Consider the following 144,179-nt stretch of genomic DNA (forward strand, 5'->3'; position numbering starts at 1 on the left):
TACTTACAGAAAAAATGTGTTGAGAAATGAATGAACATGAAATCCGCTGCATTGTAAAATTGTTCCCACACAATAGTGCCTTAAATATTTGAGGTTGTTAATGTTTCGACGATGTTTATGGACTGTAGCACTTGAATTCTTATCTGGTGATTGAGAATTAGGGGTAATACGCTTGTGTTTTGGTGTGGTATGCTTTTTTTTTCTCGAAGAGTAGATGCTTTCTTATTTGGAGGATATAGCATGTTTGCTGTGGCTACGTCCGCTGTTCTGGTTTTAGATTGGAACCTCTCCCTCCCTCCCCTCCCCTCCCCTCTGTCTCCCTCCGCTACCCTCCTCCTTACCCCCACCCGCCCTCCCCCACAACCAAAAACAAACACAAATAGGTAAAGTAATGACTGAAACCTTGATCACTAGTTTCTACTCGAAGATAAACTCAGAACGAGCAGTAAACTATACTGTCCAATTGATCTGCAATCCAACTTGTTTTTTAACTGAGGACGTTTATTGCTGTTTTATCGGATGTAATGAAATGATTAGAAAACACAATATGTGATGGGCATGGCTTCGATTAGAAAATAAGAAAATTGATACTCAACGACTCATGGATAGTTTCACCTTCGCTTGAGCAAACCGTTCAGTATTTGATATACGTAGTGATATAATACTTAGTACTGAGACTTGACAACGGTGCAGGTTCTTGTATGCAATTTTATCATTTATGCATGTGACAACAAATTACCCTTTTTACTTTATATCCTTTTGTTTTTAGCTTCGTGCCTGTGTGTGCGAACGCGCCAGCGTGCGTGCGCGTGTGTGTGTGTGTGTGTCGACTGCTTATTTTACACATTCCGTTGGGGGGTGGGTGGGGGGGGGGGAGAGGGGGAATCACACGCTTATGTGCATTTTTCTAGTATGTGTTAGAATCTGATTTTTTTTTCAGATGAAGTTGCTTTTCTGCAACACCAAAGACTTTTGTCATCCGTTTCCTAAGCAAAAGGAGGGAGGGAGGGTTAAGCTACTCTGCATAGACCTCAAAAAGTGTGGCCCCAACTATCAATAACGTGGAGGGGAGGGGGGGGGGGGGGAAATAAAAATTCAAAGATTTTTTTTTAAAAAAAAAACTTAACACACACACAAAAAAAATGGTTGAGGCACTAATGTTTTAGCTCTTGGGTGAGTAATAAATTGTATCATTTATCTTGAATGTATCATAGATGAGAGCTGCTATATAATGATTGCCACTTCAAATAGCTGTGAAATAAGTGATTATTATTATTATTATTATTATTATTAATGACTGTTCTTACTTAGCCTTCTCATTTCTGTACGTCTGATTACATTAAAATAGAAGTGGGTTTGGATTAATTTTGGCTTTAATGTTTGGAGTGTCTGTAACTACTGTATTGTAAATGATGAAATGTTAGTCATGTTTGTGTTTTTTCTTTGGGGGTGTGTGTGCGTGTGTGTGTGCGTGCGTGTGCGTGTTTTTGCATCAGTATTTTAACCTTAAGTAAACCTTGAGCTCATCACTGCATATAAATGGATGTATCAATGTAACTTAATTTTTATGTTTCTCATATTGGCATTGTGTAGATGATTTGAGATGCTGTAGCTTGCAGAATCGACTTAACTTTTACGCTTATAACGGTGGTGCAAATAAGAGGGTCATAAGACATTTGCACTTGTGTCGTAGGGTCATACTGCAAAGCATCAAAGCACCCGCACAAGTGCACACACTCGCGGACTCTCACACACACACAACGTTCACGCACTCAAACACACCCACACGCGCACACACTCACGCACTCACACACACACACACACACACACACTCACGCACTCACACACTCACGTACTCACACATACACTCACACATGAAAAGGATCCGTTTCATTTTTTTTAACATTCACACGTATTTTCCGGGCATCTTGAAACCTATGAATAAAAAAGATTTTGCTGAACGCCCCTTGAAAACACACAGCACCAGTTCGAACTGTCCATAAGCTAAATTTCAGATCGTGCTCCTTTTCCCAGGAAAGAGCGAGCGGGTGTTGTATTTTAACAAATCTTTGATCACAACCTCGGGTGGATCAATGCGTTCGAAAATAATAATAAAACCAAGGCTTGTTTTTAAACGATAGATCGGTTGTACAGTTAATCACATTTGTAACTACAGTATCTCAAGAAATGTGGTGCTTTTCCAGCATAGATCTGTTTTTATCAACCAACAAAGATCTATTTTATCAACCATATATGTTTGTATAAAAACAACTCTAACTATCGAGTACTTATTATGCCTGAAATGTAATATTTGCTCTTCAGCCTCGGCCCCTGCAGGGCAAGAAATAATCAGCTGACTTGTACCGGTTATTGCTTTATATTTCCCCGTTTTATTCACTCTCACTTGGCCTTTTGCTTTTAATCTCTTTTTAGCAGTTTATGAAATAAAACACTGTGAGACGCGGGAAATCGATAGATTATGAAAGCGCCTGCCTGGCGAGTTTGGGTTTTTTTTTAGAAAAAAAAGATTTGGGAGTTTCTTTTACGTACCAATCGGTTTTTAATCAATTTTTTTCTCTCTCTGCATTCTTGTGGCACGTTTACCAGTTTCATTCAGGGTCATCAGAGTGCAGATTATCTACTGTTTTTATTTCATCCCTCCCCTCATCGCCATCCTCCCCTCCCTCTCCCTCTCCTCGGTATGTCTTAACGGCTATTTTTTTTTTGGTCTGGATTGGTTTGAACTGATTATTTCTGCAATTCCTGCTAAAAGTTTGCCTCGCTGCTATCAGTGAAAGTTAAATCACACTGCAAGTTATGGAAATCTATTTGTTTAGATGACACACACAGAAAAAAAAGTAGACTTGATTAATAAGTTGGAACTGTTACTGTTAACATTTGTAGATTTTTTTTGTGGCTTTTTTGGCTTTTGATTTGATGCTACTCTAGTTTACCATTGTAGCAATTGCACTGTGCAATACTTACAACACGAGGACTGGGAAAATTTTTTTATGGATGTATTGTTCTCCTCCAGTTTGCGATAGTATTTCTCTCTGGTTCTCAGTGATTTAAATGTGACCAAAGCCTTCTGTACTTTGTCACAAAAAGCGGGTTTTCCAGGTGACTATTTTGGTGAGTGTCAAAAATAAGAGTTTATGGTGTATTATTGTCGAGATTCACTTTGAATTAAAATATATATTGCTGCAGCAATCGAGTGGTGCTGATTTATTTTCAGGATGACCTTTGGTAGAGCTGACATCCTGAAGGACAGTTATCGTGGCTCGTCTCGTGGATGAGTTTGGAGATTTTAGCTTTATGGGGGGTGGGGGGTGGGATTTCAAACCGGTCCTCGTCAGACTCCACCGGCTCCCAATTACCGAATAAATTGATTTCAAGGTCCTGTCGATCGTTTTAAAATCCCTTCATGCCCCGGCACCTCCGTCCCTACCTCTCCGACCTGCTTACCCCCCCACACTCCCCACCCGCTGCCTCCTGTTTGTCCCTCGTACCCTCCGCTGCACCATCAGTGACCGTGCCTTCAGCCGCTACCCCCCGAAACTCTGGAACACTCCCTTGATCCCTCCGCCTGGCCCCCTCCCTCCCCACTTTCAAATCCCGCCTGAAGACCTTCCTTGATCGTACTTACATCAAAATTACATTTGTAAAGCGGCTTTCACGTGAGGACGTCCCAATAATAACAATGAATTGGTCACTTCAATCCGCGGCTGTGTGTGGGGACGCTGCTGTGCAATTGGCTGCCGCGTTTCACCCACAAAATACAGTCAATTCACTTTACAGTATATTCTGTGAAGCGCTTTGAGACGTCTCGACGATGTGATGAGGAGTTGTATCAAATGCAATTTGAGACGTCTCAAAGCGCTTCACAGAATATACTGTAAAGTGAATTGACTGTGTATTTTGTGGGCGAAACGCGGCAGCCAATTGCGCACAGCAGCGTCCCCGCACACAGCCGCGGATTGAGTGACCAATTATTATTTTTTAAAATGTATTTACTGGTTTGAAGGCGGTCGGTGGATTTTGGAAAAGTGGTCCGCCAATCGACTGACGAATGGGTTCCGACTGACTGCGCGTCAAACAGAGCCGTGCGGAGTGGAGTAAGGAAACTTGCCCAAGGTTTCGCCCCACCCCGGGAACCAAACACGGGCCCTCTCGCTTTGCGCGGCGAGTGCTCTAACCACTGAGCTACAGGACTCCAATCACAACCTCAATTAATTCAAAGGCAATTTTAATTTCAATTGTCTTTGAATTAACTGAGGAGGTGGTTGTTGTGTGTGTGTGTGTGTGTGTGCGCGCGTTGTGCGTAAAAGCAACAATGACTTTTGTTCTGGGGAAAAAAATATAAAAATGCTAAATAAATATAAATATATATATATATATATCCAGGCAGAGCCATTGGGATCCTTTATTGGGTGCAGTTCAGAGGGGGGACTGGGGAGGGAATGCCTGTGGAGCAGTTGCAGACTGTCCAGGAGAGGTCGTGTGATGGAAACCGTTTGGTTCCTCTGTGGTTTAGTATCTGAAAATCAGTGGTTTTCTCTCCTCCCAAAGAAAGTGACGTCTATCGCTGCAATAACAGCAACAGAGACACACACACACCCCCTACACACACCCCTACACACACACACACCCTACACACACACACACCCCCTACACACACACCCCCTACACACAGCCCCCTCTACACACACCCCCACCCACACACACACCCCCACCCACACACACACACCCTACACACACACCCCACACACACACCCCTACACACCCCCTACACACACACACACCCTACACACACACACACCCCCCTACACACACACCCCCTACACACACACACACCCTACACACACACCCCCTACACACAGCCCCCTCTACACACACACCCCCTACACACACACACACACCCCTACACACACACACACACCCCCTACACACAGCCCCCTCTACACACACACCCCCTACACACACACACCCTACACACACACCCTACACACAGCCCCCTCTACACACACCCCCACCCACACACACACCCCCACCACACACACACACCCTACACACACACCCTACACACACACCCGACACCCACACACACCCCCTACACACCCCCTACACACACACACACCCTACACACACACACACCCCCTACACACACACCCCCTACACACACACACACCCTACACACACACCCCCACCCACACACACACCCCCACCCACACACACACACCCTACACACACACCCTACACACACACCCCACCCACACACACCCCCTACACACCCCCTACACACACACACCCTACACACACACACACCCCCCTACACACACACCCCTACACACACACACACCCTACACACACACCCCCACCCACACACACCCCCGCCACACACACACACCCTACACACACACCCTACACACACACCCCCACCCACACACACCCCCTACACACCCCCCTACACACACACACACCCTACACACACACACACCCCCTACACACAGCCCCTACACACACACACCCTACACACACCCCCCCCACCCACACCCCATACACAACCCCCACCTACACACACCTCCACCTACACCCACACACACCCCCCACCCCCCCCTACACCCCCACCCCCACACACACCCCACCCCCCCCTACACCCCCACCCCCACACACACCCCCACCCCCCCTACACCCCCACCCCACACACACCCCCACCCCCCCCCTACACCCCACCCCCACACACACCCCCACCCCCCCCTACACCCCACCCCCACACACAGCCCCACAGCCGCACCTTATCACAGTGACGGTAACCTGAGGAGGAACAGAAGCAGAACGCGGACACGAGAGAGAAGTGCTCTTATTTTGGTGAACGAATGAATGACTATGAATGGGGACGGATGAGCTGCGAACCCCCGCGGTGACCCCTCCCCCCTCTCCATCTCCCCCCCATCCTCTGCTCCCTCTCCCCCCCTCTCTCTGCTCCCCCCCCTCTCCCCCCCCTCTCTCCCCCCCCCCCCTCACCCCCCCTCTCCCCCCCCCCCCTCACCCCCCCCTCCCCCCCCCGGCATTCCCGCACTGACTGACTGACTGAGTGCAGGAGATGATGAGGAGGAGAGGACCAGAGTCGGATCGCACTGTAACTCCCCATCGCCATCACCGCCATCACCGCGAGTGATGGACCCGGAGCTCCGGACACAAGGCGGTGTGAGGCTGTGACCGGCAATACCCCCAACACCCCACACCCCCCCCCCCCACACACACCCTCCACAACCCCCCCCCCACACCCCTCCACAACCCCCCCACAACCCCCCCACACCCCCCCCTCCATAACCCCCCCTCCACAACCCCCCGGCAATACCCCCCAACCCCCCCCACACCCCCCCCGGCAATACCCCCAACACCCACACCCCCCCCCCACACCCCTCCACAACCCCCCCCCACCCCCACACCCCCACAACCCCCCACCACAACCCCCCCCCGGCAACCCCCCAACCCCCCTCCATAACCCCCCCCCCCACACCCCCCCCGGCAATACCCCCCCAACCCCCCACAACCCCCCACACCCCCCCTCCATAACCCCCCCCCCCCCACAACCCCCCCCCGGCAATACCCCCAACACCCCCCACACCCCCCCCCCACACCCCTCACAACCCCCACCCCCCCCCACACCCCCCCTCCATAATCCCCCCCCACAAACCCCCCCACAACCCCCCCCCCGGCAATACCCCCCACACCCCAACCCCCCAACCCCCCCCCACACCCCCCCTCCACAACCCCCCCCACACCCCCCCTCCACAACCCCCCCCACAACCCCCCCCCACAACCCCCCCCCCGGCAATACCCCCACACCCCTCCACAACCCCCCCCTCCAACCCCCCACACCCCCCCCTCCAACCCCCCACAACCCCCCCTCACAACCCCCCCCCACACCCCCCCCTCCATAACCCCCCCCACAACCCCCCCGGCAATACCCCCCACACCCCCCCCCCACAACCCCCCCCCCCCGGCAATACCCCCCCCGATGGCTGTGGAAGGCACCGACACCCCCACACCGGCAGTTCTGCTCCCGGTCTCCCGTTGGCACTGAGGCGATGGGCGGAGGCGGAGGAGGAGAGGAGCGGCTGCAACGTCGGACTCGGATCCCAGTGCCTCTCCCCCCGACACAGCCCCACTCGCGTGTTAGCCCCGCGATGGTCATTCGCTATCTGCTCCGCACCGGAGTCTGTCTGCTCCTGTTACAGACTGTGTCTGCAACACACGGTAAGGCCACGTCAGTCACAGCCCAGACAGCACAGCCCAGACAGCACAGACCAGACCAGACAGCACAGCACAGACAGCACAGACAGCACAGCACAGCCCAGACAGCACAGACCAGACCAGACAGCACAGCACAGACAGCACAGCCCAGACAGCACAGCACAGCACAGCACAGACAGCACAGACCAGACAGCACAGCACAGACAGCACAGACAGCACAGACAGCACAGCACAGACAGCACAGCACAGACAGCACAGCACAGACAGACCAGCCCAGACAGCACAGCACAGACAGCACAGACCAGACCAGACAGCACAGACAGCACAGACAGCACAGACAGCACAGCACAGACAGCACAGCACAGACAGCACAGCACAGACAGACCAGCCCAGACAGCACAGCACAGCACAGACAGCACAGACCAGACAGCACAGACCAGACAGCACAGCACAGACAGACCAGCCCAGACAGCACAGCACAGACAGCACAGACCAGACCAGACAGCACAGACAGCACAGCACAGCCCAGACAGCACAGCACAGACAGACCAGCCCAGACAGCACAGCACAGCACAGACAGCACAGACCAGACAGCACAGACCAGACAGCACAGCACAGACAGACCAGCCCAGACAGCACAGCACAGACCAGACCAGACAGCACAGACAGCCCAGACAGCACAGACCAGACAGCACAGCACAGACAGGACAGCACAGCACAGACAGCACAGCACAGCACAGACAGCACAGCACAGCACAGACAGCACAGACCAGACAGCACAGCACAGACAGGACAGCACAGCACAGACAGCACAGCACAGCACAGACAGCACAGCACAGACAGCACAGACCAGACAGCACAGCACAGACAGCACAGACCAGACAGCACAGCACAGACAGCACAGACCAGACAGCACAGCACAGACCAGACAGCACAGCACAGACAGCACAGACCAGACAGCACAGCACAGACAGCACAGCACAGCACAGACCAGACAGCACAGGCAGCACAGACCAGACAGCACAGACCAGACAGCACAGCACAGCACAGACAGCACAGACCAGCACAGCCCAGACAGCACAGCACAGACCAGACAGCACAGCCCAGACAGCACAGCACAGACAGCACAGACAGCACAGCACAGACAGCACAGCACAGACAGGACAGCACAGCCCAGACAGCACAGCACAGCCCAGACAGCACAGCACCGACACTGCCCCCAGTGAGAGAGAGTGAGAGCACTGACCAGGAGCAATATTTTATGTATATGTATGTGTGTATATGGGTGTATATGTATGTGTGTGTATGGGTGTATATGTGTATGGGTGTATATGTATGTGTGTATCTGGGTGTGTATGGGTGTGTATATGGGTGTGTATGGGTGTGTATATGTATGTGTGTGTATGGGAGTGTGTATGGGTGTGTATATGGGTGTGTAGGTGTGTATATGGGTGTGTATATGGGTGTGTATATGGTGTGTGTATGGGTGTGTATATGGGTGTGTATATGGGTGTGTATATGGGTGTGTGTATGGGTGTGTATATGGGTGTGTGGGTGTGTATATGGGTGTGTAGGTGTGTATATGTATGTGTGTATATGGGTGTATATGTATGGGTGTGTGTATGGGTGTGTGTATGGGTGTGTAGGTGTGTATATGGGTGTGTAGGTGTGTATATGGGTGTGTGTATGGGTGTGTAGGTGTGTATATGGGTGTGTAGGTGTGTATATGGGTGTGTGTATGGGTGTGTAGGTGTGTATATGGGTGTGTCCGTGTGTATATGGGTGTGTATATGGGTGTGTCGGTGTGTATATGGGTGTGTATATGGGTGTGTAGGTGTGTATATGGGTGTGTATATGGGTGTGTATATGTATGTGTGTATATGGGTGTATATGTATGGGTGTGTAGGTGTGTATATGGGTGTGTATATGGGTGTGTAGGTGTGTATATGGGTGTGTATATGGGTGTGTAGGTGTGTATATGGGTGTATATGGGTGTGTATATGTATGTGTGTATATGGGTGTATATGTATGGGTGTGTAGGTGTGTATATGGGTGTGTATGTGTGTATATGGGTGTATATGTATGGGTGTGTAGGTGTGTATATGGGTGTGTATATGGGTGTGTAGGTGTGTATACGGGTGTGTATATGGGTGTGTAGGTGTGTATATGGGTGTGTAGGTGTGTATATGGGTGTGTATATGGGTGTGTAGGTGTGTATATGGGTGTGTATATGGTTGTGTAGGTGTGTATATGGGTGTGTATATGGATGTGTATATGGGTGTGTAGGTGTGTATATGGGTGTGTATATGGGTGTGTAGGTGTGTATATGGGTGTATATGGGTGTGTATATGTATGTTTGTATATGGGTGTATATGTATGGGTGTGTAGGTGTGTATATGGGTGTGTATATGGGTGTGTAGGTGTGTATATGGGTGTGTATATGGGTGTGTAGGTGTGTATATGGGTGTGTATATGGGTGTATAGGTGTGTATATGGGTGTGTATATGGGTGTGTAGGTGTGTATATGGGTGTGTATATGGGTGTGTATATGGGTGTGTAGGTGTGTATATGGGTGTGTATATGGGTGTGTATATGGGTGTATAGGTGTGTATATGGGTGTATATGTATGGGTGTGTAGGTGTGTATATGGGTGTGTATATGGGTGTGTATATGGGTGTGTATATGGGTGTGTAGGTGTGTGTATGGGTGTGTATATGGGTGTGTAGGTGTGTATATGGGTGTGTATATGGGTGTGTATATGGGTGTGTAGGTGTGTATATGGGTGTGTATATGGGTGTGTATATGGGTGTGTAGGTGTGTATATGGGTGTGTATATGGGTGTGTATATGGGTGTGTAGGTGTGTATATGGGTGTGTATATGGGTGTGTATATGGGTGGTAGGTGTGTATATGGGTGTGTATATGTGTGTAGGTGTGTGTATGGGTGTGTATATGGGTGTGTAGGTGTGTATATGGGTGTGTAGGTGTGTGTATGGGTGTGTATATGGGTGTGTAGGTGTGTATATGGGTGTGTAGGTGTGTATATGGGTGTGTATATGGGTGTGTAGGTGTGTATATGGGTGTGTAGGTGTGTGTATGGGTGTGTATATGGGTGTGTAGGTGTGTATATGGGTGTGTAGGTGTGTGTATGGGTGTGTATATGGGTGTGTAGGTGTGTATATGGGTGTGTGTATATCGGTGCCTACAGTGAACACTGAAAAGGGAAGGGAAAACCAAGAGGAATACAGTGTTGATTCTCACAGTGACGACAGGTGTTACATCGCGTGGTGTGAAATTAACACTAAGATTGTTTCACTCCCTCTCTCCTTCAACCCCTAATCCAGAGGGTGAACTGAAATCTGTCAAACACAGGGAGAGTGTGATGTCAGATTTCACCTCTTTGTTTTGATCTATATATATATATATACATATGTGTGTGTGTGTCTGTGCTCTACAAATCTACACTGGATGGTAAGGCTCCCTGGAAGGTGTTTAACTGTTTCCATTCCCTTTTTTTGAGTTGATTTGATTACCAGGTGTGGGGCTGTGAGCTGCTGAGGGAGGGAGGGAGGGAGGGAGGGAGGAAGCTGGTTGTGAATTAAGATTTAGCAGCTGATGAGCAGAGAGAACACGGAACATTAATACAGCACAAACCATACCATCGCCCAACTGACCACCACTTGGGCTTCACTGAAAGCCTCATAATAATCCTAATGCATTTGGTACAGCGCCTGATCAGGTCTTCGAGACGTCTCAAAGCGCTTTGCAGGTTACACTGTAAAATGAATTGACTGTGTGTTGTGGGTGAAACGGGACCAAAAATGGAACTGTTCCCCACCCCCCACTCTCCTCTTAAACCTGTCCTGGTATCTGTCACCCATACTGGGATTAACTGGAATGAATATACACAGACTATCACTGAGAGCATCACTATTGGGGGCAGGTCACGGCTGATTTGCTGCGCTATTTTACCCGCTATCTATCGCCTTGGAATGTAGCCAATGTGTGTGTGTGTGCGCGTGTGCATTTTCTCTCTCTCTCTAATTGCTCCCTGTCACCATCAATTCAATATTAATGGAGACAATCTTTCGCACGTCTTGGTCTCGGCTCAAACCACCTTTGTTCTCTCATTAAAGGGATGCGGAAGTAAATCGAGGGAGACAAGGGGAGGGGGTGGGTGGGTTGCGGGTCACAATTAAAGGAACAAATGTGATTTGACTAAAAATTTGTAAGAAAAACTATATGTTTGGCTTTTATATATATATATCTACACACACGTACGACTGTGGAATACTGCTGTATGCTGTTGGCTGCCGCGTTTCACCCACCAAATGTACAGTCAATTCACTTTACAGTGTAATCTGTAAATTGCTTTGTGACGTCTCGAAGAATTGATGAGGCGCTGTGTCAAATGCAAGGATTATTATTATTATTTTCAAATCTTATCCAATGACCTTTTTTTGACCAGAAATGTTCCGCGTGTAAGAGGTTGTCGATTACGGCTGAAAGATGAAGGTCAATATTGTGCAGCACAAATCATCAATATAACGCATTGAAAACAAATTGCGTGTATGATACAGTTAGAAAACGTAACTCGTGCCATTGTACAATAAATATTTCTATTCTGTCCGGAGGCAGTGATGTTCTGGAGTCCTGTAGCTCAGTGGTTAGAGCATTTGCCTGGCAAGCGAGTGGACTTGGCTTTGATTCCTGGGCAGGGCGTAACATTGGGCAAGTTTCCTTACTCCACACACACACACACAAGCGTGCGACTCTGTTTACCAGCAATAAATAGGAACCCGGTTGTTAGTCGATTGCCAGATCGCTTTTCCGAGGGTAATAATCTCTTCCAAAAAAAATCAGAGCACTTAACCATCTAATTAAGGATGAATTACTTTTCCTTATCTGGTGAGCCATGAAAACAAGTGATTCGGCAGCTCCTGAGGGTTAACAGTGTTTATCTCTCGGTTGCGGATCCTTTACTGGTTCCTCGTCGAACTCCACTGTAATGTTTTCCCCCCCATCCCACTTTCTCTTCAACCGTGCCTTCAGCTCCCCTCTCGACTCTCTACTCCCTCCTCGCTCCCTCCCTTCCCTTCCCTCCCCCTGACCATTTCCCCTCTGCTCGGCTCCCGACCCAACTGTCCAGCGCCTCGGGACGTCCTCCCGACGTGAATGGTGCTCTATAAATACAATCTTGTTGTTGTTGTAATGTACCCTTCACCACCGAGCGGAGATACGGACAAGCTAATTGCTCAGTGACCGTGTACAGTGCTATTAGACTGATTTGGCACAATAAAACAGGAACCATTCTTGTTGTATTTTACGTAGGATGAACTTTTACTATTATAAATTGCTCATTGGCTCCATGGCTGATTGTGGGAACGTTGCTGTGGGCAAACTGACTGCCCACAAAATGCATAGTTACTACACTTTCCAGTAAAACTGGTGAAGCACTAGGAGATGTCCTAGCCCCGTGAGAGGCGCTGTATCAAATGCTAGGATTGCTACGGAAATAAATGTTCACATAACATTCGCATTTTGGTTCTCTCTCCCGTTCAGACCAAGAGGCTTTAATGGGAGGAGACGATAAACCTGAGACACGTGACTCAGGGGTGTGAGAACAGACACCAGAATGTATTTCCGCAGCCAGAGAGCCAACAATTGGTACAGATTTCCAGTTGGCTGCTTTTATCCAATAACCATAATTGTGGCCAACAGCTTTTTTTTCCCCCCCTTCAAACCAATCTGTTGACCTCAGTTATCCGACTGCAGGGTTGTGTTGCTTTTATTTTGAACGATTTGCGAGGGACATTGGAAAGCAGAGGAATGAAAGTAAAAGTTATTGGAGTCGCTCCTTTTGTTTTGTTTGTGTTCTGTTTGAACGTGCTGCCAATTCTCTTTCTGAGGTGCCTTTCCTTTCTGTTGAGGCAGAGGTGCGGGTGTGTGTGCACGTGGGGTGATCCTTCCGGCTGCTTGACACCCGTGTGATTTCTTGTGGTTAGTTATTTGGAGACTGGTTTCCACAACAAAATAATGATTGCAGCAAACAACCTGGAGAAATCGGAGGTACTGTAATTGGTGATCATAGTTATGCCATGAGAGATTGTTTTGCGCCCGGTTGGGTGTCAGACGGCTTCGGATACCTCTACAAACCCAGAGTCACTCTAAGCAAACAAGTGTAGCTGATGTGTTTACAAGCTTGGACTCAAACCCTGCCTGAAACTGACTCGGTTGCTGTTGCATGCCACGTGCATAAAAAGTTATTCATGACACATAGCAAACAACGAGGTTAAGACGAACCCAGATTTATTTTTTCCATTGATGCCATTCCGCCTGATGTATCCACAAGAATAGCAACCTTCCTGTACAGACTTTTGCTGTCCTGTAGCTCAGTGATTAGAGCACTCGCCTGGTAAACGAGAGGTCCTGGGATCGATTCCCGGGCAGGGCGAAACATTGGGCAAGTTTCCTTACTCCATGCACAAGCCTCTGTTTGCCGTGCAGGAAGTAGTTAGTCAGTTTTGTTGTGGATTCCGATTCCCAAGTGTTGTGGTATCGCTAGTTCCTTTGAGATCAGAGATCTGTAAGTGCTTCAACGAACAAACGTGTGAGAGCTGGAAATCAGAATCCGAATTACCCCCCAGGAACTCCTAGCGGATCAGGTAGCATTTGAAAGAGAGAAAGATAAGTTAATATTTCATCTGAAATCAATCAAGTTGACTCCAACCCTACATTGACATGTTCTTGTGTGACTTGTGCTCCTTGTTAGTCCTGTATCTATGGCGCTACAGGTTCCAAAGGAGGCACCGTGCAAAGTTTAACTGTCCAAATATTTGAGAGAAGTGGTCAGGCTTTGCTGAGTGTGATATACAGGTTCCCTGATTAGTGGGTAATTGAGAGATTTAAATGGGGGTGGGGGAGGAGAGGGAAAATATTCCAACAGTCCATTTGATCTCGTCTTTCCAGAATCCCGACCCTATCATCATCCTATTGCAGCATCAAACTGGTTCTTTACCCTGGTCTCTCTATAAACCTTCCCGAAAACACCTTGACTCTGTTTAAAGAAATACGAGCTAGTTACTGCCCTAAATAGCCCTTCTGAACCTTGGACTTATTTCTTCTTGGTTCTGCGTCTGAAATTATTGTTCAGGGTTTACTCAAACTGTCGGGTTAAGTATCTTGGATCCATCTATAAGGTCTGCTGTGAGAAATCTTCTCAGAGCTGACAAACCCTGGCCTGTGAAGTGTAGCTCACTGTTGAACCTTCTGATAATCATGGATAATAAGCCTCATTGCTCTCCTCCTGAGGCTTGATTACTCTGCTGGAGGGCATTGTATGTGTTGTGCCTTTGTTATCCTTGGATTTGCAGTTGATGTCCCCACTTTATTTGGCAACTCGCACAAAGTAGAGTCGTACGGTTGCACAAAGTTGTTTCTTTTTTTTACCCGGAGATTTCTTGGATCGTCTCTTCACCGCTCTGTTCACTAAGCCTCGCGACACGGATGCTTTGCTGATGGTGAGAGACTTTGACAAGTTTTGGGCATTGATCTGTGTTCTGAATTGAGACATCGGCTTCTCTGGTGCAAGGAATAAATAGCAAAAGGTCATTTTCCATCACCCATTTTACGCTTGAACTGGATTTTCAGGTTACTTACTTACATAAAAAAAATAAAAATTCTTGCATTTGATATTGTGTCTTTCACGACCCAAAGCACTTCATAGGATGCAATGTAAAGTGGAGTGACTGTGTTTTATGGTTACAGCAATATCTCACAAACAGTCATGAAGTGAATGACTGATTTTGACTGATTTTATTTGAGGTACTGTTGACCAGGACAGTGGGAGAAACTCTTCTCTTTTTGAATAGTGCAGTGGGATCTTTAACATCCATCTTAACAAGCAAATGGGACCTCGATTTAACGTATCATTTGTGCACTCAATGTATTAAGTTCTTATTTTCCATTTTTACTTGTGAGGTCGTCATTATTATTTTTATTACTGTATTTTCATTGCATTTTTTGTGACTGTGATTCTATTTGGATCAAACCAGATGTGTGCGTCCTCTCCTGCTGCTGGACATAACTCTGCCAACAATAAACATGGATCTTCTTGTATCCGTAGCTGGTATTTATCCTTGTTTCAACAGTGAAACAAAGCGGAGGCTGGAATCTCTCTCTTATTCCTGTGACAGTGACAAATGGTGCTTGGCCCTGCTCGGAAAAGTGGGTCAGTTGGCACTGCAGAGAATGATTAAAACTAACATAAAATACTGGGGCGTTGTAAGCCTGTAGGAATGAAATACAGAACTTCATTGGAAGGAAAGCAATCTGCTGAATCATAAACTATTGCGAAAATTATGAAGCTTTCAAACGTCAGGTTGGGCAAAAAAATAGACTTGTGTTTCTCTTTGTTCTGTTTAAAATCCGTCCTATTCTAACAGAAGAGATTTATGATTTACTGCAAACAGCACTTGATTGATTTTGTGGCAAACGCCTGAGAGGAGAGTTGATGGAATGTTGGAGGTTCCTGAAGACCTTCCTCTCATGCCCCCCTCTCCCCTCCCTCTCCGTTCACCTTGGCTGCAAACTCCCCCACTGTTAAGTAATGTGTAATAATCCTTGCATTTGATGCAGCGCCTTATCGCGTCTTCGAGACGTCTCAAAGCTCTTCACAGGATACACTGTAAAGTGAATCGACTGTGTGGTTGTGGGTGAAATGTGGCAGCCAATTCCGCACAGCAGCGTCCCCACAAATAGCTGTGGGTTGTATGACCAAATGATTATTATTTATTTGAGAGATGCTTCCCCGTGTGAGGGGGTGGGGCGCACGTATATAATAGCAAATTACTAGTGCTGATTAACTAGGGGTACACAGGGGGAGGGGGAAATTGGGCTTCTGTAATCTGATGTCTGGTGATTGCTTTTACAAAAAAGTTGAACTAACTGTGGAACTAAGTTTCGTAGAAGTAGTCAAAATGATTTCCAAGAAATCTGGATTTGTCTTTCTTTTATTGAAATAGCCCGGGGCGGAGGAGAAATATTAAATGTGTATATTCCTATTGTTAAACATGAATAACTTTAAAGAGCAAAGTTAGTCAACTGAAATTATAGCATGGAATTAAAGGTTAGAAGTTGTTTTGCCATTTGGATCTTGATGCAGTTTGTAGCTGTGTGTATTGTGCCTCGTAATTCCTGGTGAAAGGTGTTTGCTCCGGTTATTTCTATTGCTGTTTTGTGAAATAATTGAAACCGGCTGATTATATTTATGATAATAATCCTTGCATTTGATACAGCGCCTTATCGCTTCTTTGAGACATCTAAAAGCTCTTCACAGAATAGACTGTAAAGTATAGTGACTGTATTTTGTGGGCGAAACGCGGCAGCCAATTGCGCACAGCAGCGTCCCACACACAGTCATGAATTGAGTGACCAAATTACTGTTATTGTTTATTACCTTTGGTCTGTTAGGAAGACGTTGCTGGGTGTAAATGGGAGGAGAGAGGGAGAAGGCTACTTGCTGCAGACCAGTGGTGGAGAGTGAGTGTGTGATACAGTGTGTGATTCAGTGTCGGGGTTGTGTTGGTTTGGATACAGACTGGCAGAGTTGTCGGGAAGAGTAATGTGTTATCTCTATATTTCAATAGAACGACGTGAGGCTAGAAAACGACACCGATTTCCATTCTGCGCTGCTACTTCCTCACTTTGCAGTCGATGAAGATCATTGACTATGGTCTATGGGAGAGAGCGGGGGGAGTGGGGTTGATTTGGAAGCTCTTTCCAAAGAGCTGGCACAGACACGGTGGGCTGAATGGTCTCCTTCTGTGCTCTATAATTCTATCCTTCTATGATTGACTTTGACCGAAGATCAATGCCATACAAATGCAAGTTGTTCTAGTTTGATTTACCATTCCGCCCACAAAAGCTTCCTTTCACCAACCGATCGGCTGAAATGAAACCACCTTGATCTGACTATCGCACACCATGTGTTTGTGCACTGGGGGAAAGGCAGGTGCCTTATATTATGTAATTAATGAGAAATAAAGTTAATTATGTAATTAAAGGCCCTTGGAATCCCCTATGTAGACGTGGTTTACATATCGCCCAAGATATGTAGCGTTTCAAAACGCACATTAATGGTCCCAGGCGGGATATTTGCAGATCTTTAATTGATGCAAAATTCACTCCAACTGCAGCTTCAGCTGATAAATTGAAGAGTAAATATAGATTTTATTGCAACAGTTAAGAAAGAAGAAAAAAAACAACTTGGTAGCAAATAATCCAGTTTAATAAGATTGAACAATGCTGGCCCATCGGCCCTGTGCAATCTGCAGAGTAAGTATAAACCTCAGGCAAGTCTGTTATTGTTTTCTTTATGATAATCTTTGCATTTCATACAGTGGCTGCCTTTCACTTCACTGGATATAGTATAAAGTGTAGGGAGTATGTATTTTGTGGGCAGACATAACAACAACAAATGGCATTTACCCATTTCACGTCAGGAGGATGTCCCGAAACACTGGAGAGTTAGGGATTTGGACCCGAGCTGGGGGTTGGGATCCGGAGGGGTGGAGGGCAGGGAGGGTTGGGGTAAGTGGGTAAACTGAAGGAATGGTCAAAGGAGCAGCCAATTTGCCACACAATGCCAGGAAGTAAATGATCAATTTTACGGGGAGGGAGAGGATGGTCAGCCAGGATACCTGGGAAAACTCCCTTCTTTTTCAAATAATTCCATGGGATCTTTGATCTCCTCCAGAATGGGTAGAAGGGGCTTAAAGTTAACGTCCCATCGAACGACTGTGCCTACAGAAATGCAGCCCCCCCACCCCCACCCGCCCAGCACGATGGCGCTTGGTAGCACTTTGCAATTTTACCTTTGTTTCTCATCCCTGGTATCACCCAGGTGTCCGGCACTGTTTTGCACTTGGTTGAGGGAGTAATCTGCTGTTTCAATCAAACAGTGTTGCCCTACATGTCGCTGTGAGCTGTCTGTTTGCATCATCTCAAAATGGCGACTGAGAGAAATGAGCGAGAGGTCTCGGAGATTTCTCCAGGAGACGTCTGCTGGATTACCGTTCTCCCACAGTGTCTTAGGTGAATGTTTCAAGTCGAGCAAGTGGAATTTGACACTCCTGCAGTTTTGAATTGGCTCCAACTTCTGTGTTGACCGGAGGAATATTTCGGGAGTGCCCACTGTCACAACTTTGACTGGTAAACATGGACTGGCATTTTTATCATGTCATCAATGTCTCCGAATGCGCTGGAGAGTTTACTGTAAAATGCAGTGACTGTGTATTTGTAGGTGAACACAGCAACAATAACTTATATTTATATAGCGCCCTTCATGCAGGGCAGCGTCTCGGAGAGATTAACAGTGGTGGAAAAAGCCCCTGAATGGGGTGGGAGGGAGGATGCAATCGTAAGCACAGTCGAAGAGGAAGGTCTTCAGTCATGATCCAAAATAGGGGAAGAATGGGGCAAGTACTTTAAAGTACAGCAGCTAATTTGCGCACAGCGATGTCCCACAATCAGACATAAAATGAATAACCAAGAATATTTGGGGGATTGTTGGCCAGGACACCAGGAGAAACTCCCATTTCTTTTTGAGTTGGACTCTTTAGTGTTCATCTGAACAGTCTTATGTTTGCTGTCTCCTCCAAAGGACAGCTCCTCCAACATTACAGTGCTCTCCATCACTGCACTGGGACGTCAGCCTGGACTGTGAGCTCCAAACACCTTGCTTGGGCTTGAACCCACAACTCCTGACTCAAAGACGAGAGTGCTAGCAATAGAGCCAGGCTGCCACCTCTCTCTTGTGTTTCTCTGACACGAGTAGTAATGAAACACCTTTGAAAAATCCATATCCTGGTCTTTGCTGAGTTTGCAGAACGTCTGGTCGTGAGGAACAATGAAGTTCTCTGAGTCAGGGAGAATTTCTGCATCAGCGGATCGTACAGTCTGCAGATAATTAGAACGAATCTATTGTGGATATAGATGATGATGATGGACACTGAGTTTAAATAAATGGGATTGCTTGTTTGGTTGGTTCAGGATTTGAAGTCTGGGGGGAATGGTATAAATGAGATAATTGTGGAGTCCTGTAGCTCAGTGGTTAGAGCACTCGCTTTGCAAGCGAGAGACCTGAGTTCAATTCCAGGCAGAGGGCGAAACCTTGGGCAAGTTTCCTTACTCCACACAGAGCCTAATAATAATCCCTCCAAAAAACAAAAAACAATAATAAATTGGTCATTTTCAATCTACGACTGTTTGTGGGACATTGCTGTGCGCAATTGGCTGCCGCGTTCGCCCACAAATATACAGTCAATTCACTTTACAGTGTGTTCTGTGAAGCGCTTTGGGACGTCCTCCCGACGTGAAAAGCGCAATATCAAATGCAAGGATTATTATTATTATTAATTGAGGTTCTTTTCAAACCAATTCCAATAGGGTTGTCATTTTTTTTGTAAATCGATTGTGTTCAGTGCTACTTCTCTGTCAAAGTGACCAAATTGATGGTGGAAACACAGGCTACGTTGACAGCTCCGACTTCTTGAAACTAAAATATTGGGATTGTACCTTTTCATCTTGTTATGTGATCAGTGGTGTTTCCTGCCAGCCTTTTGGAGCTGAAAGTGTATATCGCACTGTCCTCTGCTGCCTTATTGTTTCCTGCTTTATCATCTGTTGCTCTACATCCATCACCAATCTCCTTTAGATGTATTTTGGGAGTTCTTCTGAATTCTGGAATGTGGGAAGAACTGCTTTTGAGTATCAGTCCCAAGGGCACTTCCTCCGTGATATCAAAGCCCAAGGGATGCCTATTGTGATAAGTGAGTTTACTTTAAGAAGCATTTTTTGTTGATGGGAGCTGGGGGGAGGAGAAACCAATTGCGTCACAGATATTCTGCTCCCCCGGGAATCCTATTCTGTACTCATGTCCAATGTGAAACGATCGCTGTAAGTTTATTGAATAAATATCCTGCAGTTGACTTGAGGACATTTTACATTTCCTTTTTGTATTCAAAAAAAGTGGCGAGAAATACACCAAAACATTTTACCAGAGCGTCCAACTCAACCAAAAGAATCTCTCCTTTATGTCGTCCTTTATGAAAACCACTTTGTCCCTTTTGTTCAGATGTCCTTTGTGTCTGAAAATCCGAATCTCTTTGTCGCATTACCCATGTTCCATCTGGAGCTAATGTGTTCAATATCAATGGTGATGTGCTGGAGGTTGAAACTCAATTATTATTATAATAATAGTAATCGCTGCTTTTGATGTAACATGTCTTTTTACTTCAGGAGGACATCTCAAAGCGCTTCAGGGGTTTTACTGTAAACTGTAGTGAATGTTGTTCTGTAGGCGTGTGGATAAAATTGCCTTTGTACAGGTGGGAATAGTGTGGCAATAAAACAAACTATTCATGTGTTGCGGAGACGAGCTGCGGGAATGCTGGGATAAGGAGAAAATGGGATACTCGGCTGCGATTAAACCCAGATATCTAAACCTGGCAGAAGCTATAATTAGATTTACTGCCAAAAGCTTAAAACTGTTCCATATGGCGGCAGCTTTCTTGTCTTTATCCGGAATGAATGTAAAATTCTCGCAGATCATTTGACAAAGGCTGGAATTTCCTATTGCTCTTTTTTCTGTGTTTTAGATTAAAAAGTGGCCATAGTTCATGCAGGAGAAATACCAGCTGGCTCTGCATTTACTCTCTCTATTTGCACTTTAAGGCACCCAGAGTTTGACAAGTTGGCAAATTCAGTCGTCGTAGCTTTAATAGTTATGTTCGACACAGAGCCTTTCATGTCGGGAGGACGTCTAAGCGCTTCACAGGGTATACTCAAAAGTGAAATGACTGTATTTTTGTAGATGAACGTGGCAGCCAATTTGCACACGGCAACATCCCACAAGTAGCCGTGAAGTGAATGACTAATTTTATCGTTGGGGCTCGTCAGTCAGAGTACCAGGAGAAACTTCTGTCTCTTCTTGAGTAGTGCCGTTGGACTGTTAAACATTCATTTGTGAAGATGGACTTGGATCTCAGTGTAATGTCTCATCCAAAGCCAGATCAAACTGTTCAGTGGAATTTACTGATAATAAAGGAATCCTTCAGGCATGGGGGAAAAATATATGAAGCTTGTACAAAGCCTTTCAGGAACTAAATTGCAAACTCTGAATAATGTCTTTGAGAAAATGGGCTGATGTTTTTGCAGAGTGTGATGCGTATGTTTGTGCAATCAATTACAAGTTATCTTTATAGTCTTTGCATTGGCACAACTGCTACAGCATAAAAATCATTGATGGAGATCAATAAATGGCTGTGCATGTGCTGAGCATTTCAAAGACCCCCCAATAGGAGAAACAACAACGGGTGAAGCCTCTGTGGAGAAACTGGCTGATAGACAATTAAACAGTGGATGCACTTCAATTAACAGCTGATTGATTTTAATGACAAATGCTGTTGATTACAGTGGCCAATTTTGTTTCAATGCAGTTTGTAATGAAATTGCACCTTTTGTTCAATTGAGTTTCCATCTTCATTTCAACTGTGTGAGAAAACTGACTTCGGTCCTGTCATTTCTCTTTAAGGTAACGAGAGCAGAAAGGACAGAGAGGAGTTGAGGAAAATATAAGTTAAAAATGATAAGCTGCGTGTTTTTCGGGCGGGTTATATTCCAGCAATCGCCCCCAATGCATGCTGCGGAGTCCCCATTGCCTTGGCTTTCACCAATCCCCAACTCTCTCTTAGGGAGTGAGATAAGATAATGAGTGAGAATCCCATTGCAGATGTAGGGTAAGTTCTGTGTGTAGGCGCCTACGTATGTGGGAAGTCTCAGTCAGTCTTAAAACACAGGTCAGACAACTGGCTGATCAATGACAAATGAAGAGCCCAAACTCAGTGCCTGCACTTGTCCACCTGACCCACTTAGTGTTGGGGACAGAGTCTGATCTGACTCCTGTGTTTTGGGGGTTGTTTTTTTTTGCCCCCAAACAACTTTCACTGAGTAAAGTCTCAAGGTGCCTGCTTTTAGCAAATGTTAATTAACAGCATTGAAAGATTTTTTTTAAAACAACCTCTCAATAATGCTCCAAGTTATTCAGTGTTGTCTGATTTGCACTTCTGTAAATGTAGGTGTCCTTTGGTGTAAACATGAATTAGAAATGAACTTCATGAATAATGACTGGGGCCTGCCACTGTGCTGACGTTTTGTCCTCCTGATACGTTTGTCAATGTCACAGATTCAAAGCTGAATTATATTTTGGGTGGGTTGGTGCTTTTTTGTATCAAACCTGTCAAGTTGCGTCGTGTTATTTTGGTCATTTGCTGTGTGCAATTGGCTGCCGCGTTTTTCCCACAAAATACACAGTCGATTCAGTTTACAGTGTATTTTGTGAAGCACTTTGAGACTTCTCGAAGATGTGATAAGGCGCTATATCAACTGCAAGGATGATTATTATTATCTGGGAACCCTGGTGCTACCACTGTAATATTTGTTTTTTGGTCGTCGATGAAATTTCCTTTGCGGAGAAGGAGCCTTGTCATTGACCTCTCATTGAACTAAGATTGAGGGTCTTAACGTTTTTGAAGAAGCTGCCGAAGCTGAGAAGAAGCTAAAACGAGTGAACACCTTTTGAAGAGCATCTTGGTGGAGAGGTTTATATTTTGCGGGAGACTTGCATTCTAAGACTGAACTGTCTGGGGGGTTTCAGAAGACAATGCAGAAGCCTTGAAATTAGGGAGACAAATGGGAAAGTCAAATGGTGGAAACTTGACTCCCAGCTTGGCACCCGATTTGTTTTGTTGAGAACTGTCACCTGGGAAAAGGAGCACAGGCGCAATTACCAAGAAAGTGAGGAGTTCAGCATTATGTGGCGTACCCTTGTCCTTGACTGATGTTTGGGTCTGAAACTTGTAGGTTCAGTCCTTTGTCACCGACCGGACGGACAATGTGCTGCTGAGCTGACAGCAGGTTTTCTGCGTCGTTCCTATCGCTTCAACTTGTCCCACTATCGGTGGCGAAATCAGTCTGGAATAATGCACGGTGCAGAACAGTAAACTCGAGCTGCGTGTTCAGCCTTGAGAGCTGCTTCATTCAATGGGTGGGTGGAAAGACTGTTCGTAAAGAGAAGGGAGTTTCTCCCAATGTCCTGCGTGACATTTCCCCCGACCCAATTAAAATTGATTGTTTGCTTCAAGGCTCTATGAGGAAGTGATGATTAATTGCTATTATGACATTTGAGGATAGCGTTTTCTGGCGTTTGTTTGCAAAACAGACTGATAATTGAATAAATTTTATCTTCCGACTGGAATTGCTTGTGCCTCAACCCTTCCACATTTGGCTAAGCAAAATACTGTTCTATCGCACCTGTCTGTGTCGTTTCTAACAAGTTACAACATTTCCTCAAGCTCTGCTGCCCCGTATTGAAAGCAATACAGAGCGGTTATGTTCAGTCCAGCGGATAAACACGCTTAGTTTGTTAAATACAATATCAGCGCAATCCCATCATCACTTCTCCAATCGCTTGACAACTGATGACACCCGGGAGCATCCGCCTGTTAGGCTCTGCCTCCAGCACAATGACGTCAGCTTTGTCTGTGGGTTAAACGTCTGGTCCTGGGGTTTTGCCTCTTTGTTGAACTCTTACCGTTCTGGCTTCGCTATATACCCCGGCAGCAAGCGGAAACACACATTCTCATCTGCTCCTCCTTGCTTAATAATAATAACAATAATAATAATAATGCTTGCATTTGATGCAGCGCCTTATCAGGTCTTCGAGACGTTCCAATGGGATCTTCAACGTCCACAAGGCAGCTCAGCCGAAGGGCTGGAGTGTGAGCCTGATGTGGTGCTTGAGACACTCTGAGACGCCACCCTGTGTGGAGCGCGCTGTATAAGTGCAAGTTGTGGTTGTTGTTTGAATCCACAAACCCTGAATCTAAGGCAAGAGTGCTGCCAACTGAGCCTGGCAGACACCTTAACCCTCTCGTCTCATTTCCCCTTTGAGTCCTATGCATTCTATGGGAAGTTGCTGCGTTTTATATTCCACGAGAACTAAGCATAATGGATCTGTCATGTTTTCAGCTCATTACATCGATCCGGTCTAATTCTGACTGCCCAGTCTAAGTCAACAGCGACTTAACACATCAGTACAATAATCGCTGTGACAGACGTTTTCAGAGTTAAAGGCCACACTGGTCTCATTGTCTCTTGGATTTTGTTAACTGAGATGGTGAGGCTGAAGTCATTACTGACTCACTCCCATTTCTGAAGAGTTTTCTTATCCAGTGTGGTGCTGCTTTAAGGTGTATTGTATTAACGCATTAGTCATCGATTGCTCTGATGCTGCTATTTGGGGAAGAACATCATGGGCTGGGAATGTGGGCCTGCTTTGTGCTCATTCAACTTTAGCCACTGAGAAAACAAACTTTTATTACTTTTTGCTGTTGTCCAATGATGCGCAGATTGACCTTAACCCATGTAATCGCTCTGTGCAAGTGAGCTTTTGAGTCCACATTAGCAGTGACACTTTAACACCTTAAATAATGACCCTGGGCACTGTATATAATGCCTGTAACAGCAATGTCTCAAAGTGCTTTACAGATAATGCAAAATACGTAGTAAATCCTGTGAGACGTTTTGGATGATGTGATCAAGTTCTCTATCACATGCAAGTACGGTATTATTATGACAATGATTTGGAAAGAGGAAAAGAAAAAATTGCTGTGCGAAAATTAGATGCCTCGTTTCACACACAAAATATCGTCATTACACTTTACAGTATATCCTGTGAAGCACTTTCAGATTTCTCGAAGATGTGATGAGGCGCTGTATCAAATGCAAGGATTATTATTTATTAAAACAGGGAAATTTCCTATTTCACAATGCACAATGCCTAGGTCACACAAACCCTCTGAGTTTTCAAAGCGGGGCTGAAATAACAAACTTGGCAGCTTGTTTCATTCAGGGTGTAGGGCAATCAGTGTTCTGCCTGGCGATGCTCTGAATAAATAGCATTAGCTCCGTTTTCCACAGACTGTCACAGAGTTTGAGAACATTGCACTTCAGTGCACTGCGATTGAAATCATCACAGTGAAAGAAATATCGCAATCAGATATTCTTTAAGGTTGTGGTAATCTGCTTCCCGGATTGCCTCCCTCTGTGTTGCTTATAACTGTGGCAAAATACCAAATCTAACAAAGCATCCCTAGCTCTTTTTCCACCTCGATCACTGAGTTTGAATTGTAATACTGGATGTACAGTTTATTGATCTTTAAAGAGTCTGTCTCTGTCTCTCTCTCTCTCATACACACACAAATATATATATATTTGATGTTGCGCCTTATGTTGAACATCAGCCTGGCTCAGTTAGTAGTAATCTCACTTCTGAGTCAGAAGGTTGTGGGTCAAGCCCCATGTTGGGACTTTGAACTCATAAAGCTGACACCAGTGATATGGCGGGAAGGTGCTTCATTGATGGAGATGTGTCCTTCAGGTGAATTGTTAGACCAAGGTCATGTCTGCCTGTTTCGGTGGAAGATTCCATGGCACTACTCGAAAAGAGAAGGGAGCTCCTCCCGGTGTCCTACCCAACAATTCCTCTCCCCCCACCCCAGGGTTCAGCATCTCAGAGCGCTTACAATAAACAGACAACCCTTCACAGTATTACCTGAGCAATGCGTTGAGATGCCCTGAAAGGCACCATATCAAATCCAAATATTATTATTAATAATTGTAGAGCTGGGATACCATGCGTGAAGGTTTCTTTAGACCAGAGCCGATGTTCATTATATATAGCTATGTTTTCCATTACTGCTAGACACGGAACAGAAAGTAGTTCTGTGGTGATGATGGTGCGCAAGACAAGGATAGGATTTGAGGTGCAGATCAGCCATGATCTTACCGAATAGAGGAACAGTCTCGAGGCACTGAATGGCCACCTCCTGTTTCTGTGGTGGTGATGGTGGGCGGGCGGTGGGGGGGGATGTGGGGGGGGGGAGAGAGAAGGCCTCCCAACCAATGATGAAAAGGAGCTCCGAATGCAAATTGTAATAGATCTTTCAAAATCATAAAGTATTGAGAGTCAGACGTGTCCAATCTTTGTGTGAGGAAGGACCTCAACCGTCCCAGGAAAATGACATGCAAGGAAAGATTGCGCCATTGACAGTGAACAGAAGGAAGTGCCAGAGTTTCCAATTTAAATTCCTGGCCCATAGCGTGCATATTTCAGCAGAGCCTCGAGAGGGTTCTGGCTGTTCTGTGTTTGATTTTTGACATTAAGTAAAGACCAGTGTTTTGTGCAAGACATTTATAAGGTGGGATGGGGGAGAATACAGTAATCTTAGTCCAGATATAGCTCGAAAATGTGCAAATCAGTGAGTATCACAGGCTATAGGCTATATTACCTTGTATTGTTTACCTGAATGGAGAATAAACATCTCAAAACGCTTCACAGCATCTTTACTGTAAAGCACAGTGACTGTGTGAGTAGGCGAACGCAGCAGCCAATTTGCACATAGCAACTCCCTCCAGTCAAACAAACCCGCTGATGCTTTGCCTTATGTAACGCAGCAGAGGATCTCAGAATGCAGCTAATTTCAGAATAAAATTAATATAATAACAATAATCCTTGCATTTGATACAACGCCTTATCGCGTCTTCCAGACGTCTCCAAGTGCTCCACCAAATATACGGTAAAGTGAAATGACTGTATATTTTGTGGGCGAAACGCGGCAGCCAATTCCGCACAGCAGCGTCCACACAAACAGTCGTGGATTCAGTGACCAACTTATTATCAGTATTTTTTTATTAACCAGTGGCCTGGTTATGAGTTAAAACTTCAGCAGTACTGTGCTGCTCTCGGGAAACCGGGAAGCAGCCACATAAGGTAATCTCTTTGTTTTTATAGGCTTTTACTCTCTTGATCTGATGAATTGTGACTAAAGGCTCGCGGCTTCTGTTTTCCCAAGCTGCCTTTAGAATTAAATCATCCAGTTATCCACCTCCATTTCTCTGCTACTTCGGTACAGTTCATTTGTCAGGGGAGGGCAAGGGGAAACCAAGGAGTGAGGGAAGAATGTACACCAACTGTCTCTTGTAAAGTCTACTTCATTCATCTTGCATCCACAAAACTTCCTTCTAAAGTTTAGCGATTGTGTTTTTGAGGGTGAACACGGCAACCAATTTGCACAAGCCACGTCCCACAAGCAGCCATGAAGTCAACAACCATTTTTTTCCTGCGGGAACTACCTTAGAACTACCTTAGAACTACCTTACTCCCTTCTCTTTTCCTTTAGTGCCGTGGATACGGTAAAGTGAATTGTCTGTATATTTTGGAGGCGAAACACACGAGACAATTGCACACAGCAGTGTCCCATAAATAATAATTTGAGTGACCAATTTTTTTTGGAACAGATTATTACCCCCAGAAAAGCTATCCGTCAATTGACTAACAACCGGGTTCCCACTTACTGCCAGGTGAACCGAGGCATGTGGAGTAATGAAACCACCTTCTAACGTATAATGATTTTCAGAGCAGTGGAGGGATGTGTTACTATGTTCTGCATCTATCTGTACTATATCTGACCTTCAGTGCTTAATGCTGACAATAGGGTCAGCATTTAATTCCTCAGTCCTTATCCTTTGCTTCGATCAGCACAAAATTCACAAACAATGCTTTTTCTCATGGTCGAAAGATCATCGTCCTGAATCTACACCTTGCACATTAGCATCTTTTTTTACCCCAATATCGAATTACGTTCTGTAATGAGAAGTGTGCATTGCATCTGTAATGAGAAGTGTGCTGATCTGCAGTCCGTGACATTGCCCGAACAATGCCCAGCAAATCTGGGGAAACCAGATAAATTTCAGCATTAAATCGATCAGCTATTCAGAGCTTAAGATCGTTGAGAATTGAGAGACTGAGACTGGTTCCTTGATGAAATTTTAAATGGTCGCTGTTAGTAGGTTAAGATCAGACTTAAATAAATAAACAAATAAATAAATAACCCTTGCCTTTGATATAGCACCTTATAATGTTATCAAGATATCTCCCAGCACTTCACAGTATATAGTGTAAAATAGTGTGACTGTGTGTGAAGTGATTGACCAATTTTATTTGGGGGATTGATGGCCAGGACACAGGGTCATGAGATCTTTAACATCCACTTTAATCGACAGGGCAGACGGGACCTTGGTTTTACGTCTCATCTGAAGAATGGCACCTGTTGCCAATGTGGTGCACCCCTAGAACTGCATTGGACTGTCAGCATGGACTATATGGGTTCCAAGTCCCCCACATGGATCTTGAACCCACATGGACCTTCTGACTGAGAAGTGAGAGTGCTACCAACTGAGCCAGTTTCAAATGAGATTGATCTGTAACGCAACAGGAGGAGATTATTCCCTGAACTGAGTAGTTCTGATAACTCAACGGATGCATGAATTTACAAAGGCATTCTTCACCAGGGAGTCAATTAATGTTTTATCTGATAAAATATTAAGTGAGATGTTAAATACGTTACGAAAAGCAGGAATGTTTGGAAACATGAGGTAGCTTAGAGCATTTGCCTCACAAGCGAGAAGACCCGGGTTCGATTCCCGGGCAGGGCGAAACGTTAGGCAAGTTTCCTTACTCCACATGCCTCCGTTTACCAACAGTCAGTAGGAACCCGGTTGTTAGTCGATTGGTGGTTCACTTTTCTGGGGGTAATAATCCCTTCAAAATAATAATAATATTTGGTCACTCATTCCACGACTCTTTGTGTGACGCTGCTGTGCACAATTGGCTGCCGCATTTCACCCACAAAATACACAGTCAATTCACTTTACATTATATTCTCTGAAGCGCTTTGAGACGTCTCAAAGAAGTGTTAAGGCCCGGTATCATAACGCAAGGATTATTACATGCAGAAACTCATTTTGGTTGAAGTATTGGCATCCTGATTTTTGAGGAATCAAATCGTACATTGCCTTTGATGAATGTGACACACGATTTAAAGTTTCACATCAAATCGGTTGTAAAGTGTCTCTGGAGCCCATATCAGTTTTGATCCGAAGCTCATCTTTGTGTGTTTAGCAGGAGGTCAAATAAAGCAATTTCCATCTTAAGAGATTGCTTAAAGTGCCTTGTTTCAGCCTTTGATTTTCATTGAAATACCACTCAATAATAAATGAGATTTGAATTAATTTTGGATTTTGTTACAAATCTGTATCTAGTTAAATGCTTTGAGACGCTCTACGTGAGTGGTGCTGTGTAAATGCAGGTTGTTGTTGCGTTTTGTGTTTGTTGTCGCCCAGTAAATATAGCAAATATAATAATTATTATGTATTAATATAATATTAATAACAACAATACTAAATAATTATAATAATTATAGTAATTACTGTTAATTATTGTGTGTTTTCGTCAGTCAGGTTTTATATAATCTAATACCAGTTTATTCTTTTCCCTGGGTGTTTTCCCCTTTTATTGTACATAACTGGCTTGGATGAAATGGCCAGTTGTGTAGGTACAATCTTTAACATCATGTGGACTATCAGTCACTGAACAAAGCTTCATTTAAAGGTCGGGATGCCTTTGTTGTCTTGTTAATCATGCAAAGCCTTTCAGAGTTATTTCAGTTTCAGTGCATGTGTAAACGTGTTATTTGGCGAAGGGTTTTCCTTTGGAAATAACTAATAATAATCCTTGTATCGGGTCATGACCCAACTGTGCAGCGCCTTGGGACGTCCTCCTGACGTGAAAGGCGCTCTATAAATGGAATCTTGTTGTTGTTGTTGTATTTGACATAGCGCCTTTCAGTTGAGGGGACTTCTCAATGTGCTTCACAGGGTGGACTGTAAACTGGAGGGACTCACAGTGAGTGCACTCCGATGTCCCATAAACAACTATGAACCAAATGAATCTTTCCAAAAAAAAAACAGGTTAGGGATTCGAGTTGAATGAGTCTGAAAAGATGAGAGATCAAGGAGATAAAATACTTTACATGAAACCCATTTGTTTCAAGACCTCTGGGATTGATGGATATGTTATACCATACAAAGAAAGCCACACTTGGGGGTGAAGGATGCAGGTAGTAAGGACTTTCTGGAGCTTTGCCTGTTTCTGTTTGTCTCTCTGACTGTTCCATATCTTAAAAAGGAATGAACATACAAGGGTATGGGGGAAGGCAGGTAAATAGTACTGAAAGGATCGTGTCTTTAAAAGAGCCAACACAGAACCCGATGGGCTGAATGGCATTTCTTCTGTGCTGTAAATCTCTATGGTTCTAGCATCAAAATCACCCCAGCGAGTATTGTTCTGAAACTGATTCAATGGTAGCAGATCTCGCTCGGTTCAGGAAGGTTCAGTTCTCTGTTATATGCTCTACTAAAGATGTATCTCAAAGACAATTTCCTTTTAATATCCCCACAGTATATTGGCTAAGGTACAGAAACTTGTGCTTTGTGGCTGGGAAGCAATGTATTTAAGCACCATTGCGCTCTTGTCTTTTTCATAAATTAAAAAAAAAACATTTTTTTTCCATAAGTGGTGGAATCTCAGTAACCTCCACTCTCGCCCTTTCAGGATCTATTTGCCTTTTATTCTGAGAAACTAACTCCAACGTCTCATTCCAAGCACGAGATGATTTCGATGAGTTTCCCAAAGTGATTAAGCTGGTTACGCTATCCAACGCAAACCTGCAGTAAAACTGTGAATGTAAAAGACTGTAAATGGCTGTTTGATGAGAGGAATATTAGATCTGGCATATTTTATCCCTTAGGAGCACTCATAAGAATTCAGGCACATGGTTACAGTTAAACTGTCCAGCTCCCATGGGCTAGTCTTGTCAGAGCTACAACAATAACGTTCACTCAGAGATTCTGGGCAACTGCCTTGGAATCGGAGAGATGCGTTTGTCTGTTTTTTGTTTTCATTTTTAAAAAAAACAAGATGGTAAACATTCACAGGATTAGCAGCACTGGGATCCGGATCACACCCGGATGCTTCGTAAAAGCACCTTTTACAAAGTCTCGGCTGGGAATGAATTCCATCTGCTGCATTCCATTTCAGTATCTTACAAGGTTGTACAGTGAAAGATGGCTCTCCACCTGCGCCCCCCCCGCCCCCCCCCTCCCCCCCAGATAAACCCCCACTATAGTGGGAGAATGAAGAGCATTTAGCAATGATCTTGGCTTTGAAATGATCACCGCCAGATACCCTGTGACAAAATCCCTGGAGACTGATCAGGACAGTGTAGGAGTTCTTGCCTCTGGATGTGCATGTGTCAACTCAGATTGGTGGGGGGGAGAGGGAGAGGGTGGGGTGGCAGTGGGGTGGGGGGTGGCAGTGGGAAAGAGAGTAGCAAGAGACAAAACCATCTGCCCTACTCAAGACGTATCTCAAAGACAATTTCCTGTCAAGGTTCGCCCAATCTTAAGAGCAACGTGGGCATGATCTAAAACTTAAAAAAAAGTAATAATTAAAAGAATTAAAAACAAATAAATTAATAATAATAATAATACTTTGGTCACTCAAACCACAACTGTTTGTGGGACGCTGCTGTGCACAATTGGCTGCCGCGTTTTGCCCACAAAATATACAATCAATTCACTTTACAGTATATTCTGTGAAGCGCTTTGAGATGTCTGGAAGACATGATAAGGCACTATGTCAAATGCAAGGATTATTATTATTTTTTTTATTCAAGTGAATGTGCCTGATTGTTCAGAGCCTGTGTGACAAAGTGTCCCTCCATGGGTAAAGGACATCAGCTGTTTTAGTAATGACATGATTGCTTTCCAAATTAATTTGTTTCCAATTCATTGGAGCACAGGATTTGGATACCTCCTTCGATGAATCTCATTGATTGTTTTACTTTATAAGATCCTGATTACTTTTATTACTTTTAAAAAGTATCAGTGGAGGGACTATCTCCTTCATTTGTATCCAGCCCAGATTAACAGTGTTATATAAATCTCCCCCTCTGAGTCTGCATCTAGTCTCTATCCAGTTTCAGATTGGTGTGTAAGGGGTGGGGGGGGGAGATAGTATTCTTAGTTGGATGGAAGCCAGACTGCAGTATTTTCTGGGTGAAGGAGAATATGTTGGTAAAAGCCCCTCAGGAAATTAGCCAGAGCCTGTCCTGTCTGGATTTGGTGATTGATTTATCTGAGAGCAACATAGCCCGGGAACCCAATTATGTTCCTTTTATCTGCAGCTGGCAACCCATCTTCCTATCAGAAGTTGGCAGCGTTGGCAGAACTGCCATCGACTCTAATCTTTGTCACTTGCACTCGTGCCATCTGGTTGCTGCTCCTCATGGCAGGAGGTGAGAGCAGGAGCGCAGTGTAGACTTGCACAATCTGCACTGTATATTGCAAGGCACTTTACCCTTCTTTCCAACTCACAAAACCATTTGGAATCCAATAAACATCTCTGGAATTTCCACGTGTAGGTGGGATGCAAAGAACTCTGTTTGGTTTGAATACTTGTAAGCACAGTGATGAGTTTCCGCATGTGTTTCAGACACCCATCTGATAAAAAAAAATCCTCAGAACTGTAACAAAAGAGATTAACAGGCATCGGGCAACCTTTTAACTGTTCCGGTGGCTTTGAGATGAGATGTCCATCCTAACGTGAAAAGCACTAAAAAAAATGTAAATTGCTGTTCTTTTTTCAACAATGGTTTTGTCTGTTTTTTCGTTTCTTTTGGGTTCAATCCTGGTTACAGTAGCTTGAAGTACGTCATGATTATTCAGTGTTATTAACTTCAGCTTATTCCAGTTGAGTTCAGTTCAACTGGCGTATTCCATTTGGTCCTTGATGGTCAGTGGAGCCAATATTGTCAAAGACATGATTGCTGAACGCTGCTCACAATATGAAAGTCCTGTAGCTCAGTGGTTAGAGCATTCGTCTCGCAAACAAGGGGACCTGGGTTTGATTCCCCCGGGCAGGGCAAAACGCTGGGAATGTTTCCTTACTCCACACGCCTCTGTTTACCAGCAGTAAGAGGGTCGCTGTTTAGTGTTTTGGTCGCTTTTCTGGGGGTAATAATCGCTGCAAAAAAACAACAAAACATTTGGTCACTTAATCCACAACTGCTTGTGTGACACTGCTGTGCACATTTGGCTGCCACGTTTCGCCCACAAAACAGAGTCAATTCACCTTACAGTATATTCTGTGAAGAGCTTTGAGACGTCTAAAAAATGTGAGACAGTGCTGTAACAAATGCAAGGATTATTATTATTATTTTACAGCCAGATCAGAGAATTTGCTGAATAAGCCATTATAAAGTGATATATATATATCTATATTAAGAGCCCACTTTGTTGCATTCCTGGGACCTGTGTCAATCACACTTTATTCTGTAGCTCTGGCACTGTGTCGTGTAAACCTTTCAAAGTCCAGTGACCCAGGTGCAAGATAACAGTGTTTGGCCCTCTTGTTCCACCTTTGTGCTCTCAGAATCATGTTGGCTGCGAGTGTGTGCGCGTGGGCACGCGCGCGTGTGTGTGCGTGTTCTTGTGTCGGTTGCTCCCTTTTGTGTGTAGCTATAGTAACTCAGCCACTTGCTGTATTGTACGAGAGCAGCGAGACCTGCCTGCACCATAGTGACGAGGGTCAAGGTTGTTTGGTGTTTTGGTCACTGGCCAGACTTTCTGTCTTGGGATTCACTGACAGGGAATTTTGCAGATTTGACTCAAAACAAATGTTATTCTATCAGGATTGCATTTTAGTCCCCAATGTTATGAAGGCAGCACATCAGGTGGTATTGTATGGCTGGATGAGCAGGGAACCACCACTGACTGCACTGATGGAAACACTGCAGTATGGCAGAGAATAGGTTCTGCTTCTATTCTATTCATGTGCAATTTGAAGATCCGTGTAAATTCATAATGAATAATGCATCTGAAGTGAACCACAAGAATTCTGAACATTGGTTATTGTTCTCGATTTGTATGATGACTGAAGCCAGGCCAAAACTAGATCCTTTATGTAGTTAGTGTCAGAAACCTCGGTAATTTTCTTTGTCAATTGACTTGTTATAATATGCAATGATCCTTGATTTAACATAGTGCCTTATTATGTGGAAATGCCTTGAAGAGCTTCACGCACAGTACTTCTGCACAGTCCACAAACTGTGCATTTGTAGGCACACCCGGCAGCCAATATACACACAGCAATGTCCCACAAACACCCAGGAAGCCAATGACCAATTTTTTTTGAGGGCTCATTGGCAACGACAACAGGAGAAACTTCCTACGCTTAGAGGCAGACGGAGCCTCGGTTTAACAATTCATCCGATAATGCAGTGCTCCCCCTCCCCCCCCCGTACAATATATTGTACAATTTACGCAGGATAGAGTATGCAAAAACAGAGTAACCGTGACTTCCCCCCCTCACCTGAAACACACACACACACACACGTGCGTGTGTGCACATGCAGTCCTGAACTGGGGCCTTAGCCTAAATTGACACTGAACTGTCAGAGATATAATAATGATAATAATAATCCTTGCATTTGATACAGCACCTTATCTCGTCTTCGAGACGTCTCAAAGCGCTTCACAGAATATACTGTAAAGTGAATTGACTGTATGATTTGTGGGCGAAACACGGCAGCCAATTGCTCACAGCAGCGTCCCACGAAGAGTCGTGGATTGAATGAACACATTATTATAAGATATTGCTGGCTTTGCACATTATTATAAACCTTAGAGAGGACTCGAGGCCTTCAGACAGGTGGTCAGGACTTGGACCACAGACCATTAAATTTATAGCCTGGATGTTTTTATGTTGCCACTGATTAGGTCTGCGATTCAATATATAAAATTCCATCTGGCGGCGTTCAGGTGTTTATCACCCGAGAAAGACATTCCCCTCATGGGAGGGAGAGAGGGGTTCAGTTGGCTCAGTACCAAAATGCAAACCAGATGTCAAAAGGAGCAAATGTTTTTTTTCCCCACAAAAAAAACATACAAATATAACACCAAGCCTTAAAAGATACATAGACACACGCTAACATAACTCCATTGGTCATTCGCTTCCTGGCTGTTTGCGTGACATTGATCTATCCTCATTCCCTCTTGAAGGTTAATAAGGATTCTCCCTTGACCACTGCACGCAGGAGGGCTTCCCACATCCGAACAATTCCGGGTGTAAAAGGAAATCCTTCTCACTTTCACACAAAGACTCGCAAGGTCTTTGGCTTCCACAAAACCCAAGCATATATTACAGCACCAATGTCAGTCAGCCAGATGGTTGAGCGGTGAATTATTGCTGTTTGGGTTAAGATATACAGTACAGAGTCTGCACATCTGCCACAGCAGCCACCTTGGGGGAGAAAAGGCCGTTGGTATCAAAGTCAAGGTAAGTAGGAACCCGGTTGTTAGTTGATCGGCGGTTCACTTTCCTGGGTAATATGCCTAAAAGAATAATTTGGTCACTCAATCCACGACTGTGTGTGGGACGCTGCTGTGCGCAATTGGCTGCCGCGTTTCGCTCACAAAATATACAGCCAATTCATTTTACAGTGTATCCTGTGAAGCGCTTTGAGACGTCTCGAAGACATGACAAGGATGAAGTGCACTGTGAGGTGAAGAAGAAGTTGCTGTTAAATACTGCAACTCCTTTTGTTACGTTATCCTGAAAACACAAGAGATGACATGCTCCGTACGCAGAGATTGAGTGACCAAGTCATTATTTTTTTTTTGCTTTGAATGGAGAATCCCACTGTGAAAACGTAATAAAGAGATTTATACAATACAATGGCATTGCAGGTTACATTTCCCTCCACGTCAGGAAGGACGTCTCAATTTTGCTGTGCCTACAGCAGCTCCTCTCTCCTCCCCCCCCCCCCCCCCCCCCACACCCACACACACCCACACAGACACAGACACACAACTGCACCAACTTCAAGCCATCTCAGGGGATGCATTGTTCCCCATTTGATGTCTGACCTATTCATATTGACCCCAAATCTCCAGCTCCTGACAGCTTCTGGGGGTGCTTTGCAGCTATTGTGGCTGTTGATGAGCCCATCTGAGTCCAGACGCACACTTCACATTGAAACGATCTTTTTTCCAAATCACCTCAGCTTGATAAATAGCTTCCTCATCAAATTAAATCAGCAAGCGCTAATATTTCATCTGCGCTCCACGAGAGGGGGGGAAAGAAAAACAATTGAATGTCCACGCCCAGTCCTCTCGGGTATACAAAGGCAAATTAAAGTTCATCTCAGGGAAAAAAAAAATGGAATTTAAAAACCTGCTTTTTACGTGCATCTGTTAGCTACTGACAGGATATTAAGAGGAAAATTACCCAGTTTGAATGGTGTTAAATTTAAACATAGGCTCTTATTTAGATTACGTAGGAGGATTGGGATTGTGGATTGAATTGTAAGTGACGCGTCACCAGATGGATGTGTGGGGGATGTGTGTGCAAATGGATTTATGTGTGTGTCAGGCACAGAAGGACAGCCTGTTTGTCCTCTGCAAACACACAGTAACTTCGCTGTGAACAGCATCTCTGCAATAACAGTGACCTTTTCCTTTTTTTCCTCCTCAGTATCCATGCTGCAATTATTTTCTTTTCAAATAAAGAATAATCTCCCCCCACCCACCCACCCGCTCACCAAATTTGTCACTCTCCGATAATGCTAATCGATGAATTATTGTTCTCAGGTGCAAGCAGAACCTTTAACGAGCAGCCAGGAATATTGGTTGGTGTCATTGATAGACTTGCAGTTTTAGAGGAAGATTTGGCCTTGAATTACCTGCTTTGTGTTAATCCATCTCCAGCGCGCACCATGTTGAGGCACTGTACACGGTTAGCAACAGTGCCCTGCGTGGGTGATGTGCTTTGCTTGCCAGGATGGGCTTCTGTCACTGTTGTTTCTTTATGTCTAATGACCTGCCTGGAAACTCGAGCTCCTGCCTCGCATTTGAAATGGCTGATGTGAGGTCGCAGGTCATTTCTATCTAAAATCTAGCCGCGTTGTGTGTTCATTGACAGTCATTTTGTTTTTTATATATATATATACACACACACTATGCACACACACTATGCACACACAGACACACTATGCACACAGACTCTGCGCGCACACACACTATACACACACACTGTACACACACACTGCACACACACACAAACACAAGAGCACTGAGCACCTTATTTCAATGCTTGGCCAAACCATTTCCTAAGTAAATTTCCTTCGCTCAAAATTCCTCTTTCAACTTACTGCCATGGAAATAGTACAGGTGACTAATGGCAGAAATAATACAGCTATTATTGCCGTGGACAGCGATTGCCTCTGAATCCCTTTTAAGATGTTTTTGTCATTATAGTCGTTATATTAAGTGCACAGATTACTATTGACCATTGTCGTGCTTTTTCAATTATTCAAATTGACTTTTAATTTCAAGCGCCTTAACCTGAACTAAAATGGCTCTAAGTATAATTCATCTTAGAGTGCAGAGTAAGAGAGGCTTTCTCTCTGGTGTGTGTGTGTGTGTGTGTGTGTATATATATATAATGCAAGGATTATTATTATTATCATTCTCACTTCTGTCATTGGGTGCAAAGAGAAGACATGAAATGAAAGCTGTGGGTGGTGCGCAACTAGAACAGTTCTGCTTGGTTTTTTTTCCCAGGAGCAGATGTGACCTACCAGTTATCAGATCAAATGACAGCAGGAACATCCAAGTTACCTCCCGAATGGCCTCGGACACTTCGCCCTCTTCACCAGCGAGCTTTGCCCTCCTTCGTGCGACTGCCTGCGGACACCGACGCTCTGATCACCGAGTCAGTCGGGGAAACAGTCACCTCTAAGAGTGGCGTTGCTACGTTCCAGTCGGAGCCTACGCAAGGGACTGGACAAAAGGCTGTCAATCGAACCAGAAGCACATTGAGAGCGGGAGCTTCTCCCTCGCTCTTTGCAGGTATCGATCGCGGTAAAGCTCACCTCGAGCCCGAGTCTGTCACTTCAGCACCAGCAGCGGAATATGTTTCTTCCAATCCAGGTGGAATGGTGGCCGTCAATTCCTCCTCCGTGAGGACTTCAGGTTTGGCTCAACATCCCATTTCTCCAGCGCCATCCAGACCTTCACCATTACCATCGCAAGCTAGCCCGCCAGCATCTCCCATTCCAGCTGTATCATCTGGGTCAGATACCCCTACAGTACCAACCTCATCCTCATTCAGGTCATTAAGAACTCAATCATCTCATTACTCAACCACCATGTACGTGGCTGTCACCCCTTCGACCGTGACTCCCACCTCAGTGCCTTTACTAGGAGCGGCCAAAATCAAAAGTGCTTTGTTGTCAACTGTTTCTGAACTGCCTTCACCAGAGCCTGAGGTACCCACTGCTGACCTTTCTGTAACCTCAGCCAAAACTGGCTCAGGACAGACTAAAGGTGCTCCAAGTCCTTTACCAACCATTCTTTCCAGTGTAATTTCATCTCCAGGTGTCTCCTTTGCAAAAAGTATAACGAGGGAAGAAATGACAGGCCAAACACCATCTTCTACCCCATCAGCGATTATAAGCGTAATGTTTCCAGCAGAGCTGACTGGCAAACTACCTCCGCTTCAAAGCAGATTGACCTTGACAGAGTCTCTGTCGTTACAAACGCCTTATCTTTCTCCCCTGTCCTTATCGGCAGCGTTCAGGAACACGTCTTTTGCAGCCATCGTTGCTGGAAAAATGAGCTCAGTCAAACCTCCCACCTTTGTGTTTCCTTTATCTGAATCTGCCGTTCATCTGGTGGGTTCAGTCTCCTCGGTCACCCATCCCTCTAGTCTTACTGTAACACCCGGAGTGACTGAAACTCTGCTCACCACGGCTGGTAGACTTACATCAGCGGAAATCAGCGGTTCCTCGTCAATACACAAGGCAACAATTTCCAACTCCGCATTGAACACACACATTGGTTCCACTGCATATGCAGCATACCGCACTTCAGCCAGTACCAGCAAAGGCTATCCCACTGTCAGCCACACTGACCTCGCCACCCACTCTGATCTGTCTCTGCCATCACAATCCACTCCCTCATCAACCGGTTCAGCAACCCCAGCCCCACTCTCCTCCTCTAGGCCTACACACACCAGGACACCCACATTGATTCCTTCCACTGCAATGTCCGAGAGGGACATTTCAGAGGGTTCAAGGCACACAACTGAAGACACTGATTTTAGCTCTGCAACTTCAGATGGAGTTTCCTCAGCGAAGGCACTAACTATAGGAGCTCTGTCTTCATTGAGAGCGTCCCCCACAATAAGCACCGGTTCACCCACCATGACCCCAAGTGCTATGGTTTCAGCAGCTTCACCCCCAAGTGTGTCAGAAAGTCCTGTCAGTAGAGGGGCTCAGAAAGACCGTTCCGAGCCCTCGAGGTACACACGCGATGTTATGACCCGCTTTGTCACTGCAGCGACTAAGAATGTTGCATTAGTAACACAACCCACCCTCGAGATGACCCCAGATCTGTCCAGCTTACCTGGTACCAATATCAGTAGCTCTATTGGATCTGCCAGTTCATCAATAACTACAGCTTTACCTTTCTCTATTTACCGTGAGACAAGATCTGTTTCAGGTGGTGAGACCCCATTCTCGGGTTCCCCAGTGGTGACCTACACAACCCCTTTATCATTAAGGACCACTTCGGTAGCTCGCTATATGTCTTCACCTATTGTAAGTGCTCAAGACCCAATCACCCAGCCTGTTGCACCATTCACTGAAGCCTCTTCTCCTTCAGAAACCTATGGATTTCGGACTGTGTTGCATTCAACCCCGGGAAGCTTTCATATTCCAACGTCAGAGCCTGTGGGAGTCACAGGGCTCTCTCCATCACTGAGCCGTACCATCAGTGCTTTGCTGTCACCCCTCATGCCATCTGCCAGCCCATCATCATCCAAACTAACCTCTACCCTTTTGTCTCTGACAGACCGTACAGATTCTGTCAGTGTTGTTTCCCGCGTGACCACCTCGGATGGTTTGACGGCCAATGTCCCAGCAACACAAACATCTCCGGGGACAGCGTATCCCACAGCGGTGACTGTCGGCAACGTAACCGAGAACACGCTGACATCAGCGAATCCTTTACACACATTAACCGCAATCAGCTCAACCATCATGACTACATTGGGCATGAAGACAACTGATCTGGATGACAGATTAAGCCCTCCATTCCAGGCCCTGAGCACAGTCACAACGAAGGGTCCTACTTCGATAGTTTCTTCGCAAACACCATTCGTATCCACCGCTTCGACCACCACTCCCGGTCGAGCCCTGACCACTGTGCCCGTCAGGACCACATCCTCGACACAGGGTGCCACACGCACGCTGGCCGTGGATACAACCAACGCTTCCGGCAGGACGACGACCACAGACTTGATCAAAACGTCAACGTCAGACTTGACCCTGATGATAACATCGGCCTTGATGTCGGTCACTACCCCTGCCGCACTGGCCAGGACCTCGCTGCCCACCAAGGCAACAGCCGAGGTACCCACCAGCTCTTCCTCTGCACCCAGCCTGATGTGCAAATTGTCGGACAGACTCTGGGTCAGGACAGGTATGGTTATGATCCGACGAATAAAAGGATCTTGTGTCTAATTGTGTAACATAAGCGCAAATGTTGGTGTTCATGAACCTCCCTTCAAAAGCTGCACTTACGAGATAAAGGCAAAGGCCACCCTGTTTGTTCTTTAGTGTTTCAATTTGCTCAGAAACCAAATCCTGCTCCAGGTTTTATGGAGAGATAGTTTGCAATACTGTTGTGTTTCCCAGTTGGGTAATGAGGGGACAGAGAGGGATGTGCTTCTCCTTCGTGCGGTGAATTCTGCCATGCTGCCTGTTATGGTAATAGTTACGAACTCCAAATTCTCAGCTGACAAGAGAAGCTGCTCACCAGAGTTTTCTCCATTCTGCAGTTTTGACGTTGTCTTCGAGAAGAATCCGAACACAAGAGCTGGAGCAGAACATGACCAGAGGACTGACACAAGCCCTGAAACGAGCTTTCAACCTCAGTAACATCTGGGCTCGGGTCAGTCTCCTTTTCCTGCATCGAAAAAAAATTAACCTTTACACGTGTAGTTCGAAACCTAACCACGGCGTTTAATAATAAATGTTCAATTACCGTTTGTCTGATTTCAGATCGAGAGCTTGGAGCGAAGGACCAATGTGTTCATTGGGTTCTATGCTGTGAGCGGAGGCCAGGTTTTCATACCGGCCACCGTAACTGAAACCATTGTAACCTACGGCATTGAGAATCTCACCCGAGACCTGCAACAGCATGTGCCCGCCCTTCAGTCTATCCTCGTCTCTGCCCAGCCCTGGGTCCCATTCCCAGATCCCTGGTTCCAGTTAAAAACAGGTATGTTTTGAACCAAGCAATCGTAGCTGAATCGTCTCGGTTGTGTTGTGTTCCTTCCCACATTGATCCATAACACACGACTGGGTGCTTTCTCATCTGCATTGAAGCTGCTCATGTTGATGTTCAGGGAACACAACTGGAAATAAGTAATCTTGCAAAACACAAAGATTATTTATTTTGCTCTCTGATAAATAATCTGGCATTTGATATAGAAGGTCAAAACGTCGTGAAGCATCTCATAGAGAATTGCAGGCTGGGCGTGTAAAATTGTGAAAATTTACAGCACAGAAGGAGGTCATTCGACCCATTCAGTCTGCACCTCAGAGCAAGCTGTTCGTTAATCCCCTGCATTATCCCCTTCCCCCTCACGTCTCTCGCGCAGTGAATTTATTTGTAAGCTAAAACATGAGCTAATATGTGTTCGGCAAGATTCCCCTGATAAAGACATTAGGAATGACCAATTTACGTGTTAGGAGAAAAAGTCCCTTCTCTTTTTGAGTAGTTGTGTGGGATCTTTAAGGTCCAACTGAGCAAGCAGTTGGCATGTGAATAGTACGTAATTGTACACTGGGACTGTAAATGAATGATACAGAATTGTACACAGGCACTGTATTGAAAAAACCCATTGTTAATGAGTAACTGGCTTAACTGGCTCATTGGGTTCTGTGAGAAGTGACCGACATTGGAGCTGTTCTTGAGATCAGTAGGTTCGGATGATGAAGGTTCTTCTGCCCATTTGATCTCATCCTTTCCAGGACAGACTCCTTGCCGTCCGCCTTCCCATCACAGCATCTAGCTGTTGTTGTTGAGTGCGTTCAGGATCCTGGTCCCAGCTACCCTTCCTGGCAATCCACATCACCATGAGGGGTTTGGAGATGTTCCTCCTGGTGTGAAAGATGCTACGTCAAATGCAAGGGTTATTATTATAATCTAATACCCCCTGGGAAACGCGGGGGCAGGAATATTGAGGTGCCTTCACCTCAATCAGCCCAGGTGGCCCAGATCTGGGTGACTGGTTACCTTAAAAAGTAGGGTTGGTGAATGTGTTGAGTCCATTTGACAGCACAGTTGAGGGTAAAACGCAAGTGGTTTAGTGAGAGATTTGTTCTAAAGTGAGCTCCAGTTATTCACCAGGTTTAAAAGGCATCTCTTCCCCTCCCCCAACCTCTGTTCTATGATTTACAAAGACAAATAATAATAATATTAATAATCCTTGCATTTGATATAGAGCCTTATCACGTCTTCGAGATGTCTCAAAGCACTTCGCAGAACATACTGTAACCTGAATTGACTGTGTACTTTGTGGGCGAAACGCGACAGCCAATTGCGCAAAGCAGTGAGTGTCCCACAAACAGTCGTGGAAAAGGCATAGAGAACTCTTGTCCCTCCCCCATCCCCCCGCAGAAAATCAATTGAATTTGAAGCCTTCAGTCCAGATTATATTGTCATACATAATGTATTGTTCTCAGTCAAACCTGTGATATGAGCTGCTGCCTTGCACCATTCTGCAGTGTGTGCTGTGGGTTGATAGTGGGATCATGTGCCGTGCATAAGGATATCAGAAGGTGATATTTAGCTTGCGATTGCAAGGTTATTTGTTACATACTACAGGCTGCATTATAATCCTATTATTAGGGCACGTGCTTTATTTCGCCAAGTGCCGCTTTCATGCAATGAATTTTAATGATCCCTTTCTTCTCTCCGGCTGGTAAAACCGTGACGGATTTTTACTGCTCTAAGACCTCGCGAGTAAACCCAGCTGATCATCGCCTTCAAAGGAATGTCTTTCAATTTGCCCAAAGATTTTTGTTTCCGTCATTCAGATCTCTTGACTCATTATTATATTAAGAACTAATAATAATAATAATAATCATCCTGGCATTTAATATGTGCCATATCACATCTTCGAGACATCTCAAAGCCCTTCACAGAATATACTGTAAAGCGACTGTGTATTTTGTGGGCGATTACAACAAAGATTGGAATAAGCATATTGCTATCTCTCTCTCTCTCTCTCTCTCTCTCATTTCTCTCTTTCGTCTGTCTCCCAGAATTGGGTTGTAAGTGAGATGATGTCGCCACTAATAAGATTCATTCGTTGATTAATAAGACGATGCTTCTTGTGTTTGAAGATGATGCATGCTTTTATTTTTTTCTGTGGTGCAGTGCTGCAGTTTGTGAGTGCAACGAATATCATCAAGTTCTGCCACTTTGTTCAAGATATGGAAGAAAGTTTGCGGAAAGCATTTGAAGAGGCCGAGTCCAGGACTACGAACATCCACAGTAACTTAAGTATTCAGGTAAATGGTCTGTTTGTTTGTTTGCTTGTTTATCCCCCCCCACCCCTCACATTTTGATATGGTAATGTTCACGTCAGGAAGACGTCTCAAAGTGCTTTGCAGGATTCTATTTGGGAGGATTATCAGCTAAAGTTGTGTCAAGTGCCCTTTCATGCAATAAGACTCCCTTCTCCTTGTCTCAAATAGTGCATTGGGACCTTTAACTCCTGCCACCACCACAACAACAACTTGCATTTATATAGCGTCTGTCACATGGGGCAACATCACATCAACAAACAACCTGGGTTTAACATCGAATGTGAAGGACAGCACCTCCAACAATACAGTACAGCCCACCATGCCATGGGATGTCAGACTAGACTGTATACGTTCATGAGTCTCCAACTGATGCAGCGAGGTGCTTTTATGTGTAAAAATATCCAGCGGTGGCAATCTGCGTCACCAGTGAGACGGGTGGCTTATCACTCCGTCTGTTTCTCTGTAAATTTCGGGTGAGAGGAATTAGCGTGGGGGTGGTATTTCAGACCCAATTCCCAATTAGCGGAGGTTTGCAGTACTCGATGTGATGATTAGCACGACCGGTGATCATACATTCATAAATCCCCACTCCCACCCCACCCACCCCAAATCTCCGAAAGACGTGAATAAACCAATGCGGAAAACTCCAGAGGGTACAACTCTGTGGCTTGTGTGACTCATTCCTCTGCAAACGTACTAATAACAACCTGACACGGAAACTAGACAGACTGCTGCTAAAAGGCTAATTACTCATTGAAATTAAAATTCAGCTTTCAGCAGGCGACAAGAATTCACAAGGCTACAGAAATGCGACCTTCCGTTAGCAGGCATTAACTGTGACACCGGTGCCAACTGTCGTGCTGAGCCAAAACACAGCCGCAATTGCTGCTTGTATTGACTCATGGTGACCAACCGTTCTCTCTCCAGAGGCCATGAGCATTTGGGAGAAAAATTAGAACCAAATGTAATCAGAGAGTGCTGTTAAGCAGCTATTGTACCGTGTGATCATGATCCTGGTCAGCCAGCCTGGAGTAGCAGAATTCTCGGCAACGGCCGAACCTGTGGCCAACAAGACATCTGCTCGTGACAGCACGTAATAATGATGATGATAATAATCCTGGCATTTGATATAGCGCCTTATCACATCTTCGAGACGTCCCAAAGCGTTTCACGGGTATAATGTAAAGTGAATTGACTGTATTTTGTGGTTGAACATGGCAGCCAATTGCGCACAGCAGCGTCCCATCAACAGTCGTGGATTGAGTGACCAACTTATTATTATTATGTATTGATATTTATTTTTGGAAGGGATTATCACCTCGGGAAAAGCGATCCGCCAATCGACTGACAACAATCTTTCAAAAGTTTTCGACCATCAAACAGGCATTGAGGCAGGGAGACACAGTTTGACATCTCATCTGAAGGACAGGATATTAAGTGAATTAGGGAGAGAGAGAGAAAAAAAAACTGAGAATTCCTTGACTTCTTCAGATCAAATGGAGGTTGCTTGTGTGTGCGCGAGTCTGGCTTTCCATTACAAAGGTCTGGGCTCTATTAAATTCTTGTCATTCTCTGAAGTGAAAATTGGTTTGTGTGATTCCCCTGCTGCTCCAGACCTCAGTGTGTCGACGATGTACATCTGATGCTTTGTTCAATTTGCTGGAGCTGCGAATTATCACACGCTTTCATCGCCTCCGCTGATCATTACAGTGTGACAAAGTGGAACCTTGATGTCCCGAGTCTGACGTTGTAACGTTCAGAGATCTGAGCGCGCAGATGGGATGCACGGATTTAGCAGCCAGGATGTGGCAGAGAAGCCGCTTGTCATTTTTAGGTACATAACACGTGCATACGTACTCGGTAATAATTTGGTCACCTCAGTCCACGAAGGTTTGTGGGGATGCCGCTGGGCACAATCGGCCTCCCCGTTTTGCCCACAGAATATACAGTCAATTCATTTTACAGTGTATCCTGTGAAGCGCTTTGGGACGTCGCGACGACATGATCAGCTGTATCAAATGCAGGGATTATTATTAATGTCATTATAGAGTCCCAGAGCGCTTTACCCTGATTGTGACATCAAGTATAACTGCTGTAAATACCATCCCTGAAGCTGACACGCTCAGCTCGTACTGGGCTGCCTAATGTAACAAGACCCTATGTCTGATAACTGCGGTGGATGCATTATCCCCTGAGGTAGCCTTTGCCGGGCCATTTAATTTGTGGGTAATTGGAATCATCGTGGCTTTGACCTGATATTCCCAGCAGCCTGTTACTTGTGTCCAAACAATTCCACGTCCGGCAGTTTGTTACAATAGTTGGTCCCTGAGCTATTGTGGCCTCACAATATCAATGCTGCACCAGATGAGACTCTGTGCTGAAAATACCAATTTTCCCTTTTGCACCTTCAATACAAAGCACAATCATAAACGACGAACAGGTTTCCTTACTCCGCACTCCTCTATTTAACCTCGCAGTACGTAGGAATGTGCTTATTAGTCGATTGGCGGATCGCTTTTCCAGGAGTAATAATCCCTTCAAAACAATAAATACATTTGTAAAAAAAAATAATATTTGTGTCACTCAATCCACGACTGTGTGTGGGGCGCCGCTGGGCACAATTGGCTGCTGAGCTTCGCCCACAAAACTACACTTTACAGTCTATTCTAATTTGATGATAAATAATAATAATCCTTGCATTTGATATAGCGTTTTGAGACGTCTCGAAGACACGAGAAGGCGCTGTATCAAATGCCAGGATTGTTATTAAGAATACGAGGCAACTAACTACATGGGTTCTCCCCCTCCCCCGTGCCCCCACCTAGATTCTGAACGCGTCTGTGGCCGATGGTTCCTCTGCTGTGACGATGATTTACACGGTGAGGAATCAGAGTGTCCTCCTGAATGGCACGAGCTCGAGCAGCCTGCTGCACCACCTGACAGCCGCTGAGCTGGGCTATTACCTGACGTACCCTCCCCTGATACTTGCCGAACGTAAGTGCCCTTCGCGCTCGAGCCCATGCAGAACGCTTCTCGTGATGATCGTGACTTTCCGGCAATCTGTTCCGGTCGTTAATTACCCTCCAATTAAAGAAATACTTCCTGGTGCCTGCCCAGAAGTTGCCCTTTGTCGCTATGCATTACAGGGTGTGTGGTACGGGAGAAGGTGAGTGAGCTATAGTGAAGCATGCTTAGAAACACACAACATACATCCAGTGTGCGGGGGGGGAAAAGAAGGGATCATATCTGGAACCTAGAATTCAGCCAAGGAACGAACTAGGAATTGGGAATGTCATGTGACTGAAGGAGCGTCAACAGTTAAAAAAAAAGCTGTTAAATTTATAACAACGATCGTGCAATATAGCCCCTTATCAAGTCGATGCAATGCCTCACAGCATTTTTGCTGCAGGTTGTGGAGGCTGTATTTTGTGGGCAAATTTGACACTGAATAAGACCGAGTGAAATGACGACACAAAGGAAGGTGGTTTGAAGCCCACTCAACGCAGTGCGGACAATATAATGAAGGTCTACATTGCTGACATGAGATAGTACGTGACCTCAGGAGCTCTTGGTGGGGGGTGTGGAGGGCGGGGGATTAAATAGTCTCCCCAGTGATTTCCGTACATGGTGGGAAGGCACATTAAAAAAAGGTACGTGCTTGGGCAACCAAGGAAGATCCCATTTTAATTGAATGCAGGACCACTGGGGTTCATTAGCAGTATTTCACAGCGCAGGAAGGGGTCACAGCAAGTTCCTAACCTTCATTCCATTAAAGCTCTCAGTGTTTCGCAGCCAGCTGCTCAATTATTTATGGAGGGTTGTGTTTTTGAGGTTTCAGACAGAGTGAGAGAGAGAGAGAGAGAGAGAGAGAGAGACATCTCTCATTGAATGATTTCTCACTTGTGTCTGAAATTGACCTGGGTGCACAGAGGATCACGTGTGTTAAACCATTGCTTAAAATATGCATAGGCATTTTAGTCTGACGCCTACGAATTTGTAATACGCAACTGGTTTTCAAAAGAATCTTGCCGGTTACCATTTAAGGAGGCGAACCGTGCTAACTGTAATTTATTTCAGTGGTCAATCCCACTGATTGATATTACTCCCTTGATCCCGATAAACACAATTGTGTCTTCCGCAGAAATCCAGGGGTGCCATATTTAGCTTAGCTTAGTCGAGGGCGGGTGTGGTAGGGGGGGAGCTGTTAGAGCTTTGTGGAAGGGAACAGACAACTGAGACGCTGGGATGCTGCTGTGCGCAATTGGCTTCCACAAAATACAGTCACTGCACTTCTGTGAAGTGCAGTCACTGATATTCTGTGAAGTGCTTTGAGACGTCGCGACGACACGATAAGGCGCTGTATCAAACACAAGGATTAATATTATTTATCATCAAATTAGCATGCCGTGAAATGTGAAACTCTGATCTGTGATTCAAGGAGCTGAATAGGGTCCGGGCGAAAATATTGCTAAATGAACCATGTCACATGATGTGATTTTATTTCGATAGCTATTTCAGTGCCTCCAAGTTCCATAGAGTTTTTGCAATGAAGTAAAAAGAGTTTTAATTATGTCAGCACATAAAATTTAAAATTCTATTTTAAAAAAAAATGCCCATTTTAATAGGTTGCAAAAATAGGGTGTGGAATCACGTACCCTTCAAAACCAGGTAAGATATTTGCTGCTAAAGCTGATTGGAAAAAGACCAACCCAAGTGTGTTAAATTTCATGGCCTCAGTCTAACGGAAATTTCAGTTCGATTCAAATTTGCAGTGCCCCCATATTGATGACTAATAATAATAATAATCCTTGTGTTTGATATAGTGCCTTATCACATCTTCGAGATGTCTCAAAGCGCTTCACAGGATACACTGTAAGTCTACCAGACAGCAGAGCAAAATATCCTTACCTCACCATCAGTAGGTGTAAGCGTGAAGGTCATAAAAAGTGATTGAGAGTAGAGTGTTGCTATTTTATCAGATATCCTTCTTTTTCATTCATTTTACTGCTTTGTATTCACCGCAATTTAGTGTGTTTCTTTTCTTAACACATTTAAAGTGAATCTGCGAAAATTCATAACTTCTACGTTTAATGTAATCTGTGAATAAAAATAATAATAATAATTTTGGTCACTCAATCCACGACTGTTTGTGGGACGCTGCTGTGCGCAATTGCCTGCTGCGTTTCACCCACAAATTATACAGTCAGATCACTTTACAGTATATTCTGTGAAGCGTTTTAGACGTCTCGAAGACGTGATAAGGCGCTGTATCAAATGAAAGGATTATTATTATTAATAATGCCCATGTTTTCAGGGGATTAATTTTGGAATTTATTCTCTCCTTTAGCTTTGGAATATGAAAATCTTGATACTTCAGTGGCAACTGAAAAATACTGGGTGATTACAGGTTTGTTAATAGCGTCACACAGAGGCACTTTTTTAAAAAAAAGTAAAGCAATGTATTGGGATTATCTTTTGGATTAAATTATGCTCTTCCCATAAAGTCAATAGGCGTTTTGCCAGAGAATTTGACCGGCGGAGTTCTGAATTGCTCGAAGAATTCTGTCCACATGTCGGGTCAGCAATCTGTGCCCACGTGATCTTTTCCTCTCCGTGTGTAGTAGGTATCAGTAGGAGCGGTGGGGGGGGGGGGGGGGGGTGGAGGAGGAGAGCCTAGTGGTAAATTGCCACATAGTGCTATTGGAATAACAACAACAAATCACATTTACACAGTGCCTTTCACATCGAAATGACATTCCTAGGCACTGGCCAGATTTGGACCCAAGCTGGGGGTGTGGGGGGTTGGGGTTGGGATCAGAGGATCTGGAGGACAGGCGGTGTAGGGGTAGGAGGGTGACCGAAGGCGCAGTTGAAGAGGAGGGTTTTGACTTGCGCGTTGAAGGAGGTAAATGAGGGAGTGAGGCGATAAGGAGCAAAGCAGTAAGGACCCGTTATTGCTGAGACTAGCTTTCCACCTGCTGTCCCTTCTCTTTCAGTCATCCTGGGCGTTGACAATGGCTCACTGAACGAGAAGTACCAAAGCTTTGCCAGCCTGATGGAGCGGCGCCTGGCGAATCTCTTCACCATCGCCCAGCAGCAGGGGCGCAGGTTCAAACGTGCCTCCACCATCGGCAGCTACACTCTGCAGGTCGGTCTCTGTAGCGGTTGATATCTGAATTGACAGTCAATGAAGGCCGAAGTGCTCTTGTTGTTGTTGGGAGTGGAACTACATTGGTTTCTGCCTCTTGTATTCTCGTGAAAGGCTCTATCGACTTTATGCGTGTTGTTAGGATTGTAAATGGATTTTAGTTCTACTTGTACTGAGAGTAGATTACCAGCACAAAGCTTTCTGACATCTCTTCCAATGTGGAGTGCTCATCCCAGACATCAGATATTTAAACTGCCTGCGATCTACGTGAACCTCTTCATCCTTGAGACTGAGAGCCACTCTTTCTGTCTCAGTGTCTGGCTCACATTGCACTGCATGCTGACAAGTTAGCATGCAAAATATCCCTGCAAGTTACTCACTCATCCCCAAATGAAAGGTTTGTGCTTGTCAGAGTCACTGCTGTTGTCAAAACTCTAGGTTTGTTGTTGCTGAGAGGCACTGTTGTTGTTAGTTGATTGAAAACCTAGGTATTTTCTGCACGGAAGGAGACCATTTCAGTCAGTCAAGGCTGCTTCCTGTATTGCTAAAATGGCTCACTCACGAAACCCACAGTCACTGCACTTCAGAGGCAAAGGGGTTTACAGACATCATCCTAACGTGAAAGGTGCCATTCCAAATCGTGATAGTCTTTGCATTCGGTACAGGGCCTTATCACATCATCAAAACATTTCACCACTAAACTCCTTGTCTTACTTTTTAATCCTTCTCTAGATGGTAACCATCAAACGACTTTCTGCTCCTAAAAACCCTACTGAATTAACGTATTATGCCCTGGAGAATGGAGTGCCGTTGCCTGGCACAATAGCAGCAAAGGTACTGAGCACGGTGGACCCACAGACGATGGCTCTGGAGCTAGGCTATCGCGTTCAACTCCAGGCAGAACGTACGTGAAATTGCTGCTTCATTGGTTTCCGTGACGAGTCAATCGGAGTCGCTGCGAGACTCTTTTTCTGTGCGTTGTGTCCAGGCCTGAAATTTGATGCCCTCTTAGCTCTTATCCTTCAGAACATTGTCATTAAGATTTAAGTGGGGGGGCGGGTGCAGAATCTTGGAGAGAGGAAAAAAGTCATAAAGTCGAGCCCTACTTTGGGGCCCGGGTGCACTGGCTCCCAGAAAAAGGTGTTCGTTCAATCCCACTGCCCCACTGTGTCCCCACCCCCTTTCATATCCCTCTCTTGGCTTCCTCCTCGAAACACACAATGTCTCGAAGCAAGGTGAATTGAAGGGTGTTGATCAGGGGTTGCGGTCAAAAGATGGGGGTTATAAGAGAGTTTTGAAGACATAAGCAGGCTAGGGTGGTGAAGTTGTCCTGAGTTGTAAACTCAAAAGCTGGATGTAAAGCTAATCACACAGTAAGGCCATGCCTTTCGACCAACAAGGATCACTTTAATCCACTTGTTTCCCTCACAGCTGTGGTCAAAAACCCACCCAATAACCTGTGGATCATCGCTGCGGTGCTGGCTCCAGTCGGGGTGGTGACCGTTATAATCATCATTATTTCCGCAGTGCTGTGCAGGAAAAACAAGAGTGAATTTAAATCCGAGACGATGTCCAACCTGCACCAGAGAGCAAAGGTAAGCAGTGAGCAGCCCTCAGCCAGACAACAGGTACTAGAGCCACTGTTATGTGTTGGTTTGACGCCCTTCTCTTATCGAAGAGTATCAAGAATAATAACCCTTGCATTTGATGTAGCGCCTTATCATATCTTCGAGATGGCTCAAAGAGCTCATGGAATATACTGTAATGTAAATTGACTGTATGTTTTGTGGGCAATTGCACACAGCAGCGTCCCACAAACAGCCGTGGATTGAGTGACCACATATTTTATCTCCCAGAAAAGTGATCCGACAATTGACTAATAACTGGGTTCCTACTTACTGCTTGGTAAATAGAGGCGTGTGGAGTAAGGAAACTTGCCCAACGTTTCGCCCTGCCCGGGGGAATCGAACATAAGTAGAGAGCAGAATGATTGAGTGGCGTCACTTTTAATTCATGCTTGAATTGAAAGAATCCTCGTGTGAGAGGAGCTCGGAGGAGGCGAGAGAGAGAGAGAGAGAGATGGAGAGCAAGAGAGAAAAAATCAATTATTGACAAAATCAGTCATGTCAAAAGATTTCAAGCTGTAACCTTGTGCTTAGTAATCCATTCCTCTGGCTGTTCAGCTATCCAGCAGCTGTGATGAAGGGGAAAACGATTTTCATAGAAAATTCACTATCTGCTATTAATGAACTTTGCCATAAATATAGGGTTGTTAAAAAAAATCATTTGTTTTTTTTTTAAATGGGATCGCGATTCTAAACGTGTGTTTTTTTGTTTGTACGTTTCCAGATTCTAAACTTGCATTTGACTATGTGATCAATATGTTTTTACCAGGGGCCGGCTAGGGGATTAAGGTTAACTGGTAGCGGTGAAAAATAGGAAGATTCAATGTCACGTGTCCTCAGTCTGTGCAATCTGTAGTAAATTACCGAATTCAGGAGACAGCAACTGCGGAGTTCAATTATGTGGAAAGGGAACAGAGAGGGAGAGAATGAAACCCTCAGTTGACTGGGTGTCAAAAAAGGCTGATACCGGGTTAATATTCAACGAACCAGTGACTAATGGATTTTCCTTCTTCCATTTTTATGGCAATAGCCAGTACAAGGGTTTGACTACGCCAAACAGCACATTGGTCAACAGGGCGGAGAGGATGAAGTGACCGTCACTCAAGAAACCGTAGTGTTGCCACTTTCTGGACAAGATGGAACTGTAACCCAAGAAAGTGAAATCTCGCAGGACGGGAGTAATGCCAAACCACCCAAAACAGTTGATGTTCGAAGGAGGTAACGTTCGAAGGAATCGTGTGCAAAAAATCTGCTTGTGAAGCAAGCCAAGGTGTTATAATCTTGTCGTTAGTTTTAGAACATTTCAGGGCCGTTCCATGTTAGGCAAAGTTCTGCGTATCTTCTCTCTGTCACTAGGCTATAAACTGAACTCAGAACCTTAGAATATTATCCATCTATCTAATTCCATGATTACTTCTGGTTGGCAAAGCAAAACAATCATTACATTGCATGCTGCATTCAGTCATCTCCTCTCTCTCTCTCTCTCTTTCTTTCTCTCTCCATTTGTCCTTACAATATTCAATCTCATTCTCAACCAGATCTCTGTCCAGCCCATTTCAAGCGATTGATTAAGTAGCTGCTGCTAGGTTGCTGTTTCATAAATCTGCTTCTCCGTTGGTAAAGGGGTGTGAGGGTGTGAGGGAAGAAAAAAACCTTTCAATTTTCTGGTTTCACTTCAGGCTTGTTGATCTTGTATGTGTGTCCTCTCGTTCTATGCTCACAGTGCTGGTTAGCGAGTTAAATACTGTAACCTGCCTGTACCTGCATCAGGTGAACAAGGCACAGAATGAGTAAATAGCCGTTTGGCTCACCAAGCCTGTTCCTTCCACAGACCATGTGCAATCTGCTCTATCATGGACTCTACCCAAGCCATTTCATCTCCTGAGGAAAGATTCTACTCGGTTACTCCTTGCCCCCCACAAAGGTAAACGCAGGAAAGTCCACAATGCTTACCTATTGTTGCATCGTACATCACACATCCTGGACGGGTTGTCTTGTGTTATACAATCATACGATATTACAGCACAGAAGGAGGCCATTCGGCCAATCATGCCTGTGCCAGCTCTTTGTGTTGGCGTGATGTATCTATTTCCGCTGCAGCTCAGCGACCAGCCGTGGTTCCACTCAGCATTTTGTCACCTGTAATTCTCCTTCTTAACACTCAATCACATTTTTAAAACCATTATTCACCTGGATCTTTGTGGATGATGTGAATTGACTGCTTTCACTGGTGATGGCAAAGACGTCTTGAACAACAATGATGCTTATGTTTGAGGTGCGAGGGTGCAGTTCTGTGATTGGAAACAGAAGGCCAGCGGGAGGTCATTCAGCCCAATGTGTCTGTTCCACCAAATTGTGGCAGATTTTTTTAACCCCATTTCGGTGCCTTTTATCCATGTTCTTTAATACTCTCGCTTGCTATGTATGTATGTATGTAGGTAGGTTTGTATGTTACTCTCTTAAGCAACCCAAGTTATTGTGTAGCGAGGTCAGCCTGTATGTGATTAGAACATCTGTTCACCGTTCACTTTGAACATTTTCACTGTTTTCTGGTTGACTTTGAGCAGCAGAAGAAGCCAGGGCGCTTTACACTTGCCACTTGTCATATTGATCAGCTTCACAGTGTTTTGATCTCACTTATGCACCAGTTCATCTTTCAGGCACAGTTCACTGGCCCAGTTCATGTGTTGATTGTCATGGATTAGTGCCTTTGAACATTGCTTTGTCGGAGAGGAAACGAAAGCTGTCACAATCCTGTGTGTTTCCTGCAATCCCTGTCGGATGCATCTTGACTTGACAGTCAGGATGATGGTCAAAGATAATGGTACTAACTAGGGATTAGCAGGAATTTGGGTGTAATCAGAACGTAGAGATGTTTCAGACAAGAGAAGACCATTGAGGTTCAATTAGCCAGTCACTAATTACACTGACTCAGCCTGGCTGAGCCAAGATGATGGTTTGCACAGCGTAGCTCATGGTTGGCTTTTGTTTTAGCAAGGGTCAATAGTCATTCCAAATCCGCTGAGCTGAACAAAATCTTCTTTTCCTTTACCGTGACTTGGTGGCTGCTTAAAACTGTGTTAGCCTTTGCTTCCCTGCCCCACCATTTCTTTCCTTAAAACTAACAAAAAATACCTCCTCAAAGAACATCACCCATTGGTCCCCAGGAACAGGGTTCATAGTGTTTTGGGTTTGTAAAAGATTTTCTGTTAGTTGTGTATTAGGTATTTGTGATGCTAGTTTGTACTCTTTGTCCGCAGACACTTTTTCCATTGGAAGAGCCAGAATGTTTGGGATGGGAAGTGGGCTGAAGGCTGGGTTGGAAGAGAGAATAGAATAGAAACCATCAGAGTGAGCTTCCAAATAACATGCTAATCAAAAGGACCTGGGCTGTGAAACACTCAATGAAACTCACAGGAGATCAAAGCCAAGACTTCCACCGAACTGCCATTTCAGCACCTTTATACACACGGGCTCATCCATTTCCCACATCAGCACACCTCTGTCCAAAGACAGTTCTATTAAACACTTTCATCCAATGGCAATCTTCCTGTGCCGAGTGGATCAATGCATAAAAAGTGTTGTTTTATCACATGCAAGCTCTTCACTGCATCGCAGTTAAGTAAGCTGTAGCATCAGTGTTCTGGAGAGCTTGGCTGGCTCGGTTGCTGATTTGGACTCTGTTGACTTCAGAGTTAGGACTGTGCCCACCCTTAGGAACTCCATCCCACAGTCCATTCGCCTTGCTCCATCCTTTGCCTCCTTCAAGGCACTTCTCAAGACTCTCCTCTTTGCCTTTGGTCACCCCTACCTTCCTGTCCTCCACCCCCCCTGATCCCAGCCCGGGTCCAAATCCCTGACTGTCCAGCACCTTGGGACGTCCTCCCGACGTGAAAGGCGTTATACAAATGAAATTTGTTGTTGTTCTTCGGTCACTGCCTCCATCGTGGTTGGACATTAGAGTGTGTTAGGAGAAAGATGAATTGACCAGATCGTTGCTAGATGTAGTTGTTGGCCTTTTAATAATGCACTGGTGTTATCTTGCTGGTATGAACCCAATCTCGTAGAGCAGGGATCCCACTGCTGGTTGATGTGATTTATTTCTACTCAGCATAAGGAGAATGCCGTGACACAGCGATGGTGTTTTGTGGCGGGGGGAAAGATTTATACTTTGAAGCCCACAAAGTGAAAGCACATTAATAATAAATCGAGGTGCATAATTTAACATTTTCTGGATTCCTTTTACACCACATACATACACGATGGCTGATTTCTTTTGGGGGTTGGGTTTTTAAGACCTTTGAGAAACCTGCTGATGAGTCTCAAATGTAACCCAGATGAATTGAACCAGGTTGGAAAGGAAAGGGCTGTTAATAATAAAGTCGAACAGTGAAGATATTTTTATATATATATATATATATACGCATAAAAAATCCCTTACTTTTTTTTATTGCTCTGGTCATTTCCAGCAGGTTACCCAGCGAGCAAGATTCTGTCATCAGTGAACAATCGGGCAAAGGGGATTCTGGAAGGAGCAGCCCCCAGAAGCCAATGGCTCAGCAGAAAATTGGAAAGGAAGAGACGAAGAGGAGAAATGGTGAGATGAGCTTTTGTGTTTGCATTTCCCGCGGGTAATCCCTTTTTTTTAAAAAAAAATGAATAAGGAGGTAATTTTCCCAGTTTTCCCAGGAAAAGCTCCAACCGTTGTCTTGTCTCTCTTTGCCGACACGGTGCTGTTACTCCTCATTTAACAATGATCTGAGTGGACTGTTCTGTCATGTCCTTCAGTGCCAAACAGCGACGATGAGGAAGGTGCCACCCTGTTTGAGCACGTCTCAAAGACATCTGACGATCTGTTTGATACATCTTCTGGCTCAGTTCACTTGCTCTCTGTGAAACCCCTGGCAGCACCTCCAGTTTATTCCCAGCCAGCCTCGGAGAGGAGCCCAGACCAGACAGTGGTAAATGGAGAGGTAAGGAAATGACTCCCTCTATTTGCCAATGTTTTGATCCTTTACCAAAGGAAAAGGTGAGGAGCACCTTCCCTCTACCATTGAATTTGTGTGATACAGTCAGTCAAATATTCTGGACTATTGTGCTATCCATCTGCTCTTGAAATGTTCCATTATCTATCACTACAGTTCTCCTTTGTAAATCAAACATATTTCCTGTTGTTCAACACAATCTTTCCAAGCCTGCTGACTTCTTATCCCAGCATCAAAGTGAAGCATTAATGTTTGCATCTTATTTCAATGTTCACATCGTTCCGATCTAATCAATGGTTAAAATGTTTGGTTGGTTGAGGGGAGGCGGAAAAGCACATAATGACTAACACCCTTTAATACTAAATTAAATGACTTAATAAGCAGTTTAATAAATCATTTGCGAACAATCATCCTGGAATTTATTTATCAGCGTTGCTCAGTGTGGCATCCTCCCCATAGCAACTCGGTCACGTCACACACACTCCACTGCGGGCTGCTGCTCGCCTGCTCCGTCAAACATAAATCATCTCAGTGCCTGTTGCCCAGTAATGCATTCTGTACACACACCGCACAATTACTGACCCAACTGTCCAGCGCCTTGGGACGTCCTCACGACGTGAAAGGCGCTCTATAAATGGAATCTTGTTGTTGTGTTACTGACACTGCTGCACTTGGCTCACCCCTCCCTCCCTCCCTCCCTCCCTCCTTCCCTCCCTCCTTGTATGACTTTGTCGAGCAATTCCTTCTTTTGCCTTTGTAGAAGGCCATAGCTGGTCACCCTGTATTGGGGAGGAGGGGGGGTTGGGAGGAGTGAGGGAAAAAAAATACGTACAGTTGGGATGTTGGAGGGGAGTCCTGTAAAGTTGCCCAAAGTGACACTACTCTGAGCTGAGCCTTGTACGCAGCCTCTGCACCATTGTGATAGCAGATGTCTTCAGAACCCAGCCCAGCCAAGCAAAACTGATTGTTCGGTGAGCTTCGGACTCTCTGTGGAAAACTGGTAAATAATTCTGAATCCTATTGCAGCAAGCAAATGAATGCAAGTCAATCAGCCCACGTGTGCTATGCCTTGCAGACAGACCTGTTGGTCAGAGCTGACTTCCCCATTGCTTCCAGTGGGAGTTGATGTCAATTAATGCGGTGGATAAATAGCTTGTATTTTCATCACGTTGCTCGTGCCTGTGAGATTAGACGTTGGGGGAACGTTAGCTAATGCAAAGTTTGCCTTCGTGTTGGATTTTTGATGCTGTGACCCAGTCGGCAATGCGCATCTGATCTGACTGCTGCAACAGAGCAGTCACTCTAATGGGGTTGGCATCGATGTTCAGCATTGTGATGTTCGACAGGATGTCAATGGAGCACCATCACTGTTGCTATTCCAGCGCTGTGGTCCTTCTTACATCCCGGCATTAACCTTGCGGAATTTGTCACCTATTGAAAGGAGATGGATCTAGATTGAGGTAACCGGGTCTTTTTGCTGTTGGGCACGGAGCACGTTGTTCTTTCTCTGTGTCATCATCTTTGTCCTGGGAGCTGGATGGAGGCGGTGAGCATCTGATACTCGATAAGAGGTGCAACTCAGGATTATTTGGAAAAAATCTTAATTTCTCTCAACATTTACAGCTTTGTCTAAGAAAAATACTAACGATGCACAATGTACTAGTTATTTGCCTCCCTCTTATGCTGAGAGTTGGACGGATGAGAGGTTCATTTCTATTATTGTAGAGTAATATATAGAGTATATGCAGTTTGTGTTTCTCTTAAACCTCTGGAGTTCCCTCCCTCAATCCCTTTGTTTTTCTCTCTCTTTACCCTTTGCCCTTTGACTGTGCCTAAGGTCACCTCTCATTCTCCCCAGCTTGGATAAAACCTTGTCAGTGCTCAGCGTTCTGAGCTGCAATGCCACGTGAAGGACGAAGTATAAATACAAGTTGTTGTTGTTGCCTTTTGTCCTCTGCCCTGGTGGTACGGGACCAATCCAGTCAATTCTGGACTGTGTGTTTAAATCTAAACCTCTGATTACTTGGTAATCTCTGAGTATTGGTTTCTCTTTCCCCCTCTCGCCCTCTTCCCCCACCTCACACCCCACACACAATAAAAAAAACCAGATATGGAACGAGAGACTGTGGCTATAAACCCACAGAATCACTACTCGAAAGCAAAATTAATCGGAAAAGAACCTGTGAAAAATGCCGTACAATTCGGTACAATTCTGCTGATCAAAATGGTAATCACTTTATAGAGAATTGGGGCATAGCAACAGACAGGAAAAGGAAAGACATTCATGATTCATGTGACCAGCCCAACGTCTAACACACAAATTTAAATGAATACAGAGTCCCTCATTGTAATCTCTCATGCCCATTTGATTGAGTTCTTTGTTAAATCATTACCCAATTCCCTCTTGAGATTGCTGACACAATTTCCATCCACCACCTCCAAAGATAGACAGTTCTACACGTCGCTGCTGGCTTGATGTATTACAGCCTCCTTGACTTCAGAACCCATTGTCGTTTGAATATTTTCAATTCCTCCCACAATCTTTTTGGTATAAATTTCCACGGGCCTTTTTTTTAAATCACTGCCGATCTCGTTGTATGTATATATCGTCTTGGAGGAATTAATGGATCAATTTTCACCTAATCAGCTCAAAACGATGTGGGTTTAAACTGATTCATCATGTTTATTTCTTTTGACTATAAAGTAGCTTTAGTATGACAATTGCCTTCATTTCAATCTTTATTGGCAGTGGTGGAAGGCAACTATCCTTTGGAATGTCTCTCCATTGTTTATGGATATTAGCCACTCTTTACTGTTTTTAATGATGTAATTGATGGGTGATAGAGAATTTGTCTTCAAATGGGCGAGTGAACAAAGCCATTTCAGAACAGTTAGTATCAATCCATTACCCAAGTGCAGAATTTATAACGAGAATGTGTCGCTAACTCTTAAGTTAATCAAACCTGGTGAAGTTAACTGCCTGCCGATTCTATTTATAAATCCATTATAACAGTCTTCATGTTGTCATTCTAATAATGAGTTCTGACGAAATAATCCTTGCATTTGATATAGCTCTTTTCACGTCGGGAGGACGTCCCAAAGCGCTTCACAGAACACAGAACACACTGTAAAGTGAATTGACTGTATATTTGTGGGCGAACGCGGCAGCCAATTGCGCACAGCAATGTCCCACAAACAGTCGTAGATTGAAAATGACCAATTTATTATTGTTTTTGGTTTTGGAGGGATTCTTATTAGGCTCTGTGTGGAGTAAGGAAACTTGCCCAAGGTTTCGCCCTGACCTGCCTGGAATTGAACTCAGGTCTCTCGCTTGCAAGGCGAGTGCTCTAACCACTGAGCTACAGGACTCCTAAAGGTCATCAACCTGAAACGTTAACTCACTTTCCTCTCTCCATAGATGCTGCCTGACCTGCTGAGCGTTCCCAGCCGCTTCGGGTATTATTTGTCATTTTAATAATGCTTTCCATCCAGTCTGGCCCATTCACAAGCTCCCAATGGGATAGATGGAGAAAGCCCAAGATCACGTACTATAGGGCTCGTCATTTCCCTCAGCCAAGAGGTAGAGAATTCTGTGCGAGAGACCTGAGTTCAATTCCAGGCAGGGCGAAACCTTGGGCAAGTTTCCTTACTCCGCCTAATAATAATCCCTCCAAAAAAACAAAACAATAATAAAAAAAATTGGTCATTTTCAATCTATGACTGTTTGTAGGACGCTGCTGTGCGCAATTGGCTGCCGCGCTCGCCCACAAATATACAGTCAATTCACTTTACAGTATATTCTGTGAAGCGCTTTGGGACGTCGAGAAGACGTGAAAAGCGCTATATCAAATGCAAGGATTATTATTATATAATAATCAATAATCCTAACATTTTAATAAAGAGCCTTTCACATCCCGAGGACATCTCTTAGCGCTACAAAGGATTTACTGTTAAGTGGGTATTTTTGTAGCCGGTCACAGAAGCCAATTTGCGCACAGCAATGACCCCAACAAACAGCCATGGGATGCCGAGGCTGAAATTTCTATTATATCTCTCACTGTGCAGAACAGCCACAGGAACACAACAAATCTGATTGCAGAACACAAAATCCACCTTGTGCTTTTGAACCCTGAAAATCAGCGAGTGGGTGTGTCTGTTTTTGAACAGGTAAACAAGGCTCTAAAGCAGAAATCCGATATCGAGCATTATCGCAATAAACTCCGGCTGAAAGCAAAGAGGAAAGGTTACTATGATTTCCCTGACATGGAAGGGAATCAGCCATTGACAGACACACAACGAAAAATGTACGAAAGAGGTCAGATGGAAATTAACCGGGTTTTGGAAGATGATTCTCGTATACCCTTCACATACACGGAGCCTAGAAACAGGTAAGAAGAAACGTAAAGTTGTATTGTGCTTGTATTGTGCTCCATAAGGCTGGATGTAGTGGGAACATTGAGATGTTGAATTACTAAATACTTATTTTATTCTGAAAAACTCTTAACTATTTTCACTGAGAATAAGACAGAGGGAGGTGGGGATCTGGTTTGTTTTTGTGAGATGTGGCTGTGTGGATTGAATGTTTTAATGTTGGTCGTACAAATCCCAAATGGTACTAAAAAAGAATCTTTCTTATAAAAACAGAAGCTGAATAATTTACACGCTGGAGGTTGAAGGCAGTGTGTGTGATGTTCTGAGGAATAGTTTGCATGTTCTGCAGTTGGTCCCCAGTTGATGTCAATCAGAATAGACTTTAAAATGAATTGGGTAACTGACTGAGTGTGAAGACCTTGAGTTCATCACTTAGGATTTTCTCAGTGTTTTCATTGTGCCCTCACCCTCCTCGTCCTTTATTCATCACCTAAGGTGTAATTCCTGCTACAGGTGCTTTAGCATGTCTTGCTGTCCACCATCTCATAGGGAGGAGATACCGTCTATTCTAAACTTGAGTACTTACTGGGATCTTAGGCATTTAAAGTGGACCTTCTAAATGTTGTGACCCAAACTAACTTATCGCTAACTATTCAAAAGTGTAGCATTATAGAGGCTTGGGATGAACCTCCCAATTTTTGGGTCTAAAGTCCAAGAGTAGCTAACGGAGTCATATACCTAGCAGATCTGGAATTTCATTCATTACTGAAACGCTGCCCTATCTGGTACATACTGGATTCAGTGTTGAGTGACCTATGTCCATGTAATTTAGACCCCAATGCCATACATTGCAACAAAACGTTTCAGTTGTTATACCTGGTACCAAGTTTACTCAATGTTCCTGCATGATGAGTATGACGAGTGCAAAGACATGCCATTAGACACAACACGATTTTCATTACCTTCAAAAAGAACGGGAAATTCTTCCCAAACTATTCCTAATTCAAATTGTTGCGCGCGTGTGTTTATTTTCCTCCCCTCTCCTGTCCTCTCCTCTCCTGTCCTTTTCTCTCCTTTCTTCCAAACACATCCAGACAAACCCACCCGAGGAACCATGTGTACAGAAGCAGACAGTCTTTAAACAGCCCGAGCCCGGGAGGAACAGAGATGGACCTTCTGGTCACGAGGGAAAGATCACGTCGTGGCATTCGTAATAGTGGATATGATGTAAGTGTTAATGACTGACAACGTTCGCTCTTTGTCTCAGTTTATAGTCGGAGCTTTTCCATGTTCACCCTCCATGTCTGAAGAGCTATTAGGTCTGTCTATGGCTGGAGCAGTGGCCGGTGTCAGCATGTCATTCCATATCTTTTTGTAGGTCCTCTTCTGAACATGGCATTTTAGGCTTCAGTGCTGTTTGATGAGGTTCATCCACGTTGGCAGATTTGTTGTGTAAAGTGTCGTGTGGCAGAGCCTCGTGGCAAAGATTGGCTTAAACATCACTACTTTCGATTGAATAGCTGAAGGATGGTTAAAGCCTTGACCCTCACTCCACCCCCTCGTTGCTTATTCTGCCTTAAAATTTAAGATTACACTGAATAATAGAAAATCCTTTAACTCAGTCTTATTCCAGAATCTGGTTCTTTCTTAAAAAAAATGGAAAAATGTTTTCCCCCAATAGTAACTATTTTTATTCCCAGTCCTCAGGTGGTGGAGCTATTGTCCTAGCCTTTCTTGGTCAATTCCTGACAATCCTGTAAAAGACTGGGCCAGAGAGTCACCCTTGGAGGTTAGGGCACTGTCCTTCCTGGAGAGCTCATACACCCAACTCCGGGTAGTTACTGATGGACTGAAGTTGTCTAAACGGAACCTGACCTGCCAAACATCTTACAGAAACTGCGAGCTATGTTTAGGAATGAGATGCGATTGTGCCCCTTGTGAGATGAGGAAAGTGGGTCAGCTCGTATCAAAATTGAGGTTTATGAAGTAATCCTTAATCAACCCTGGTTAGATTAAGGAGGTTTTTTTCGACCAGTTAATGGAAAGGATATCAATCATGCAGTATATTCATCTGTGCCTTTGACGTAGCGACCTTGTTGAAAGTGCGTCAGGTGTGTGTGGGCTGGAACCCACAACCCTTGTGAGCCGGTGTTGAGAGTGTCGCTTTTTATGGGGCTGCACTGTGTGAAATCAGATCCCTGTTACCTCGGAAGTTTGGATGCTTCGGTTCACATCATGTCAATCCACTTGTTTTTCTTTCGTGTTGGATCTGCGACTAAATGTTGCTTTTTTACGATCGTTAAGTAAAGGAAGATACCTCCAGCAATCTGCCGCTCAAAGCCTTGAAAACCCGTTTTGGTTTGCTCAGAGAGTCAGCGAGACCCAGCTTTGTTTGTGTGTCACTCACACTCTCCAGCACTGCTTTGCAGTCACAGTGCACGAGCACTGCACCAATCCCAGTTAATGAAGTGAGGCAGCAACGGCAAACAGCATGAAGTCAGCGCTGCTTTGAAACCCCAGGACGGTGTTCATGAAATTCCACACCTCGGAGACAGGAACTCATCTGCCTCGTAATCTGCAGCCAAACATAATGCCATGAAATGCACAAAATCTTGATTTCGCAAGATCGTGAGAGAGAGAAAGAGAGAGGGGGGTTGGGGGGAGAGGGGTTCGAGATGAAAAGGGTTCCTTTGACCCCATTTGATCTCATCCCTGTAGGAAGATCTCTCTCTCTGCCCTCTACTTGTCACAGTGTTGAACTGTTTCTTCAACGATTTATTAACATGCAAGTCCAAACACGTCGTATAAAAATCAATGCCAGCCCTTGTCTTGTGCTGGGTGCTTGCTTTGAGGAGTTGCCTGTTTTCTCTGTGGCAGAATGCACTTGGCAACTTAACAAATAGTGATAAATAGATAAATAGATAAAAAATAAATCACTCTTACAGTCACACACACTTTACAATGTAACCTGTGAAGAGTTTTGAGTTATCCCATGCCATGAAAGGCAAATAAAAGGATTATTGTTATTAATTATTGTTATTATTTCATTGGCCTATCGTGAGAACCCATCATTCCAGGTTCTCACAGTTAAGGATGATGATAATAATGCCATAAAACCAAAATACTGACGGATGCTGGAAATCTGAAACAAAAACAGAAGTGGCTGGGAACACTCAGCAGATCAGGCAGCTTCTGTGGAGAAAGGAAAGTGAGTCAACGTTTCGGGTCCACGACCCTTCGTCAGAATCGTATAATAACGCCATGATAGGCAAACATGGCAGCCGATTTGCGCGCAGCAAACAAGCCGTGAAGCGATTGACCTATTTTATCTTGATGACAAAGTTAAGAAACCTAGTCAATAAAGAGCTACCTTTTAAATTAAATAATAGGAAACATATTACCAATTCAGACAATAAATTTTGCCTGCAGTCCCACTCGCTCAGTCATCGTTCCCTACAGTAAGGGACACATTATTACTGTTGTTTTTTCTAGTTTCATAAAAGGGAAAATGTGTTTAAATCAATCAGAAGGTAAAAATATTGACCTTGTCTTTGCTCCTCCTTTTTCTTGTGGCTTTAAAGACGGAGCCAGAACTGATAGAAGAAACCAACATCGACAGAATTGTGGAGGCTCGGACTTCTGCCCGCTCCCGGCCACCCAAAGGCCACTCCGAGACATCGACCCTCAGCTCCCAGCCTTCCATTGACGAAGTCAGGCAGCACATGCACCAGCTCCTGGAGGAAGCCTTTAGCTTGGCCTCTGCTGGCCGCGGAGCACACAACAGGCACCAAATGCACTACAGTGCCGGCCAGCCTTATACCGAACTGGTGACCAGCGCGCCTGGAACCATGACCAGATCAAGGGGTGGAGTCCAATGGGTTCCCACCTATGGACAGGATATGTACCAGTACAGTTTGCCCAGGCCTGTAAGTACAATGCCTTCCTCTGTTACGTGTATTGTGGAGATCCATGGCTCAGGATCCGCAACAGAATGATTCATAATAATATTAATGATAATAATAATACTTGCCTTATCGGCTTGCCACAACTCCACGATGCGCTTCACGGGATTTACCCTGAAGTGCAGTCACTGTGCCTTTGTCGGCATTTGAAGAGTTAAATGTTCCTCGCCTTTGGCTTTTTATTTCAGTGGAAATTTTGCTTGTATCGACAGAGGTTCTTTACACAGAGGCTGGTGAGCAAGCGGAACTGGTTGCCTGATGCTGCAGCTGAAGCAGACAGCATCAACATTTTTAGGGAGAAACTTGATCCGTGTGCGGGGGAAGAAGGGATAGAGGGGGTAAAGGAGAGGGGATGAGGAAGGGGTGGGAGACTCGAGTGTAAACGCTGACGTGGACTAGTGGGGCTGAATGACCTGTTTCTGTGCCATTATCACTCTGTGTTATCCAATAATTAACACGTAGGATTTAGCTGAACCATTGACGTGTGATTAACCAGGGGCCATCTCTACAGCAGACAGACAACAGCACTTGGGCTATTTTGGATCTAGTGCGGACAACAATAGAGCATAACTGGAGCAGCTCCAATGTGCCAGTCGCTGTCCCAGTTTCTGTTCATCCTGAACACAACTTAGTCATTGGCTTTATCGGGTGTGAAGTGTATGGTCCATTAGCACAGGACAGCATATCGATGTGCTGGAGAGATGGGTTTCCTCACAATCGCACTCGACTCTTTTGGCTAAAGGAGAGCAACAGTGGCCAATCTGTGGCCCACGAGCCGGAAGTGCCCCCCACCACCCCCCCCATGAATATTCACATGAGTCTCGGTAAACCCCTGTTCAAATGGTCGTGTGATTTCAGTTAACTTCTGGATTGAATATTCTCAATTTATGTATTTTGTTGGTTAACCCTAAAGGTTGGCCACCCCTTGGGCTAGACGGGTCAATGAGCAGAATCGTGTTGGGGGAGGGAATATGGCAACTTTAGTTCCAGTAGGAATCTCTAATTGGTGATTTATTTTTACCGTGAACGATTCGCAGGCGTACAGATATTCTCAGCTTCCGGAAATTGCTGTGGGATCCCCTCCACCCATCCCACCGAGGACTGGACCAATGGCTGTGGCCTCTCTCAGACGGTAATGCATTGGGTGTCACTGTTTAGCGTTTGCATAGACACTTGCCTTGTGAATTGCTGCCCACCCTAGCAGCATAGTCAAGCCCAGTTGGTTATTGAAGTCCACGTGAAAACAGTTTAACTAGAAATTGCGGCCGCACAACTTAATAATAATGATAATTATCCTTACATTTAGTGTAGTGCCTTTCATGTCAGGAGGAAGTTTTAAAGCGCCTTCACAGGATATATTACAGTGTTAGGGGTTGTGCATTTTGTAGGCAAACATGGCAGAGAATTGGAGCACAGAAACGTCCCTCGACTATATGCGTTCAAAGTCCCAACGTGGGGGATCAAACTCACAACCTTTTGCACTCAGAGGCACGAGTGCTGCCAACTGACATTTGTTGCTTTACAACAGAATAAACCAAGGCAATGTTTTGTTCTGTTGAAGACTGTGGGGTGATCTGGATTTATTAGCAGCAATCGGTCTTGTTTCTGGGCGGATAGTTGGTACCAGTTGGCAGGCAGCACCCGTCTTGACATCTTGCCAGTCTGGTGGGGATGTGTGCCCTTTGCAGTTGGAGAGAATAGTTTGAGGGCACAATGCCATATAAATATGTTGCCCTGCTGGAAGCATGGTTGCAATCTCAGCCAGTAAAAAGAAATGTGAACAAAAAGTGAATTGACTTTTGGGACCCTGTGTTAATTTACCTTTATGACTGAAAGCTCTTAAAGACAAACACTAGGCAGTCGTCTCACCCACCCACACACACATTAAACCATCACTGTTAGAGTGCGTGCAGTTTGCAAGATCATTTTGTCCGGGAATTGCAAATAACTTCAATTGCAAAATCTGACAGTAAAACTAGTGCCCACATAGAGAATTTGCATCAAAGGTTTAATTGCCACATAATTCAGATACCCATTAGCTTAGTCTTTAATGATTACTTTACACACACTGGAACAAAATCTTGCCTAATGTGCAATTATCTTCCTGTAGCAATCAAAGAGATTATGTCCTCAAAACTAATCATACAACTCCATGCGTTTGGTACAGCGCCTTTCATGTTGGGGGAGCTTCTGAAAATGCTTCACAAGATTTGCTGTAGGGTGGTAGTGACTGTGTGTTTGTGAGCGAATTGGGATACAGGAGAAGGAACCCTGTTATACCCACAGTCGTGGCCTTGGGTTGTAACCAAGGTCCTGTCTGCCTGTTCAGGTGGACGTCAAAAGATCCCACGGCCCTAATCGACAAGAGAAGGGAGTTTCTCCTGGTGTCCTGGTCAACAGTCACTTCCCCCAATTTACTTTTCACCGTGGAAATGAATAGCTCCAACGGGAGGCTTGAGGCTTGGCACTTGATTGGCTGAACCAATGCCATGGCTGAAGGAATCAAATTCAACTCAATTTTGCAAACTGTTAACAAAATAAAAGTTCCCGTTATAGACAGCGAGAGTTGAAGTGCAATGTGAGGTGCTTTATACAGATTCTGTAATGGCTCCTGGCTTAAACCCCAACCCCCCACCTTCCGCCCCCCCCCCCCCCCATCGCCTCCCCCGGAGACGTGTGCCGGATGAGCTTGGTGGCTAAATGGGTTATGCTGGATAAATGTATTAATAAAATAATACACAATAAAAAAAACCATTTAAACCAGCCAAACACTGACCTAAATTCAAAGCTGTAGCCATGACCGTAGTGATGTCTTTCTCTTTGAATCGCTTGCTAAAAAGATCCAGTTTTGGAAGCTATAAATCCCTCTTAGCCCAACCTGATTTGTCATGCAGTGCGGACACAACTTATATAAAAGATGTCTGGTTAGGGGCTGAGAGGCAGCAAAAGATGTGGATAATTCATCCCCTGAAAGTCAAAGTGCATTGCGGTGGTGAAAAAGGATAATTAGAGCATCTGTTTTTTTTTCACGTCTGTTGATCCGTTTGTTTTATCGGCCAATTCAATGGCTGTTTTTTCTAACAAAAAGTGTCCCAGTGTTTTGGCCTCAGGCACCTTTCCTGCTAACCTATTCCAGTCCTGTAAAAAAATAATAATTTGGTTGCTCAAACCACGACTGTTTGAGGGGTCGTTGCTGTGTGCAATTGGCTGTCGCGTTTCGTCCACAAAATCTACAGTCAATTCACTTTACAGTGTATCCTGCGAAGCACTTTGAGACGTCTCAAAGTCGTGATATGGCGCTGTACCAAATGCAAGGATTATTATTATTTCCTGGTGCCTGTCCTGGATTAACTCATTTCTCCCTGGCTTCCCGTGTCGCTTAACAAGTACAAATTATACTTTTTTTCCCTCTGTGCCGCAGCTCGACATCAGAGAATGGGAATAACATGAGAGGAGGAGCCCGGCCGGGGCCCGAGCTTTCCCAGCAGGAAGCCACATTTGTGCCGGTCTCCAGAACCTCAGTGTCAGCAGCTCCTGTGGAACAGCCAGTTACAAATTACTCAGGTGGGGAGCTTGACTCTCTCTCTCTCGCTCTCTCTCTGCTCTGCCACTGTCAAGCGTTCTGGGATGCTACCCTGTGTGAGGGGCGCTGTATAAATGCAAGTTGTTGTTGCTGAAAGCTCGGGTTTCAAATAACCGATAATTTATTCTTATTTTCTTATATAACGTAACCTTACATTATTGGCAATGCTAATATTGTGCTGTCTGACCTCGCTGTTTGTTTGTTTTGGGTAAAGAGCGGTGGATTTAAAATGTTTGGGTGTTTCCCTGCCCTCGCCTCACTGCCCCTCACGACTCTTGCAGGTAGCCCAGCGGTTTATGCTATACCAGCTAACAGACCTGGGTTCCCGAGCTACTTCATCCCAACACCGCCTGCCCCCTACAGGAGCCATGCCTGGACTCAGTATGTGGGAGATGGCGATGTGCAGGGCCAGTGGGCTGAAAACGTATGTATTTCATCCACATCCACCCATTGCCTGTATTTTACTCCATACACTGCTCCGAACAAGATCAACTCTGGTCTCCACATTATAAGGATATAAGGATAAAACACAGATGGAAAGAGTACAACGTAGGATTAAGAGGACCACACCAAGGCTGGCAGGTTAGGGTTAGATTGGATAGGTTAGGCCTTTTTTATCGTTACAGAAGAGATGTTTAAGGGGGGAACTAAGAGGTGCTTTAAAAATTATAAAAGGGTTCGATAAGGTTAATGTAGATCGGTTGTTTCCACTGGTTGGGGAGTCTGTCATCAGGAGACAGAAGAACAGGGTGACCAAAAAGTCTTATTTTTCAGCTGCTATTATCTAAAGAAAAATCAAAATCATTTTCTTAAGACTTACTAGACGTTGTAATGGTATCACGCCTTTTTGGTCACCCTGAATGAGATAGGCTCGGGGATCTGAAAGAGAATTTAGGAGTCGTCAGTATTTAGGAGAGTGAGATTGTGGAACTGATTGGGGGAGTTCCAGCCGTCACATTAGCAGGGCCGCTATTGATGTAAATGGCTGAGTTTCCCATGTAGGACTTTGCCACACCAGACCATCGTACACTGACATACGTCCTTCTCCCCCGAACCACTGTTTTTTTTTTCTTCATCTCCCCATTGGGACCCGGGAACTCCAGTGTGAGATAACCGTCTCTTTATATCGTTCAGGTGACTCTCCCAGGTTACGTGGAGGCCTTTGCCCACGCTCGCTACCCCCAGGACTCCCCGCCCCGAGCACCTCGACAGTACAGCCAGACCCAACCCTCCAACAACCCGTTGCAGACCATTGACCGGGCTCAGACTCCTTCCTCCGCAGCCTCGCAGCAGAGCCTGACGGAGAACGAGACCTCAGACATGTCCTACAGCAACATCTCTACGGCCGCCTTAGTGAAGGCCATCCGGGAAGAGGTGGCCAAACTGGCCAAGAAACAGACAGGCATGTTTGAGTTCCAGGTCTAACGGTGTCGAACGCGTGGCGAGCACTTGGCGAGGCCACTAGATCTGTTCGGATGAAGAAGATCCTCTTGGCTCCACCTGACCTCGTCCCTTCTGACACTCCCGTCTTCCCATTACAGCGTCAAGCTTTGTTTTAAAATTAAATGAGTCCCAGTGTCCCGGCCTCCTGTTCCTGTCGCTCTCAGGCCTTCAGTCACACCCGAGGCGAAACCCGAAGCGGAGACGGAAATAAGTTGGTTTGTGCCTTGGACGATTTGGATTCAGTTCACATCCTGGCTGGGTGGGTGGCAAAGTGTGTAGTTGTTGTTGGCATTTAAACAAACAAACAAACAAACAAAAACTAACTGAAACATCAGTTTTCACTGTCCAGACCTCGTTTGCCAACAAAGCCAATATTTCAGATCAAGTGTTTTTTTTTTGTTTCCAAGAGAAATCTTCTTTTTTTATACATACCTTTGTGCACATAAAAATAATCCCGATAAACTGTCCATTTCTGGTTACATCATTTTAGTACGTGCAGATTCCTATTCTTGACGCCGAAAGATGAGTCAGCCACATGGATTTCTTTTAAGCAGTGACTGGACAGAACAAGCTGTTTGACTCGGTGCCAACTTCAAGGGAAAACAACTCAACAACAACTTGCTTTTATACAGTGCCCTTCAGCCCGGCCGGCGTCCCGGAGAGCTCGACAGTGGCAGAGTCTGAAGCTGAGCCGGGGGAGAGGGAGTGGGGAGGTGACCGACCATAAGCACCATCAAAAAGGATCCAAAACTCTCTCCCACCCTCCCCTACCCTGTTTCCCCAAAGCTACCGGGAGTCGTGACAAATCTTTTATTTTCACTGAGGACCGTTCCTGACTCTGAAACTTTTATCGATTGTGATTTGCCAGAATTCACTTGATTTCTCTTCCACACCCTCCCGCCTCCCCCCCACCCCTTCCAACTCCATCCACAGAAAGATGCCATGATTTATAAGGAGAGAATAATAAAAGGGGCCAGAGAGGTGACGGTCCATTTTTGACACATTCGGAGCCACATTTGAGCACAGGATTTATTCTGGGTTTACAGCTTTTGAGACTGATGTCTGCAACAAAGGGCTCGATGCCCGTAGCAGTTTAATAATCTCTGCCTTTCAACCTCATTGAACGCTGGATCTTTAACATGACTGAAATAATTGGGAGGTTGTTTCATATGGGGGTGGGGGGGTTGGAGGAGAATTCTGAACGTTATTAAACACAAGTTGTTGAAGCTCGAACATTTTACAAGCGTCAATCGAGCCTCCGGATTAAATTGTGGTCTTTCCTGCTCTATTCACTGGTGATCCATTTTTTCTACATGTATGGTTCATATTGAATGTGTTCTACAGTTAATTACATAGGGGAGGGGGGGAATAAGTTTATGGGTTAATGACAGTATCACCACTGGTAATGCAGGAACTCTCAAGCTGCTCCGTGGAATTCAATAGGAATTGTTTGGATTTAATTTGGGTTTAATTATTTGCTGTCTCCTCCTTGCCACGTCTCACACACTCCGTCTGAGGTGATTTTGGCTGCGGGGGAGAATGGGAGCTTAATATTCTTCAGAGAAAACTAACTCCGCAAAAGAGAGGGAATCGGCTCCTCTGCTTCTGTTAGAGCTTCTCCTCTGCCATCTCTGCTGAGTGCCACCCAGTACTTCTAAATATTAATAACAATAATAATAATCCTTGTGTTTAATACAGTGCCTTTCACTTCAGGCAAACATCTTAAAGTGCATCACAGGATTTATAGTAATCAGATAATGAGGAGCACAGTGGAAGCCAAAGTATTGAGGTCTTACAAATTTGCATGTTTTACATTCCCAAAAAAGCAGATCAATGGAAATTTACAGATTCAGTATAAATTAGTTTTTTTTTGGTGGGTGGGAGGGGTGTGGGTGGTAGGAGAGGTGTATTTTTATAGAAATTTGAAGTGTTAAAGTGTTCTGGGGACGTGCTTGATGTCTGTCACTCACGTTGCCTGAAAATACCCGTTACAATCATGCAATTTTCATAGTTCAATGCAAACCCAGAACGATTGTCTACTCTCTCCCCTTTGTATTGAACCAGATGAATTGTACTGTAGCCGTGCGTTCTGGCAGGTCCATCGATGTAATGCAACTAATGCAACGGGTTAAGAACTGTTGCGTGCAGTGGCAGAGCAATCCCTCTAACCATTGAATCTCTCTGCCTGCACTGTACAGTTTTTTTTCAATGTCTTTTGTACTATGAAACTCCTTTAGAGTGAAGTGTCGTTTACTCGGCTAGGACAAGACGTTAGTGTATTGGGAGTGCTGGGTATCGGTTGCTGGGCAAAGAGGGTGTCGTTGAGCAGCTGATTGGCATGATGAAGGAAGCTGAACTCTGGCTCTATCTATTGCTCTGATCCGAACACTGATTCAAAGACTCATCCAAAGAACATATGGCCCCTTCCCCTCTATGCATTGCATAACCTTAGCTGAAAGACTCGAAAAGCCAAGACTGTTTCTGGCAGATGGACTGGAGTTAAAGAACATGATTAAGAAGCTGAATATTGCCCAAGATGTTTCAGCATTGTGTGACTGGAAGCTTCGGTTCCTACTGACCTGTATGTTTTCGTGCCTCACGGTTCGCGAGATGGAAGAATAGAAATTGTTGTTTTCACTGTAAGTGGATAAGGTCGGACGTACGTTGCATGCTAAATGAATTAAGACGTTGCCATTTGTTTCGCCAAGAGCTGAGCGAAGTGTTGATAGATGTGAGTTGTGCTGGTGAAAGCCGGGTGGGTGGTGGTGGGGGGGGGTGGGTGGGGGGGAAGAGGGTGCTTCGGTGAGCTTTGAAGCGCAATTTTGCTCAGAATTAATTCCAGGCAAAACTGCTGAACAGGAATATCAAGTGGAGACTGCAACCGCGGACAGAGTTGCGTTTTAATAATAAAAAGATATTTACATTTGGTTCCAAGAAAACTTATTCCAACCGTACTCTGATTCTCTTCCAAGGCAGGATTCGATGTGTTGGGCCACAATATTGTGTGCTATTGGATAAACTGCTTCTTTTCAATATGATCTACAGTACACGCCCCACCTTCAGCAGCAGCTAAAGGAGCCGGGAGAGCTGACTGACAAACAGGTAAATATGTATGACGTTGGGAAGTCTCGGCTGCCACTGTGAGCCAAGGTCTTCTCATCGCATCGCTGGCCCCAATTCAGGGAGGACAACTGAAAGGATGAAACGGTGGGTGGGGGGGAGGGTCTGGATATGAAGATTTAAAGAAGTAAAGATCAATTGGTTTGTTGTTTTGGTTTCCTCGGTTTGGTTCTATGATCGTTTTTCCTGGGCATGTAATTGTGTTTTTGTGCATTCTGTTCTGAGGCTGAAGTACAATGAGAGAACTGAACATTTACCTCTACGACAAGCGACAGCAGTCCTGGATACAAGAACAACAGCAACTTGCATTTCTATAGTACCTGAACGTGGGGTAGTGTCCCAGATACCTGTCTCTCAGTGAGAGCTGGTTAGATACAGTATCCAGCGGCTCCTGATGAAAGGTCAGAATCACTCCTCCACCAAACGAAGACTGCGTTTAAGAGATTTCCCCAATTCTGTGGGAACTTGAATTTTAAGATAAGATGATCTGAGCAAGATACCACCACGTGGGTGCAATTTTGTGCCTGAGTTGATGATGATCACTCGTACAAAACAAGTGCCTCGTTCTAAATTAGTGTTGGGCTGGGATCGGCACGTACTTAGATTCAATCCATTTCTTAACACAATTACGCTTGCTAATCGACCAGTGATACATTTCGCTGAGTTCCTCTGACACAAGTTCTTTATCCAGATTGCTTACCCAGCAATCGTGTGGCTGATAAATCAATCCAAATGAATGGATATGGCAGGCAGACCATTGTGAAGCTCAGTGGAATCACTGAGGTGAATGTAATTTTAAAATTACATCTTGAACCATCAGAACCTATTCTGATTTCCCTTGAGGTTTGATCATTTTTTTTAGAAACTGATAATGTCAAAGCAATACATTTCCCATGTCAGGACAGAGTAAATGTTTCCGCTTTTAGCCACGGTTTCTTTTGATTGACTGTGCTCGGTAATTAAAGAGTACTTTCTTGACTGTTTTTATAACTCCGCCAGCAGTTTAGGATAGTTCGTTCGATAGTTTGTTTTTTTCAAATTCCAAGCTTAAGCATATCAAGCAACGGCCAGGATGGTGGAAGGCGAACCAGATGGACCTTGGTCTTCTTTTGGCTGGCAAATTCGTATGTTCATGACTTATACTGCATGTATGGCTACAATTCAGTACCAACCACACCTTATGCACTACAAATGCAGTATCACAAGAGAAAGGCTTGAGGGTTGGTGTGTTTTACCAATATTTTGTACAGGTGAGAAAGCTGGAAATGCGGATATAAAGAGGCAAAGATAAACTGGATGTTTTTTTAGAAAGGAAAAGTTCTGTTTAGTTTGGGGGATTTTTTTTCTGGTTTGCTGTGCGCGTTTTTAACTTTCTTTGTGTATTCATTGCTGAACCTGAAAGGGTAATTAGGCAATTGAACATTTTGCTTCTCATATGAACAGAAGGAAGGAACTGAACCGCCAGAAAGCCATGAGATTTAAGAGATAGAAATGTGCTTTTATTTATCTATGTATCTTACATTACATACATTAATTAGGTTCACCACCAAAGTATTGACAAAATCCTCGGTGGTTCACAAGTAATCTACACATATTTCCAGTATTTCCAAATCTTTGTTAAAAAAAAACCTTGATATTGTACAGTACAAAGCTAACTTTTACATTACATCCACCAAAGATCTATACGTTCAATATTTTATATAATTCACTTATACAGAAGTACCAAAGATTTATTAATTAATTAACTTGTTTTGTTCTTATTTTGAATTAATTAATAAACAGCCCCACCACTAAGTATTTCTTCCCTATAAAAGCAGTATCAAATTATCTTCTGATAATACTATTCCACAAATCTATGGTAATGCCACCATGTTTTACATCTTATCCAAAAAGTTATTACACTCTTTATACAGCATGTTACAGTTTTGTTATTTTAGTTATCAGTTCTAAAAAAAATCTTAATCTTAATTCTAACTTCGCAACTACAATCTGACTATATTATATGACTTTACACTTCTTACAGACATGTGTATAAAGTAATTCCATTAAACTGTACAACTCTTCAGACCGTTGAATCTAAACCCTGTGCCTCTCACATTCTATCACAAGGTATGCCTTTTGCCGCTTTACCAAGTTTTTTCTGTGAAACCTTTAAAAGCAAACCTGCCTTCAGAAGTTCAGAAGCTTTAAGAATGTGTCAGTAGGAGTAATGCAACAAGATGCTCAACGCTGCTTTTTTAAAAAAAGCCTCCCCCCCCCTCAAAAAAAATGAGTTTACTTTAAATAGAAATGCAAAACGCTGTTTCCATTGCGTGAAGTTTTATGTGAAGTTGTGTGATTACCCAGTGAATCCCTAAAGAATGGCCGATTTGAGGAGAATAGTCCGACCGGATCAGCAAAAGCACAGATGTCTGGTATTATTGACTTATGCTTTGGTGCCTTTTAGGAATTGAAGCATTTTGCAGATTAGCCAATGTGATCTACAGATCCCTTCATAACACGATTGTGTCTGATGATTGGAAATCGTGTGATCTCACTCCTTGAAGATTAACCAGAAGAGGGCGTGTGGAGAAGGAATCTGCCTGATAGAGGAAGGTTTGTATATATTATCTGCCCCATCCCCATAGTTGGATCTAGATATTGGTACAGATGGTACAACTGGTTCCTATCCTATTATACAGTTGGGTGTTAACAAAAGCATATCAGTACTCAGCTACTAGGAGTTTGGGCTACAAGCTACATGGCCAACATTGAACAAAATATAAAATCTATTTGGATCAAAGACTTGAAGGAACTAACGTAGACGTTTAAATTATAACTGAGCCAAGACGTAACAGCAGAGAAAATAGTGTTGTGTATGAATAAAGTGCAGTGTATGTGAATCGTTATTTATTGTATTCAAATCTAAAGTGGGTTATTAATTAGTGTCGTATCTTATCACTTAACTGTAAGATTTCATTCAGTTTTTTACTAATGATACAAAAAATCCATGGGGAGGAGGGTGGGGTAATTGAATGTNAAAAAAACCTTACAAAACAGTGAGCGCTTAACTGAGAATTGGAGGATTTTGTATTACTTAGCCACATTGATGTGTTCAGTAAAGAGCAGGCCAGGTCACTCTGCAGGGGGATTATTTTTTTCAGCCTGCGGCAAATTCAAAACATGTTTATTGCAGGATGTGGTACATACAAAGGCTTTGAGTGGATTAAACTCGAGGGAGAAAACAACTCAATGTTCTGATCTAAGTACAAATTGCCCCTCATTACAAGATTTCCTCTAGGAGATGCAGTTAGCACTAAGGTGTGCTTTATCTCATTAGAAACCAAGGAGCTTTAAATGATGGGTAATTGATATCTTAGGTCGTCCTGCTTTTCTACGGCATTAGAAATGGCTGTGGTTGATGCCGTATTCTCTTGTGGGTTTAACTTGTTTTAAAAGTGAGAGAAAGCAGGCGTGTAGTTACTAATACGAACAAAGAAAACCCTCAATTAATTCACTCTGTTAATGTGCATGTGTTAGATATCTGCAGGTCAAGTTATATTGCATTGCAGTCAGTTTGAGTGTGAGTTTGGGTGCTCAACCTTCCTCCTAACTGAAGCTGAAAGCTACCATTTCTTTGCTTTGTCCTTCAGTAGTTGTTTCTTCTTCTCCTTTGCGGCCTTGATATCTTGCATCTTCTCGTCCTTCAGCATCTTTAGAAACTTATCTGTTGAGAGGGTGCGTTCATTAATTAAATATCATTCATTTCACCCTCAAAATACAGTCAATTCACTTTACAGTATATTCTGTGAAGCGCTTAGAGACGTTTTGAAGACGTGATAAGGCGCTGTATCAAATACAAGGATTATTATTAACTTTCTGTTGCACGATGACCGAGACAGTTCGTAGAAACTTTTTCTTACACACTTCCTTGAGAGGTGATCGCACTTCAGCAAAAGAGATTTGAAGCCAACATTTGGCTAATAAATTAGTAAAGCTCACAGCGTTTCAATAATGGGTCAGAACGTGAAATGTATCGCATCAAATTTGTTATGAGACAGTGTTTTTCTAAGGTGGTCAGTGAATCACTGCAGCGCCCAACATAGGAACTTTTTTGGGGATAAAATAAATATTTTCCTCATCTGGGAAAGCAGAGATCTTCCAGCTTGGGTTCCACTATTAATATTAATATAATATTACTGATAATCACTAATAATATTCATAGTAATTAGTAATAATCATAGTAATAATCGAGGAATGTAGAAACTACACAAGTTATTAATCCACCGGCTGCTTCAATCCAATTCGCATCACAGAGAAAGGGGCACAGGAAATACGACACAGGAAATTTTAGCCCAACATTTAAATGATGCATCTTTGCCTTGTCCTCTCTTGAATGAGTTATTCTCTCCAGTAAAGCCACAATTTCCATATGATGTTCGCGATTGGGGGAAGCATCACTTGTTTACCTGCTGTTGTCCTGTTCACCTACAAACGCACGGTCGCTATACTTTACAGTTTAACAACTAAAAACGACTTGATAAGGCGCTATACCAAATGCAAGAGTCACTGTTATTAGCTATTCATTCCTCCTCTACAAAGGTGAATGAAATAAACTAGCAAAGGCACAAAGGTTTCAACTAAAAGCCATAGAATGCACTGCTCCAGTAACACTGCCCATCCCATTTACCAAAGCTATTGTGACGTCCTCTCTAGCTATTTTAAGACTGATTGCCCTGCACATATTATTTGTGAATTGGAAATACAATAACCAATGAGAGAACAGCTTTAAAAAAAGTACCAAGTGGGTGTGGGGTTTGTGGTTGTGGGGGAATTAACAAAATCTCACTTTAAGAGGCGTTAAGTTTGGTACAAGGTCTCCACGTTGGAACTACTCACATCTCCTCAAATCAAACCCATCTCCAGTCAGCGTGAGAAGCTCCATTTCCTTCAGTCTGATGTCCAACTCGCAGATCTCGTCCAGCTCACTCCAGGCGGACTCCCCTCCCGCCGGGGGGGCAAAGAACTTGAGGGGTTCGTAGGGGTTGTCCGCCAGCCCGCGGGGCCACAGGGAAGCCTTGGAGCTCTTGTTGTCGGTGATCTCCTGGGTGGGGAACAGGTTCTTCCAGATATTGAAGCTGTTCAGAGATGAGGCGCTACTGCTGGTGTCGTAGAGCGACGGGAAATACTTTGGGGCTTTCTTGCTCATCGTTTCCCCGGGGGGCGGGGGGGGGGTGGGGAGGTGGGGAGGGAGAGAGGTTTTAAAATGCTGCTCTTATTCTCAAAGATGGTGTGTCTCGCTGCAGACTCTCCCCGTGAGTGTCATTTTTTTTGCATCACCGCATTCCATCCGAAGCTACCTTTAAATTAAAAAGATGCACCTGGAGACTTCAGAACACGGGGCGGGAGCCCTGAGCTGGTAACGCGAGCAGTGTTCCACAAGACAATCGCTCCCCAGTCCATTCCTCCAGAGGGATTGGCCGGAGAGGTTTGACCCCCGCCTCGCCTTGGCCGTGTCACAATGTCTTTGCCAATGTCACAGAGGGGGTCACAGAGCCAGTAAAGGGGAGGGCGAGGATGGGCTGTGTACCCCCAGGCCTGGATTCCCAATCCTGCCTGCGCTCTACTCTTCTCTGCCGAGTTTTGATGCAGATTCCCCTGTATTCCGTCCATGTTTTCTCCACATCCAGACCTACAGAACCGCCTTGGGATGTCCTCCAGATGTGAGAGGTCGCATATAAATGTCAATTTGTGTTGTACATTTTACCCTTGGAAGGTAATCAAGTTTGATCCAAGATTCCAGGTTTCCTGAATAGGAAACTGCTTTCCAAAAGCTAAAAGGCATTATTTCGCCTGCAAAACACGCAGTCACTACGCTTTACAGTCAAATATTACGAAGAATTTTGAGACATGAAAGGTGCTATTATCAAATGCATGGGTTATTGTTTACAACAAAATACCATTTACATTTGTATAAATGCAGCATTAAATTCATTAAACAACACTTAATAAACCAGTCGTGCAAGGAAATAATTGGGTAGAGAATGGTTCTCTCAAAAGGTTGACTTTCAAATATATACCGAAGAGGTTTAGCAGACAGCAAGTAGGAGACTATTCATTTCTGCATGTGATTCATGTTGCAGTGCGCTGCTATAAACTGGAGCTCGGTTTCCATGGAGCTGATTTTAACAGCGACAGCCCTCCAGAGATTGCTCTCACATACAGAGTCCAGCATAACACTACATGTCTCATCTGTCAAGTGACAGACAATATTGCAGGTGAAGTCCCCAATCCCTGCTCTAACGCTCAACGCACTGACATCCTCAAAGACTATTCTGGGTGACATCTGAGGATAGCGATGCCTTTTGTTCTTTTGTTCTGTTCCTGACGTTCCCATTGCTGGGCAGTATATTGCAGAGGAACAATTAAAAAGGCACCAGTTAAGAGGTTATCAGCTTCTGTCATTTCGGCTGCTGTTCATAACACTAAACAGTGGCGTGCGTTGGCTTCTGGTGATGTGAACTCTTGCAAATCACCGATAATAAGCACTTGGGAGTAATTGGATATGCACTAAAATCCTGCTTCTTTTAGGGAAAACTACTAGGAAGACGTCAATCATATTGTCAGGGGATTAGACGCACACCTGAGCTGCCATGTTGTGGTTGCTCATTTTAGTTGTGGAGAGAGAGCAATAAGAAACAGAACGCTATTGCCGCAGGTATTAAGATTTATATGTTAACACGGAGTAGGAAATGTATTTGTCATATGTAGAGTCTACGCCAATGGGACCAATTTGCCCAATATTATTTTGCATTGAACTCGATGTCCATCATTGGACTTAACTACATTAAGTTGTGGCTAGGTATCAGATCAATGAGGCTTAAACTACCACACAACTATCAAAACAAAGTGAATCTTTCCATTTGTCTTTTTTTTCCTTTAACCTATCTCTTCAACTGTGTCTATAGTCACCTCCCCCCCCCCCCCCCGACCCGCCACCCCCTTGCTCAATGTCCAACCCCGTCTCTGTGAAGCACCCTGAGATGTAATCCAATGCGAAGGACACCTTAAAAATGCAAGTTGTTCTCTTTAAGATACATTACAATTAGCACAAAAATAAGGCCTCATCACTAGAGACTTAAAATATGGTTCATGGTACAAAGCGAGAATGAATTGATACTCCCAAATTTCTGACATTTAAATTAACCTGGTTTAGTTCTGAACGTGGAAAATCACTTTTCGAAAAGTAGGAAGGTCAATAAAAAGCTGTGCACAGCAGCAATGTCAGAGAGTTCTGTTCAGTAGCTTAAACTCCTGAGACAGAGAAAGTGCTGCTTAAACTTAATATTTTCTCGAGTTTCAAGCACAGTTTTGAAATGCCTGATGTGAACTCCAATAAATTCGCAGTTGACAAAGTGGAAGGTGATCAGCACATAAATAAAGCAAAGTGCCTTGACCTCTTTTTGTTTCTGGCAGGAAAACGATTGCACTTTCCATGCGGCTGTGCTGCCTAACGGGATCTGTCCTGGGAAACGACTTGTGAAGTCCTGTGAGATGGAGTTGTCTTAGTCCTTGCATACCAAGGTTGAGAACTCAGCAGTGAACAGTGTTCCTTGCGAGATGGTTGCAGCTGTCCAGACTGTACAGCTTCAGGTACCTCACAGGGCTTTGCTGTGGTAATTGGCGAACACCCAAGCCTAATAGATTTACTACACTTATCAGATACACTGTTAACTGGAAGACCAACAACATTATATTTTAATTAAATTTGTCCGCTTCTTCTCCATGTTTCCTCAATGCCATTACTAACCCAGGGGTAAGAGCTGTCACCTTTTAAATCCCTCAGGTGGGTTTAATCAGTTTAGTTTTAATTTCAATATTATTTTCACCCTGTTCCGGATTTGTGTACTGGAGGGAAGAATCGTCTCTTATCGACCGTATTAATTCCCTTCGTTCGCTGAAACATTTCAAGTCCGATTACTTAACTATCTGGGATCCAAGGACTACAGCCTAAATTAACCCAACGACTTCTGGCTAAGTCCCTTCGTTCCGGGTATCATTCTGATGAGTTGTCACAAGGCCCGTGTATGTAGTTTGTGGCAGGGCACCCAAAATTGAGCTCAATCGTCTATATAAGGTTGTCTATATAAAGGACACGCAATCTGTCTCCAGTATACAGTGTTCCACTCCTAGCCCTTGAGGAACAAAGTGGACTGTGAAGGTCAGACACAATGACTCAACATCTCCTGTGATAACAGTTAGTGTTTATGTGTTTCCAGAAGCCAATGGTTCATTTGTTGTGCTTTATTTTCCCTCAGGCAATGCTTATGCCATGAGCGGCCCTTGATAGCCTGTCTCCTTATTTGCAATTTCCACTCTTCAACCTTTCCTCTCGTTACGCTCCCTTTTCCAAATTTGCTCCCTCTTTCTCCATCTTCAGTTCATTCCTGAAGACCTTCCTCTTCTGCCCGTGCTCACAGTGGAAGAGGAAGGTTGACATCTCGTCTCTCTGAATAAATCTTTCACCTTGTTAGACCTCCAATGATGCTTTTTCAGGTCTCCTGCTACCAGAGGCGACGTTTTGAAATGAAAATGTGAATTTATGTGTGGCAACAGGTGACAGATAGTACAAATAACTCTAGGAACATATTGGTCTATGGAACTCACCTACTTTACTTCAGACTCATAAATCATGCAGAGAACATGATTCAATGATAACCTTTTACCACGGAAATCCATGCCTTCCAACCTATCTTGTCATCTTGCTGAACACCAAAAGTACAAATTCCTGTTGTTGCCCTGAGGTTTATAACATACAGAAAACAGTAAATCTGCCTATTGCTCACTGAGCCGTTATATGGACTGTTCTGATTTTATTACATCGCATGTCCTGCAGTGTATGTGGAGTTCTGTAGCTCAGTGGTTAGAGCACTCGCCCCATGAGCGGGAGGACCTGGGTTCAATTCCCGGGCAGGAAGAAACATTAAGCAAGTTTCCTTACTCCACACTCCTCTGTTTACCCAGCAGCAAATAGGAACCTGGTTGTTAGTCGATTGGTAGATTCCTTTTCTGGGGGATAATAATCCCTTTTTAAAAAAAAAATAATAATTTTGGTCACTCAATCCACGACTATTTGTGAGATAAGCATGGGATCGGAATTTGACTCGTAAGAAGGTTACTTTTTTTAAATCATGCAACATGTAGGCAGTTATGCTCCATTATTGAGTGCTTTGAAGCCAGCAGCGATGGTGTGATACCGAGCAGTGAGTGTTTCAAGGGTGTTGTTCCGATGGCCAAAAAAAAGACCGAGAGAATAATAAAGGGATCAATAAGATGCATACTGAAGTGTGTATGTGCATTAGATCTACCACTTGAGCCACTCACTCATTCTTTTGGTACAGTTTGAAGCACAATCTCTTTCTGGCTTTGATGTGCCTTTTTTTTTCATATTTCAACCTTTGATCTGCCCATCGCTGAAAGCTTGGCTTTAAGATCCGAGAACTTGAATTCGAATGGAAATAACGTGTTTTCTTTTAGTTGAAAGTTAATGGGTATCAAATCAACGTCTTGTTTCTTTTGTACCAACGTGCCTTTTGCCAATATATAATGAGAAACGAGTGCTGTATCATTTGGCCTGGGAGACTGGGGAAGTGGTTAGAAAAGCAAGCTGTCCTTTCACCTCTGGGATGTGGGCTGGAATGTAGCCCAGAATGATACCAGATAAGTCTCCTCTCTCAGCTGTGAGAATGCTAAGTGAAATTAATGGACAATTTCTAGATGGGCCTGGGTCCCACTGCCTAAAATTAGCTGCTAATTTGGTACAAAGTGGCACTAAATTGTCAATCTCAATCAGAGAGGCTGCTGCAATGGAGATCTTACGCAGAAGTAGTCAATTCGATTCTGAGGTTGATGTTGAATTATGTTCAGGGTCACAAATCGGACACTCGCACACTGGATTTGAGTTGCTCACTGTGATTTATAAGGCAATGAAACTGGTGATTTCACATCTTTAATTCCTGTGAATAATCGACGTTTTTCTCACCGCACTTGATAATTGTCACTGGAGATCGGTAACCCATCGAGTCTGTTTAGAAGCCCTGCATTTCTCATTGGATGGAACCATATGGGTGTGTGACTGCTCCTAGCGAATGCTTAAATAAATGTGTTCACCTGTCAAGGAGATTGCGTCCTTGGTTATGATCTGCGTGTTTAGCTCGGGTCAATATGCATTGTTACATTAGCCTTTTACATCCACTCTGCTGTTAAAGCCAATTTCTCTTCAGATGAATTTAGCGATTGCAAAAATACAAAAAAAAATGCTGGTGTCAGGCAAAAGATGGTTTGCTATAAAAATCAATCACCACTCTGTAACTTATTTAAGTATATATATATATATATATATAAACCCATATGGTTGCCTCTGCTAAAGCAATCTATCTTGACAACCCAATACTTCAGTTTAATTGCACGCTTTTCATCCACCTTGTTCCAGCTTCCAACATAAGCTTCCATTTCCTTGGCTCTCAGTTTTGTTTGGTGGAACTGTACTGTTCGTCCTGTGTGCAATAAGTCTCATTCGAGGTTTCTCTTTGCAGCGAGTACTTTCGTTAGCTGATAATCCCTCGCTTGGGACGGGAGTTTAAAATGAGTCAAATGTGTGTTAGAAGGAATATGTTGGAATCCTTTTTTTATAAGCATTTTCTGCACGGCACCTCCTTTGCTTTCTCTCTCTTTTCCCAGATCCCAGACGCCATTCTCTGAGTGAGGAATGCAGGCAGTCGGGCAGGAAGGCAATCTGTTTCCAATTCTTTGCCAAGACGCTGCACCAACCCTGCATTCATCTGAGCAAAGCCTCTTATCTGTTTGTACAGTACACCCAAAACTCCAGGGAGGAGAGAGACTCATCTTCCTAGTGTCAGCCCAATTATATCACAACCATGAATACGAACCGACTATATTTTAAGGGCTCTGAGATGCCGCTTGGCGTGGGGGGCACTATATAAATGCAAGTTGTTGTTGTATCTACAGAGGTATGTTAATCCCCACCCTGCCCCCGGTTTGCTGTGTTAAAATTAAACAAAAGGAATGTGCTACCAATGTGGGCGGTGATGGAAACTGGGCACCTTCAGTCCCTTTCATTTTATGTGGGCCCAAATACTTACTGTAGCTTCTTATAATAAAATAATAATAATTCTTGCATTTGATACAGCATCGAAGAATCATCGGGAATTGAAACCAGGTAATCCAGCTTGTGCTGCAAACGTAAGGACTCCAAATTCATGATCAGAATAAAGGGAATGAAAAACAGCAATTTATTTGAACTGTTTAAGCTAATTTTTTAATATAAAAGTAGCGGTTAGGTTAAACCTAAATCACATCCCAGGGTTTTAAAAGGGGGAGCTTATGAGATAGTGGAGGCCTTATGTCTGATCTTCCAAAATTCCTTGGATTCTGGAACAGTCCCCATGGATTGGAAGATCGCAAATGTCACACCACTATTTAAAAAAGGTGGAAAGGAAAAGATGGGGAACTATAGGCCACTTAGTCTCACATCAGTGATAGGAAAAATTTTAGAATCATTGATTAAGGATGTGGTAGTGCGGTATTTAGGGCACAATATAATTAGGTCAAGTCAACATGGCTTTACAAAAGGGAAGTCATGTTTGACGGATCTCATAGAGTTTTTTGAGAATATTTCCAGTAAACTGGATAAGGGTGAATCAGTGGATGTGGTCTATTTGGACTTCCAGAAGGCATTCGATAAGGTGCCGCATAAAAGGTTAGTCCAAAAGATAGGGGGCCATGGAATTGGGGGGAGCATATTAACATGGATTGGGGAATGGTTATTGGGTAGGAAACAAAGAGTAGGGATAAACGGGTCCTTTTCAGATTGGCGGGATGTGACTAGTGGAGTGCCACAAGGATCAGTCCTTGGGCCTCAGCTATTTACCATCTACATCAACGATCTTGATGAGGACATTGAAGTTAATATATCTAAATTTGCAGATGACACAAAACTAGGAGGAAGTGTCAACACAGAGGATGACATTAAAAAATGCAGCGCGACATAGATAGGTTAGGTGATTGGGCAGATAGGTGGCGGATGAAGTATAATGTAGGGAAGTGCGAAGTCATCCACCTTGGGAGCAAAAACGGTAGAGAGGGTTATTTTTTAGAAGGGGAGAGATTGGAATGTGTTAGCGTCCAGAGGGACTTGGGTGTCCTTGTACACCAATCACAGAAAGTTAGTCTGCAGGTGCAGCAGCAATTAGGAAGGCGAACGGTATGTTAGCATTCATTATGAAAGGATTAGAGTATAAGAGTAGGGAAGTCTTGCTGCAACTGTATAGGGCCCTGGTGAGACCACACCTGGAATACTGTGCCCAGTTTTGGTCTCCTCATTTAAGGAAGGACGTACTTGCCTTGGAGGGGGTGCAGCGTAGATTTACTTGGTTAGTGCCAGAGGTGAAGGGGATGAGTTACGAGGAGAGGCTGACCAATGTGGGCCTATATTCTCTGGAATATAGAAGAATTAGAAACCTATAAGATCATCAAAGGGCATAGAGTAGATAGTGGGAGATGTTTCCCCGGTTGGAGAAACTAAAACCAGGGGTCACAACCTTAAAATCAGAGGCAGCCCTTTCGCACTGAGTTGAGGAAGAACTTCTTCACTCAAAGGGCTGTGAATGTATGGAACTCACTACCCCAAAGGGCTGTTGACGCTCAGTCCTTGAACATCTTCAAGACTGAGATAGATGGATTTCTTATTGCAAAAGGGATTAAAGGATATGGGGATAAGGCAGCTGGAGTTAGATTAGAAGATCAGCTATGATTGAATGGCGGGGCAGGCTCGAAGGGCCGAATGGCCTACTCCTGCTCCTACATGTTATGTTACGTAATGTTATGAAGTGGTGCTGCTCGCTAGGAAAGTTTAGTTGTGAGTTTAAAAAGGACTTTGTCATATTTCAGAACCCTGCTGTTCTGTCTGGTTTCCAAGGAGATTTTATTGAGTGAGAAACTGACTGTTGGTTGTGAATCATCGCTGCTGTCTAGACTGCTGTCAGTGTGTTTTTGGCCGACTTTATTCTGACCTATGTTGCCGGTTACTTCTGCCACTTGCTGGTCGGTCCTTCAAGTATATTCTATTTAGTAAGGCTGTTTGTGCTGCGGTGACAAGTACAGTAATGTACCACCTAATAGAGTGCCATGCAATGGTGGATGTAGGTCTGATATCTTACTTTTCCCCCAGTCCTGACCTGCCTCCAACCCCCATCTTCATTGGGCAAAGGGTACAAAGCAATGGCATTCTGTAATATATAATCCTTATAATAATCCTTGCATTTTATACAGCGCCTTATCCCCTCGGATGTCTCAATGCGCTTCACAGAATATGCTGTCAAGTGTAGTTTACTGTATATTTTGTGGGCGAAACGTTTGTCATGGTGAGAGAAAATGGATTTGGGAGAATTTAGGGTGTAATTTATGCGAGAGGGAGGGTCTTCTTAGTAGGAATCCTTACTCCCCGACCCCCCCCCTCCCAGCCCTCCCACCGCATAATTCCTGGTTAATCAACAGGAACTGTGTTGCAGCCATGTTGTCCGATCGGAGTTCCCGTGGGTCTGTGAGATGTACTCTTGTTCCAGAAGGAGTCAGAGGCCTTGTAACAGGATCGGATTCCTGTTTAGAAAATGTATGCAGAGAATCCTTTTGTCCTTGACCCCGTGTGTATGAATGTGCCGCATTGCTTAAAGTTGCTGAATAACTCAAAGCATGTGCCGGTGGCCAACAATGTAGCTCCAATCCTGACCAATACTATCAGTTACAGAACTCTATTCACCTTCAGCTGAAGAGCCTTCATTGTTGCGAAGGAGGCATAGCAATGGCATTTTGTAATGCTCGTTTGGGTGAAGCTCAGAGGAATTAGAGGTGCCATTTACACAGGGCAGTGTTTAATTTGTTCCTCCTCTGTCCTGTAACCCATACCTGATCATTAGTGAGAGAGAGTACGGAGCCAAGTTTGTGGCAAGGCTGTGTTTCACTCGATCTCAGTAACTGCAAATGAACACTCGTCGATTCAGCCATGGTTTGGTGGGTTTGGATTTGGAAAAGAAAGGATTTCACTTAAACGAGTAGAAGATGTGGCATCGCTGTGCGTGTCACTGCCTGTGCCCAGCAACATTGACTCTGTTCCCTGTTGTATGGTCAATAAGGCCAATTGTTGCACCCAAACTGCTGGGCCTTTTGAGCCCAGACTTCTCTGTGTGGCTCAGTGCTGTGTTACGTAGAGGTTGGGGCTTGACTCAATGGGCCAATTGAAAGAGCGAGCAGAAGGATTTTCATGGGTTTCCTTTTCCATATAATTCACTCGTTGCCTTTGAAAAGGATTTGACCCTTTGACAGTGATTTGCTTTGAGGTAATTGCCTAACTGCTTGGTACAGGGTTTCAGAACCGATCGCAGAATTAAGTTTTAAGCAGTCATTCTGTCTGTTTACATCAATCCCTGCAGTTTCTCTGCTGGGGATAACTCCACCAGCTGGAGCTAATGCTGTTTGCCTTCCATACATTGCATTCTCACAGCGGGATCTCTTTCATCACTGATGAGCAAAATTCAAACTCGTCTTGGAAGTGAAATAAGCAGCAAATGCAGATGAAGGACTCATTAAGCAATAATGATTTGGTCACTCAACCCACGACTGTTTGTGGGGACGCTGCCGTGTACAATTGGCTGCCGCGTTTCGCCCACAAAATATACAGTCGATTCACTTTACAGTGTATTCTGTGAAACGCTTTGAGACGTCTTGAAGGTATGATAAGGCGCTGTATCAAATGCAGGGATTATTATTATCGCATCCAGGGATGTTTATGTCGCACACATTGTACTTAAACGCTAAGCAATTTTCTAAACGACCTTTGGAATCTCCCTCAGTAAATTCTGACTCACCTCCAATCTTTATATTAAATGTTTAATGTGAGAAAGTCCAGTCATTCACTTGTACTTGGGGGAAACCCGGGAATCTTACCTTTGGCTCCATCTGGTGGATCACACTGCCTGAATGCCGTGCATTCCCAGTATCAGTGCGTACCATGCTGTGTGAACCTACAGCGCAGAGAAGGTTGAATATTTTCGTGCCAAGAGTTTGGCCGGGATTCCAAACCTTTGCGTCACAAGAAAGATAATAATAATAATTCTTGCATTTGGTATAGCACCCTTCACACCAGGTGACGTCTCAAGGCGTTTCACAGGATACACAGTAAAGTTGCGTGACTGACTATATCTTGTGGGCGATCGTAGCACACACAGCAATGTCTTTGGTCCGAAATGATCTGATGCATTCTTTTGGGAGGTTTGCATTGATTTAGGATAATGGCTTCTTTTGCTTTCGTTATTGCCTTGCTGCCGCTGGAATAAAGGAATCTGCCCAAAGTGGGGCTTTGGTTGAAGTATGAATCCTGGCAGCTTGTTGGCTCGCTCCCAAGGTGAGCTAGCATCTGTTTGACTGGATTCCCCCTCTCCACATACCCCCCACCAGTGGAGAGAACATCCAACTAAACGTGCTCTCCAGTCTTCAAATGGGATTGACAAGACCACCATGCCTTTTGAGCAGGCAGTGCAGATGACATCTGTTATTCCCATTGTCCCTGTTGACAACACACTAATGATGTGCTAAGGCGCTATATCATAGGCGAGGATTATTATTACATTTTCTAAAATCAACTTCAACATAATTTTGGTGGACATTGGTCCGGGACCATCTACTTTAACAGTGTCCCTTCCTTGTGGGTTTGAAAAAGTTGGCAAACAGTGATTTCTGTTTGTCGAACATTTTGTCAGTGTCTAGGAATACCATTAGTAATCCTAACTGGGCTGTACATTTGAAATTGGTCTGACAGAATAGTACGTTTTCCTCACTAAACTCTTTGTACTCTGGCCTCGGTGAGCTCAAGAACAGTTTAGAACCACATCACTGTTGCTGGCACCTAGTGGGTTACTATCCATAATACCATAAACAGCATCTGTCTCTGGGATGTGTTACATGCAGAGGATGTTACTGGAATCAACAACAACAACATTACAGAGTTTAATAATAAGATAATCCTTGAATTTGATACAGCACCTTATCACATCTTCGAGACCCCACAAGGCGATTCACAGAATATACAGTAAAGACTGTGAATTTTGTGGATGAAACGCGACAGCCAATTGCGCTCAGCAGTGTCCCCACAAACAGTCGTGAATTGAGTGACCAAATTATTATTCTTTTTGTTTTTAAAGGCATTATTATTCCCCATAAAAATGATCCGCCAATCGACTACCAACCAGGTTCCTACTTACTGCTAGGTAAACAGAGGCGTGTGGAGTAATGGAAACTTGCCCAAAGTTTCGCCTTGACCGGGGATTGAACCCGGGTCCTCACACTTCCGAGGCGAGGGCTCTAACCGCTGAGCTAAAGGACTTCATCAAATCTGAGGTGAAACGTCCAAATGACTCTGCCACCTTCTGATCCTCTGTAATATCTCCTGCCGGATGAATCGCTTGAAAGATTTAACATGCCATCTGCTGTAGCTGAGAATCGTGCATCTCGCCTCTCCACTGCAATCTGCTTTACTAATGCCTCCTGACCTCCCCGAATGCTTCTACCATGATGTTCACCTTCACCGCCCTTTATGGGATCCAGTTGTTGTTACAGGAGGGGTGAAACATTGGGCAGGTTTCTTTACTCCACACACACACACACCACTGCTTACCTACCAGTAAGTAGGAACCCAAGTAGACGTGATAAGGCTCTGTATCAAATGCGAGGATTATTATTATTATTAACGCTGAGGTTGGGGCGCTGGTGGCCTGATCGTCACTAGGTGGCTCCCTCTGATCATTTATGCCAAGGGTTTGCTCCAAGTGTAAACGTGCAGTTGACAGGGACACAACTGAACAGAGCTATTTGTTCCCCATCTTCTCTATTTAAAACAACTTAATATCCAAACGGCCTTGAGGGGCAGCGTGCTCGATTCCCATCCCAAGGGGTTTGTGCTGCAGGAATGAATAGCCAGAGGTTGCACTTTCCAGACCAAGTCAAAATGACTCAAAGCTTCTTCAACACTAACACCCGGCAAGTGTTTGACTACAAATGTGCATAATACACTCTGACATAGAGCTGTGTGGTGAGTCCTGTAGCTCAGTGGTTAGAGCACTCGCCTTACAAGCGAGACACCGGGTTCAATTCCAGGCAGAGGGCCAAACCTTGGGCAAGTTTCCTTACTCCACACAGAGCCTAATAATCCTCCAAAACAAAAAAATAATAAATTGGTCATTTTCAATCCACGACTGTTTGTGGGGACGCTGCTGTGCGCAATTGGCTGCCGCGTTCGCCCACAAATATACAGTCAATTCACTTTACAGTCTATTCTGTGAAGTGCTTTGAGACGTCGAGAAGACGTAAAAAGCACTGTATCAAATGCAAGGATTATTATTATTCACTCATCTGGAGGATTGGCAACTAAGACTCACAAAAAAAAAAAGCCCTTTCTCTTTCCAAATAGTGTCACGGGATTGTTACTCTTCACCGGCAGAATGGGTAGACAGGACCTCAGTTTTACGTCTCATCAGAAGGACAGGATTCTCTGACAAGCCAGCGTTCCCCCACGACTGTGCTGGAAGGATCAGTCGAGCCTGGGCCGTGAGCGTGAATAGAGAGGGTTGTCCAGTTATTGGGGATGGGGAGAGAGTTTCCCACAACAGAGATTTAATTCACATTTGGATTTCTAATTCCGAGCTGGAATGAATGAACTCTCATCCTGTGGTTTAATCACAGTGTAGCCTGTGAAGCGCTTTGAGTCGACTCGAAGATGTGATAAGGCGCTGTATCAAATGCAAGGATTATTATTATTATTAATAATTCACTGCGTGGCCGTTTATCGACGGCACCGACTGCCCTCTCTAGATTCACCTTATGAATGACCTTCTGATCAGCTCATTTGCAGGAAATTAAAATGGACATGTGCTTGATAGCACATCACTGTCTCGTTCTAAATCCGACACAAGGTGACTGACCTTCTCTATTTGTGTCCAGTGATTTATTCCCAGACTGTTCACTTCAACCACCACTGGAGGGCCCCACAGTCTGGTGGCGGTTGGTTGAGTCTTTTCAGATGATAATGAGACTTACTGGACAGCGCTATCAATACTAATAATAATAATAATAATCTGGCATTTAATACAGCACCTTATCAAGTGTTCACGATGTCTGAAAGCGCTTCACAGGATACGCTATAAAGTCAATTGACTGTCTATTTGTGGGTGAAACACGGCAGCCAATTGCGCACAGTGGCTTCCCACAAACATCGTGGATTGAAATGACCAAATTATTATTGTTTTTTTTTCTTGAGGGATTATTATCAGGCGTGTGTGTGTGGAGTAAGGAAACTTGCCCAAGGTTTCGCCCTGACCTGCCGGGAATCGAACCCAGCTCTCTCGCTTGTGAGGCGAGCGCTCTAACCACTGAGCTATAGGACTCCAATGGCCAAGCTTTGTGGGTTTAGCTGGTCGGACTCCAGCAGTTACCTCAACGCACACTCTGAGCTCCCACCCTCCCGAGCCTTGGCTGCTGCCAACCTGCGCCTAATACTTTCCAGAATTAGGTAATTAGGATTGCGTCCCTCCAGGGAGAGAGAGAGCGAGAGAGAGAGCGCATTCCATTCCGACAGTCTCTCTCTCCAGGATTCCTATGTGTTATACAGGTGGGATGTGAGGAATTCTCAGCTTGGTTTGGAGACTCTTGAGCACGTCGATGGGTTTCTTTCACCCAAACAAAAAAAAACCCATCACCGCTGGAGGGCGCTGTCTGTCAGCATTTGGTTGAGTGTTTACCGATGATGATGGTAAGACTGTGGACAACTTTTCTTCCCCCATTAGAAACAAACCTCTATATTAGAAAAGGTTGCTGACACAAACCTCCAGACATCGTACCTCATAAGCAGGACCCGTGAAGCTTTTTCCACCGGGTTCCTGTCTCGTGTCGCTTCAGTCCCTGTTCCTGCGATTTTCCTGTTGGGGAGTGTCTGAGAGATAAGCCCTATCCATCTACCTTCTGGTTCAACAGCCGATTGGCCCTATCAAGCACCTTCCATTTTCGTATAGAAGAACATCTCAAAAGACTTCGTAAAGGAATGGGACTCGGCGTTGGCCTGGGTGGGAGAGAGTGGTGGTGGAGAAGTCTTCGTCCAGGAGTACAGTCACTACACTTGGCAGCAGTCAGTTATAAGTCCTTTGAGACGTTTTGACTTGAAAAGTGCTGAGTCCCATGCAAAGATAGTTAGGTTTACCTGCGTCCATTTCCTTTGTTCTTTTGCGAGAAACTAGAACCACTGACTGTCTAACTCCGTCACCTCTGCTGTGAACCTGTGTTGCTGTGTGAACATGTCCTGGTGAGACGAACGGTGCCTATTCGAAACCAGACATTTCCCAGCTCACGTATTCACACCGAAGGCAGTTTCTGCTGATGCTGCTTGTTGTCCTACCAAATAGAGCTATAATGACCAATAAATAGAAACGATTAATCAAGCCCGCCAGGAAGTATTTCTTGTCACGGGTTAATTAACAGCTGGAACAGGTTACGGAGAAAACTGGTTGAGGCCAGGACGTTGGATTCATTTAAGAAATGGCGTGAGACACTGACGGGAAGACGGTTTGTGGGTATTCAGGAAGGGCGAGATCAAATGGGCTGAAGGGCTTTCTCCACTCGTACATCTCTTGTAATTATTGCTATCTGTAAGTGGCAACGGTATACTTCATCCAACTTTGTGTGTGTGCGTGCGTGTGTGTTTGTGTGTTTGCGTGTTACTGTGAAGCGCTTTGAGGCATTTCGATACGATCAGACCTTTATCCCTTTGAAATATCTCAAAGTCTACATATCAAATGCAGGGATTATTATATTATATATACATACACTGTTCCTAGCAAGCAGAGGACTATCTTGCAAATTGCTGACCAGCTGCCAGGTGGGTGATGTGGATGGAACTCTTGAGTCTGAGGAACGAATGTATCGCATTCTGCCCAGTTCCGGAACAAGTCAACGAGGGATTTAATTCTTAGTGGGTCCCTTTGACGGCCATTCAAAAGGGTGAAGTAAAACCGATCCCCAACATGCGAGGACCTGTTAGTGAGTGGAGCTCTGGGTTTGTGTGCACTCACTGCCCGAGAAAGAAATCTCTTAATCCTTTCTCACACTTCACCTTCCTTCCTTTTGTTCAGAAGGACACTGAATATTTGCAGTGTTGTGTCAGATAATTGGTGATGGGAGGAACAAAAAGCGCTGGGAACCAGACTGACATCCAACAGGAATTGCTCATTCTGTGGCCAACACCGACAGTAACAAGTTGGCACTGGGCAGACGTGGCAGGAACCTGCCCGGAATCTGCTGATGTCTCATTTCTGTTCAGAAGTGGATTGGACTCCACTCAGATTGATTTTTAATGCTGTGAAATTAGTTTTAAGCTTTAATAACACGATTGCTCAATAGAAAAGCCGAAAGGTCATTCACATTGCGGTTAAGTGAGTTTAAAATCTACATTAATCTAATTCTTCACTGCCGGTGCCACTGGGACCAAATCCAGCCGGGAATATAAACTAAAGAGTTTCTCAATGAGAACCAGTAGGTGGGTGGGTCACACATTTAATCAGACGGGCTTAGTGCAGACCCAGTGGAGTAGATGAGCCAGACTCCTCCGGATCTACCGCACAACTCACTTTGCTGTAGAGTCCTGTAGCTCAATGGTTAGAGCACTCGCCTCACAAGCGAGAGGATCTGGGTTCAATTCCCGGGCGGGGCGAAACCTTGGGTAAGTTTCCTTACTCCATATGCCTCTGTTTACCATCAGTCAGTAGGAACCCGGTTGTCAGTCAATTGGTAGATCGCTTTATGGCGGTAATAATCCCTCCCACAAATATAATTAAAACAACAATAATAATAATAATAATTTGATCACTCAATCCACGACAGTTTGTGGGACACCTCTGTGCGCAACTGTCTACCACGTTTCGCCTGCAATTCAATTCACTGTATATTCTGTGAAGAGCATTGAGACGTCCCAATGATGTGCTAAGGTGCTGTGTCAAACGCAAGGATTGTTGCTGTTATTAAATCTCTGCTGTTCTTGTGGATACAATCACCACATTCATGTAAAAGTTGAAGCAGCTCGAGTTGCCCTCATTGCCCTTCACAGCTCATTGCTTCTATCTGGTGGTCAGCGTTGAGACCAGGGGAGAGAATCATTCCTGTGCTGTAGAGCGTACTGACCATGTACAGAGAGAGAAAGATGATGTTAATTTCTGCTTTGCCTCAGTGCTTTATAATTTAAACCATTTAATCAAAAAGAGTCTCCAAAGTATCTAAAGCTTTGCCCATTGAATATATGTGTGTGTTTGGGGTGGGGGGGGGGGCGATAAAGAGGACAATAGAGGTTGTGATAACTTTAACATTAGCTGCAAATATGGTCAGAATTATTACTGACCTTGTGCCCACTGCTGGGCCTTGGTGATGGCTCTTGATTCTTTCGTTGATGTGATAATAATCATCACTGGTAATAATCGGTACGAACCGAGTCTGGCTCAGTGCTCGCACTCTCGCCCGCGACCCCCCTCCCCCCACCACCTCCCCCGAGTCAGAAGATTGTGGGTTCAAGCCCCAAGTCGAGAGTTCGAACTCACACAACACTAACAACAACAACAGCAACAACTTGCACTTGTAGTCTTGGCTGACTCTCCACGTAGTATTGGGGGAGCGCTGAATTGTCAGAAGTCCTGTCCCTTGGATGACATTTTAACCTGAGGTTCCGTCTGCCTGTTCAGTTGGACGTTAAAGATCTCCCGGGCACTATTTGATAACAGAAGGGCAGTTTCTCCTGGTGTCGTAGCTGACAATCCCCCAGATAAAATGGGTCATTTGCTGTCATGCCTTTGGACGGGACCCTCATTTTCTGTTTACAGCGCAGTACATGATATCATTTCCGAGCTCTCTTTAACTTAATTAGCCACTTGTTTTAAAACCACGATGGATGTTAACGGTTCCTGTCGTCCGACGGAGTCTGTTGTCTACTGTTCAGTCTGGTCCAGTCTGGAGCATTGATAGCGCCATGGCAACAGCTGGGGCCGTCTTATAATCACTGTTTTGTTACACTTTGAATTTAAAACCCATTTAATTCTGAGTGGGTTAAAAAGTGCGGGGAAAGAGAGAAACAAAACCAGCCTCATTAGTGCAGGGTTTATAATATAATAATAATAATCCTTGCATTTGATACAGCGCCTTATCACGTCTTCGAGACGTCTCAAAGCGCCTCGCAGGATACACTGTAAAGTGAAAATTGACTGTATGTTTTGTCAAGGCTGCTATATTTTGTTTGGAGAGGGGAAGTAACCTTTTCTGCTTAGCCAAAGAAGTGCGCAGAAAGATATTAAGAGTCGTTCATCTTGGATTGGCAATCAACATGTATTGGCGATGCCTTACGATCGAGCAGTCTGTACTATCACTGTTCGTGCACTCTGTGCAGTGAGGCTTATCTCACGCCTACAGAGAGACTTTACTCTGAATTATTCTCCTCTACCCCCCACCCACCCATCTCGAAGTTTGTAACCGATGAATAATGAGCGCAATTGCCTTCCTGGGGAACGAGCTAAAGGTCTTTGTGTTGTGAAGTGAGATTGTCGAAACGATGGTTGTTGTTTGTCAACTGGTATTGTCGAGCTTTCACTGTGTGGCTTTGGAATGCTAATGAGCAAACACGAACAAATGCTCCCATTCAGCAGCAAGTTAGAGAGTGAGTCCTCTCGAAAATGCCGTGTGTGTGTGTGGGACGGGGGTGGTTGTGGGAGGGGGTTTGACACAGAGCACCTACATGAGCACGAATGTGAATCGGATGAGCAATGATGATAATAATAAATCATAATAATAATAATCAAAAAGAACAGTCATAATTTGGTCACTCAATCCAAGACTGTTTGTGGGGACGCTGCTGTGCGCAATTGGCTGCCATGTTTCGCCCACAAAATACACAGTCAATTCACTCTACAGTATATTCTGTGGAGTGCTTTGAGATGTCTCGAAGACGTGCTGTATCAAATACAAGGATTATTATTATTAGCAAGCGAGAGAACTAGGTTTGATTCCCGGGCAGGGTGAAATGTTGGGCAAGTTTCCTTACTCCACACACACGCCTCTGTTTACTTAGCAGTAAGTAGGAACCCGGTTGTTGGTTGATTGGCAGATCGCTTTTCTGGGCTTATAATTCCTTCCAAAAAAGTAATAATAATAAATTGGTCACTTCAATCTACGACTGTGTGTGGGACGCTGCTGTGCGCAATTGGCTGCCGTGTTTCGCCCACAAAACATACAGTTAATTCACTTTACAGTGTTTTCTGTGAAGCCCTTTGAGACGTCTCAAAGACATGATGAGGCCCTGCAGCAAATGCAAGGATTATTAATATATTGTGCTTTATCTGCTAAACGTCTCAAAGCGCTTCACCGAATACAGTGTAAAGTGAATTGACTACCTTTTGTGGATGAAACACGGCAGCTAATTGCGTATATTATAAGTTGTCTCAGCACCGGTGGTTAACTCTCTTTCCAAGACCTTGAAATTTACTTAAAACCAAGCGTTAAGGGCTAACTCAAAGAACTCACTTAATTTGTCAAATTCCTGCGGATTTCTGCAGCGTGAACAAATAGTCTCAGAATCCAAGTTTAATGATTCAGTTTCCTGTAGGGGGCAGTCGATGTTTCTGTGATGCACAAGTTTATATCGAAACACTGAGCTAGGTTTGATCCCCACCATATGTATTCATTGTGAGAAAGGGTCGCTGTGGATTTAATGATGAATGAATTAAAACGTTGTGACATTTTGTTAGCGTCTGATTGCTATAGGAGGCAGAGCAGGTGACTCAATTCTAAAACTACTGATGTTTTTATTTCCGCCACTGTCAAGCACTCTGAAACGTTACCCCGCTTGAAGGGCGCAATGTAAACACAAGTTGCTGCTGCTGTTGTTGGAAGGAACGGGTTAAGCAAATAACCATATGTTTTACCCCCATCGTGAAACAGTTCATTCAGAGACGAAAAAAGGCAAATGGCAATAACTTTCCAATTAAAGTTGCTTCATCAGCCCCATCGAGACTCTTGGTCTTCACACACTGTGGGTAATTTCTCCTGGGGGCTGTGATGTGCACGTTTTAATTATCTCGACCGAAAGTTTGGCTTGGAAGGGAGATGAGCATTGTTTGCTCTGCCCTTTAGAAGTGACTCGCGTCTACTTTAATATCTCGGGAAGTGGGAACAGGATCCACTTAAACTGCTTCCCGGAGGGAACCGAACAGCTTACCTGGTGGGAATATTATTGGAATCTATCAGCACGCAAGCAATGCAATACACGAGCAAGTGTTTTACGCTGTCACCACTCATCCTCTTAAGCACATTCGGAAAACCATGTCAAAGCCAGAAGACATTAATTCGAATAAAGATTCTGAGCAGAGGAGTATAATACCCAGACTTAGTCACACTGGGATGATGTAAATTGAATGTACTAAAGGGTTGCTGAGCTAAATTGAACCGCTGTACGTTTGTTTTGGATATTTCCCAGTGCCTTTAGGTCGTTAGAGGAAGCTGCACATCTCCTCTGAAAGCCTTCCCATGATGGCTGATTGTTGTCAAGTAAGTTGGCTTGTGGGACGAGTTATCAGGTTAATAAGCAGGAGGGCAATTTAATGACTGGATCGTTAAGGTGGAAGCAGTGAATTCACAAGAAGAAATAATGCAAGCTTCCAGAGGAATGCCAAGCGAGGTGGACTATCTTATAGAATGGTGGAACAGGCTCGAGGGGCTGAATGGCCTACTCCTGTTCCTATTTCCGTATATCAGAGAGTCTGTCCTGCGCTTACTTCATGTGATGCTTATTTGTGTTCTGTCCGTTAACCCAGACCACACTTTGTTCACACCAGAGGAGTGTGTGTGTGTGTGTGTGTGTGTCTGTGGGGTGGGGGGGCGGGGCAGGTGGCATCATTAATATTAACACAGGCGTAAGGGCAGTTTAGCTTCCAAGGCTATTCAGGCGAGACTGAAAAAGATCTGCTGTCACTCACCCAAAGTATTTTTCTCTACCTTTAAAGCAGTAAAAGAATATTCAGAAGCTTGAAGCTCATTAAGTATGCAGAGCTCCACCATGGAAACCAGAAACCAAAAGCAAGAAAGAAAGGAACTTTTGAGAAGTCAGTGACAGAATCAAGCGAAATAGATCGAGCCCAAATACAGAGGACTTCAAAACCTGCACGTTAACTCTTTAGGCACTGCGTTTAATTTTGCCTGGTGTTAACCGTAAACCTCCCGTTTGATGTAACACCTGAATCACGTCGCCACGTCTCAAAGCGCCTGACAGGAGATGCTGTAAAGTGGTGTGTCTTGTATATTTTGTGGGTGAAACGCGGCAGCCAATTTGCGCCCGGCAGAGTCCCATAAACAGCTGCGGAGTGAGGGAGGGGGCGAAGCATCATCGCAGACTGACCTGAAAGGGACAAAGACTGACTGAAAAGTGGGAATATTATGGTTTACAGTGTGGCGCTGGTCCGCTGTCTGTGGCACATCTCACTGTCAATTTATTTGACAGGCCGTCTTCTCTCTGTGTTATCTCGCTGTCTTTTATCAGTCGAGTCTTGGGAAAAGCAACGTGTTTTCATGAAAAAGTTTGGGTTGCGGGTGATAAATCAGCCAGAGGAATGAATAACAGTGCTGTCCTTAAACCGGGGGCTGATCGCAAAAGCTGATTTGCTCTGCGCGGCCCAGAGTTTGTAGGTGTTTATCAGCCCAGCAGCTGTTGCTGACATTTATTTAGTCTCCTCTACGGCTGTACATTTTGATCCGCGCATCAAAATAATTGAATGTAATAACCCCAGAGGTGTACCGATCATAACATGAATTTAAATGCGGCTCAGAGCGCGCAAACAAGGATCTGGATGATTTATTTAGAACACCTTTTGCTTTTGAAACTCTTACCCACTGTCGGAACCAAAGGCGTCTAAATCAAAACCGGGGCATTAACCCTTGAAATGCCGTGTACGATGAGATGCCCAGCTTTGTCTTTTCCGAGGTATAAAATCAGTCGGGGTGGCTTGGGTAGGGGGAAAATCTCACCTTAATAATCCTTGCGTCACGCCTTTCACTGCAGGAGGACTTCTCAAATTACTTCACAGATTATACTGTGGAGTGTAGTGACTGTATTTTGTCCCACAAACTGACAGCTGAGATCTCATGCTGTGACAAACTTATAATAATAGCTATTAAGTTGTTTCCTTTCCCTGAGAGAGCACAAAAAAATGAAGCCATGTCTTTGTCTTTAAAAGCTGCACTGTGGTTCACGTGATTGTGGTCAATGTTAGGATCCTTGGTTCCAGCCTTCGATCATGGAGTACCTAAAGGCAACAGGCCAAGTATTCAATGTGTCTAATTCCCCGTGCTAGCGAAATCAATGCTTTAATATCGCGGTGTGGCATTTGTATTCATGAAGCCAATTATTTTGTGGGCTTGTGGTGCGCACAGCACTTAGGAAGTCCACCTGCATCCATCCATTCCTCACCTTGGGGCACTGAGTGAGTGCATCTCTGGACATAATGCAATCGTAACAATCAGGCACAGGAAATCAATCAATATCTAATTATATCTAAAGGGCAAATAATCTGAGAGAGAGGGGGATCTTGTTACCTTTCCAGTCTCTCATTTCTGCTCTTACGCCTTTGGGCTAAAGTTGTGTTGTTGCCGCGGTTGCCAACTCTGTCCTGGCCAACAACCCCACCAATAAAAATTGGTCATTCACTAAATGGCTATTTGCGAGACCAAAACACCCTCGCTCCACTTTACCATGTAACCTGTCAAGCTCTCGACATGAAAGGCCCTCTGCCAAACGTAAGGATCATTATTATTATTCCAATACAAATTTTTAGTATTATTATTAGAGGTAGAAAAGCAGCATTAAAGCCAACAGCCATCGCAACTTTTGCTTTATACAGAGCCTTTCAACAGACGCAACATTTCAAAGTAGTTGATGAATGCAATGGGAAATGAGAGGTTTATGAACCTTGCCCAAAGGCACAGTCAATAAGATCCCGTACTGTTAATGACTTGGGAAGGCTATTCTGGCAAGATCTGAGTCTTTTTATTTTAGTTTTCAGTAATAGAACTAGGCTCCCCCAAACCCCGCCCCCCAGCGACTAGTGCACAATGCTGAGGCTCTAATGATTTTCATCAGGGAAGTGTATACATTTGTTGCTGTAATTAATCTTTCCCCCAAAAAACACATTCGCAAGTAACAAATCCATCAATCGAGCTTAAATAATTCAACACTAAAGTTCATCGAATCTGAGACCATCCATCCATCTGACTATAATTGACTCCTTGCCTCTGGTCGGGCTGCAATCTTGAAATGTTTCCGAACATCTAAACTCAGGGCAAGTTTCAGAAAACACAGGAAGCAATATCACCTTCATGTTAGCAAAAGGTCTTTTTCCCCCACCCCATTCACTTCCAACAACAAGTTACATTTACACGGTGCCTTTCACATCAGGAGGATGTCCCAAGGCACTGGACAGTCAGGGATTTAGACTTCAGCCGGGGTTTGGGATCGGTGGGTGGGGGGTTGTGATGGAGGGCAGTGAGGGTAGGGATAGGAGGTTGAATGAAGGCATGGTCGAAGAGGAGGGTCTTGAGATGTGCCTTGAAAGAGGAAGGGAGGGAGGTGAAAGGACTACGGGATGGAGTTCCAAAGGGTTTGGTCAGAGAGGCTAAAGGCCTGACTGACAATGGTGGGGCCTTACCCAGGTCATTCCCAAGAAAGCTCGATGTTAGGTGCCTGAAGTGGGAAACAACAACAACAACAACAAGATTCCATTTATTGAGCGCCTTTCACGTCAGGAGGACGTCCCAAGTGCTCGTTTTCTCAGAAATATTATTTATCGTGACTTCAGTGAGTGCAAAATTGACGACGGGGGTGGAAGGGAGGGAGGAAGAAAGAAAGAAAATATACAAAGTGATGTGTAACTTTCCTTTAACATATTTGGCCCTTTATTCCTCGGCAAAACGGAACAAATCACAGGTACATTAGGTGTCAGAACAAATTACCGCCCAAGCATTTTTATTGTGCTGCTCCCACTCTAATTTGATGTAGATGTTCCCAGATACTTCCATTGTGTAGCTGCCATCTGCCAGCCTACACATTGCACTCAGCACACAGATGATGTGATGTGTTTCTGCTGTCAAAAGCATCAGTCTCCTGAACGTATGAATTACAGTGTATATATATATATATTTAGTTGTCATTTTATGGGAAGACCATTCCTTGGAGCTTAGCTTTGTTCCGTATGTAATTGTGCTAGCGAATGCTGTGACGAGCTCAATGGCCATTTCCCAGGGAAGCGCATTTATCTCTACAGTGTTCTCTCAACTGCAGCCTCGGGTCCACTCCATTATAAGAAGCGGGAGTGTGTTCTCAACCACAGTGACTGAAATAGACTGTTTCCACTTCATTTCCACAAATGGTCCATTCAGCCAACCAGCGTTGACTTGTCTCTATAAAAGTAATGGAAGAGCAGCTCTATGCTTGGGTTCCATTTATCTCTTGCTGTGTCTTATTTCAATCTTCCGCCCACATCCCCCCCCCACCACCCACCATCCAGCAAGTCACTGAACGATTGAATATGGAACAGTGTCAGATTCAAGCAAATTGTTAATATTTCTACATTGTCTGGTTACCCGACAGCCCAGTGGGAGAGGGGGTTGATTTGTTTTTTTGCCTCTTTTAGTTCATGTGATTCAGATCTCACTCCCACTTGGCTCCACATTGATTCTTTGACCTCACATAGTCTTGGCTGATGCTCCAGTGCAGGGCTGGGAGGACAAAGCTGATTGTCAGAGGTGCCGTCCTACGGATGAGACTTTAAATCAAAGTTTTAGTCTGTGTCAGATCAAGTGGATGTTAAAGTTCCCACGGCACGATTCAAAAAAAGAAGGGAATTTCTTTCCAATGTCCTGGCTTACAGTCCCCCAGGTCCTTTACGTCACGGCTGTTTGTAGGACATTGCTACATATGCATTAGCTGATGTGTTTCCCTACAAAACGCACGGTCACTACACTTTCCAGAAAATCCTGTGAAACGCTTTGTGTTTCAATGGCGTGCGAAGGCGCTAATTAAATGCAAGGATTGTTGGTATGTTATTATTAAAAAGGTCTCACAGGCTAAAACCAGTTGGAATTCAGGACCTTGTCTGCGTTCAATGCTGGTCGGAATTAGATTTATTTTTCCAATTAAGCAATTCGAGACTATCCATGCATGTGGGAATATTAGATACACAGGAACAGCTTCAGAAGTCATTGCAAATGCTTTGTTTTGCCAAATCTAGCAAAGCCAGTATCCTGTTAGCCACCGTCCGCACAGGATAAAACGAATCCATCATTTAAAACTTAAACACAAACAGCGATCGAATGTGCAACCCTCAAATGCAAATGACAACCTTTTACTGGAATTTCCTGCTCGGAAACTCGGTAAACTATTGAACCACAAATCCACCGCTTTCCATCTGGATTAACTTTCCGCGAGCAGCACATGCAAAGTGAAAAGACTTTATGCCAGGGTGGAGTTAACCTAAGTGATGATTACAGATCTGATCTGCTGTAAAACTAATCTGAATGAATTCCCGTGATCTCTCTCTCTGTCTCTATCTCTCTCTGTCTGCCTCTTTCTTCCACACCCCCCCCCACTCCATAATTGTCGTGTCCCCCCACCCACCACCCCGTCCCCCCGCCCCCGACCTAAAAGTGCTAACCGCACTGAAATACAAGGTGGAATTTTAATAATTTGTATGTGTTTGCTGGGTATTTTGCTCCCAAATGAACAATCTGTTTCCATCCTACCACAGTCGATGTTGTTCCCGATAGTTTGCATGGTTGTATCCTTATAATAATAATCCTTGCATTTGATACAGCTCCTTATCACGTCTTCGAGACGTCTCAAAGAGCTTCACAGAATACACTCTAAAGCGAATTGACTGTATATTTTGTGGGCGAATCAAAATATGAAAGGCATGGACTATTTACTAGATTAAGATTTCAGTCAGATAACAATTATCAGGCTCATTTGCAATGAACCCATTTATTCCAGTGACCTCTCTCTCTGTCTCTGTCTCTCTCTGTCTGCCAAAGGAACAAATTGCTCCCACAAGTGACAATAAAATGAGATCTGAAATTCCAAGAGCTTTTCAGTTAGTCTTACGTTTTGGATTCCATCCACTCACTTACATGAGCGGATGTGCTAAATGCACAGTAATAAGACGTTTTGCAGTCTATACACTCACTGGGAGGATTCCAGTGTTAATCTCTTCCATTCTTCATCTGTTTACCAGAGTCTAGGCAGTGCAAATATCATACTCTAAGCTCTTTAAGTAGACCTAAGCAGTCCTATTATCGCAAGTCTAAAACGGCATATTTCTAAATAAATTAGTGTCATTTATATGTCCTTGTAAATGTGGTTCCCTGATAAGTGTATTAGAAATTGTAAGGAAAAGAAATGGAGATGGAGAGGAGTTACCATGTTAAATTGCAAGGTTACTGCCCGTCGAATAAGAGGCACATCTGAATTCTCATCTGCATTCCTGGTGGATATTGACTGTTTCGAATACCAAGTGGAACAAGCAGCAGATGTAATACCATTGCCACAGCCAACATTCTTGCTCCACTGCCTTTGGTTTCCAAAGCTCCAAAAGGTAACTGAGGTGCTCCACTTAATGCTGAGTGTCTCACCTTTAAACCCCTCTCCCCCGCAGTCACACCCTAACCTACCTCTGTGACCTCCTTCGACCCTACTGACCTCAATGAGCCTGCTTCATGTCCCCTGCTCTATCCACCCCACAATCGGAAACCTTGCTCTCAGTTTATCAATGCCCCGCTGTCAGGAACTCTATCTCAGGGTCTCTCTGACTTCATTCTGGGATGTTAGTTTCTAATGTTCTTTATATTAAGATTAATTCAGATGAAGAAGCCTTCTGCTCGCCCCACTGTCTGATCTTCAAACTTTTTTTTAAATGATTCTCAGTGTCCTGGTCTCAACCACCCCACTTTGTGGTAACCGGTTCCAGCCGTTAATTAGCCTCTGAAGGTAAAGGAAGGCTTCCACTGTGGTATCTGTCCTGAAATTGCCAATCGCAACTCTAAACCTGTGGCTTCATGTTCCACTGTCCTGGGGCTTGGTTAGGAAATTCAAGTGACAAATTTTAAGGCAAAATAATCTGACAGGGATATTTTAACCCCCCGGGGTGGTGATTGCTAGCCAATTGTGCAGTATAACAATTTGTGGTGGTCTAAAGGAGGATTAGGAGGTGTCAGACTGGAGCGTGGACCCTGACTTTCTTGTGTGTTTAGCTTGTTGGATGGGCACAAACTCTTTGCTATTATTCTGCATTCTCACCTCTTTCATTGTCCCTTTGGACCACAGAGATGCAGTGATTCATCTGCTCTTTATTACGGGAATAAAGAGCCCCTTATCTGCTAATGTCCTGTCAAACCTCTCTGCATTACACACTGCTTGACTTTAATTCCTTGCTTTGTGAGATGGTACTTTCCTGGAGTTAAGGAAATGATTGAAGTTCATTCAGTTGCAGACTTTAAACATTTTATTACTCCCTGATTGAAACCAGGAGATAGATATTTTGCTGCTGTCACAATCAAGCTCACCGGCAACTCTAAAGGTTTAGAGGCTGAAGGATGCAGCTCAGATTGAACGTAGATTTCATTTCTGAAGATACATTCAGCTTCAGATAAACGTTTAATTGGTCTCTGAATAAATTTGACCCAAGTCTAGACTGACAGTATACCAACGCTGCTCCTACTTTTCCTCCCACTCACATGAAAACACCTGATATGATGTATCAAGTGATACAAGAGCACCCGAGCACAATATGTGAACGTAGAATTCTGCTCCAAGCATAATATTGTTTTCTAATTCTGTTTAATTCAACACAATAAATCCACTGCAACATTTTCTACACAGAAATAGCCTTGGCTGCTGCAAGCCTAATCAGCTATGTACTGTATGCATGTTAATTGTTGTTAATTATTATTTAGGTTCACTGGTGGAATGAACGCAAATGATGAAATGGATTGGGGTGCGGAATTAAATAAGGATGGGATAATAATAATCCTTGTATTTAATATAGCACCTTATCATGTATTCTAGATGTCTGAAAGCACTTTACAGAATATACTGTCGAGTGAATTGACTGTATATTTTGCGGGCGAAACGTGGCAGCCAACAGCACACAGTAGCGTCCCACAGACAGTCGTGGATTGAGTGACCAAATGGGATGGGATCTTTAACAGCCAACTGAACAGGCAGATGAGAGCTCAGTTTAACATCCCATCCAAGATGTTGACACTCTCCTAATCTCGCTTCTTGTAAGATTCTCTCTCCTTTTCCAGCACTGATGGCGTTCAGACAACCCAGGATTACCATTTAGAGAAACAGGAGTCCTCAAGACAGTGACGTCTATTAGCATTGCTCTGATGTCGGTAATGGGGAGAGACCTCAGGACTTGCAGAAAGTCAGGAACAATAAGGTTACGAGTTTCTTTCAGGTATGGAATTCCTAATGGGAGATTTCTCTTCATGGCGATACGTGTGTTTGATTGGCAAGGTCGAGCAATGTTTGTTCTATACAAGTTTCCTTTATTTTCTTCAGCTCATAATTAGAAAGTCGGAAAGAATGCCATCATGAAATGATCGGAGTTTAATAGAGCATGAGATTATTACTGGTCACCCCCTCCCTGACCTGCGGGTTACCGTTGAATTAGAATGGTATGAGAGTGAGGAGTGTACTTTTCTCACCAGGATGAGAAGGGGATTGAGAATCCCGTGCAAAGACTGAGATGCTCCCCTTTTTAAATGCTTTGTATCGTTCTTATTTACGATCTCAGTGCCGGAGCTAACATCAAATTAAACTCGAACCCTAAACGGTAACCAGTATATTCTGTGAGGCGCTTGCTCTCACGTTAGTTGGCATATCTAATATCAGAGATGGAGAGATGGGCTGAAAGCCATTGACTTGAGCAACTCCTCAAAGTAAACAACTTACAAAAGTAATCGAAGTTACTGACTGCACAATCCCTGACCGTCAAATGAGACATCCCCCCCGGGGAGAACGTTTGGACTGTAGCGCAGAGTCAGATAATAGTTGATTTAGGTGTTAAATTGACCATTTGAAAGAACTTTAGGCCACAGCAAAAAAAAGGTCATGTGTTGCCATGGTATTCAATTGACGAGCTCTCCTGGGCGAGATCAGATGTTGCTGCTTTTTATGCATACAATTGACACCCTGCCTGGAGCTGGCCAGGCACGATAAGGGGAAGAAGGACTGTGTGTTGCAAAGCTACCGTTTCCCCCTGACAAAGGAAAACACAATTTCACATGTTGCCTGCCTTCCTCCTGGCCGGCCATCTCACACCATTTGTTGAGACGAAGTGTGAAAGTCAAGGAACCTCAACACTTCTCTCTTTTTGTTTTTGGTGTAGGGGGAAGGGGGAGAGGAGGTGAAGGGGGGAGGGGAAAGCTTTCGGATTTTCCTGTGGTTAACCTTCACAGAGCTTTGTGTCCCACGTGCAAAAAAGACACTGACCTTCAAAGCTTGGAAAGGTGAGTTTTATCTTTGTTTGCTCACCGTACAGTCATTAAACATTAAGCCTCTTATGTGCCTTCACTTCAGGTGGACACAGAGTGTCTCACAAATCTATTTGGATAACGGCATCGGTTGTTATTTGACTACATGTAAAGCCGAATGCTGCATATTCACATTTAACATCCCAGCAGAAGAGATAATTAAAAGCCAATTTGATGTCAGGCCTTGATCCCCTTTGTCATTTGTTCTCGTTCCATCGGGCGATGAAACAGCAACAGGCTTAGAAACAGGAAAGCCCAGAGTCGACTTGTCCTGTCTGTTTCTGACTCTTTTCAACAGATATCAGTTTGAGCTAGAGCGACAAACACACAGAGCCTGTAATAACTGATTGTGTACTTTTATAGGCAAATACGTAGCTTAATTTGCACACGCAATCTCCCACAAACAGCCATGAGGTGGGTGACCCATCTAATCTGGGGTCTCTTGAGCCAGGACACTGGGAGAACTTCCTTCGCTTTTCCAATAGTGCCACAGGATCTTGAACATCCATCACAACAGCCAACAGTATTGGTTTAACTCCTCATCCGAAGGATGACAGCTCAGACAAGCAACACTCCCCATATCTTCTAAGAACGACGAGCACGATTTTCCAAAGTGTGTACAGAATAAGGCAAACCTTATAAACACCTGGTAAAGGTCCCAGCGGCAGCTACATTGAACAGCTGTTGTGATATTCTTCCATCCTCTTTTGCAAACGGAGATATGGAAGTAAACAAATCAGGTACTTAGTTGGGAAGGCAATAGGTCATTGGGGTCTCAGATCAGTTTGGCGAAACGCAAAATTATTCCCAAAAGTTACAAGCTCCACCGACCAAACCCACAGTCACTACACTTTACCGTAAATAGTGTGAAACGCTTTGAGACGGCGACCTCCTGACATGAAAGGTGATGTATCAAACGCAACAATAAAATTACATTTGTATAGTGCCTTTCACATCGGGAGGACGTCCCAAGATGCTGAAATGCAAGGATTGATATTATTCTTATCAACTAATTCCTGTCCTACATCACGTCGTAAGAAAATGAGGGAGAGGAGGGTATCACTCATTCAGAACTCACATTCTGTTGTAATTCAGACAACTGTCTGAGTTCCATTGTAATTATTGTGATGGAGTGACTTACCTAACGAATTGACTCAAATCTGTGATTGCACCGACTTAAGTTTTCGATAGATCCACGGCACCGTGATTAGAGACATTTAAGATCAGCATTTGGCAGGTAAGACTTTCTTTTCATATGTCAACAATGAAGCCCTCCATATAACAATAACAAACTTCAAGCATCGCCAATTGCATCCAATTTACTGGGAGCTCACCAACAATCTGCCTTGATTGTATTTTCACTGGTTTGGATGATTGTGTATTGGAGCTACTCAATGATCGTGTACAGAGAGGAAATGGTGCTGAATTGGACAATAATTGCAAGGTCTTAATTGATTACTGTGGTTGTCCTTTTATGTGGTGTTTCAGTGAGAGGCAGTGTGTGTTCCTTGGGTTGCCTGGGAAAGGCTGCAGACTCCAGTGCTGTCCTCCTGTCTGCTTTCAAGGAGCTGAAAGCTAAGGCTTAGCTATAATAATAATAATCCTCCTTGCAGTTGATATAGCGCCTTGTCACGACTTCGCGATGTCTCAGAGTGCTTCACAGATTATACGGTAAAGTAAATTGACTGTACATTTTGTTTTGGGTGGGGTGGAGGGGAGAGAGTTGACCAAAAGAGTGGTCAAAGAAGTATTTGAATGTGAGGAGGGAGGTGGGTGAATCAGAGGCACTCCAGGATGGAGTTTCAGAGGGCAGAGTGGGGGCAGTGTGGGGGCGGAGTGGTTGAAAGTTCATCCACCTTGGTCGTCTGAATCGTTGGATGTATTAAGAGAATGTCGTTCCCCTCGCTGTCTTGCCCGCTGAATTTATTTGTCACGAGCCGAAACCACCTTTTTATGAAGAAACAGAGGGTGGACAAAGGTTCTGCAAAAATGGTACTATCTTAATAAATAAACGGCTTGTGGTAAAGATGAAAGGCAAAACAGATCAAAAGAGCCACATCAAATGCCCGTCTAGTTAAAGACAGAAGATAACATAGCTAACCCTTTGCTTCCTGCTTGTTTTAAGTTTCCAAGTACTTATTAGCTTAAAGTAGATTCAAACTGTGTGTAAAAGGTTTCAAGTGATATTTGTTCTGATGAGTGGAGGGAGTTGGATTCCCCTCTCTGTTTGTTTTTCACTTTCCCTTGGAGGGTTTTCACAAAGTCTGATCTGACAACTCGTTCACGGTTAATTGGGCAAAACCACTTTGAACTCGAAATCAATGTTGACACTCCAATGGTGTAGGTTTGAGCTAATGCGCACCGCAATAAGGAGGGTATTATTTTTATTTTGAATACTCTGTGTAACAAAGTAATAACCCCTTGTGTCCAAATAGTTCCAGTGTCGGAAACATAGGAAGTGAAAGAACCCTCCAATGTGCTAACGCTGTCGGGAAGCGCCACTGATTTGCGCAGGATGTGACATCGGCTGTACTTCCTGCTGCGTGTTTGCCGTGCAGGAAGTGACATCAGTAATCTGATGACCAGGTCATACTGACCATCGGCCATTTTTTTTTTCTTCATGTCCCTTATAACAGAGTTTGAGTTTATTGACTCAAATCGCCCTGTTATAACGGGGATCACAATATAACGCAATATGTATTTATTACAATACGTTATTGTGGTTGTGAACCTTCTCAAAATGCCACACAATGTATGCGGTGGGAGAGATTACAGTATAATATGATTTAAATCTATAGAGTGCCTTTTACGCCAGTGCCTTCACAGTGATGGTAAAAAGTGAAAATAACATACAGGTCCTTAATTGTAGATCCAAGCTGAGACCTGTCTCTGCAAAGGCAATGTCTTTGTTTCCAATGATTGCCTGAAGACAGCTCAATTGTTTTGGTAGAGAGTGCTGAACGTATGTGTAATGAGTATTTAATGGATCTACACTGTAGACCACATAAAAAAGAGTAATAGCACTGACAGTTGTGGTCCTGTGGAGATTGTAGAAATACACTGAACTGTGTCCTCTCATTTCTGGAAATCAGTTTTGGTTTAAGGCCTTTCTCTACTTTTGTGGCTTTATTTATTTAATGGCATTGGCTTCAAAGGTAATTTTGAAACTTTGATCCATTAGACTAACATTACTGGAATGACATTCACAGCTCATTCACAGAAACCATTTTTTTTGCTTCCGACCTGATGAAAATTCAGGCACATTATCTCAATTCTGCTGTTGAGAGAACCATTTTCGAGCACCAATAACTATTGTCAGCCTGGCTCAGTCGGTAGCACTCTTGCTTCTGAGTCAGAAGCTTGTGGGTTCAAGCCCGACATACGGGTCCTGAAGCTCACAAATGTAAGGATTAAGTAAGTAGTTCTGTACTGACAACACCATTTTCTTCCCAACCTGCCATTAAATCTAGGGATGATTGATTTTGAGTTTTCCTTAACTCATGCCTGAGTAATAGCAGCCATTTCCATTGTGACACAACTGTCCCTGGCTTTGATAAAACAACAACAAGATTACATTTGTATAGCACCTTTCATGTCGGGAGGACGGCCCAATAAAATGTGGATGAGGTGAACTCAATAAGCGTGTGAGTGTGTGTGTATCTGTGTGTGAGATAGAGAGAGACGCACACACACAGACATGCACACATAGATAGGTGTGGGCCTGAGAGACATCCAAAGAGCAATGTGTTGGCAGTTTCTCTGGTGACTTGGTCTTTCCTTGGAAGCCATCATTCCAGGCATGAACCTGAGACATGAGTGTTAAATTTAACAATACAAAAAAAAGCAATTTGGTATCTAATCAATCTAAAGTAGAACAGTTCCCTGGTTCTAGCGCACGTATTTTTATATCCCGAGTACAGAAAACAATGTCTAAAGTGCATTCGACCTACTTTGATTCGAAGCGGGCTTTGTAGGCCAGACAATGGAAAGGGCGGACCGTGTGCTGTAACATCTGCATAGCACATTTTACCGCACATTGTTAGCGCTAAGAGAAAGGAAAATTCCTTTTTTTTTTCCCCCGATTGAAATGGCCTGTGATGGTATTCTACTCCAAATTCTTATGGAATGCTCAGGGATTCTTCAACAAGACAAAGTGAAAATGCTCTCTGATTTTTTAATGGCGATTTAATGGAAACTAGAAGATTATCTTTCTTTCCGTCTTCCATGAGTGTTAACACTGATTTGTTTTTCTCATTAGGTTAACAGCTATGGAAAACGTTTAGCAAACCTGATAGTGTAATGATAATTTGGTCATTCAATCTGTGGCTGTTTGTGGGACGCTGCTGTGCGCAATTGGCTGCCGCGTTTTGCCCACAAAGTATACAGTCAATTCACTTTACAATATCCTGTGAAGAGCTTTGAGACGTCTCAATGACTTAATAAGGCGTTATATCAAATGCAAGATTATTATTATTATTATCTTGGTGAGCTGGTGTCTGTCCACAGTTTCATACGGGACAGTGGCTAAAGCAACTGAACGTTTGAGGGGACACAGAATAAATGCTATTTCAAAGAATATTTCAGTCTTTTTTAAAGTAAGTTTCGATGAAAAATGTTGAAAATGTTTAAAAGGAGAGTTTCTCTCTCTCTCTATGTCCTGAAGTGGTTTGGTGAGAAAAACTTTGTGGAACCTAGTTTTTTTTTCTGTTATGCTGTGTTAAGATGAACGGGTCATGTCTGTGCCCTTTTATAAGCATTCAATAGTACCAGTTGGGAGAGATGAAACCAAAGTCAGTCAAATAAGCAGCAGGCTTCACGTGACAAGATCTGGCTCTCAGACTCTCTGTGATCCACGTACCTTTGGTTTCAAAGAACAAAAGAATGCATAGCCTGGGAAAGGTACCGGGGGAGCGAGATAGCAAGCCTGACAGCAGAAGGGATTGCAAGCTTTTTAAAGTGACAAGTTTGAGTTAAATTAGTGAAAACAACGGCGCTAATTTTTGCTGCAGCGATTTCCCAGCAGAAACGTTTGGAGAGCTCCAATCGCTGAGCTCTAAAGGCTGTTGCTTATAGGGTTTTAAGTGGCCTGTCTGTTAGATTATGCTTATTAATTGCAGATGGAATTCTTCTGCTGATGATATTGTCTTTGAAGAGCTAGTTAGGACTGACAGCTGACCTTTAGCTAGGCTGCTACGACTTATCATTTATCCCCAATTCAGCTGGTCTCTCTTTCTGCATCAAACCCTGGTTGTCTGCAACTGCAAAGCTGAATTGTCAGAAATGATAAATGAGTAATGCGCGATTTACATTTATAGAGCATCTTTCATGTCGGCAAGCCGTCTCAAAGTGCTATACGCACCTGATGCGGTGGGGGTGGAGTTGGCAGCTAAGGACGGTGTTCAGGGGGAATGATGACTGAAAATGGGGTCAAAGAGGTACATCTTGATGCAGGTCGAACATGAGGAGGGAGTGAGTGAGGGAGTGATTACAGGCTGGTCTTTGTGAATTTGCAGATGTGTTGCCTATTACCTGTTCTGTAGGATCTGCTCAATTTCCAACTTTATAATTGAGGTGTTGAGGTGGGTTTGGTTATTCTCTGTTCATGCGTTGAATCAATTAGAGCGATGGTTACTCCGATTGTTTTCGTTCGTAATGAACCAATGCTTCCATTTTCCATTTTAATTTCCTCCTCAAAATAGTTGTTTGACTCGAATAATCCCTCAAGCAATAACGGATATTAATAAGAGGTGTCAATCTCACACCGACCCTAACCCAACTGAGCTAACTTCTAACTATGGCTATTAATCGTGCTTGCGTTTGCCTACAAAATATACAGTCACATCACTTTGCAGTGGATCCTGTGAAGTGCTTTGAGACATGAGAGATGCTAGATCAAATATAAGATTATTCTGAATTCCATTCCCTCTTGTTCTACCGGCCATGGATAAAGCCCGACTGCAGAGACAAGGCACTGGAGGGAGAGCACTGACTTTCCTAATGGGTTGAACTTGAAGTGTCACTGTTCTATGAGATGAGATGGAGATATATCTTTGCACAAAATGTATACCTCACACACTTTGGGTGAAAAATGCAGTGTTTGATGTGACTGTAGTAGGAGGGGAAGGGAGGGGGAATTAGGGAAACCAGTCAAGAAGCTTCTGGAAAGAAGGCGAGGTAAAAAAATCGGAGGAGGATAATTGGCAAAACTGAAGCAGTACAAGAATTGAGCAGAAGCACTGCATTACTGAAGCAGTTTGTGATGAAGTAACAGCTGACTGCTCCTAAATATAAGCCAGGCGGGCAGTTTCCTAATGGGCTCCATGCTATTTATTTGATGATGAAAAGGGTCTTTGAAAACCATTTGGGCTAGATTTATTTTGCAATTAAAGGCTCATTTTCTCCATCTCAAATGCTATGTGACTGATACAACATTGCTCGATCCCGATTCTCTTCATTTTAGTAGTCAGTAATTGTCCTTGATGCAGCAATTTGTGATTTTTTTTCCTCCAAAAAAACTGGATTTGAATTTGAGGTCTGTGGTTTCAGTAAACATTTCGTTACATCTTTTTCTCCCAGATTTCCTGGCCAACAACATCGCCCACCCCTACACCCCAATTAAAAATGTTAACAATCATTCCCTTCATGCATGGCTGCTTATGGGAACATTGCTGTGCCACAAAATACGCAGTCACTATGCTTCGCAGTAAAATCCTGGGAAGCACTTTGAGCTGCGATCCTCCCTATACAAAAGGCACACTGTCAAAGACTAGGATTATCATTTGAAGTTTTCCCTCACTTACCCACTGATTCTAATGCTTCTCTTTATCACCCGTTCTTTATTCAGGCAATAAGCTGGGTTCTATAAGATCACGGCTGATCTGTACCTCAACTCCAGTTACCCGCCTTTGCCTCCTATCCCTTGATATCCGGACCTACCAAATATCTATCTATCTCAGTCTTGAAAATGTAAATGGATCCAGCCACATCCACAGCCTCTTGTGGGAGGGAGGGAGGTCCAGATTTCCACTGCCCTTTGGGTGAAAAACCGCCTCTTGATTTCACACCTAAACGGCCGAGCTCTAATTTAAGACTATGCTTCCAGCATGAACATACATAGCCCGCACCAGAGTTGAAGCAGTTGCTCGTGTACATTGTGGAAGTTTAAACACACATTTGTCGGATGATTAAAAGCCAGTTGATTGCATTCTCACTATAATGGTTGAAGCTGGATTTCCCAGCCAAGCTCTGTGACTATTGTGAGAAACAGAGACGACTTCAGCTCAAAGCAGACGTGACCCAGTTACAGATTTTTCATCTTGTGTCTAATTACCGCCATCATCTGAAGATAATTTCAAACCTTTTTGTTATTTCCTTTTCTGCTTGCCTCTCGTAATTGCTTTCACCCGGTTTTCGACTAATTCTATTATGAAACTCAGTGACTTTCGGGACCTGAAGTCTTTTCATGTTCTGATGTTTTCATGCTCCAGTCCAGCCTCAAATTTAGGAAAAACAGTCTGAAATACAGGCTGAATTACCAAAAAAAAGGCCTCAGGATTTACTTCTAATTATCCCCACACTTAATATTGCACCTGCAAGTTCTGAAAGAGCACTCCGGGTAATTGCTATCAAGTGTAGTGACTGTGTTTGGCATAGTCAATGCGACATTGTTTACTGTAAAGTGCAGCGAGTGTGTATTTTGTTGGTGAACCTGGAACCCAATTTGCCCCACAAACAGCCTTGAAGGGAGACTTAAGACCAGTTTTATTTGGGAGATTCCAGCCCAGGATACAGAGAGGTGGATATAATAATAATCCTTGCATTTGATACAGCGCCTTCTCACATCTTCGAGGCGTCTCAAAACGCTTCACAGAATACACTGTAAAGTGAATTGACTGTGTATTTTGTGGGCAGATGAAGGGAAAGGTAGTTAACCCTCAGCTTTGCCATTGCTCTAGATGAGTGAAAGGGGGTGGAGTGGAACTAGTACCTGTTTTAACGGTGAAGAACAGGGCAAGAACAGCAACAACTACTAGTGACAACTCCACTGTTGTTCACAGCAGAGAAATTCCATTAGGGAACGGAGAGAAGAGAAAAGAGGTCAGGAAATTCTTAATCACCAGAAGTCTAAAAATAAAAGCGGATGGCAAACAAGTCACAGGTCCTGAAGATGTCTTTCTCTGCCGTGTTTCTTTGGAATAAACACAAAGCCATTTGCATTTTTATATATTTTTTTTATTTGGGAGTGTAACCCCGTCATTTGTCTCACAGGCATAGCTGCTAGGCGGCAAAGCAAGCTTTTAAGTTCGTGAATAATGGGGTTGTCTTGCGCTCTGACTCTTTTTAAATAAAATAAACCAGTAGCGGAGTATTAAAATATGAAGATGATTCGATTGCCCTGACCTAAAATTATCCCATGCTTGCTGGTATACTATAGCGGCAGCCTGGTGGAATGCTTAGCACTGAGGTCTGCACAGCCGTGAGCGTGGGAGTGAAATATAATGTCAGGGACCCATCACTGAGATCAGTGTTTAAAGTGAGTTCAAAAAGCGCTCCAGCATTCAAACCATGATGAGATAATAATAATAATAATGCCTCCATTTGATGTAGCGCCTTATCACATTGTCAAAACGTCTCAAAGTGCTTCACGTGATTTACTGTAAAGACGAGTGACTGTGTATTTAACTAAAGCAAATTGATTAAACAAGGTTGGAGCGGGTGGGGGGCTGCCTCAAAACTCCACTTGGGTCTAGTTTTGATCTATTAGTTTTTCAGAGCAGAGTCAACCATTTATTTGAATGGAAAGCAATGATCTGTCAAAATGTCATATAGCCTCTCAGCAAGAAAATTGGCAAATTGGCTGCTGCGTTCACCTACAAATACAATCATTAAACTTCACCATAAAATCCCGCAAAGCGCTTTGGGACATGATAAGACACTCTGTCAAATACAAAGATTATTCTTATTTTAACCTCTCGCCCAGTAAATACTCGAGTGAAAAAATTCCTGTGCTTTATAGTGCCCTTTCACATTGGCAAGACATCCGAAATGCACTGCGCAGATTTTTACATTTTGTGGACGAACACATCAGCCGATTTGCGCACAGCAATGTCCTACAAACAGCCAGACAGTGAGTCCCTGGGGGAGAGAGAGAAACTCCTTTCCCTTTTCAAACAGTGCATATTTTGCATGAAGGTGTTGAGAAGAGTGAACCTCTTTATACGTAAGGAGCGTTCGAAATGGTCAGGCTCCACCAGTGTTTATCAGTTATTCCCCCCAAAATATTAATTTGGCCTGTTAGTAAATGCTGTGGGTGAGCCTTATACCTTTCAAAGTCCACGTAAAAATATTTCAGCACCGCGATACCGACCGGGGTATTAAAACAGAATGAAAAATAGCTGGAGAATGTTAATGGGATCATTGTGGCATTTTTGTATTTAATAATTTTTTTGAAATACAGGCTCCTAAAAGATTAATGGCCTTTTTAGTGCCATTCATTTATTCTGCTCGTGAAGCGCTTTTAACTCGCCAGTTTAATCTTTCGGTGATTGACAGAGCGGCAGAGAATACTTCCTCTTATGCTTCTGCGCTGCGGGAAGCTGTGTGTGTGTGGAGCATCATTAAAGGACAATTCCCAGTGAATAAAATTGGTGCTTGGCTGTTTTTACACTGAGCAAGAGGGCCAGACTCGTTTGCATTTTGCAAAGGAGCTGCTTCTGCTCTTTGCCGGTCTCCCCAACTCCACCACCACACACCCGCTCAGCACTGTGCTCTGCCACTGATAAGCGCTCTAGCACGCCACCGTGCATGTGGGCGCGCTGTGTGAATGCAAGTTGTTGTTGCTTCCTGTGCTGCTGCTGAAAGATAAAGGATGAACTGAAGTAAAGGAGCAGAATCAGCTGGTACCAAGTTAGCTGTGTGCCAGGAAATAAGAAAATAATGGAAAGAATTGCAAGGTGGGGAAGCGAGTCGTTGAGGGGAACTGTGAGGCATGAGGAAGTGTATTAATAAAATAATAATAATGATCCTTGCATTTGATATAGCACCTCACCATGTCTTCGCGACGTCTCAAAGTGCTTCACAGAATATACTGTAAAGTGAATTGACTGTATATTTGTGGACGAAAGGCGGCAGCCAATTGCGCACAGCAATGTCCCACAAACAGCCATGGATTGAAGTGACCAATTTTTTTGGTGTATTTTTTTTCTTGAGGGATTACTATCAGGCACGTGGAACAAGGAAACTCACCCAAGGTTTCGCCCTGCCGGGAATCGAACCCAGGTCTCTCGCTTGCGAGGCGAGTGCTCTAACCACTGAGCTACAGGACTCCACTTTGGGGTATTGTATCAAGTGATGTCTTTGTGTTACGATGTACTCGCCTGAAACCTATGTGTGTAAGTGCTGAAGCTGCCTTAAGGCTAATGGGGTGCATGCTTGTGACCTGTGATGAGTTAATTATCCTCAGTGATGATTGTCACATCCGTCGCTGAATGCTACCAAAGAGACAAGGTCCATAACTAAAGACTGACTGTGGGTGATCACCCCCCACCTCACCCCACCTTCCACAACATTTATTTGGGGGATTGTTGGCCAGGACACTGGAACAGGCATGATGCACTGAATGGTTTTCTCATGTACATCCCTGTGGTTTTAACATGTAAAAGGACATTTTCCACAAGTGGGGAAAAAAACACCACGGCATCAATGAGCTCCCTCATATGGAGCGGTGTAAATGAGGCTGGAAATGATTTAATGGCCAGGCTGCCATTTATTTTTTTAAATTACTTTTTAACCTTGGCTACCCTTTAGCAATTTTATTTTATAAGTGGAATCTTAAAGCAGCAAGTGACAGGGACACTTGTCTTCTTTGTTCCATTATTTCTCCCCGTACATTACAGGTCTTATTATGTTGCGAGTTGTTCAATTAGCATCCCATTGACCGGCTCGGATTAATATAGGTTTCTCATGTTGAAATAAGAAAAGCTGCCTTATTCCCCCGTTACGACTTTTAAGTGGATTAATTGCACTTGCGTTTGCTTTAATGAGAGACAAGTTTCAGTTGTGATAAAGCGTTATCTGACTCTGCTGGGTACCAACCTTGACAGAGCCCAAGCATACAGAGTGACATAATAGGCCGGCTTGGGTGACATGCTTCAAGCATTAGACTGTGTGGAGGAGTTTGTCTTACCCGACAAAGCTCTCAATGGCGAGCTGTGCAGGTTTGGCTGGTAATAACTCCAGCAGCTACCCCCAAACCACACTCTGGACTTCCCCAAGCCTTGGCTCTCCGTGCCTGATACTCTGCGGAATTTAGGTAAGCATCTTGCCCATCTCTGGGGGAGACAGTGTGGTTCCCATTACAGACACAGGAACATTTCTACATTTAGGTGGCAAACAAATGTGAAACTCTCTGCCAGTTTTAAGCACGGCGATGTGTTTGTGCGTGTGTCAGCCACCTGCCTGCCTGTTGGAACTAGAAGCGTAAATGCGTTTTTAATTTTCATTAACATTACCTAATAACATCATTTTTCTGCGGTTTAAGGGAGGGGACGCTGGGATTAATACAATTAGTGGTGAGCGATTCCCTCATAATTATTTTGACTTCGAGGCCATCAGATTAAAAAACATCTTTTCCCCTATTGAATGATGGACGTTTGCTAGGCACTCACTCTCTCGATGGAATTTGATCTGAAATGTTGTCAGACATCGTGGTGATGGAAGGGTGAGTGATGGTCACAGGGCTTCCCTTCCTCCCACATATGCACACACACATTAGACGAGTAGACCTGGGTTTGTTTTCTGTGCAGGAGGGCGAAACGTTGGGCAAGTTTCCTTATGGGACACTCGTCCCCTCCCAGTGCCCACTTGTTCTGCATGTGTTCACCTCGCATCGTGTGATCTCGAGCCACTTGCACACAGACATGTCCCACAAACCACCGGACGTTGCAGTGAATAACCAATCTGTTTGTGGGCCAGGACACCAGGAGAAACTCTTCTCTTGTGTCAAATAGTGCCATGGGATCTTTAAGGTGCACCCGAACAGACAGATGAGGTTCTCAGTTTAACGTCTCATTCGAAGGATGACCACTGACGATGCAGCAATACCCCCAGGGCTGTATTGGACCATCAGCTTGGAGTGAGTTCAACGTCCTGCTGTTCAATCTACAACGTTCTGATTCAGATGTTGGAGAGTGCTTACCAACTGAGCCTGGCTGACATCCTTGAATGAAGCTGTATGTGATACAATAGCTGCAAGCTCAACTCTTATGGTAATGTATTCATTGAAAAATTAATACACAGTTGGTACAATTTCCTTACGGCTGCACAGGCTGAACATTCTCATTCTTATATATTTTGGGGGCAGGAAGAACCTTAGCTGTTTTCTTAAAAAAAAAACATTTTGGGCAACGTGACAGTAAATAACACTGGTGGGCATTGCTGCTCTCGTGTAAACTCTCAAATTATGGTGTTGGGAGGGATAAACTCTAATCAAATCGAGTTGCCGGAGAAGAAAAAATCCATTAGAAACCTTGTCAAGCAATTGTTACCTCAGGGGCTGAATATGTAAATACTTGAAGGGAAATATGTTCTGCACTTCAGCTAAGTATTTCTTAGCACATCATTTTGGGGAAACTGTGTTGAGACAATTACAAATGATTTACGACTGTCAGCTTTCCACAGCACATTCCAACCCAGTGACTGACTGATTGACTGACACTGACACTGACTGACACACTGACTGACACTGACTGACGCTATCACCCACAGTGATCTACGTTGTTGGGATTGAGATTGGCTAATGATGATGATGATAATAATAATAATCTTTACATTTGATGTAGTGCCTTTCACGTCAGGAGGACGTCTCAAAGCGCTTCACAGGATTCACTGTAAAGTACCAGCTAAAGTGATTGCGTATTTTGTAGTCGAAACTTGGCAGCTGATTTGCATCCTGGCAGCGTCCCACAAACAGCCATAAAGTGAATGATCGATTTGATCCAAGAGCTTGTTGGCCAGGCACCAAGGAGGGAATCACTTCTCTTTTTGAGTAGAAATGGACACAGACGAGGTCTCAGGGTACCAAGGGATATGGGGCAAGAGCAGGTAATTGGAGTTGAGGTACCAATCAGCCATGATCTTATAGAATGGCAGAACAGGCTCGAGGGACTGAATGGCCTCCTCCTGTTTCTATTTTATCCAACACCACTGTTGGCTCTTAAGCCTCAAAACCCTCTATTAACATTAAAAAAAGTTTATGAAAACCCTTGTACCTACCTGCATAAATGCCAATAGATGTTACGATTAAAACAGAGTAGATATTTTCACTGGGAGTAAAGATTTTTTTTTTGGAGAGCTTCCAGGCATTGTCTTTTCCAGTTGGCGTGATGTGGTCACAGTGTATCCTGGCTGTCTGGCATACAACACAACAAGGTGTTGTATTGTGTGATGGTTTTATTATATCATTGCAGAATAACTCAGGCAAGCCAGGCAAATTGACAAAAAATCCCAAATTATACAATAAAACTGGAAAATAATAGGCACAGCGCAGCCGAGGGAAGAAAACCTAATAAATAATGTATTTACACGACCAGCCTGATCGAAGCAGTAAAGCAGCAAAATTTGTAGGCTTGCAGTAAGAAGCCAATAAACTATTTCTATGCACACATAACTCGTAAAGTTATGTAAAATAAAGTTTTAAACAAAGTACCTTCTCTTAGAGAGAGTGTGCACGTCAGCGAGACTCAACAAGGAGATCTTTCAGGGAAGACACCAGCCTTTCTTCACAGAGGATGATTCATGGCTTACCAGGAAAAAAGCTTGGACTTGACTTGATGTTGCATTGCACATCATTGCATGTATATTTATTTTGATAGATGTTGGGATGTAGGAGGACATCACTGTGCACAAATTGCGGTTGTTTATATATATTTATACATGCAAATTACACGGTCGAAGAGACGAGGCTTGATTTCTTGATTCTGAAAGAACTTTTGACACTTGCTTTGATCAAGCTTCTAAGCCCAGGATATTGATATTTTCCTCTCGGAGCGCAAATAGGTTATCAGAGCTCGAGGATCATTAAGCATTAGGATGTTCCTGACTGCGTTCTAACCCGATTGGAAAAATCCTAACACTCCTCTTTCACTTTTTATGAGCCTCATTTAGTCTCCTACGGTGAGTTCGTAAAATATATATTTTTTCACTATTAAAAACAAGACTATCAATTTTGCATTTCACTGTGTGATCTGAATTCTGTTCTATGCTGGTGCACTCCAATTATTTCAGAAAGGCAGTTTTATCTCCACATAACCATTAAACATCATCCTAGCTCTCTCTGTATTACATTTTAAATTAACACTGTGGTTTCACTAAGACATCCATCTTGTGTTTTAAGTCTTTATTAATCTTGTCTCCAGTTGAGATGTAAGCTGCTTTTATTTAGACTTCATATAGGATTTCCGATCTGTGAAACAAAGGAATAATGTGGCAAGATTACATCTCGTCTTAAAGACCTTGCATATTTATTAGCCCCTCAGCATGTCCAAGTGCCTGCACAACCTTCACAGTTAATTACAATCAACTCTTTCTGAAGGCATTTTTGCATCCAACAAGGTCCCATAACGTGAATGACCAATTTCTCGGGAGAATCTTGCCTTGCTTTTTTGAGCAGGGCCATCCTGCCCCACTTGAAAAGATGCAGACGTGACCACAGTTTAACATCTCATCTAAATGACGGCACCTCCGAAAACGCAGCACCTTCCCAGCTCGAGTGTCAGCCAAGATCCGAGCTCCGTCAGTTAGGCTTTGACAGTAACTTTAACAAAATTGAAACCATTCGGTTTTTGGCATTTGTTCTTGATTTATATTTGAGTAAAAGTTTTTTTTTGAGGTTGTGTCTAGAATCTCGTGGAGGCAGGGAGACTTTTAGGTCGATTATTAGTGGATTTTTGGGCAAACAACAGAGGGAAAAAAAGAAGGGAATTCATTCAGTCTCAGATTTGCATTCTCATCTCAACGTTTCCGCCACAGTTTGTAGCAACGATAGTGAGAGGGGGATTGACAGCTGCAATCTGAAGACTTCCTTTGCTGCAGTGGCTCAAAAAGAGGACAGGGAATTCAAGTCATCTAAGTGTTAAAGGTAAGAATTCTTTGAATGATTTCCAGAACAGCATTGCCCAGAACAAAACAGATCAACCCAGAGATAGACTGTAACATTGAACAGCCACAGAGAAGAAATAGAACTGTTCAGTGTCATACGTATTCCTACCAAATGATACGAGATAATAATAATCCTTGCATTTGATTGAGTCAAGTCCAAACTTCTCAAAGCGTTTTCACAGAGTTTTCTAAAGGCTTCAGTGAACAATCAATAAACTAAGCCGGCATCCTGACATGAAAGGTATTCTACCGAATTCAAAGATGGTAAAGCTGATACTCCAAGGCAATGTCGAAGAGCCAGTCCTTCAGATGAAATGTTAGACCAAGGTCTTAAAAGTGCAATGGTTTTAGGTTTCAATACTATGAGGAAGGAGGATAAATCAATCCACGCCTGTTTGTGGGACGCTACTGTGCACAATTGGCTGCCATATTTTGCCCACAAAATATACAGTCAATTCACTTTACAGTATATTCTGTGAAGCGCTTTGAGACGTCTCGAAGGCGTGATAAGGCGCTGTATCAAATGTGAGTATTATTTTCTGAACACTGGACACAGTCTCAAAAAGAAGCAAGAGTTTCTCCTGCTATCCTAGCCAATAATCCTCCTGATAGAATTGGTCATCCCCTTTGTGGTTGTTTGCAAGCCATTGAGCAAATTGGCTGCTGTATTTGCCTACAAATAAACAGTCACTACACTTCACAGAAAATCCCTTGAAATGTTTTGAGGTGACTTGACGATGTGATGAGACGCTATAACCAGATGTAAGGATTATTATTATTCGGCTGTGTTCTTGAAAGGAAAATAAAATGACTGGTGCACAAAGCTTTAACTCGGAACACAAATCAAATCTTTGACAGGTTCTCCATATAACGTGTCAAACGCATCGTGATGCCAGCAGTAACAAACCCAAAATTAAACTTTAAGTACGTCTAGAAATGTTTCAAAATGTCCAATTGTTTCCTTGGGAATTCACTTTTTTCTCTCTCTCTCTTTCTCGCGATGCAAAGGCACAGGGCAAGCTGATTGATGGTGAGATACAGAGAAAGGCAGAGCCTGAAAGAATTGCACAACAAAGAGCAGCGATGGAAAAAGCGTCGGTGTATCCTATGCTATCAGTAGTGTGGTCCTCACAGCGGGAGGAGAAACACACACAGGTTACATTGAAGAAATAGGTAACAGCCACTTATAATCTAATAATAATCCTTGCATTTGATATAACGCCTTATCATGTCTTCGAGACGTCTCAAAGCGCTTCACAGAATACACTGTAGTGTGTAGTAACTGTATATTTTGTGGGTGAACCGCGGCAGCTAATTGCGCACAGCAGCGTCCCACAAACAGTCGTGGATTGAGGTGACCAAATGATTAGTTTTTCTATTTATTTATCTTGAAGGGATTATGCTTGTACTTATGTACTTATACGGAGGATAGCAGCAACCATTTGCATTGCGCAGTTTTCAGACAAATATTATGTTAAATCTTCACCAGTGCAAAGTTTTAACGTTCAACAGCCCCCCCCCCTCCCCACTCAACCCAACCCACCCCCTCCTCCTTTCGTAGCAATGTGCTGCTATAAAGGAATAGGGTCAGAGATATTAAAGCAGTGCTCGAATGGGTGTCAATGCATGGGAAAAGCACACAGAGTGCAAAACATGAACAATCCAGTATGGGTTCTGCTGTAACAGGAGATCTTGAGCCCAGTGTCTCCAGGTTCCCTTTTTAATCAGTTCTTTGTCCCCTTTTCACAGGGTAAATATGTTGGAACCTTCGCTGTTACCTTCATAATGAGCTGAATAACTTTCAATCGTCTTAGCTCGAGTGCTGGCCTGTGAAAAGCCTCTTTCACAGGAGAGAGGAATGTCTTTAACATGAATGAGGGGAGAGGTGGAGTTAGCCCTCAATCCCCCCTCCCACCATCTCCCACACATTAAACTCTCTCATTCCCTGCTAAATGTGGGAACGGTGAGCATGATTTAGTATCACCAGGTGTCATCTGTGCTCTTCCCCCATTCAGAACGACAAAATCATCATTTAGTTCCACAAAGAGTAATGTGGGTGGGTGGGTGATCGGTTTCCTTGAGTTATGAAGATTAGGCATCCACTTGGATGATTTTTTTTCCCCTCGCATCTCACATATACTCCACATCCCACTCGCTGGAATTCCATTCTGCAATCCTTTCAATTTCTTCCCTCCTTCCCTTCACCTCATTCAAGGTCCATGTGAAGACCTACCTCTTCAACAGCCCCCATTTTTGGTCATCTCTGCCGTCTCCCCCTCAACCCCACAAACCCCCACTACCTCCACCCCCAAACCCTTGAACAGCATTGGCGTTAAATTCATGTCCGTCCATTTGCCTTGACAGTGGCGAAGTCTGACCCCGAGCCAGGGGGGGAAGGGCGGGAAGAAGGTTTTTAGGCGGGATTTGAAGGTGGGGAGGGAGGGGGCAGTTTGGGATTATCCCATACTTGATCCCGCTGAGCGCCCACCTGACACAAGCAGGTGATGAACCGGGACAGAAGCTTGTCTTGTGCTGTGTTGCTGAGACTTGCAGTAAGCCATGAGCTGATGGAAGGTGCAGTAAGTCTTAAAACCCAGTGATGTGCTGAGGTATTAAAAGTGACACGAGCATGTTGCTACTGTCGGTTATGATAAATAGGTTTTGCTGTCTTTCTGAACTCGCAGTCTTCCTCTAAAGTAGCAGACACTGATCAAGTGCTGCGTTCAAGGTTCTTCTTTTGTGGATGTTTCAGGTTTCTATAAGCCAACACAGGAGCTCGTTCGCACAGCAGCTCTATCTGAAACTGCCTCCCTCCTCCGCTTGTGAGACCCATTGTCTGGCTTACTTTTTTTGCCATTGCCAATGGAACAAGCAAAGGCTTTGGCAACCTGAGGCGAGCACCATTGTATTGATGGCATGATTGTATCGTGTGATCCTTGTTGAATTGTGTGTTCCGTGCAGCACTCTCGGCTCCGAGTTCAGAGAATTGTGTGTTCAATTGCCCATCGGAGCTTTGAACTCGCTGTCTCGGTTGATATCCAGTGTGTTGCTATGGGGCGGGTGGGGGTAATGGGGAAGGGGTTGCATTGTTAGAGGTACAAGGTGTTACACTGCCTGTCTGTTTGGGTGGATGTTAAAGAGCCTATGGCACTGGCCAACAATCCCCCAGAGAAGATTGATCCCTCACTCTAGGGCTGTTTGGGTGGCACTCTTGCTGTGTACAAATTGGCTGCCATGTTTGGCAACGTGATCTGAAAGACGGCACCTCCAACAACACAGTGCTCCCCCCCCCACCCCCGCCGCACTGCACTGGAGTGTCAGCCTAGACCGTGTGAGATCAAAGTCCCAACGGGGGGAGAGGGAGTGCTACCAACTGAACCAGGTTATTGTATCGGCACCGCTTTCCAAATTGCATACACTGCCTTGCTGCCCCCCACCTCACTGTCTCTCCCACACGATTAATAAGTGAAATGAATCAGATGATAAAACCATCCCTTTGGAACCACCCGGCGGCTGTTGAGAATGATAAAGGAGCCAGCGGGGTGTCTGTGTTATCAGCTACTCCTGTTTGCTGCTAAACAATGACAAATCGTTCTTTAGGGTTTTTTTTCTGCAACGTAGAAGCTCCAGGATTCACTTTCTCTTCCTGTCAGTTTACTGAACACTGTCGGTATGGAGATAAAGTACGCGATGTGCTTCTTACCTGCCAATGATCAAGCGCAGGGTTGTGGAGCTTAACCGTAAGATGTCCCTGGCCGCACAGTGCATCAGACAGGGGCCACAGGGAGACCCAATGAATGTGACTTGACATCACTGGGATTCTGCAGCAATTATATTGCATTAAGACGGGACCCGAGCTGGTGGTGGGAGGGGCACGAGGGGCTCCGGGAGGCAGAAGTTAACTGAAAGCAGGGTCAGGGAGGTAGGTTTTGAGATGTGTCTCGAAGGAGGGGAGGGAGGGAGGGAATCGGAGAGACTCTGGGATGGAGTTGGGCAGAGGAGTTGAGAAGTATGGATCGAAAACAGGTTCTTTGGAGATAAATAAATACATTAAAAAAAACATATTTAGAAATAAGATATTGAATTGGAAAAAAGAAACCAAGCTCCATTCCACCGACATAAAACCTTCGAACAGGTTCTTCTCTTTGTGTAATGAGAAATATTTGTTATAGAAAGATAATACAACAAAACAATATATGGAGCTGTCAGCGACTCTGCAGTTCAGTGAATGATAAACCCCTGAAAAGAATAACTTCATTAAGGACTACTGAACCAGAAATGACTAGACTAATGGACTCGCTCTGCTGGCTCCAGCGCCAGGTTCTGTAATGAAGGCCTATATCTTGGCTGAAGCCATGCTGCCCTTGTTATATTTCTGTCCATTAGTTTCAAAGCAAAACAATCACCAGTCTAACGCAGAGAAAGAGATGGAAAAAAGCCTGGGCTGGCCGATCGCATGACAATCCCGAGGAGATGGATAGCTGCGGAAGAAAAGGCCAAGGAGCTCTGACAACATGAAATAAAAAGACTGTCTGGCCTGGCGAGGAGCCCAGGTGTAGGTAAGACACAGAGTCAAGTTCTTCAATGTTCATCGGAAGCATTAAGTCATTTATAATTTGCCCACAAAATGCACACAGTCACAGCGCTCTACAGTATATCACGTGAAGCGCTTTGAGATGACTCAACAATGTGATGAGGGACTATATCAAATGCAAGGATTATTAATACAACCCAAGTTGAATGAGGTTGGGTTGTAGGGGGAGTGGAGGTTGGGGGATAGTATTATTTAAGCCGCATTGAAGAATTCTTTGCAAATGGCAGTGGAAGCCTTGCCTGTAGTATTTGAGAGAGGAGATGATTAAGGTGTCCTGCACAGTTTTGTCTAATTTGAAAGGACTTTGAAAGCAGATTCATTTCCTCTTGTCTCTTCAATATATAGCGAGACAGATGGTGGAAGTAGAAAATGTTGTTTATTTCAAGAACAAATTAGGTAGATTTCTGCTAGAAAATAATATCTGTGGATACAGTATATAGTTTGGGACACGACATATCAAGCGACTGTCAGGGATGGTGGAAGGTGAACTAGATGGACTTTGTTTTTCTTTTGCCAGCAAATTCTTACCTTCTTATATCATCGGGTCCTGCAATGGCACAGCCTGTCCTGGGCACCGCAACAACAACTTGCACTTATATAGCGCCCTCCATGTATTATAGTGCCTCAGAGCATTTAACAGTGGTAGAGTCTGACTCAGAGTGGGGGGAGGGGAGAGGTGATAGTAAGCATGGTCGATAAGGAAGGTTTTTAGGCGGGACATGAAAATGGAGAGAGGGGGCAAGGCGGAGGGATTGAGGGAGAGTGTTCCAGAGCTTTGCGGCGTAGTGTCTGAAAGCGCGACCTCCGATGGTGGGGCGGAGGGTGCGAGGGACGAGCAGGAGGTGGTGCCAGTCGAGCGGTGTTGGATTGGGGGAGTGAGGAGGTCGGAGAGGGAGGGAGGTGCCAGAGAGTGAAGGGATTTGAACACGAGTGAGAGGATCTTGAAGTTGATCGGTTCGGTGATGGGGAGCCAGTGGAGCCTAGGCCAGAGTTGGTGAGATGTGGGGACGGAGTTTGATCCGGGTCAGTCTGCGGGCAGCAGAGTCTGAATGAGCTGGATTTTTTTTGAATAGTGGAGCTGGGGATACCGGCGAGGAGAGCGTTGGAGTAATCCAGTAATCCAGGCAGGAGGTGACAAACAAATGCACGAGGGTTTCGGCTGCATTTGGGGAAGATACGGTCGGAAGCAGGCAATGTGGCGGAGGTGGAAGAGGGCAGTGCGTGTCATTCACATACATGTGGAAGTTTACCCCGTGTCTGCGGATGACATCGCCCAGAGGGAGCGTGTAGGTGAGGCAGCCCTACTCCCATGAAATGCAAACAGTGTGACTCTCTCCTTCAAGTCTTTCACCAGTTGCTATACGAGCCTCAAGGTGCTTCTTGTATAACAGAACCAACCGGCCACCACAAGACTGGTTCAGATCCAGATGGTCCTTTGACCACATCTGATCTCATCTGCCTTTCACGACACTTCCACAATGTTCACCCATCACTGCTTTTGAAATCAGTCCTCGGGTCAGGCTACCTTTCTGGCAACTTGTTCTCGTCGTTGATAACCTTCCAAGTAAAGAAAATGTGCTGGTGTCTGCCCTGAAGTTGCCGTTGGCAACTCTAAACCCGTGTCCTCTTGTTCTGCTGCCTCAGTGCATTCTAAAGTATCGTTCTGAAATCCTAAAGTATTGTTCTCATCTGTTAACAAGCACCGATTTTTCACCTCAACAATTTCCCTAGATTTGAATCAAACTTTACAGCTGGTGCTGAATGTTAAGCAGCTGACATCTGCGGTGCTCGCGTCTAACATGTGGTGATGGGGTATCAATCATGTGTCAGCCTGGCCCAATTGGTAGCACTCCCACCTCTGATTCAGAAGATTGTGGGTTCAAGCCCCTGCACTGGAATTTTGGAACTCATATAATCTAAGCTGACTCTCTAATAGGTAAACAGAGTGTTTCCCTCCAGGGAGAGAGTGTGCATTCCATTCTCATATACATCTTTGTAACTTCCATGTATGGGTGGGATACGTGGAATTCTGTTTGGTTAGGATGTTCCTAAGGATGGTGATGGGTTTCCATGTGTGTCAGACACCTGGCTGACGAAAAGAAAGATCCCACGGCACTATTTATTTGAAAAGAGAAGGGAATTTCTCTCGGGAGACTGGCCAACAATCCCCCAGATAAAATTGATCATCCTCTCCTCATGCGGGGCATTGGCTTGTGAAAATTGGCTGCCTCATTCACCTAGAAACGTATCTGTCGCTCTTGCCTTTTCTGTGATAAATTGAAGGAAGGACGAGTCTCACGAAACACAAAGTGGTGTAAAAATATCTGCCGACCTTTCTGCGTGTGACTGTATACGCCAATTAATCAGAGCATGAATTATTTAACGTTTTCTACGTACATTGCTGCAGGGCAGCCTAATCTGCACATAAATGACTAATTCCACTGTTAAAACAAAAAACAGTCGGAAACATCTGGAACGCATTTTTCACCGGGCTGTCATGTAACGTAAGGAAGCAAAGAAAAGAACCCAGCAAAAAACGAGAAGCAAACAGAATAATACTCTGCTTAATAGAACAACAATTTGGATTTACATTACACCTTTCACGTAGATAACAAAACAAATAATTGTTGATTGTGCGCACAAAATGCTTGAGCCGAGGCTGGCTGCTATGGACAGCGGGTATTAATTGATTTTCCCAGAGGCATGTTCAAAATTCAGTCGTTCAGTAATACTGTTCCCTCTCCCACCACCACCACTCCCCACCTTTACATGCCATGATTTTCATCGCATTGTCATTCACTGAGCAGATGTATTTTAGTCTAAGTCTGACTGGTTTTGATTTGCATGTTGAATTTCATGCACACTCTTATCACAGACCAAGTTGAATGCTTTTTTTAAACCGTGATCACTCTCTTCCTCTCCTCCGCCTTGCCCCCATCTTAATACCTGAAAACTTACCTCTTTGACCACACTATGGTTACCCTCTCTTTCCCCCCCACGTCCCCCATTAGCTTGCCTGAAGGCCACTGTATAAAGTTATCGTTAATTTTATTCCAACGAGAGTACTTTTACACACAGCGCACCCCCCGCAGATGAACTGGGCATCAGAATTTGCTCCTCCATAAATGAACCTTCACTGTCTCCAAGTTGACTGTGAAGCAGTTCCATTGTGTGAGTAAACCGTGAATCCGCTGACCATATCCTCCCCCCACAATGAGATGATCACCTATTGCAACCTCCGAATCCAATACTAAACGTAGCTGCTGCATGACAACCCAGACACAAAGAGAAACCCCCTCCATTTATTGTATTAAACACCAATATCCCAAATCACTTCCCACACTTGCAGAGCGAGGGATTCGCTGCAGTTTACTATGCGTCCATTGTGCACATTCTTCACACAAGACTGAAAATAGAATTGTTCACTATTCTTCAAGGGGTTGAGAGGGTAAATAGTAAGAGATCATTGTTAAACTGATGTCCTGTCTATCTGTTCAGCTGAAGAGAGTTTTACCCCATGTCCTGTTTAGCTACTTCCCTTACTCCGACACTGCATTGAAGTGCCAACCTATACTATGCAAGGCCAAAGTCCCAACGTGAGGCTTGAACCCACAACCTTCTGACTGAGAGACATGAGAGTGCTACCAACTGAGCAAGAATGACATGCGAAGAAAAATACCATTGTTTTGGGGAAAAGGAAGGGTTGATGAGTGGGACAAAGTGGGTGGATCTTTGATTGAGAGAGAGCGAGAGAGACGGCACAGCCGCGATGGTCAAAGAGCTTCCTCTTGTGCTATAAAACTACACGATTTCCATAAGTGATGAGAGGACTTTGATCAATTATAGATAGCAAGCACTCATTAATCTTTGGACTGACAAATTTCAAAGTAAAGAATTAATTTATGTAATACAGTATACATTAAATATTACGGTCAGATTCAGGGAAATAAATAGGGAACACTTCCATCTCTGATTTCTAATGAAAACTCTGGAGAATGACGCCCTGACTATCGGGATTTGCAGATCAAGAGTTTTAAAGCCATACGTAAAATTTGAATTTTTTAAAAAGAAATTTTTTGGGGGGTCAAATATGAATTTATGATAATTTCAAGGCAGAAACGTACGCAGGAGATGAAAGAGACAGTTCGTGCAAAATTGTCCTATTTTTGAACCATTATATGGAAGAATGGATTTTCCGTGGAGGATCAACATCACATTGTCTCTGAGATTGACTATGCTATATAGATAATAATAATCCTTGCATTTGATATAGTGCCTTATCACGGCTTCTAGATGTCTCAAAGCGCCTCATAGAATATATTGTAAAGTGAATTGACTTTGTAAATTTTGTGGGCGAAACGCAGCAGTAAGTTGCGCACAGCAGTGTCCCACAAACAGTCATTGGTTTACCAAATTATTATTTTTGTTTTGAAGGGATTATTACCTTATTAGCAATGAAGTGGTCAACTGGCTTGGAGTAGTTCTCGTTCCATGTATTGTACTGATGCCAGGTGGGAGTACAGTAATGTACGGATTTTGTTAGCTCGTACCATGAATCAAGTACACCCACAAAACAAATTGTGGTTTACCGACTGTCAGTGATTCCTTTGCATCTACATTAACCTTCCAAGGGAAGTCGCTTTCTGCTCCCTTTAAACAGTGGGAACTTCTTTCCAGGTCCTGATACTGATGGCCAGCGAGTGATCTGTCCATACGGTCTCAGTCCCAGGTTCCTGGTGGGATTGTGCCAATTACATTTAGTGCTGACTGCCACAGGACATGTACAATCAGTACTGTCAATCAGCCATGACAAGCAGAGGAGCACAGTGACCTTAGGAACAAGGGAGAACAAAGCTTGTCCCAGTAAAGATCCACTATCTGCAGCAGCTGACCGACGTTTAAAGTTTTCGCCTTAAAACCCGCCTGAAGAGGCATCTGAAGAGCAGGAATAGAGGGGAAGATCAGACCTAAATAAATGGACTGAATGTTAACTTCACTCAGTGAGGATTGGGGATGAAATAAGGACTAGAAATAAAAATGTTTCATCATGGATCAGTGGCAAAGGCCCAATGGGCCGAATAATACTAACAATCCTTGCATTTGATTTAGGGCCTTATCATGTCTTCGAGACATCTCAAAGCGCTTGACAGAAAATACTGTAAAGTAAATTGACTATATTTTGTGGGCAAAATACAGCAGCCAATTGTGCTCAGTACAGCACCTTTCACATCAGGAGGTCATCTTTGACTCTATAATTCGATGCCATGTCAAATCTGTCATGTTCCATCGCATTTTTCAACCCATTAAAACAATGACTGCTTGTTTAAACGCGTGTTCAAAAGTAAATTGTAATGAAGCAGTTTGTCAGGAACTCGCCAGTTAGCGCAGACTGGTAAGGAGCACAGTCGGAGAAACTTTTATTGTTATACAGACTTAAACGGTGCCGATTGATACATTATAATCTCTTAAAAGCCGTAAGGTTTTGAGTCAAGGGACTCAAATGCCCAACTGGTCAACTCAAATCTAATTGCAAATATCTAAAGAAACTCCGTTAGAACGACGGGACACTTTTCTGCCAGTTTTGGCCCCTCACTTTGTGGCTGTATGTGGGACATCGCTGTGCGCCAATTTGGCTGCCCTGAACAAATTGCCAAATAAATGGAGAGAGAATTTGCATTCTGCAATGTAAGTGGCTCCTTTAATAGTGGTGATTCCATCATAATAAAATCACAGCAAAACAGCGTTGGCAGTCCTCACACCAGAGTTGCTTGTTCCTTTACAGCATGATTAACGGTAAGTATCTAGTTATCTATGTTTATTCAGTGTTCCATCTGGCCAAACATCAGGACTGCACCAGGAGCAGAGACACAGTGAATAATAAGGATCTCACATTCGCTGAGTGTTGCCACAGAAAACAGACTCTTCCTCACCTCTCTTCCACCCCGCAAAGCTTTTTGTTTATGACCTTTCCTCCACTAAGACTGATTCCAACTGTGTTACCATTGTGTCACCTCCGGCAGGAGTAACCCTTTCGTACTAATCGTCACACTCACCTCTGAGTCAGAAGGTTTGGGTTCAAGCCCCACATCGGGGCATTTAACTTGCGTAATCTAGGCTGACGCTCCAGGGCAATGCTGGGAGAGCACTGCATTGTCGGAGGTGTTTTCGCTGCATACTTTGTGTTGGAATTATTGGGTGGGTGTGGTGGGGGTTGCGAGGAATAGAGGAGTCAGCAAATATTCTGCCATGAGTTCCTAAGAGCAGAAGCTGGGATTGCAAGACTGAAGCTCCCTCTACATCCTTCTAAAGAAAACCCCCAGCGATTTATTTCAGGGGTTTTGCAGACTGAACGGTTGTGCTGCCTTGGTCACTGTTGAAATGTTTTCAATGAGATAAGGAGTCCACCGGGAAGCAGGGCCCATGTAAACAAAGAGAGCTCAGCCATGATGTCAAGGCAGCAAACAGGAAGATGCTCTGAACTTGCAGTGTTGAGCGATAGAGTTAAAGTCTGACTTTTTCAATTGTTCCTCGGCCACAAACAAATGGGATCCATAGCACTGCATCATGTATAGAGGCCTTGTGCTTCATGACTTAGCTATTTGTAACTGACGCTGTTTGGTGCTGGACTCTGGTAGAGCGTGAGTGGGGGGGGTGGGTAAGTGAGTGAGTGGGTGGGTGGGCGGGTGGGTGAGTGAGTGAGTGATGGAGAAATTGATGGGAATGATCATGTCCCTTAATACCTTTTCTTCCCAAGTACCAGTCTATCTCCCTCTTGATTCTGCAGCCACCTGGTCACCCAGACCCAATGGAATCCCGCTCTCCTGCTCGCTGCCCATTTCTCACGCCTTTCAAAAACATTCAACCTCCTCAAAAAACATTAATTCCAGAAAGATAAACAGAGTAAACAATAGATTTCATGGACTTTGCTACAACTGCAGTGATTTTCCCAACCCTCAGTGTGAAGGAATGTTTAAGCTGGGGCTGATATTCAGAACCCGCTCCCTTCATCCTAAATCTTTTCCAGTGATAATATTCTAATAATAATCATTTCATTCGATGTAGTGCCTTATCGCATTGTTGGGATATCTCAAAGGACTTTGAAGGATATATTGTAAAGTGGGTTGACTGTATCATGTGGGCGAGAGAGTAGAGTGAAAGAGTTGTTCCCTATCTAAATCATCCCTTTCCTTTTATTTAAAAATGCAGCTAAGATTTTGAAAATGTTACTCATGCAGAAAACTAATAACTCCTTCAATTGAGTTATGACGACAGAATGTCAATAGCTCATTGTCTTCGATGAGAGATGTTCAGCTGTGCTGTGAGCACATCTGGTGTGCACTGAAGCTCAGCAGTGGGAATCCACTGCTGGTTCTCTCCTCAATTGGCAGAGCAAAGTGTTGACAATGGGCTAAGACACGAGTTTTGAAAAGATAATTCAATGCGATCGTTTAGCAGACACACAGAGCGAGACAGGCATATGTCACCCAAGATGGTGGAGATATTAAGAATGATAACTGCCCATTTTTTGGAAATCTGTTTGCTCACGCCAATTATCATTTGGAGGGCTTAATTCCTGGGAATTAAAAGTGTATTCAGGAGAAATGCAGCCTCTCCTGCAAAGCCTATTCCCTTTCCAGAGATATGCAGCACACAGCTGCCGTTTTCTTTGAAATGACTTAACGTGCTCCAGTCATGCTCGTGATCCACTGGGAAGCAATCTGTGCAGCAAAACAAACTCTGTCACTTACACCAGGCCTATTGCAATGTGCTCCCCCCCCGTTGTCTTGACTGCTGTCTTTACTAAATCATGGGGGTGTGGGGTGCTTATGCCGTTCAGTCTCCCTAGCTACAGGAAACCAAAGGGGATTGGGGTGGGTGGGGGGAGGGAGTCAAGAGAGGAGAATGGCTGAAACCAATGATGGGGGGATCGGGCAGCAGGGACTTTACCAGGAACTAAAACAATGTACGGTATTCCATTGGAATAGACCGCTGCTTATTTTTGACCACCTTCATTTTCACCTCCCGCTTCCCACACACCCGCTCAGTCAACAGTCTCAGGGGAGGGGGTGGGGGGTGAGGTGATGTATCACTGATGATAATCATCACATCGCACACTGCAGGTACCTCCATTGCATATTGTTGGATTTACACTGAGCTGACTGGATCTCAGAAATATAACAGCATCAGTTACATGGAGTGGTTAATGAGGACTGACACCTTGTCTTACATTGGCTTTGCAACAAGGGGTAGAAATCCCTGCTTCAAGCAGTAGAAAACACCATCAGAATAAAGATATTAACAGATTATTGCCTGTTTGTCATCAGGAAATTGTACACGTCTTGGCCCCATTTGATTTCATCATTTCCAGAATGGCTCCCACTTGCATTCTCCTGTCACATGAAGCTGTTTCTTAAATGACTCCAGCCTTCTAGCTTCCCCGAGTACCCATTCTAGGCTCTGCGTAAAGAAATAACTCCCTATGTCTGTGCTAAAATTGCCTTTCAGAACCCTGAGCCCCATGAAAGTTACATCAGTGCTTAATTTAAGATTCTGATGTAACCGTACTGAGAGAATTATTTAATTGTGGGAGAATGTCACAGTCAATCTCCCTGTCGCTGCTTTCTTTCTCTGTTGGCATTTATTAATTATAATATTAATCATAACATTAATCATAATATTGTAATAATCCTTGCATGTGGTATATATGGCACCTTTCATATCAGGAGGATGTCTCAAAGCTCTTCACAGGATTCACTGCAAAGTGCAATGAGTGCGCACAAACAGGCCAAAACAAAGCCAGGCCAAATAACTTGGGATCTTGAGCACAGAATGGAATGGAATAATTGTCAACAACAGTGGCACGGCATCACTTACAGTGAGAAAGAGTCAACTTGGTACTGGGTTGCAGTGCAGTGAGCCAACATTCTGTCAAGAATCCCGCAACTTCTTCCGTTGAACCAAGATAAGACAGTGATCCATGTAGGACCTTTGAGAAATTGCTCTGCCAAGGACTTTCCATCTCTCCTTCCCTTGGAATTGCAAGCTGACCTTTATCAAGGAATTATCACTCGGCTTCACCGCTCAAACCAGTCAAAGACACGGAGCCTTGATAAAAATGAGGCCCGCAGCAGTTCAGATTAAAAGTTATACCCCAGAGGTCTGTTGTAATGTGAAGTGCTCTGTCACCATCTCTAGAGAACTCGCGAGGAATACACTCTTTATGCTTTTAATCCTTGCAGCAACTAAAGATGGTGACAGAGCCTGCTCTGATCAGTTGGGTTATAAATGATTGTTGTCCTATCAGACTTCAGGCGATGTAGCTTTTCCAATCCCAGTGGATTAGAGGCTGAGATACCGGCTGAATATTAAATGAAAGGAAAGCGCTTATCAAAATGTTGGCATTCTGACCTTTGCTGAACGATGAACATTGTGGTGGAAATGAAAAGCTTGGCGTTCTGACCCGAGCTTGAAGAGCCACCAGTTCAACCCAATTTACATCTGCTAGGTTGATGGGTCACTGCAGGTAACAGCCTGGCTCAATGATAAACTTTTAAGAGGGAACTAGATAGATGTTTAAATAGAAATAATTTGCATCGGTGTTGGGGAGGAAAAGGCAATTACATTGCTACTGAAAGGATTGCTCTTTCAAAGAGCCAGTACTGACACAATTGGTCTTCTTCTGTGCTGCAAATATCTATTGTTCTATTTGTCCATCTGCAATGTTCATGTAAAGATCCATTGTAAACATGCCACACAACCCAACCATTTTGAAACCAAGCAACTTCTCTTGTCGTGAGGTTTATTTGCTTTGTTTCTTTTAATTTGTTTTGTCGCGGTTCATAAATGCCGATGGATGCGTCTAACACACATGAAAAATTAAATTTTTTTAAATTTTTTGCTCTTGGCATCCAATTTGCCAATTTCATGGCCATTAAACAAGAAATAATAATGACATGTAACTCCTTTGAGTTTCCAAACGCTCGTTTTCCAGTATAGTATGTGGGCAGAGAAGAGCGTCCTCAGAGCATGAAAAACTGAAGTTTAATTTACGTGGAAAATAAAGCAGCTGAACATTATTGTTAAGATCTGGAAGTTCCATCAAACAGCTTATTCAGTTGTGTAGTTATTATTGAATTTATTTGCCTTCTCTCACTGTCTCTTTGAAATAAATCCTCATTGGTTCAGCTCACAGGTGTGGTTTGGAATATTCTTTCTGCAATATGTAGCCCTAACCCAAATACATATATTTTTTACAGGATCTTTGTTAACGAGTTGTGTTATGACAATATGTGCGGAATCGGGGCCCAGCGAAACTACGGAAAGGAGACTTTCGCCGTACGCCCTGAGGTTACCTACAGATCAGGTGTCAGCCTGGTTCCATGGTGACCACTTGCCTCTGAGTCAGAAGGTTGTGGGTTCAAGCCCCAGATCGGCCCTTTGAGCTCACCTGGTCCAACACTCCAGGGCATTGCATTTGTCAGAGGGATGTTTCAGGTGATGTACGAATCGGGCTTAAACTTATGATGCAGCCTATTTACAGTTCCCGAAGATAAACTCTTGTGGATAACTCCGTGGATAAATGCCATTTGGCACTTGGAGAAATCTGGGCACCTGGAATTTCTATTAAATCCAGGAATCAGACAGGCAAACAATTGATGCTTGGGTGAGATACTCATTCTTAAGAAGAGCTGGCAAAAGCGGCAACTAAATCAGGTTTTCCAAAATTCTGCGCGTTCATGGATTTTATCACCATGGTATTAAGGCTGAGATCATGAAGGATTTGGGGCCTTAGTGAATTCTAGCATGGACGTGTGTTTTTAAATTGGAGTGGTGGTTCTTCTTTAAACAGAATAATTGAGGAGGCAATTATTTAATGATTCATAACCATTTTTCAACGCACCGAGCAGGACCGCAGGGATTTCGGCCATTATCCACTGCTGCAGCTGTGAAAAGCAATTTCAGTTAAGGTTATGAGAGTGACATGACTTTTCTGTCTTTTACAGATACAGTCTCTCTTGGATTCCCAGCCTGAAATTCCTAGCCATGGCGGAATTCAAGTGGGTATGTTTTTTTACTGTTAACCGTTTGAGTGTGGATTCTAGTCTTACTCTCTAAGTATCGCATCGGACAAGCACCATCCTTGCCCTAAAGCATTGAAGTTCAGTCATTCAGGTTTATTTTCTGTGCCTCGCTGTGCTATGCATTTGCCCACTAAATCACTGAGTGAGCTAGTGAAACAGTGGACGACTTTTAGTGTAGCTGTGAAGATCACGACTATTGAAAGTATTATAAAATAGGTTTTTCATTGCTAATTTTTATTCTTTAAAATGTATATTTAGTACACTTGACAGATTGACAATCTGCGCAGTCAATTACAGACTTAATTTATTATGTATAAACTACTCACAACCATTTAAAAATCATCTTATTCATATAAACGATGTCTTTTCCATTATAATTTGATATGTGAGTGCGAAATTTCAAAATTAAAAAGGGCCAAATTGGTTCATTAAACTTTAATGTTTAAATTTCTCTCTTTATCATGTGCACTGTGCAGTCAGAAACTGAGGTGCGTTTGTTAAATTGATGGTTTAGGAAACGAACAGCTGGACCCTAATCCTGGCAACTGACTGTGGTCTTATTCACTGGAAGGAACAAAAACATAATGAATGCATTCAAAAATCTGTAATTCAAATATTTAAGGTATGTATCATAGTGGCTGTTGTTTCTATTTGGCATGTTTAGTATACATTTGCTGTAAAACTCTGTCCCCTTGAACATTAATCATCCTATGTTTTCGTGAACATAAGAACAGTAACAAGCCATTCGGAAGGGGGAATTGTTGATCAAGAGGTCAGGAGAAACCCTCTTTTGTTTTTTAATGGGATCGTGGGATCTTTAATGTCTGCCTGAACGTTTGCTAGGTTTATAAAGAATCCACTAATCTAAAGTCCTCGAACAGTCCATTGGACCATCCAAGAACATTTAAGAGACCAATGTAAGGGTTTCTGTTTCTCTTTAATTATTTAGTCATGAATTGGAAAGTAAGTTAATGTTCTTCCAACCTCTTTGGCTCTACTTTGAGCTGAATTTCCGCTTGAAGCAGCTTACATTGCAGACTTGCAGAACAGCTTTCCTGATGTTTTTGTACATGTCGTACAAGCTCTGGTTATTCACATGAAACACACTTCATGCTTTCAGGCCAAGGCTATCAGCAATTGCTGCTTCCTATTTTATCCAGGTCTCTCAAGGGTCTGAGAGACATGAATAGAAATGACATTGTGTGTTCTTACACCAACCCATCCAAACAGCACCGTCCATTCGTGGGAAGAAAGAGAAAAACTCTTGAATAAAGGGCTCACTCCCAAGTTGACTCCCAGTTTTCTCTTTCCCACTGACCTGCTGGTTTTATTAACACTGCCCATCGCTTGCCCTGAGCAGAAAGACCTCGCTACCATCAATCAAAGGTTATTCCGTGCCTATGCTTAAGATTCCCACAGTAATTGTGACATTCACTGAGTGCTCCTTTGTGGATGAGCTCTAAAGAGTCACGAGAATAGAGCTTTAAAACTCTAAGGCACTGTATCCATTGTTGTTCCTTTGGATGGTTTGTGGGACGCTGCTGTGCGCAATTGGCTGTCACGTTTCGCTGCAAAATACACAGTCAATTCACTTTACAGTATATCCTGTGAAGCTCTTTGAAACATCTCGAAGACATGATAAGGCGCTGCATCGATTGCAATTATCATTATTATTATGATTAGTTATCCCAGGGCTGCTGTAGCTGTTGGGATACCAATAACTGTTCTCCAATCTCTGCTGAAGCCAATGCTCTTGAAGTAAAGGATCCAATGTTTTCTTGGGTAGACCTGAAAATTAAATGAGAAAGGGGCAAGCATCGTATAGAAGAGGTGGCAGCCCTGACTCGTTTGTCAGCAGTCTTGCCTCTGAGTCAAAAAATTAAGGGTTCAAGCTCTACATCAGGACCTTGAGCTCACAGTCTAGGCTGATGCTTCAACACAGTCCTGGTGGAGCTCTACAATGTCGGAGGTGCCGTCCCTCTTGTGAAGTGTTATACCAAGGTCTCGTCTGCCTGTTCGGGTGAATATTAATGATCCCATGACACCACTCAGAAAGAGAAGAGAGTTTCTCCTGGTGTCCCAGATGAAAATGATCATTCACTTCCTGGCTGTTTGTGGGGCATTGCTATGCACAAATTGGCTGCTGGCAGTCATTTCACTTAACAGCAAACCCTCTGATGAGCTTTCAGATGTCTTGATGACATGATAAGATGCAATATCAAACACAAGGATTATTATTATGATAGTTGAAGTTGCTACACCAAAAAAAACTGTGAATCTTATCAGCAGTGTTGGCATCATCTGAAGAGCATTCAGGACTGTGGGAAGAATTACTGGGTCATTGAAAGACATGCCATTTGAAGTCTGAGAACAAGCATCCTTTGTACCTGTATTCTGTGCGTGGCGTGGCTTGTACTCTTGAATAATGAGTACCAGCATTAGATAGCAAACAGCTGCTCTTTGATCAACTACAGGAATGGCTTGCTCAATGTGCAGGCAGTGACAAGCTAAGCCAAGCACATTGCATGTTGCTGCCTCTCTCCTCTTGCAGGTAATCGGGAAATGTGAGTGTTCAGTGAATGTACTGGTGTGACTTCTTTAACCCTGTAAGTACCTGCATTCCCTTCATATTGCTGTTGTGCTCAGGACACAAATAACAATGGCAGGTAACTCCCCCCCCCCTCCCCCACCCCCTCCACACAAACACACACAAGAACATAAGAACAGGAGTAGGCCATTCAGCCCTTCGAGCCTGTTCTGCCAAGCTCTTGAAGACTTCAGTCACTGAAAGTGAAACGCTGATATGGAATAACAATAGCAATAGAGTGTGTTACGAGGCTTAATACGGTTGGTGGTGACAAACCTTTGATTTCTGGTCTTATGCTCACATCACACCACTTTGCAGTGTACCCTGTGAAGTGCTTTGCGGTGTCTCAGATGTCAACTTGATAAGGTGCAATATCAAATGGAAGGGTTATTGTTAACATGGTGTATCTGGGTTGCATCCCAGTCTTACGCGGATTCTGTCCAAACCACGTGTGTAAAATACAGAAACTTTCTGCAACTCAAATGCTCTTGATGGTGGGACAAGACAATTAGAATCCTGGCTCTGGGTCAGCATTTTATAAAGGAAATGAAACACTCGCCTGGTTTCAGTGGTGAACGGCTGTAAAGGCTGTAGGAAGCAGTAATGAAGGGAAGGTGATCAGCCCCACTTGAAAATATGAACTCTGATGATATTGTACAATTTGGAAAGCTTACCGGATCGTTTTCCCGAGGGTAACAGTCCCTTCGAAAAAATGATCATAATAATGTGGTCACTCAATCCGCAGCTGTTTGTGGGGACGTTGCTGTGCGCAATTGGCTGCCGCGTTTCGCCCACAAAAATATACAGTCAATTCACTTTACAGTATGTTCTGTGAAGCGCTTTGAGACATCTCAAAGACCTGATAAGGCGCTGTGTCAAATGCGAGGATTATTATTGTTTGTTACCAACACTAAAAGAGACAATGCTGTAGAATGTGGCAGTGGACTGTATAATGAGAATACTGCAGGAACAATATTCAAGGCTGCCTCTCTCTCTCTCTCTCTATCTTGTCCGCGATGAATCCTGATGTCACCCGTTCCCTCTATACCACCCCCCCACCGCCCCGAGTGCTTTTTTTCATGGCTTCACCCACCGCCCAGTTGTCAGGGTGACGGCTCGGAATCTGGTCCAGGCCCGCGAGATGCTGGCGGGAATTAGAGCCAGTCACGACTTTCCCAGAGCGATATCTCAGCCTCCACATTGAGGCTTGTGTTTGAAGAGCACTGCTCAGAAACGCTCTGAACAACAGCAAAGCATGATTCACATGAGGCTCAGCTTGGAGTGTGCTCTTGAGTATGTAAATCAGCCACCGTAAGCACCACACCAGGACAAATCCTTCTTCCCATATTGAAAATCAGTGAAAGGAAAGAGGCCAATTGTTGCTCGCTAAAAAGGTCTCATTATTCCAAGGTTTACTGATGAATCTTAAACCAATGATCTCTCTCCCGGGCGAGCAATTATTTTTCACAGACAGGGAAACAGAAACTGTCGTTTTGAGAATTGGAATTAGAGTCGGTGATGCAGAAAGTGAGAGAGAAAACGGTAAGTGAGATGAAGCGTTAACGCAATTGCAGGAACCACCTGATTTACCTCAGAGAAGGACTGACCTGCGATGTAGAACGCAAGATTCCACCAATTGCTAGTGAAATGGAAGTGTCTCACTTAAGCATGTGTTTTTATTTAAAATTGCTTCCTCTTTCAGTGACCGCAGTTCAGTTTATTTTTTGGATGTATATAGATATAGAACCAAGAGGGTCCATGCACACTGCAACCCGTGCTCATCAAGGCGTTTGATACAGTGCCTTATGACGTCGTCAAGATGTCTCAAAGCACTTGCCTCGCAAGAGAGAGGACCTGGGTTCGATTCCCTGCAGGGCAAAATGTTGGGCAAGTTTCCTTACTCCACACGCCTCTGTTTACCCAGCAGTCAGTAGAAACCTAGTTGGTAGTCGATTGGCGGATCACTTTTCCGGGGGTAATAGTCTTTCAAAAAAAATTTTTCAAAAATAATAATAATGTGGTCACACAATCCACGACTCTCTGTGGGTCACTGTTGTGTGCAATTGGCTGCCTCGTTTCGCCCACAATTATTACAGTCAATTCCCTTTACAGTATATTCTGTGAAGCGCTTTGAGACGTCTCAAAGACGTTATATGCTGGCGGGAATTAGTATTATTATTATTGCTGCTGGCGTTCATTATCACTTCACTGATATATGTGGCCAATGTTGAGGCTAATCGATAAGGGTCTCAATCACTGAAGTCTTTCAGGAACTAAGGTTTCTGAAGAACTAAAGAGTTTGTATCACTAAAGGCTGATCTGGGTGTGATTCCTGTTACTCCCTTTCTCTCTCTGTCGAGGTACAGAGAGGTACATATCCAGTGCTTTAAGTGCTATAATGGATATTGAGTAGCAGAACCTTTAGTATGAAGACAGTTGCAATGTCACAGGTTTACATGCACTTTTCTGCAATGGACATTTATTGCTGATATGATTGTTTGCACAGTATAAACACCAGAATTGATCTACCTGGGGCGAGCGGTAATTAGGTTTCTTTGTTGATGTCAGACTCCGCCATAGTCAAGCGCTCCAGGACGCAACCTTGTGTGAAGTGCGCTCTGTAAATGCAAGTTGTTGTTATTGAATTTCAGTTAAGTGCCTATTTCTAACGCCTCGTCCACATGCATGTGTGTGAGCAGCGATAGCTGATACGGTAATCATTGCTGTGCAGTTGTAAGCAATTCAAAGTGTAAAGAACAAGGGCAAGGAGCTGAGGTAATCAATAGAATATCATTCGCCACCTACTCCCATTAACCAAACAAAAGCGCAGGCTGACAAATAATTAACAGCTTTCTGCTCGGATTTCTCTGCGTTAGTGAGATGCCAACTATCTGCCCCCACTCTCAAGAACTCAAACTGGAGTCTCTCCAACTCGCTGCCTCCTTTCCTCCTTCGCCTCTTTCAAGGTCAATCACAAGATCTACCTTTTTGAATGCGCTTTCACTCATTTTTTCCCTCCCGAACCTCCCCTCCCCCCAAGCACAGCAACACCCCACAAACAGCCATTTTGATTTGAGGGAGTGTTATTCCAGGAGACCAGGAGAAACGGCTTTCTTCTTTCTCTCGAGCGGTGTCGTGGGATCTTTAACATCCACCTGAGCAGGCAGACCACAGGACCATGACTTAACGTCTCATCCAAACGATTCACTTATTTGTTCTTGAAATGAAATGGTCCGTTTGGAGGGTTGAGAGCCGGGGAAATGAATCTTTGCGACAGACACATGCGCACTACACATCACACAAGGGCATGTTCGTAAATCCCTCACGTTTATAATGGAAAATTACAATGGTTTGAGCAAATAAACTGCCAGCCCTTTCTCCAATTAGGCGACTTGTCGACCTGTTTTGTTTCGAGTGCTAACTGGAGTTGCAGTAATTGCTTTTCCTTATGAAACGACAAGGTCATTGGCCTGTGAAGTATGAGTTGAGGCTGAATTGACCTGGCACATTGTCCTACGCCTTTGAAGACACGTTGTGAATATTTAGGGTATATTTTCCAGACTGAGGTGGATAGATATTTGTCAGGTCAGGGGATCAAGGGATATGGGGCAAGGGCGGGTAATTAGAGTTGAGGTGCAGATCAGCCAGGATCTTATAGAATGGTGGAACAGGCTCGAGGGGCTGAATGGCCTCCTCCTGTTCCTATGTTTCTATGAGTAGGGAGGGATTTTGGTTGGTGAAATATGGTTTTGTTTGGAGGAAGTTGCAAAGCTTCAGTGGCGTGAGGTGTGGTGGGGTATTCCAAGTAGTTACAGAGAGAGATACTTTGTTTTTTTGAAAATATATATTTTTATTTATAAATATAATATTTGGC

At 44.0% G+C, this 144,179-nt stretch overlaps 2 protein-coding genes and 2 non-coding genes across 4 annotated transcripts; 2 read left to right on the forward strand and 2 right to left on the reverse strand.

Moving 5' to 3' along the window:
- Window positions 1–7,029: 7,029 nt before the first annotated feature.
- On the forward strand, window positions 7,030–70,776 carry LOC103175109 (UPF0606 protein KIAA1549L). Its single transcript, XM_042341587.1, has 22 exons — window positions 7,030–7,263; window positions 37,902–38,312; window positions 40,194–40,823; window positions 41,182–41,294; window positions 41,405–41,624; window positions 43,791–43,924; window positions 46,768–46,936; window positions 49,290–49,349; window positions 49,939–50,090; window positions 50,823–50,994; window positions 51,522–51,685; window positions 52,746–52,933; window positions 53,547–53,639; window positions 56,188–56,312; window positions 56,504–56,688; window positions 60,868–61,088; window positions 62,166–62,298; window positions 64,653–64,997; window positions 66,071–66,165; window positions 68,455–68,597; window positions 68,898–69,040; window positions 69,751–70,776. Exons 1-22 carry the CDS (start codon window positions 7,095–7,097, stop codon window positions 70,039–70,041), a joined length of 4,356 nt encoding a protein of 1,451 aa, XP_042197521.1. The 5' UTR covers window positions 7,030–7,094; the 3' UTR covers window positions 70,042–70,776.
- Window positions 70,777–76,784: 6,008 nt separating this feature from the next.
- LOC103175110 (uncharacterized protein C11orf91 homolog) lies at window positions 76,785–78,367 on the reverse strand. The gene is made up of 2 exons (XM_007887873.1): window positions 78,058–78,367; window positions 76,785–76,885 (listed from the first exon to the last, which is right to left on the reverse strand). The coding sequence occupies exons 1-2, from the start codon at window positions 78,365–78,367 to the stop codon at window positions 76,785–76,787; spliced, it is 411 nt and encodes a 136-aa protein (XP_007886064.1).
- A 3,697-nt stretch (window positions 78,368–82,064) lies between these two features.
- Window positions 82,065–82,141, forward strand: trnam-cau. Its single transcript has one exon. It is a non-coding gene; the product is annotated as a tRNA-Met (tRNA).
- Window positions 82,142–117,140: 34,999 nt separating this feature from the next.
- On the reverse strand, window positions 117,141–117,212 carry trnaa-cgc. Its single transcript has one exon. It is a non-coding gene; the product is annotated as a tRNA-Ala (tRNA).
- Between the last annotated feature and the right edge of the window lie 26,967 nt (window positions 117,213–144,179).

The sequence above is a fragment of the Callorhinchus milii genome, unplaced genomic scaffold (assembly GCF_018977255.1).
Source record: "Callorhinchus milii isolate IMCB2004 unplaced genomic scaffold, IMCB_Cmil_1.0 Scaffold17, whole genome shotgun sequence".
Classification (NCBI taxonomy): domain Eukaryota; kingdom Metazoa; phylum Chordata; class Chondrichthyes; order Chimaeriformes; family Callorhinchidae; genus Callorhinchus; species Callorhinchus milii.

Coding starts and splice junctions, on each gene's coding strand:
- LOC103175109 (XM_042341587.1), top strand. CDS start 7,095: ATGGGCGGAGGCGGAGGAGGAGAGGAGCGGCTGCAACGTCGGACTCGG. Junction 38,313..40,193: donor CTCCTCCGTGAGGACTTCAG/GTTTGGCTCAAC, acceptor TGTCTCTGACAG/ACCGTACAGATTCTGTCAGT. Junction 50,995..51,521: donor CGTTCAACTCCAGGCAGAAC/GTACGTGAAATT, acceptor TTTCCCTCACAG/CTGTGGTCAAAAACCCACCC.
- LOC103175110 (XM_007887873.1), bottom strand. CDS start 78,367: ATGAGCAAGAAAGCCCCAAAGTATTTCCCGTCGCTCTACGACACCAGC. Junction 76,886..78,057: donor TGGGTTTGATTTGAGGAGAT/GTGAGTAGTTCC, acceptor CCCTCTCAACAG/ATAAGTTTCTAAAGATGCTG.